This window comes from Brachypodium distachyon, chromosome 1, assembly GCF_000005505.3.
Source record: "Brachypodium distachyon strain Bd21 chromosome 1, Brachypodium_distachyon_v3.0, whole genome shotgun sequence".
In the NCBI taxonomy this organism is placed as follows: domain Eukaryota; kingdom Viridiplantae; phylum Streptophyta; class Magnoliopsida; order Poales; family Poaceae; genus Brachypodium; species Brachypodium distachyon.
Window position 1 is genome coordinate 26,573,185 of NC_016131.3, and position 135,626 is coordinate 26,708,810.

Consider the following 135,626-nt stretch of genomic DNA (forward strand, 5'->3'; position numbering starts at 1 on the left):
AACAAGAGCGCATATCATGATAACCACTAATCAACCAAGATGCTAATCAACACAACATTTAATCCATGAATCATAAAAAGGCAGATACTACATATATGGTAACATTGTCTAAGTAGGCAATCCGAACACAGTCACCAAACCCGCACCCGGCGCCAACACAGAACGTTCATGCTTGGCAGCGACGCATGAGTAATCTCCTTCACTTTCTCGAGGACTGGTCGCGATCGTTGTTTTTGTTGATTTCAGCGTTTGAGTACGGAGGGATGAAGAGGCTAGGCTGATTGCAGTGGAGGCACTTGGGGAATTCTTTTTTTGTCACCATACAAATCCTGACGCACCGCACGCACTCATAGAGGATCAAAACATTACGCAACGGGCTACCGTCCAGTGACACACAAGATGTCGACGATGACCCACCGCTGCCCTCGGCTCCATCTCCCTCCTCCAATTTCCACTGCCGGCGGCAGCGCCATCAGAGGCCATAAGTTCAGGTCCACCGGCGGCTCCACCTTCCTGCCTCCGTTTTGGCCACCTCTGCCGTTACCACTACCACCATTGTCGTTGACTATGTTACCCATAGTTCACACCATACAAGCAAGACCGATCAACATAACTTTAGACATAAAATATATGTAATTGTTTTTTCGCGAAGAGAACATAAGTAACAAAAGAAGATTTTACTCTAAGGTCACCTAAATTAAAAGATATCAGAAAGAGAAAGGGTGGGAGGATTGTTTCTTTGGCCTCCAGGCTGTGGTGGTGGTGGTCCGGGCAGGGTGGGGGGGAGGGGGGCGGGGGGCATATAGTGGACAGAAGGACGTTTCGGTCAAACCTTCTTCATGTCCACCGTTCCAAAACATATTAAGTATTCGAGATAAAACAAAATAGAGCAGTCTTCTGTAGTAATTCTCCTTTGACTATGGTCATCGGTGGCAATCAATGACATCACCCTTGCAATTTTCTCTATTGCTATGACACTTCTTTTGTAGTAAATGTTGTGGAGCCTTTTGTGCGGAAGCCGTTGACGCAGAAGGCTGCGATGACGGGGCATGCATGGCAGGACGGTGGCACTGCCGCCGCAAGAAGCAAGGATCAGTGATATCCTGCGGGACCTCGATGATTCCCATGGTGAGGACCTGACGGTGGTTCCCATGGTGCGGTAGGCGACGGGCTAGGCAACCAGTCCGATGTTGCGACGGCGGTCTGTGCACTTGACTCGAAGGCTCGGCAGACCCGACGCCAGCAAGGGCGACCCCGATCTCCATGATCTGGACCAACTTGTCGCAAGGGGGGACCCCGATCTCCATGAGCTGTTGACAACCATAGAGTCCTTTCCAATAATTGTTGATTGAACGCTATTCATATCTCTTGTGTTAAGCAGCCAAAAAATTTAAGTAGTTTTGTATGAATTAGTTCTTTTGATTCTTGATGACCGTAATCGCATACCTGTCGAGCGCTTCTCCTTGAAGTCTGACCATACGGACACCCTCTGGTGCCTTGGATGCTGCCATGATCTCGTACTCCTCTTCTCCCTGAAGTGGCTCGAGGTCTTGGTGTGGGACTCCATCACCGGCAACCGACACCACCTAGCCATTGCCCCGAGGGTTCTATAAGGGAAGACCTCAATCACTGGGTCTGTGCTTCAAACTACCAGAGACAATCACCACTCCCTGGTGACCTTGGCATTGACACAAGCCATCGGCGGCCAAAATGAAACATGCACGAGTGCTTGCGTGCGTTTACTCATCGGAGACCGGCCTATGGGGTAATCTCATCTTAACTTCGCTTCCATATGAGGTTTCTACCACTACATGCCGCATTCGAATTTTGACCAGTTTATTGAGCACTCCCACCATGTGTTTCATGGGCAAGTCCGTCGTGCTGGTTGGGGATTCTCTTTACTGGCTACTCGAATTTTTCATCGGACTTCATAAAGAATCTTTGAATGGGTAGAGTCGTGTGTTATGAGGGCAGAGGGTGTTGTTATTGGTTTCATCATCCTTTGGGACTTCAGTGCCCAATTATGGAAGAGAATGACCAATTATCATGGTCTTGCTTCATGGGAGTTGGGAAGAACTAGTGCACCAGACAAGCAGCTTTCCCTAAAATTTGAGAAGATTGGTCACCCACATATTCTAGGGTTTGCTAGTCAAAATAGTGATGTATTCCTGTGGACACATTGTGGGTGTCTTCATGCTCTAACTTGAGTCATTGCAGTTTAAGAAGATCTTCGAAATCGGCACCCCGCATTGCTATTATCCATATGAAAGCGTCTATACTGCAGGTTATAGCATAACCTTACACTGCGGCTATGGCACATGCAAGTTATTTTTGATAATTGGTTGATTGTACGTTATTCATATCTCTTGTGTTAAGGAGCCTAAAACTTAAGTGGTGTTGTATGAATTAGTCCTGCTGATGCTTGATGACCGCAATCTCATCCCCGCCGGATGGTTCTCCTTGAAGTCCAACCATTAGGACCCCCTCTGGTGCCTTGGATGTTGCCATGGTCTTTTACCCCTCTTCTCCCCTGAAGCGGCTCGAGGTCTTGGTGTGCGACCCCATCACCGGGACCAACACCAGCTAGCAATTGCCCCAGGGTTATATAAGGGAAGACCTCGATCAGTGGGCATGTGCTTCGAGCATGCACGAGCGCTTGCGTGTGTTTACTCCTCGGACACCGGCCTATGGGGTAATTGTTGGAAATATGCCCTAGAGGCAATAATAAATTTGTTATTATCATATTTCATTGTTCTTGATAAATGTTTATTGCCCATGCTATAATTGTATTGATTGGAAACTCAAATACATGAGTGGATAAATAAACAAATACCGTGTCCCTAATACGCCTCTACTAGATTAGCTCGTTGATTAAAGATGGTTAAGGTTTCCTAACCATAGACATGTGTTGTCATTTAATAACGAGATCATATCATTAGGAGAATGATGTGATGGACAGACCCAAACCTAAACATAGTTTCTGATCGTGTCACTTAAGTTTAAGTTGCTTATGTTTTATTATGTCAAGTATTATTTCTTTAGACCATGAGATCATGCCACTCCCTAGTACCGGAAGAATACTTTGTGGGCATCAACCGTCATCTCGTAACTGGGTGATCATAAAGGTGTTTTTCAGGTATCCCAGAAGGTGCTTGTTGGGTTGTATGGATCAAGACTGGGATTTGTCACTCCTTGTGACGGAGAGATATCTCTGGGCCCTCTCGGTAATATGACATCCTAATGAGCTTGCAAGCATGCGACTAATGTGTTTAGTTGCGGGGGTATTATATTACGGAACGAGTAAAGAGAACTTGCCGGTAACGAGATTAAACTAGGTATGGCGATACCGACGGTCAAATCTCGGGCAAGTAATATATCGCGAGACAAAGAGAACTGGATACTGGATTAATTGAATCCTCGACATAGTGGTTCAACCGATGAGATCTTTGTGGAATATGTGGGAACTATTATGGACATCCAGGTCCCGCTATTGGTTATTGATATTTGATCATGTCCACATGTTCTCGAACCCGTAGGGTCACACACTTAACGTTTCATGTTGCTTGGGTTAGATGAGATAAATGATGATGATATCGAATTATGATTCGGAGTCTTGGATGGGATCCTAGACGCAACGAGGAGCTCCGGAATGTTCCGGAGATAAAGATTTATATATGGAAAGTTGTTTTCAGGGTTCTGGAAAGTTTGGAATATTTCCCGGTTTTGACCGGGAAGCTTCTAGAAGGTTCCGGAGGGATCCGGAGGGTTCCACCTTGAGGCCCACCTATCCCTGGGCTAAATGGGCCTGTGAGGGAGCACCCTGGCCTTAATGGGCCGAGGGGCTAGCCCACAGGGCCCATGCGGCCAGGAGGAGAGTCCTGGCCGCCGGAGAGTCCTGGCCGCATGAGAGTCCTGGCCGCCGGAGAGTCCTGGCCACGGGATAGTCCTGGCCGGCCACGCCTCCTCTACCCCTATATAAATAGAAGGGGGGGGGCAAGGGAGAGAGACACCCCAAGCTTTCAGTTGGATCTCTCTCCCCTGAGCCCTCCTCTCCTCCTCTTCTCACGCGCACGGCGTAGCCCTGCCTGTGAGAATATTCACCATAGTCACCACGCCGTCGTGCTGCCGAGATCTCGTCTACCTCTCCCTCTCGCTTGCTGGATCGAGGAAGGAGGAGACAACGTGAAGCTGAACGTGTGGATACCAAGGAGGTGTTGTCCGTTCGGCACTGAGATTGATCTCATTGAAAGTTCCACTACACCAACAATGATCTCGTGATCGTAACGCTTAGCGGTCTACGAGGGTATGGTGTTCATGATCCCTCTCGTTACATACATCTAGTATATATATTCTTGGGTTTTCTTCCGCACTTCTCGTAGGAAATTTTTTGTTTCCTATGCAACGAACCTAACAGTAATCTCATCTCAATACTGCTTCCATATGTGGTTTCTACGACTGCATGCCACATTCGGATTCTGACCAGTTTATTGAGCAGTCCCACGATGTGTTTCATGGGCAAGTCTTTTATGTTGGTGGGGGATTCTCTCTGCTGGCTGGTTACTAGAATTTTTCGTGGGACTTCATAAGAATCCTTGAGCTTGATTTGAATGGGTAGAGGCTAGATGTGATACCTATGCTAGTGGACATGTCTGTCAGAAAATATTGCCACGTGTGTTATGCGGGCAGAGGGTGGTGGTATTGGTTTCCTCCTCCCGTCGGACTTCAACGCCCAATTATGAAAGAGAAAGACCGATTTTCATGGTATTGCTTCATGGGTGTTTGGAAGAACTAGTGAACTGGACAAGCCGCTTTCCCTTAAATTTGAGAAGATAGGGCACCCACATATTCTAGGGTTTGCTAGTCAAAATAATGTAGTGTTCCCGTGGACACTTGTCGGTGTATTCATGCTCTATCTCGAGTCGTTAAAGTTTAAGAAAATCTTCTTAACGGACACCTCGTGTTGTTATTATCCATATGAAATTGTCTACAATGCAGGTAATAGCATGCCCTTATTATGTGAATATTCATACAATAAAGCAACGAACACCAAGATTTGCTAATTCTTTGTATAAGTATGAACTGAATTTCATTGTCGTCTGCCTATTGACACATGGAAGAACTGTATAATTGTAGTGCTAACGTATAATTTTACTATGCAACTATATATTGTGACTTCCTGCTGATTCTAGATAGCCGTTTCACACTTTAATCGCATCAAATTTGCTACTTGAGGATCTATATGGAATGGAACATTTTTTGAGGAATATCATAGGAATAGAAATTCATTTGGAAACCCTTGATATAATTCCTTTTGCTCGCCCACTATTCCCCGACTTCAGTATCTTACGGAATCCCTCAATAGTCGGCGGACCGTCTTCTTCTCCCGTGTGAGAGAAATGGCCTTCCCGTTCAGGCCACCTTGTCTGAAGTGTTTTTACCTGTTTTTAGATCATCATAAAATATGGTTATGTTCCATTATCTCATAGAAAGAACAATATTCGGTTTACAACCCCATTCTTTAGTTACACATTCACGTTATATTTTGCAAAAAAAATGGTTGAAACATACTATTTTTCTTGATTTGGCGAGAATAGTATTTTGACAACAAAAAACATTGGGACATAAAAAAATGGTTGAGGCACACTATTTTGACAAAAGTGATTGAGACATACAAGAATTTTGAGATGCACAAGAATGGTTGAGACATACAAAAATGGCCGAGGCACAAAAATGGTTGAGACATTTTATTTTGACAAAAAATATCGAGACATACAAAAATGGTTGACCATATTATTTCGACAAAAATGGTTGAGACATACAAAAATGGTTGAGACACTCACATACTATTTTGACATAAAATGTTGAGACATCCAAAATACTATTTCGACAAAAATGGTTGAGACATACAAAGATGGTTGACACGTACGAAAATGGTCCGGGCATTCTATTTTGACAAAAAAGGGAGACATACAAAAATGGTCGAGACGCACATGGTTGAGACGTACAAAAATGGTTGAGATTTTTCAACATATAAAATGGTTGAGGCATACTATTTTCACATACAAAAAATGTTGAGAAATAGAAAAATGGTTGAGACATACTGTTTCGACAAAATGGTTTACACATACATGATGGGACATACAAAAATGGATGAGACATCTGTGTTTCTTCTTCTTTTTGCACGAACATGATACTGAGTACTCCGTAACATAGTTGTGACACTTAGTACCGGACGGAGGGAGTACTAGAGTTGATGCGTATGTTATGGAGTATCACTTAAGTAGCAGTTTAACACAGTTTTTTATCTGATTGTTACTTAGTGCTGCTATGCTATGATTAAAGAAAGAATAATTGTACTCTAGTCTTGTATCGGGAACATTTTCAGGGTTTATGTTTCCTGCTGTTTTTATGTGTAGAGTTTGGCATATAAGGGGTGTAAAAGCGGCATCTCCCGTTTTCTTATAGGTAATTTAATCTGTAAATTTCGCTTTCCTACGAAGATTTTGCGGATGGCTAATGGCAGTTCCATCCTTCATGCCCTTCCCATTACGTCTTGGATGATGAACATGCATCTAGCATTAGCAATACCACTAACTGTGTGCTTGGATGTACGCATTAAGGCTTAGTATTGGATATTGGTATTGGGTAAGACCCGAATACCACGATTTGAGCTATTTGGCTTGCCAAGACATTTGTGCTAGGTATTCAGGCTCGATATCGAGCGATGGGTCTCGCAGCGCAAAGTAATGATGGCCCAATTCCGAGGGGTAAGAGCATCTCCAACCGCACACCCTAAAGGCCCCCTAAACGGGCTTGGGGGGCGCCGGCGGGTAAAATCCAACCCAGCCGGCCTCCCCAATTTGTGTTTTTAGCCGGCGCGGCCCAAAAAGTTAGCCAACGCCCCCAGGCCGAACCCAACTTTGGGGGGGGGGGGCGATCGGGGGCGCCGGCGGAAGCCGAAAGGCAATGCGGGCCACACCTGTCGGCGAGATAATTCTTGTTTCCTTCCAAATTTTCGGCGGCTACCCTTTTCCCTCCAATCCCCCACCCCGGCCTAGGCGCCAAGTCGTCCCGCCATTTCCCCCCATTCTCGCCGCTGTCAAAGCGCCTCGCCGACTCCGGCGCCGCTCCAAGAAAAAACCATGCCGCCGAAGAGGTATACAGCGCCTCGCACGCTGGCTGGCGACCCAGCGCCGACGAAACCCAAGGAAAAGTAGCGGCCGCTTGGGATGAGCAGCGCCGATTGGGCAGCGGATGTTACCCGCTGCAACGTCGAGAACACCTCCCGCCGTAAACGGGAGAGGAGGGCCAAGGAGAGGAACGCCGACCTGGCCCGGCAGATGGAGGCGCAGAGGGCCGCGGCCGCGGCTGGCATTCCTGTGCCGCGGCCACCGTCCGCCCAGCACTGGAGCGGCAGTCAAGAGAGCTCTTCGTCGTCCCTGTCATCGGTGTCGCCCCACATGCCCCATGACCACCAAGGGAATGTCACGTCGTCCCTCTCGCAGTTCTCGCCGGACTACCCCGACACCGATCCCCTCGGCGGCTTCAACCCCAACACCTTCGCCGTGGATCCCCTCGGCGGCTTCAACCCCCACACCTTCGCCTCACCTCCTCTGCGGCGGGGGCCTCTCTCCTATGGCCGTTTCTCACCGTCCGCCTCTTTCCAGCAGTTCCCCGCCGGATGCAGCCAGCCCGCGCCCAACCCGTTCGGCGGAATGTCGCGAGGCGACTCCATCATGGCTAACATGATCAACGACGGCTCCCAGCACGCCCAATACACCTACACCCAAGAAGAGGAGGAGCCTTACACCGCCGAGGACACCGAAGAGCGAGAAGAATGGGCCGACGGACAGAGGAGCCCGTCGTCGCCGCGCCGAAGGGGAAGAAGAAGGGTGCGGCCGAGAAGAAGAAGTCCGGCGGCGGAGGTCGATGCCCCAAATGGACCGCCAAGGAAGACGAGTGCCTCGCCGAAGCTTGGAAGGTCATGAGCATGGATCCCTTCACTGGTGCGAATCAATCCGGCGACACCTATTGGCGGCGTGTGAAGACTGCGTATGATGAGCGCCGGTGACCCACGATCGCAATGAGTCCGGCTTGTCGCACTAGTGGCAAATGATCCAACAAGCGTGCAACAAGTGGCATGGCATTCAAGAAGACGTGCACCGGCGACCCACAAGCGGCAGCAGCGCCCACGATCAGGTAAGCCGGCGCCATCTTTGAGCTTTTTGTCGCCGATTTTACATTTGACGCCCGGTCTTGTAGATGGTCGCCATGTTCACTACCTTCTGAGATGACAACGACGGTGCCGACTTCAAGTTCATCCACGTCTTCGCAAGAATTGAGACGTGCGACAAGTGGACGGAGACGCATGCCGGCCTCGCCAAGAACGGCACCTACGACCCGAAAGCCGCTCCTTTGGCGGTAGCGGAAGGCCGGCCCATCAGCCACAAGAAGGCAAAGGCAATGAGGGATGCCGCGCCGGCCACGAAGTGCCTGTACACATGCATCGAGAAGTGCATGTCCGATGCCGCCGCACAAGCTGCCAAGAGGGACGAGCTCGCTGCCAAGAGCGAGGAGGTCGTGGCGTTACGGGGGGCGACGGTGATCAAGAAGCAAGATGACAAGCTCGAGATCCTCAAGGCGAATGTCTTGGCGAAGAAGAGGTGGGAGGACTTGTTGATCTTGACATGCGACACCACTGGCATGGACGACGAGGTGAAGGCGTGGTAGGACGGCCAGCGCAGGCTCATTTTGGCCGAAGCGAGAGCGCCGGCGTCGGCGCCCCAAACAGCAGCAACGGCCACCTCTACTCCATCGGCGCCCTCACCGCCCGACACAGCAACTCCGGTCACTTCTACATCACCGGCTGGCACGGAAGAGCCATCAGCGCCGGCGGAAGACAAAGTGGTCGAGTGATTTCACTTTTATTTAAGTTTGATGTTATTTTGATCGTCGAATCTTGTGATGAACTTGGGCGATTTCATGATTTGGGCCGGCCTGTGAAATGGCGGCAATACTTTGTTTGAGTTGTGTTTTTGGGGGGCGACGTTTAGGGGTTGCGACCAGGTCGCGGCTCGGCCTCAAACGAAGAGGGTGCGCCGGCGCCCCCTCAAATGGCCTAGCGCCGGAGGCGAAATGGGGGGGGGGGCGGGTGGAGATGCTCTAAGCCTCGACATCGCTTGGCATTCGGAAAATTGGAACCATTCGACTGAGACCCACGTTCAACCCTGACTCCGCGCAATAGAAGCGATATTTTTCCTCTTTCCTCTGATTCCTCTCCTCACCTCTCCACTGAGCACCCCGCACGACGGCAAGAGGTAGCCCAACGGCGGCGCACCATCTGGAGGTCCTCTCCCGCCTCCTCCGACGCCGGCGGTCCTCTCCTGCCTAGCCGCAGCTCCGCTCCCGGCGACCTTGCCCTCCTTTCTCATCTCTCTTCTTTCTGTAGCGGTGGCGCATCTGCCCCGCCGAGCAGCGATGGCCTCACCAGTCCCCGCCGCTGCGCACTCGAGGCAGTGGCGCTGCCTCGCTCCCGGCGACCTCGCCCAACCTCCTCAAACCGCCCCCGGCGGTAGCGCACCGTCTGTAGTAGCTGCGGCACCCTCCCCTCCCCTCTCACCCTCTCCTCTCCACACTGCAGGCGGCCGACGTCACCCGGCAGCCGGCACAGGCAGCGGCGCCCTCCTCTGTCTGGCGCATGTCTCTGTACCGCAGGTACGTGTGTCGCGATCCAGCGGCCGGCACATGTCGTGGTGCCCTCCCACCTCTTCCTCAACCTCCACACGCCCCTGGATGCCTCTCACGCCTTCGTACACATGCTGCTGGATCATCAGGACGCACCACGAGGATGATGCCGTCCTCGCCAACGAGTCCCAACCATGTTACGATGCTGAGTAGGAGTATTATTCAGGCAATCAGGCATGCTCTTCGAAGTGCCACTCAGGATTGTTCAGTCCGGTGTAGGCTCTTGGGTCTTGAGGATAACATTACAGTGGTGAATTCTCTCATCACGATGTATGCAAAGAATGACAACTTGTGCTCTAATTCTGATAAGCAATATAGCTGCACATTCATCAATATTCAGAATGCATGTAATGGGAAAGAAATGAAGGATGGAGTATACCGCTTGCGAGAATTAACCACGTATATACGCAAGCATGTAAGCCAGCCCATGCGCAAGCTCATAATGACCATACATATCATATATATATATACACGCATGCGTCCATATATAGATGTGAAAATTGACACATAAAAACGTTTTGCAATCTTTTGGATCCTGAGCATCTCACATCGACCGTCGGACGATACTCGGAAGGACAGACGGACGGCGATCTGAGAAACCATAAGATCCTCGAAAATATCATGCGGTTAATGCGCCATTAACGCCTACCCCAGCTCCCGCACCTAAAGGAGACCGAAACACGCAAAGCAGCACAGAAGGAAAGGAAGTACTCCTACGTAGCTCGCTCGAGAGGGAATGAAGGAGATCCTTACACATTCATGTTGTTGTTTCGCAAAAAAAATGGTCGAGACATACTTTTTTTTTATTTGGCGGGAATAGTATTTTGGCCCCAAAAAATGTTTCGGCCATAAAAAAAAGATTGAGACATACAAAAATGGTTGAGACATACTATTTTGACAAAAAATGTTGACATACTATGTCGACAAAAATGATTGAGACAAACGTTGAGACGTGCAAAAATGTTTGACACACGTTAAAACCCCATTCTTTAGTTACACATTCATGTCGTATTTTGCAATAAATAGTTGGGACATATTATTTTTCTTGATTTGGCGAGAGTAGTATTTTGACCCCAAAAATGTTAAGACATACAAAATTTGTGTACACATACTATTTTGACAAAAAAAAATGTTGAAACATACAAAAATAGTTGAGACATAGTATTTTATACAAAAATGGTTGAGACACACAAGGTTGAGGCGGAAAAAAATGGTTGAGACATACTAATTTGACAAAACAATGTTGAGACATGCAAAAATGGTTGAAACATACTATTCCGACAAAAATTGTTGAGACATAAAAAAATGGTTGAGACACAAACGGTTGAGACACACGAAAACTGGTTGAGACATACTATTTTGACAAAAAATGTTGAGACATACGAAAATGATCGAGACATACTATTTCAACAAAAACGGCTGAGACATATACTATTTTGACAGAAAAAAATTAAACATACAAAAAATGGTTGAGACATACTATTTCAAAAAAATAGTTGAGACATACAAAAATGGTTGGGACACATGGTTGTCAAGATGTACAAAAATGGTTGGGACACATGGTTGTCAAGACACACAAAAATGGTTGCGACATATTATTTTGACAAAAAATGTTGAGACATAGGAAAATAGTCGAGACATACTATTTCAACAAAAACGGTTGAGACATACAAAATTGGTTGAGACATACTATTTTGACAAAAATTTGAAACATAAAAAAAAATGGTTGGGACACACATGATTGAGACATACAAAAATGGTTGAGACATATTATTTCAAAAAAATGGTTGGGACACACATGGTTGTTGAGATGGTTGCGACATATTATTTTGACAAAAAAAATGTTAAAACATACATAAATAGTTGAGACATACACGGTTGGGACATACAAAAATGTTTGGACTATTTTGACAAAAATAGTCGAGACATACGAAAAATGGTTCAGACACACAAGAATGTTGAAACATACAAAAATGGTTGAGACATACTATTTCGAGAGAAAAAATGATTGTGACATACACGGTTGAGACATAGAAAAATGGTTGTGACATACGATTTTGACAAAAAATGTTGAGACATACAAAAATGGTTTAGACATATTTTGACAAAAAACCATTGAGGCATAAAAAATGGTTTAGACATATTTCCACAAAAAAATATCGAGACATACAAAAATGGTCGAGACATGCTACATCGACAAAAATGGTTGCGTAAGTAAAAAAATTCTATTCAGTAGAAGGCATGGGCATTACAGTAATGGTGTCTAGTAATGGAATCAGAGAGCGAGCCCTCTTGTTTTTCCTCAATCTCTCACCGAAGCATGCAGAATTGCTCAATTGCGAGTGCATCGTCTTCTTGCCCCATGAGAGTGAGCAAAACACCCCACCTTGCTCTCGATGCCTTCTCTTCACTTCCTAGAATTACCATATATGACACGCAAAATCCTCTCTCTTGTCACTCTGTATGTTTATGTTGGAGCAACCTTTCCGAATCCACTTTCTACACATGTCTTGCCATGTTAGTTGATGTATGTTAATTGAACGATCAAAAGTATAGATGACCTTCTAGTTCAAGTCATAATGCCAGCATGGTTGCATTTCAAATTCCGGTTTGGGTGTCGTGTTAGGCATGGTGTCGAGCTTGTTAAGCTTCTATACAAAGTAATAAAACGATCTCAAAAGCAGCAAGTTGTTGCTGTAAAAAACAACTCTCCCATCAAAATCTGATGTTGTTGTTTTCCTGTCATGGCTTTTGACAGCCTAGCTCGGACTAGCTCTCTCACACGGACGGAGGTGGAAGACAAAGGCAACACAGAGTTTTTTCTTTCCAGTGACAAACGCTTTTTAGTGAGCTCCTCCACGCTACGTACGCGCCAAGCTGCAGACCAACTCTAACTTCCTGAACGCGGCCACACCAGCGTTCGTACTGGACCTAACCAATGACACAGACACAAGCACGAGCTCATGCACCTAGACCTAGATACACACACGATGGGCACCATGGGGATGGCGTGGTTTATTTCTAACAGCTTTGTCAGGGCAGAATTTTGGATCCTACTACTTGGCTGCTGAGATAGAACTTCGGTTCTACATCTTATTTTTCGTGTGATCGATCCTTGGAATAAATTTGTCAGATTCTTACTTATTTTCTAGATCAACGGAGATAACATATGCATATGTTCCATACTTTCATTTTTCATAGAAAAGAATACAATATTCAGTTTACGACCTCGTTCATTCCCATACTACACAAAGTTGTGATCGAAACAAGTAAAGGCTTCTACACGCAGGGTTGCGAGCTATATCCTTCGTGTCCACTCGTGACCTACTCAATCGCATCCTTCCCGGGCGCTTCTCCTTGCAGTCCGATGCCTTGGATGCTGTTCTCGTACTCCTCTTCTCCCTAAAAAGTCTCGAGGTTCTGGTGTGGGACGTCGCAAACGACCAGCACCGCCTAGCCATAAAGGCTGAGGATCTACTATAAAGGAAAGACCTCAATCATTGGATCTGTGCTTCGAGCTGCACTGTGGAAGGCCTAAGATCCAGTAAAATAGATGGGCCGTATTGAACTGAGGCTACCGTGAAAATCCCCCGGAGGCCCGGGACAGAGCCCATAGCACCTTGCCTCGGCTCGCCGCCACGCTCCAGATCGCGATGCCGGGAACGAGAGGCCCCGCCGCGCTCGACGACCTGCCGGAGGAGATCACCGACGACATCCTCCTCCGGCTGCCGCCCAAGGCCGTCGGCCGGTGCCGCGCCGTGTGCAGATCCTGGCGCGACGCCACCTCCACGCCGGGATTCGCGCTCGAGCACCGCCGCCGCCAGCCGCCGCTCCCCGTCATCAACGCCCTCTACGCCGGCGCCGGCCTCGTCCTCCTCCCGGCCAGTGCCGGCGCCGCCAGAGCCTCCGATAAGCCTCTCTGGCCCTTCCCCCCGGGCACCAAACCCCGACACCAACCCATCCTCGGAAACACCTGCCACGGCTTCATCATCGTCTCCAAGAAATCCCAATTCTACATCTGCAACCCGGCCACCCATAGGCGCGTTCTCCTGCCGCAGCCTCTCTACGGTGCAGGATTTAAGAACACCATACTCGGCCTGTACCGGCACCGTTCCACTGGGGAATACAGGGTGCTGATCTTGAATTCCATGGACAGGTCTGCAGAACTCAGCTGGTATTTTGACGACAGCTTATACGTCCTCACGGTAGGATCCGATGAGCCGAGACACATCGCAGTCAGAACGCAACCAATGTCGCCGCCTTCCATGGAACAAAACTTGCTCAATTCCCTTGGGACCAGTCCACCAGCTCACCACCGTGGCAACCTGCACTGGAGTCCTTATGGTGCCGGAGAGTCGACAGGCGGGCACGGGGACATCATCGTGTTCGACACCGAAGCCGAGTCGTTCTGGTGGATGCACGGTCCTGCCCCGGCCAAGCTATCCGATCATAAGAAGTTTCTTGACATGGAAGGGAAGCTTGCTTATGTTCTCTGGGAAGGCAGATCTCCAATGTGTTTCGCCGCTATGGATGTCTGGGCGATGCAGGATTACGAAGCCGAAACCTGGTCCTTCCGGTACCCGATCGACGTGTCAACGGTGGAGGCGTCGAGACAACTCTGTACAACTCCTATTCCTTGCGAAAAGAACAAGAAAACGCCGCTTGATTCAAAGGTGAGATGGTTCAATGATATGGCTATGGTCAACGATCGTGAGCTGCTGATCCGGTTCAATAATAAGCATGTGTTGCGCTGCGACACTGATGGCGAGTTCTTGGGATTGGTGGCCATTGGATATAGGCAGTACCGTATGCACCTCACTCCGCATCGCCTCCAAGAGAGCATTATTCCAATTCCGTCTCATTGAGATGCAAGAAGAAGATGAGGAGCGTCCATTCTTCAGAGGGCATGCCTGAATTGCCCTTATAGTAACTACCTGTATATCCTATACGAGAGTCATATGTCTTCTGTTCTTATCTTCTTTCTTGTTAGTACTACCAATAGAACATGTCACTTTGGATGGTCGTGGTAGCATCTAAGCTGTCATCATTTGTTGTTTATTATGATGTCTTGACCATCCTAATGTTCTGAAATATGGAGTATTTACCTGTGCAATTAGAGTTTCGGTTTGCGTTGTTAAAAGGCACAATGATATTCAGTCTTAGTCTCATGCTCTGAGTGAATTTTTTTGTCTGACAAGGAGATATTCAGTCTTAGTCGTGCTCTGGCATTTCCTTAGTTATTGCATCTTCGTACTTCAGTTGTCTTTCCTGGAGGTAAATGTGGTGGTTTTTAGTTCATCTTTGTCTTTGCCTGGATAAAGATTTTTGCATTGACAGTTTGGCTGATTTCAGACTGGCCAATGCTCCCTTTCATGTGTTTGGTAAGTTGGTTCATGTCTTGGATCACATGGAAAATCCAGCGATTTCGATGATGATATGAAACTGGCTGTACAACAGTATCAGTACGATCATGACATCTCCATTAATTGCTTGTCCTCAGAAAAGCTATAAGTGCAAATTAGTATTAACACACATCTGCGCATGAGTTCTTTCTCTCATTTCCAGGACAAATATTGAAAAATACTGAAAGGATCACACCTATGCTAAAAAACAACAATAGCGAACAGATGTTAATTTACGTGCATTTCTTCTCTCTACTAGTGTAATACATGTATGTGTAATAATATGATCTCTGGAAAGTGTAAAATGCAAAACAATTAAGCGGCAGACAGATGGTCACTTGCCATACACAGCACATGACATGAGTTCATCATTTCTACTGCCCGCTGAGCTTGGATGCATCGATGTAGCCCAGCCTCACGGCGCAGCCGATGCTGTCACCTAGTATCGCCTCCATCCCGTACTTGTACCTGAAACCCAGCTCCCCAAGCTTGTTCCTCTCAGATTGAACCTTCACTGCCTCATCATTCCTGACAACAATCAAACAATCAGCCGATTGCAGCAGAAGGAAATTCAACATGAAACTTGTCAAATTCCATGTTATGAAGTTCATTGAAGAATCAATTGATTGAGAGGTTAACCCACTATGCAACGTTTGAATGTATCTATTGATATTTGAATGGCCTTTTCCTTTTTGCGGGAATCACTGATGTTTTGTAGGTGAAGAATTCAAGGCTTACTCTTTGAGGAGGTCAAGGTGAGGGTACTTGCGACCATAGTGATCCACAATGTCATGGACCGTCGGGTAAGCAGCGGCGCACAAGAACCGGCCAGAGAGGGAAGGCTGCTCCATGCAGAAGATGAGCGCGGCACAGACGTCATCAACGTGCACCAACGGCACCGAGCCCAGCAGCCCCTGTAGAATCCTTGGGAGCATGAAGTAGAGCTCTTGCTTTGTCACCGGTGACACCACGCTCTCCACTGTCTCCGGGACGTGGCCGAGGACCGTGTCCCCTCCGACGAGGCCGCAGGGCAGTGTGACCACCTCGAACGCGGGGCTCTCCCTGACGTTGTAGCTCAGGAGCTCCTTCTCCGACAGGATCTTTGACTCTATGTACTTCTGCTCATGATCACCCAACAGACAGCCATTTTGAGGATATATTTATTGCCATGAATTTGTAAACTGTACACAGCAAGATTGCCATTTTTCATCTGAAGTTCAGATCATGCATCCATGTTTGAATCTGTAGAACAAGAGGACTCACATCAAAGTGCACGCTCCGAAGAGGATAGTCGATGTCGAGCCGAGTCCAGCAGGATTCAGTAATGAAACCTTTGTACATGGCAGCGGCGGCACTAGAGGCATCTAGCAGTGGTGAAGCGGCTGACACCGATGCAGTATGGATGACGCGCTTCACCGTCTTGGACTCCGCGCATAGCCGGAGGATGACGCGCACCGCGTCCGCAGCTGCATCTGCCGAATTCTTGAACTGCCAGCAGAAGGTATCTAGTCATCACATGGTCCGATCAACATCGAGCAGTAAAACTCTGAAACTGTGTTAATTCGTGCACAGTCCTATGTATGCTTTCCCCCCAATTGAAGAAATCAAAATAAAATTTCAAGCCCCGCATGGTGAATCGTGATCAGCGTGTGTGCTCCGATGGCGACCGGGTCATGATTCATAAACTTGCAACTGGAGATTCAGAGCAGTCGATTAATTTACCCCGGCTACGAGCGAACCTACGGCTAGAAATCGAGGCGCGGGGGTTTTACTTTCAGTACCACTCACCTTGGAACCGGCGGCCTCGTGCGCGGACGGCGTGGCGACAAGGAAGACGAACTGGCATCCGGCGATGGCCGGCGCGAAGCTGGCGGCGTCGTAGAGGTCGGCCTCGAACAGCACCAGCCGCTCCGGCGGCACCCCCCCTGGAACGAGCCGCCGCAGCAGCCCCGCTTTCCCCTCGTCCCCTGCATCATCCACCAACCAAACCGGATCAGCCCAGACTCAACGGACCAGATGAGCCGCCGCTGCCGCTCAATTTCAGTCACCCGATTAATTGGCGGACACAAAACTGCCGACTTAATCAATTATTATCAATCAACGGACGTACCGATGCTTCGCAGGGTGGCGTGGACGGTGTAGCCGCGCTCGAGGAGCTTCCTGACGAGCCACGAGCCGATGAACCCGGCGCCTCCGGTAACGCACGTCCGGACGCCGCCGCCGCTGCTCCCCGCTTCCGCCATTGCTGCTCCTCTTGCTGCCTTCGTTTCGTGGTGGGGATGGATGGGCTTGTGTTTTGAGACGAGTGTTTTGACTGTTGACACGCGAGGAAGATAGTTCGGCCTGTGCTACTCGTATATATAGGGGTGGGGATGTGGAAGGCCAGCCCATTTGGGCTGATTCGCCACTGGGCCTACACTGAAGTTTTTTCTTTAATCAACGCCAATCTGGTCATGTTCAATGCCGCAGAGGCTGACCTCAGTAAAGAGACCAGATTTAGATTTGGTTCAAGCTTTACCAAGGGTTACTTTCTGCTGAACTTCCAGGAAATTGTTGCTTTTTTTTTCCATGCATACGTCATGAGGCGACAGTGACTCGAGCAGAACATTTTGGTCATCAACTCATGGTGCATCCCACCATCCAGTTTGGTCAGGTTTATGTTAATAATTCACCAGCATTTTCTGGCATTTTTGAAATGATGAGAATTGCAGCGGTGTTTTTCGAATTCGCCAAAATTACAGTGGAATATATTAAATTAACCCTTTTCTTTAACAAAACCAGAAGGCGATATCAACAGCAGTCAAACTGTCCATTACTGAAACCATTCTGCAACCCTTTTTTTTTTGGACCAACCATTCTGCAACCTTAACACTGCTGAAGAAACAGGTGACGTTCTGGATTAGGCAACGAGTGAGTCGCTTCAAATCAGATAGCAGCATGTCTACAAATAGTAAATGTCACACCTTTTGCAGTTCTATGCTCAAAATTATCTCAAAAATTAAATGAAGCACCATGTTAACAGATAGTAAATGTAATGCTGACAAGGCAGGTAAAACTGAAAGAGGTGTTCTTGACATCAAGTCTTTGATGAAAATAATCATTAGGAGTTCTAGATTGCAGCAGAACTGACAGTCATAATAAATTGGGACAAGAATATAGCATCATTTCTAGACAAACTATCCCATACAGGTTGGCAAGAAATTAACCTTACCAATTTGCCTTGTAAGAACTAAGTCAGAAATTTCTCAAATCTCATTGGTCCAATTTCCATCAGGGGTTTTAAAGTCGTTAGAAATTAACTTCTGTTTATATCAAATCTTACAGTCTGAAGCTGTTAAAAATATAAAGGGCATCAAGTATCAACAATCAAGTATGCAAACTTTTCGGAACATACAATCTTTCATAAAAGAAAACAGATCATGCTGAATTGACAGGGGGTTGTGTGAAGACCAATTGGCATCTGATTGATCCTAAACCATAAACTTCCTCTGATCAGCAAAAAATGTTCAACATAAATTATGATTCTTATGGTACACTAATTTGACCCACATATTATTCAACCAACACATAACAACCTCTTCTCTTTGGGTGTGCATTATAACTGGTAATGGTGTGATCCAACAACCAACCACAATAGAAACACTATTGATCATATAATGATACAAACTTTTAAAAGCAATGGAGAACATGATACCACGGCGCTACTTCTTCCCGGCGATGACGTTCTCCACATACCACTTGTATGTCTCGACAAGGCCCTCTTTGAGGGGGACCTTGGGCTTCCACCCAATTCCCTGTATCTTGGAGCTATCCATGAGCTTCCTCGGCGTGCCGTCCGGCTTGCTCGAGTCCCACACCAGCTTCCCCTGGAACCCAACCACCTCCTTGACCAACTCGGCAAGCTCCTTGATGGTCACCTCACTTCCACTTCCCACATTTACATGCTCAAGCCCTGAGTACTGATCCATCAAGAAGATCACCGCATCCGCGAGGTCATCGACGTGCAAGAATTCCCGCAGCGGCGAGCCAGAGCCCCAAACGACGACCTCAGGGGCATTGGTCGCCTTAGCCTCATGGAACCGACGGATCAGCGCGGGCAGGACGTGCGAGTTCTCCGGGTGGAAGTTGTCCTGCGGGCCGTAGAGATTGGTGGGCATGGCAGAAATGGCATCGAGCCCATGCTGGATGCGGTAGGCCTGGCACATCTTGATGCCAGCGATCTTGGCGACGGCGTACCACTCGTTGGTGGGCTCGAGCGGGCCGGAGAGGAGGGAGCCCTCCGTGATGGGCTGCGGCGCGAACTTGGGGTAGATGCAGGAGGACCCGAGGAAGAGGAGCTTGCGGACGGAGCCGCACCTGAGCGCGGCGTCGACGACGTTGGTCTGGATCTGGAGGTTGGCGGCGATGAAGTCGGCGGGGAAGGTGGAGTTTGCGTGGATGCCGCCGACCTTGGCTGCGGCCAGGACGACGTAGCGCGGGAGCTCGGCGGCGAAGAAGGCCTCGACGGCGGACTGGCGGGTGAGGTCGAGCTCGGCGTGGGTGCGGACGACCACGTCGGTGAAGCCCAGGGAGACCAGCCGCCGGAGGATGGCCGAGCCCACCAGGCCCCGGTGGCCCGCGACGTAGACCTTGGCGCCCTTGTCGGCGAGGAAGGACGGGTGCGGATCTGCGGAGAGAGCGGATAAAGGGGGTTTAGATGGGGGGAAGAGGGGGGAGAGTTGCGGGCGGCGCTTAAGGGAGTCGGGGCTTACCGGCGGGAGTGACGGTGCCCATGTCGCCGGAGTTGGGAGGCGAGGCCGCCGGAGATTGTGAGGATTGGGGTTTGCGGCCTGGGGGATTTGGGCTCAAGCTAAAATTGACTTTCTTATGTATATAAGTACGGAGCAGCGGATAAAGCTTTGGGCATACGATTCGATCGGAGGATAGTTTGCCTAAATTTATACTTCCGAACTAAAATAACGACAAAAATTAAGATCGAAAAAAGTACTTTATTGTTTTAGTTAAATTTTTGTCATTACTTTAGTTCAAAGAGTTAAAACAATGACAAGAATTTAATATCGGAGAGAGCGTGTTTCAGTACAAATATTGGATTTGCTGAAGTGATCAAATTCAAGCTGTTTTTCCAGCACCTCGCCATAAAGTTTGGAGCATATTTGAATTAAAAAATGTTTATTGCTCCCTAAACCTGATGGTAAAACACAATGATCGTGATACAGTATCTCGTTCCTTATCAAATATTCACATTTAACGAATTATCATGCTTCAGCATGGACTTTAACGAAATACTTCCTCATATTCACTTGCATGTGCTTGCCAAGCCGCTTACAAATTTTCATTTGATCCAGTCGAGCTGGAGGCTAGCTAGGGGACATGTGCCTTTGGTCTTAGTATCAGTTTTCAAACCATTTTGATGCGCTAGCTGTTTGTTCTCTTGCACATGGCGGCATGTAGTGGTTTGATCACCACCACTCCCCTTAGAAAACCTATGTTTATGTCGTATGGAAAATAAATATTTTATGGTGTTTATCACTAGCTTTCGATCGTGCCTTTGGAAATAAAAAGGAACAGCGTGTAGAACTGCTCACGATAGGGGTCTCAAGGTGACCGATGATGGGGCTGCGTTGACGGTAAGATGGCACGCGAGGCCTCGCAAGATCCAAGGAGTGGGCATACAATGGAAGGCATTGACCTTTGAGTGGCTCGATACTCTGCATTTCGCCATTTCACAGGAAAGTAAACCCGGGCTGTTTGGTTTGACAGAGAAATGAAAAACAAAAAGATTTTATATGTCTGTGCAGTGCCGCAGTTAATTCGGTATTTGATAAGGATTTGTTTGGTAACTCTAACCAATTAAGCAATCCAGATTTTAGCCTAATACTCCCTCTGATCCGCAACAAGTGTCTCAAAGTCTAGTACAACTTTGTACTAAGTGAATACAAATCGGATACATTTATTATGGATCGGAGGGAATAACTAACATACAAAGAGCATATATAGATCACAGGAACGTACACTGGTATTGATCATCTTCTCTCTCTTTTTTTTGATCATCTTGGTTCTAGAATACGTGCACTCTAGTACTTTCTCTGATCATAAATTTTTGATTCAAATTTGCCGAAATATGAATGTATCTATTCTTAAAAAACGTTTAGATACATGTAATATTTCGACAACAACTTAGAATGGGAGGGAGTACGTCCTACTTCGCCAAAAATGCGTTGACATAAAGTATACAGATTCCGCCATCGATGTCTGGAATGGCATGTACGTATTCTTTTGTAAGCGTCTTCTACATGATGGAAGCGTACACTTTTACTTGGCTCGTCTTGATTCTGAGGAAACTCATGCGCACAGCGCACTCCATCCCATAAGACACGCACCTGATAATATTATTGATTTCGATTTTAATCAAGCGCTCGATTTCCATTAGTTTTTGAACCCCGGCGACTCAATACATACGATCGATGGATTAGAGAGGAGACTGTTGTTTGGTGCCAGGAGCCGGGCGGTAGTACGGCTCGTCGAACCACCGGATCCTCCTCCACAGCCACAAGATCCCCGTCGCCGGCGCCGACTCCGACCCACCGGAAGAAGCCAACCGCAGCGCCGAGGGAGCCGGCGACGGAGCCGCCTCCTCCTCCTCCTCCTCCTCCTCGACGCGATCTCCTCTGTCTCGCTTCGGCGTCAATGGCGGCGCCGCCACAGCAGGGGTCGTCTGCTGTTCGGCGCCATGGTAGCCAGCAGCAGCAGGAGCCGACTTTGACGATGGCGCCTCTGCTGGGACGACTGCAGCCTCGTCGTGGAGCCGCGGCGGCCGGATCAGGCGAGCCGCGTGTGCGGTTCGCGGCGGCTGGGTCGATGACGCGACGAGGACGAAGAGGAGGAGGAGGAGGAGGAGGGTTAGCGGCGTGGTGCTGCTGGCGGATGCCGCCATTGTTGGTTGGAATTGGATCGATCGGTCGGTGCTTGAAGAGATTGTGATAAACACTGAGAAGGAACGAGATGGGGATCACTCTGAACATCTGAAGCATCCGAAGGTTTATTTGTAGAGATGCGAAACGAAGAATCAAAGCATGCATTCAACTTCAAGACGAAGTATGTAACTCGTCCGAGTTATAATAATTACTTAAAGCAACGGACGGTTGGCCAAGTAATGAACGAAGAAGAACGTCGGTGCTAGTGTTGTTTGTCGGTCGCTAACTCATGGCAGAGTCAGTAACTCCAAGTTTTTAACCAAACGATCACTGCTATACCGGACGGAGGAGCTCGTAATCGTGCACGAGGCCCGTGCGCACGTAACGGGCTGGATGGGTGGAGGAGTGGGCTCGGCCTGCGATCGCAAATCGCCGCGCGAATCGACGGCCCAGCGGGCCTGAGGAGGAAGGACGGGCCGGGAGCCCGACCGAGCCCTGGATGGTTGTGCAATCCGGTCTGCCCTGTGATCCATCGGTGCTGCCCGTGTTCGTAAAGCCTTTTCGGCCACGCGCGCGCTCATCACCACACAATGACACGATCCATATATATGTCCCTGTCAAAACACTTTTTGCATACAAATCCATCGCTCCATCCGACTGAGACATATACGGATCACCCTACCTGGTTTTATTGCCAACAAAACTAACACGTTCTGTTTTGGTGTACAGTGTGGACACACGGCCGGCTCGGTCGCGGCCTTGCGGACAGTTTTAATTCATCGCTGAGGTACGCGTCTTGATCGCGCCACCTCGTTCGTCCACGGCAGCAAAGTAACTCCCTCCGTCTCGCTGATTTACTACAGTACGGAGTACAATTTTATACGTTGGATATATATGAGACAGAGAAAGTACCCTCCGATCCAATTTTATATAAATCTCGGACATATATAATGAATCGTAGGTAGTATTCCACTATACACAGGTCGATCATAAGTTCATAACCTGCCGCCGAGCCGGCCACCAACATATACCGTGTCATGGCACGTGTGTGGTGTGAACCGTGAAGACGTACGTGCACTGGAAGGATCGAAACCCGTTCTTCGATCTTTCCTCTCCTCTGGCAGACACGACGACACTAACATAGACGACGGGCCAACTGTTGCCCAATCCTACCTACACTACACGCTCTTAATTAGCGGTACAGCTACGGCGAGCTACCCGAATTGGCCGAAAAAAAAAACAGGAAAAAAGAATTGGCTGGCGGCTCCATTCCTGCCGCGCAAATGGATTCCAGGCGAGTTGATTCGATTTGATTGACCCTCCTTGAATCAATTCCGTGGCGTTGGACTTGCACAGCAGTACAGCTGCACGTACGTGTAGACGTGGCTGCCCAGGGCGTCAAAGGTCAACCCCCCATCTAGAACCGAACCACAAGAGAAACTTGAAGCCGCCGGCCCGGGCCCTGGCAAAACGGCTACACGTCCGCTACGTAATAATCCTAGCACCATCCGCGGGCTGCCTGCAACCCGACAGCTCGCCAACCTTCCCAACCGTATCCATCCTCGCCGCCCCTCCATAAATCCTCTCAAGTTTTTTTTTCTGGTTCATGCTGAACGAGTCAATGATCGACCAAGACGACGAGCCTGATTAGTACTCTATTCTTTTTACTTGATCACTCCTTCCTGCGGAACCTACTTAATCGGATTTCTAGCTACTACCATAAATCCTTGTCGAAAAAGACACACTATCAATATAGAAGCCGGTTTAAAAATCAAGTTTTTTTTTTAAAAAAAATTGCCTCTAGTGTCATTAGGACTCGGAGTCTGTCGGCCTGGGCCCACGACGGCGGCTTTCTTCTGCCACTAGGACTCGGACTTGAACCTGCCTGGCGCTTGCCACCCAGCTTTCTTATTAGTACAACTTTACAAGGTCATCTATATAAACAGGCCGTGGCCTCTGACCATCGCCGTGCCCCTTGCTAGCTCGTGCCGCTCGTGGATTCCCCAGAGTCCCGGCTCCTGATCGAGCTCACACACGCAGTAAGCGCGGCGCCACAAGCGGAGCCATGGCGACGACCACGACGGTGACGAGGACGACGACGGCGCGCCACCGCGGGGCGTGCTGCGCGCACGCGGCGGATCAGGAGGACGTGGTGGTGCTGTCGCGGACCAAGGAGGCGCCGGTGACGGGGAAGAAGAGGGGGTACTGGGGGAGCAATAAGCTGCCGCGGCTGTCGCGGTTCGAGGAGCTGCCGGACTACCTGCGGGACAACGAGTTCATCCGGGGACACTACCGCTGCGAGTGGTCCGTCCCCGACGCGCTCCGCAGCGCCTTCGCCTGGCACAACGAGACCCTCAACGTCTGGACGTAAGCAAATTCCCAACTCCATCTCCAATTCTCGATTCTTCTCAATTTCTCAATCTCTGGAGAAGATTTTCGATGTCTGATTCGATTTGTGCACTGTTCGGGGCTAATTGCAGGCATCTGGGGGGTTTCTTCCTGTTCCTGGGGCTCGCGCTGGCCGGCGAGGCGGAGACGCCGGCGGCCGCGGCCGCTTCCGGGATGATGACGATGGTGATGACGTCAGCGAACGCGTCCTCGTCGTCCTCGTGGGGTGCCAGCAACTCGGTAAGCGACGCGATCTCGGAAAGTATCTTTTTTCTATGGTACCCTTATTTATTCCGAGTCTGGCGTGAAAATTTTGTACCAATTCTTCTTCTCGTTGCACATGGTTTCTGTTTGTTTCTGCGATATTCTTACCTAACACGCATTGGAAACCCAGGAAAAAAAGTCCTGATTCCGCCTCCTGAACGAATATTCAAAATAAGCTCAGCAAACAAACTGTAGTGGGCTGTTGCAACTGTCTTTTTGTTTCTTTTTCTTTTGACATTCAACTGTCAAAATTATTGGTATGATCAAGGAGAATTTTCGAAATAAACAAGTCAGAACGCTGTTTCACAGCGTGTGCGATTAGCTTGACCAAACTAGGCCATATCGTTAGCTAGCTGTATGCGTGCTGTGGGTGCAGCTAGCAGAGCAAAGAACAGCAGGCTGCATGCATGATCTCCCATACGGCCATACAGTTGGTCATGTTCTGTATCGACATTCGACAATGAAAATTAAGCCGACGAGACACTCGAGCTGAGTAGCTGGAGAACACAGCTGTATGTGTCGGTTAACCAACTGCACTTCTGGTCCTAGATTAATTAGAGCGTCTCTGCCTGCTCATAGATCGATCGAACTGACCGCCACCAAGGAAAAATAAAGCTCTGCTCTGAGTTATTCTCTGCGCCATTCCTAAATTAAGCTCTTATCTTTTGTTTGAGATAGTAAACAACTACTAGAGCTTTGTCGCACTCTACCTACCTAAAATCGCCATCTGGATCTGTTGGCAACATCATGCAACCTCTTGTCTTTCTCCTGTGATAAAATTATGACACACACTTCAAATTTCTGGATACCTTTCTCTCTTTTCTGTTGCATTTTCTAGTGCTCTCTTGAAATTCCCATTTGGGTTGAGACCATTACTAACCTGTAGAAATGTACTGTATGTCCCTTTTAATTCGAGCAGAGCTTGGCGAGCCAGAGCATGTCAGTCCTGGGCAGCGTTCCGGCGGTGGCGCGATGGCCGCGAACAGTGTTCATCGTGGGCGCCATGACATGTCTCTCGGTGAGCGGCATGGCGCACCTCCTGGCGAGCCACTCGCGGCAATTCAACAGGCTCTTCTGGCAGCTAGACTACGCCGGGATCGCCGCCATGATCGTCGCCTCCTTCTTCCCGCCCATCTACTACACCTTCCTCTTCAACCCGGTCGCGCAGCTCGTCTACCTCTCGGCGATCACGCTCCTCGGGGTCCTCGTGGTCGGCGCGCTCCTGGCTCCGGCACGGTCGTCGCCGAGGCTCCGGCACATCCGGGCGGGGTTGTTCGTGTCCATGGGGCTCTCCGGGATCGTGCCGGCCATGCACGCGCTGTGGATCAACTGGGGACACCCGGAATGCTACCTGGCATTGTCGCTGGAGCTGGCCATGGGGCTCGTGTACGCCGCCGGGGCCGGGTTCTATGTCGCCCGTGTGCCGGAGAGGTGGTGTCCTGGGAAGTTTGACTGTGTTGGACATAGCCATCAGATCTTCCATGTGTTTGTGCTCATTGGGGCGCTCACGCATTATGCGGCGACGGCGATCCTTATCGGCTGGCGCGAATCCATGGCCATGGCCGCCGTGGTTGGAGCAGAGGCTTTGTTGTGACCTTGATTGTGAGAGAGTCTGGAGGTGTAAGTGTGACGATTTGTGTATGGTATAGGAGGAGGGGTAGCCAGCCAGGGTGTAAGTGTCAGTGATTCGTTCATTCGTGTACCTAGCGTAGATGATGATTCTTTGGAGTCCACGCAAGGATTCGTGTATTCGTCGAAAGCAATTGAATGGGCAAAGAACGAAGAAGATTTTGCAATACGGCTACAAAAGGATCATCTCGATCTCACTCTTTGCAGTTCTTTTCAGCCCAGACACAGAAAGCACAGCTGCACAGCACATTCCCTGCAGAATCATTTTGCCCCTTTTTCTTGGAACAACACAACGCAATTTTGTGACCAAATCATAAATCATTATCTACATCTTTATTCTACCAAATTCAACCAGGTGACATAAAAAGGAATAAGGAAATTTGACGAAGATGCATCTTGCATGGAAATATAAGTCAGATTAAATGAACAATCAATGAAATTGCAACCAGAGTGGAATGCATAACACTAAGCTATACACACAGTGACTCAACTTGCATTTTGCCTCGAACATATTCAGGAATCAGGTGATATTTCGCACAGCATAAGCAACTCAGCACAAAGATAGAAACTAGAAATTCGTTCCATTTGACACTGATTCAGCAGGTAGCTAAGCAGAACCGCTGCAAGTTCCTCAAAAGGCAGAAAAAAGAACAAAAGAGACTGAAACTAGTACTGCCATCCAATAAACATGAGATTTCCCAATTCCAAATTGAAGGTACTCACGCGTACCCCTGAGTCGATCAGTCGAACACGACGAGCTTTTCATACTTCGGTCCGGCAATGGCCTTCTCCATGACGGCCCTCGGCGTAACAACGTGCTCGCCGTCGAGGAACAGCTTGATCATGTTCTTCGAGAAGCCACTCACCAGCGCCACCCCTTTCTGCTGCGCCGTCACCGGCACGGAGTCCGAATCACGCAGGTTCCAGAAGACAATCTGTGGCACGGCGTTGCCGTAACCGGCCTCGGAAAACTTCCTGGTGATGGCCTCGTAGTCCGTCTCCCATGGCCTCGACGACGCCTGGTCAAACTCCATGTCGCTGAACACAAACACCTTCTTCACCATGCGCTCCGGGGGCAGGTTCCCGGCGACAGCCACGCGGAGGAGCTGGTCGAACACCGCCTGGAAGTCCGTGTTCATGTTCCACTGCATGCACTGGATGCACCGGGCCTTCTCGGAGAGGGTCTCGCCGCTGATATGGTGCAGCTGCGGCCACTCGCTGAAGGTGATGACCCGGTGGCGCCACGGCTCGTCGCAGAGCTCGGAGAGGAGGAGGCCGAGCGCGACGCAGACGTCCATGGGGCGGCCATTCATGCTCCCCGACACGTCGCAGACGGCGAGGCAGTTGTTGAGCTTGCCGAGCGCCAGCAGATCATCCACCATGCGCTGCCACTGCAGGTTGGCCACGTTATCGTCGTCCCCCGCACGCTCCAGGATCTCGTGCGGCAGCAGGGCGCCCGCGGCGATCTTCTCCTTGCCGGACTCGACGTCGGCGAGGTAGAGGTTGAAGCGCTCGGCGTCGCGCTCGAGGAAGATGTCCTTGTAGTTCTTCATGGCCACGGAAGCCACGCGCCGGTACACTAGTTCCCCCCACGCGCCCGCCGACATGAAGACCTCGGGGAGCTCGAGCGCGTGGCGCAGCGGCACGAGCGCCTCCTTGCGGAGCCGGTCCCAGACGCGGTACGCGTAGTGCGCTTCCGGCAAGTCTTCCGGGAGGTCGGGCGCCGATCCCTTGGGGAAGAGGCGGCGCGCGATGGCCTCGCAGAGGAGCGTGGAGTGGTCGTAGCAGCTCTCGAGCGACGGGCACCATTTCGCCGCCAGAGAGAGGTCCTTGATCTCGCCGCTCGCGAGCTTCTTCATGTCCGCGGCCAGGAATTCCGCGAACCTATCCGCCGTGCAGTCGTGAAGGAGCCGGTAGTTTGGGTCACGGGCGTACCTCTCGAGGACTCTCGCCGCGAGCTCCGCGTGCTTCCTCTTGCGTTCGATGGAGGCCTGGGCGGAGAAGTTCTGGTCTCTCTCGTTGCTGGCAGCGACGCGCGCCTCCCTCGTGCTTGGATCCCTCGCCAAGGGGCCGCCCTTATTCCCGTAGGAGGCGGAGTAAACGTGGTGGACGAATCCTCCGTCTTCTTCGGCGGCGAGGCGGGCCTGCTTGCCTGGAGTCCTGGTGGAGACGCCGCCATGGATGATGCGGTGGAGGATCTCGGGGAGGTCCTTGAGGTACCCGAAATCGGCGACGGGGCCGGCGTTGAGGGCGAGAGTCGTGGGGTGGGTCTCGTGCATCCAGAGTGCCGCGGCGTAGAACCCTTCGCGGTCGGACTTGCCGGTGCCGCGCACGGCGCGTAGGTTGCAGGCGAGGCGGAGCGCCGTGGTCGGCTCGGCGGCCCAGGCGTCGGCGAGGAGCGAGCTGACCGAGGACGGCGGGGTGTCCGGGACGACGTGGAAGAAGAAGTCGAGGCAGGGGTCGCCGGACGAGACGAAGGTCGGGGAGTTGTTCTCCGTGCGCGCCTTGGCCGGGGGCGGCGGCTTGTTGAAGTTGGTGTCGAGGAGGTCCACGAGCGGGTCGCCGGTGGTGGGCGCTGCTGCCGCCGCCGCCGCCGCTGCGCGAGCAGCCGTCGCGCCGAGGGCCGGGGGCGGTGGGCCGATGAGAGTGTAGGAGACGGCCCTACGGCCCGCCGCCGTTGCCGCCATGGGTGGATCGGTTCGGCTGAGGGTTTTGGGTTTTGGGAGATTTTTGTGGTGAATTTGTTGAGGAGAGCGGGTGGAACGGAAGGGAATGGAAGGAGCGGATTGGCGGCGGAGGAGGCGTATATAACGGAGATTGTGGCGTGAGGTTCAAGTCGCGGCAGTGAACCGATCCGGCCTAATCCTAATCCCGGGAATGTCTCAAATAGAGCGCGAACGTTCGGTGGTTAGCATCCTAGCGCGTACAGTACGAAAGATTGGCAAAAGTAATTAATGCGCATGCAAAGAGGATCATACGGCTTGTGCTTACCGTACTAGCAGCCTGTAGCATGCATGCATATGTAAAATATGCAAAAGTTTACAGGATTAAAATGTTTTAACTTTTAAACAGTTGACTCGATTTTAAATCCGATTTCATCGGTAGCTCTGTCTCGATGAGATCTTCAAAACTAGATCCCATGTAGATATGTTTCGATAAGTTTTTTTCGTCTTAAAAGTTGCCATCCAATAATACATCAAGTTGCCATATAGACAGGTAGCAAATTACCACTAGTACTTCATACAAAATATGGTGGTGATTCTTGAATCAAATTTACCACCCGATAGTATTTAAAATAATCACCAAAAATATGGACGACAATAAATATAGCGCCTTGTCCGCCCGTTAGTTAGAGCAGGTGCGTGTAGTATGTATGAGTACGAACAGACAAAAGTCAGTACGTTTAAAATGGTTAACTCCTAAACCGTGCATTTGATTACAATTCAACTTCACGGTTGGTTTGTCTTAAAAGTTGCCATCCAACGTTATATCAAGTTTCCGCCTTGTTAGCAACACACTACCACGTGGTAATTACAAAGTACGTAGAATGGTGATTTTGGAATTAGAGTTGCCATCCTACAATATATATATATGAAGCTACCACCCTATACAAACATAGCGGGACGGTGTTACCATGGTGTTTAGTGGTTACCACCATGGTACGGCCCAACATGACAACTTCTTACAACGTAGGATCGCAATTCCATTCATGTAGTATGACCCGGTAATAAATAGTGAAAATTACACTTTCTCAAGTATTCATCGATAGGAAGTCAACGGTGAAAACGAATTTTAAAGGCGACATACATTTTGACCTATAAAAGATTTTAAATTTCCAAAATCTACTTTGTGCCTTTCATTGGTGTGCACATAGCAATCCTCTGTTTTCTTCATGTGTGCTCTTAGCGAATCCTGAAACTGCATGCACGCTCATGCACATGCTGCAGGCAGCTCACATGCACATGCACCCCGTAATCCGTTGCAAACAAAGAATGCAAATCAATGCTTGAGTTGCGCGGGAAGACACAGGCGCTGACAGCAGCAGCATGCAGCTCCATTTAATTTGATGAGCACGCGGGAGAGGCTGGACGCTGGAGATTGGGTCGCGCGCGAAGACTACAGCGCAGACGTTCACTCGTTACAATTTCCGATGTTTTAATACTCATCGGCCTAATAACCGAGGTTGTTTGAAATTTGTAATTTGATAATTGAAAATTTCAGGTCAGGAGCACCAATTTGCCGAGGCGTTTCAGTTTCCAAACTTCAGAGCATTCATGTACTGGGGACTTCAAACGAAAACATATCATCCAGCCATCCAGGTGTATCCTTGTCCTGTAAACCCACGAAATGGGGAAAAATATCAAGAATGAGTAGTGAGAGTTTTTTTTTTGGCAAATTGTTTACACCGAGGAAATGATCCAGGGCCCATTGAATTTTCGGCATAAATTTGTCCTTGAAGTTGCTGTCAATTGTGCAAGTGAAAAATGTGAAACTACAAACCATGGTGGAGACAATGCTCCCCATGACTGCACCATCTAAAGGTGCTTCTCAATTCTCATTCATTTTTCCAAACTCATCCCATTTGAAATAGAAATCGATAAACCATTAATAGGAATGAGCTACCAAATAGACAAATTTCTTTATATTTGCTACTCCCTCCGTTCCATAATTCTTGTCTCAAATTTGCCCAAAAATGGATGTATCTATTCCTAAAAAGTGTCTAGATACATGTAATATTTTGACAAGAATTATGGAACGGAGTGAGTATCTTATACGCCGATATTTCCATAACTTATTAAATACAACAAGCAGGTGACACCTCTTTTGAAATTTCCGCCAATCACAATTATGCCTTATATATACGTGTAACTTCTAGAGAGAGATTTTTTTTTCCTATGATGCAATAAAAAAGATGTATTTTTTCTTTTTCATGTTTACAGTTCCCATAGGATTAATTTGACGATATATGATATGATTTATGGGTTTATGTTATTGGGTTTTTAAATTCATAAACTAAGAAAGTAAAATTCATTTGATCTAACTTCTAAAGATTCTTAACGTAAGACGAGGCCTCATGATTTCTTTTTAAGAATTGGTGTGTACATGGACGTATTCATTGCCAAAGAGGTCGAGGTGTCTCAACCTATGAGAAAATACAAGTGAAAGGAGAGGGGAGAAAAACAAAAATAACAACAAAAATCATGTGTACATGACATTTCGATCATTTCCTTTTTCTATTACTATTATATCAAAATCATGTGAACCGAATAAACCACCGTTTACCTCCCAATCCACACAACGCCGTGTATTCCGAACAGTCATTCCACATCATTCTCCACCAGAATGGGTAGAAGCGAACAAGCCTTGTGGACTCAATCATCCCCTGATGCCAGATCAGACAATATCATTGCTCGCATTGCTCGGATTTGCCTAGCAACACATAAAGTCGACCCGTTGATCACTTGCCATGCAGGTTCATCTAGCAAATACTTCGTACGTCTCATATTAAATTTCAAAATATTACATATATCTAAATACTTTTTACCCATAGATAAATTCATATTTGGATAAATTTGAGTCACTTAATATAAGAGGAAGGGAGTATGAGTTTTACTTTATCATAAACTAGCAAAAGAACCCGTGCGTTGCTACGGAACAATAGAAAATTGTATCCAAACGTCAAATTAAATGTTGATGTGTTTCACAAGCACATACATATATAACGATTATGATATGTTTAATTTCGTGGGCTATACTCTGTTCTTTCTCTTTTTCACATCTCTTATTTTTATATTTCTCCTTGCCTTGCTCTCCTATTACTTTTACTCCGTACTTTATTTCTCAAATCTCTTCTCCCAATTTCTCGCTCTCCCTCTGACTATCCTATCCATCCACCCTGAGTGCAAACTCCTCCTCTTCCCGTCCCGATTCATCCCGCCACCGAACATCATGCCGCCATGCGCGGTTGCCCGCTTGTGCGCATCGCCTCCGCCCGTAGATTCCTGCTGCCCGTCCACCCCCGAGCGCCGTCTGCTCCCACTTGCCGCCCGGTACGCCTGTGCGCCGTCCACACATCGCGTCCCACCACTGGTCGCCGCGCACCACTGCCCGTCCGGAGGGCCACCGATGGCTCATGCCGACGCGGTCCTGCTACCTTGCGTGAGGCCACCGCCATCCCGGTCTCAGGCTCATCCCATCGCCGTCCAAGTCCCGTGGGGAGCCACCGGCACGCACGAGCCGGTGGAGGCGGCGGTCGGAGCGCGCGACGGAGCCGCGGGTCCGTAGCTGCCTTCCGCACATGGACACGAGCTGGTGGAGGCGACCAAGAGCGGCGGCGGGCGTGGGCGAGATTCGGATCGGGCAGGGGGTGGGGGTGAGATTCGTAGGAGAGGAGGAACGAGAAGGGTTCTGTTTTTTTTTTGGACGGTACATGTTTTTTCTGCGGTTGAGGACTGCGGGAGATGGTTTAAAAGACACGTGGAGACATCGGTGGCAGATTTGTAATTTCGGTGAAGTGACGTACCGCGACGACCATACATCGCCACCGATTCCAATTTACTCCGTAATATATTGGTATAGATATTTTGCCATCCAGTTTTTCTGAACAAATGCAGTAATAATCTGCCGTCGTAAGTTATCAGCACATTATGAATAATTCATATTTGTGCATATTCGTATTTTGTTGACACAGCAGCAAATGCGTGACTTAGCAGCGCTGATCGGTTCATACTCGTGGTGGATCATCGACAGCACTAAGCTGGATCTGTACAAGTGGAGATGAAGCATAGTCAAATTAACCCCAAGAAACGGCAACAAACAAAAACAATTCCAAGAATTTCACCCTCACGGACGCATGGTTACCCTTCAATTCAATCGAACACGACGAGCTTCTGGTACTCCGGCCCGGCGATGGCCTTCTCCATGACGGCCCTCGGCGACATGGCGTCGCCGCCGTCGAGGAACACCTTGAGCATGTTCTTGGAGAAGCCGCTGACGAGCGCCACCCCTTTCTGCTCCGCCAAGACCGGCACGGACCTCGAGTCCCGCAGGTTCCAGAACACCACCTGCGGCACGGCGTCGCCGTACCCTGCCTCGGCGAACTTCCTGGTGATGGCCTCGTAGTCCGTCTCCCACGGCCTCGACGACGCCTGGTCGAACTTCATGTCGCTGAACACGAACACCTTCCTCACCATCCGCTCCGCGGGCAGGTTCCCGGCGACCGCCACGCGGAGGAGCTGGTCGAACACCGCCTGGAAGTCCGTGTTCATGTCCCACTGCATGCGGCTGATGGACCGCGTCTTCTCCCAGAGGTTCTCGCCCCGGACATGGTGCAGCTGCGGCCGCTGGCTGAAGGTGATCACACAGTGGCGCCACGGCTCGTCGCAGAGCTCGGAGAGGAGGAGGCCGAGCGCGACGCAGACGTTCATGGGGAGCCCGCTCATGCTCCCCGACACGTCGCAGACGGCGAGGCAGTTGCTGAGGCTGCCGAGCGCCAGCAGGTCGTCCACCGTGCGCCACCACTGCAGCTCGGCGACCTCGTTGTCGCGGCTGCCGTAGGGGTAGGCGACGGACGCGATGATCTGGTGCGGGAGCAGCGCGCCGGCCGCGATCTTGGCCTTGCGGGCCCTGACGCTGTCGAGGTAGAGGCCGAACCGCTCGCCGTCGTGCTCGAAGAAGAGGTCCCTGTAGTTCCTCATGGCCACGGAGGCCACCCGAGGGTACACAACTTCCCCCCACGCGCGCGCCGCCACGAAGATCTCCGGCAGTTGGAGCGCGCGGCGGAGCGGCACGAGCACCGTCTTCCGCAGATGCGCGCGGTAGGCGTAGTAAGACGCGCCCGGGACGTCTTCGTCGGACCCGGAGGCGAAGAGCTGCGGCACGGACCCTTCGGGGAAGAGGCGGCGGGATATGGCCTCGCAGAGCAGCGTGGAGCAGTCGTACTGGCTGTTGAGCGACGGGCACCATTTCGCGGCGAGCGAGAGCTCCGCGAGCCTGCCGGCCGCGAGCTTCTCCATGCCCTCGGCGAGCATTTCGGCAAACAGGTCGGCTGTGCGGTCGTGGAGGAAGCGGTACCTTTGGTCACGGGCGTGCCGCTCGACGGCCCTGGCGGCCGCCTCCCTGCGGAGCCGCTTGAGCTCCAGGGCCTCCTCGCGCGAGATGGCCCGGCGCGGGCGGCTGGCGCTGAAGCGCGGGAAACGGCCGTCGCCGTTGACGATGCGGTGGAGGATCTCGGGGAAGTCCTTGAGGCAGCCGATGTCGGCGATGGCGCGGGCGTTGAGGGCGAGCGTGGCGGGGTGGGTGTCCTGCATCCAGAGCGCGGCGGCGTAGAACCCGTCGCGGTCGGCCTTGCCGGTGCCGCGCACGCCGCGGAGGTTGCAGGCGAGGCGGAGCGCGGTGAGCGGCTCGGCGGCCCATGCGTCGGCGAGGAGCGAGGTGACCGAGGACGCCGGGGTGTCCGGGACGACGTGGAAGAAGAAGTCGAGGCAGGGGTCGCCCGAGGAGGAGAAGGTCGGGGAGTTGTTCTCCGTGCGCGCCTTGGCCGGCCTGGGCGCTGGCATCGAGCTGGTCCACGAACGGGTCGCCGGTGGGTGCTGCTGCGGCGCGGAGGCTCACCGACGGTGGGCCGAGGAGGGAGTAGGAGACGGCTCTCCGGCACGCCGCCGTCGCCATTGGCGGTCGATCGCCGGACAAGGGTTTATGGGGTTTGGGTGGAATTGGGGCAGATCTCTGCCGTCTACAGTGAGAGATCAGAGGGGAGAAACGGCGGTGTGGTGCGAACTGCGCGGCGTATATTGATCAGGGAAGGAATGGCGGGGTTTCATCTTAATAGATGGGGCCGGGGACTAGGTCCCTGTTTTCAATAAAAAAATAAAAAATGGCGTGGCGTGCGGCACAAGCCTTAGCAGTGAACTGAACCATGGGTCCGATTCTGTTTCAATGGAAGCTTTCTGCCTTTCTGGAGCTATTAGATTACCCAAATTCTGGCCGCCCAAATAGCGTTTGAATTTTCTTAGTGAGAGCACCGTGTTTAATCACGCCGTTGGGGATTTTTATCGTACCGAGTATTATGTTCGAGCTCCAAATGACAGCTTTTGCACTGACACCGCATCCTTGTACGGCTAGACATGAAGTCAAGAAGTAAGCAGATAACGGATTAACCAAGTCAAAACTTTTGCATATACATTTTCCTTTCAACTATAGCTGTCAACAGCCTCTATGAATCTCGTATACATTTTATATCCCCCTTTGGCACCAGAATCCTACAACATTATTATTACAGAGTGATGGTGCAGCGGATGCAGCCATCGGCTACAAATCCTAAGAGAACAAGAAAACAAGTATAGACAGTGAAATTAGGGATCAAACTGTCGTTCTATGATCAAATCGGTCAGCATCACCAGCAGAACATTCAGCAATTGACAACCTATGTCAATTTACCTTGGGCTGCACTCATGGTAGCCAATGCCTGAACTGAACTTCGCATCCCGGTAATCCTTCGTGAACCAAAAAACATCACCAGGAACTACCTGAGGCTCGTTCAGCTCATGCTTCGTGTAGCCCTTTGGCTTTGTCCTGAGTCTCAAGTCCTGCGAGCTGATTTCGTTGAACTGTTCCCAAGGTGTGTAACAACAGAGATGCAATGGCATGCAGCTGTAATTGCTTCTTTTTATGCCAAAGATCTTGTAACGCTCAGCTTTGCATGTACTTGACCCATCGGTTGCAGCATAACGTTGGTGTTGTGAATTGTGATCTAGCAATTCAACTATCCAACCACGCTGAGCTCATTGACAGGTATAACTCCCCCACTGAACTTAGTTGAAGAAATAGGTAGACGTCAGAACTTCTCTCACATCAAAATTCCCTTGTGCTGGACAGGGAGGAAATTCTACTGTCGGGAATGACGTCTGAAATTCTTCCAATAACTGGATTCAAATGAGAAGAAAAAATTAGGGAACACGCGATCATCACTAATAGTGTTGAAAAGCGAGTATATTTCTTAAAGACACTAGACAGAATAGTTCTGGCTGCATACGTTTTCAAGAATTGGCATGCTGTACAGCTCCACAAATTGCTCTCTCAAGATCTGATTCATTTTGTCAACATCACATGCATGCACCCAAAATGAATCATGCACCCCTGCAGCCAAAGCACGTTGACAAAAGACAACATAAATTGCTTATGGATAAGCATTGTATGCACTAGTAATGGAAGTACAGAGCTTTTCAAGTCAGCATCCAAAATACTTAATTGACATTATTTATTGGCTTTGATATACTATACTATCATGATAGAAGAGATTGTGACCAGATTTACTCTTAACGAGCTTTGATTCTGGCCAACTTTTCATATGTGGACCCTAATACCCTTATTCTGATCTCTGAGTAAACAAGTTGTTTGAGGAATTTAGAGCCCTTTTTTAGCAAAAACCTACGACATTCGAATTGCACAGAAACACTGAGACCAAGAATTAGCACTGCTGACTCAATACCTACACCCATAGCACATTACCCAGCAGCAAGAAATATAACCCGCCATGTAGAAGGTGGCAGGTGCTGCTGGGGCGCATACCCAGTAGTAGGCCTTTCAACATTTTTCTGCTGGACTGGTAAAAGGTTATTAGCATGGACTTTTGATGAGGTTTTATGCAGGCAATGTCAAATTTGGTCTACTTGCACTGGAATGACAGGTTAAGATTGGTGAGTACAGGAGGAGGGGTTTACAAATTACAACTAAATATTTACGCTAGCAATGAAGCCAGTCAACCAGCAGAACGTACCTGCAAAATGAAGACCAGCTTCTTTACAAGTAATCGCCGTCATCATCATATGTGAACTATCAAGAGAGTGCACAAAATTTGGCGGAAAAGCTGCCTTTTGCCGTTGGGTTGCGATCTGAAATTTATTGACAGTAAAATTAACCATGATAGTGGAAATGACAAATAAGCAAGGAATCAATGAAAAGTATCACTTACTGTATCGCCCTCCCGTCTTAAAGCCAGACACTGCAAGGAGGTTCGAATCTGCACAATGGTGAACCAAATAACACGGTGTTTTAGAAGATGGCAATGGAGGCAAAATAGTAGCTGTGTCTGGAAGCAATTAAGCATTTTAACATGAACGGATCTCGATCCTTCCTAAATGCCCCTTCCACATGTGGGACACTCACTTTTTTGCAAGGACCATACGGAAATGAAAACAAATATGACCCAGGGCATAGTACAATTAGCTCATCTTTGTATTCTTCAAAATTTACAGTGATGTTTTGCAAAAGTGCATAATCAACACAAAATTTACACATTCAGATGGGCAAGAGTGCTCCCTAAAAAAAGTGAGTTGGAATGCGTAAACACCACAAAATTAACACAATGGAAGATACAGGTATACTGCTTTACCTACTTGATCAGTGCAGATATGCAAAAAGAGAAAATGCACATATATTTGCAATGGATATACTGCTTACTTGCCTAGTGCAGATATACTACACTTATATTTGCAATGGTCGATAAGTAGCTCACCATATAATTTTTGTATTTCTTGTAGGGTTGAACAACTGGAAGACCGACAGGGCTCGTCCATTTGACTGGTTGATTTTTTGAAGCAATCATCTATGAGGAATTGAAACACGATCAGAAACTTTTGATGTCCCAACTACCAAAGAAGCTCACACAAAGGGAACTACATTGCCACCAGCATAAATTGGATTCCGTTCAAAATCATATGAGAAATATGTTCCAACAGAGAATAAGGTATACCTTTGCACAGTCACCAAGCCATGCCATTATAGCACGGGCAGATTGGAACATTTGTCCTAGTGCATCCAAAGTTACCTTCATCAGAGATCCAACAGTCACAGCATGTCCTTGTCTCTCCAACGTAATCAATAGGGCATATATGCAATAGGGAGTCACAAAAAACAACAGCAGCCAAAGCAAGTAATGCACTTACCCTGGTAGCATAGCAGGACACCTCATAGAGCAATTTGTCATCTGTAATATGCCCTTTCTCTTGTAGTCTCTTCATAATCTGCTGGCGAGCACCAATAAATGTGACACCATAAACTGATGTCATCACTGTCTGCTTGACCAGCTTCCTATCCACCTGTAAGCTACCAATGTCCAGGTGTTCAACTGTTTCGTTAAAAAAGTACATGAAGGAGAATATTTCTTACTATTTAGGCAGAGGGGGGAGGGAGAAGGCTAACCTGATCGACCAAAACCTTTGCTAAGGAAACACTTGCGTCAGTAGCAGGATCTTTCATTGAGTCTTCCCGTACAACGTCCAGTACCCTTCAGTCAAGTTTATCCAAAGCATTATTATTTTTTATCCTGAGTGCCACACAGCACTAGGGTATGACCCAGAAGCATTATGAAATCAATAAGCTAAAAACTGAGTTATTCATCAGATGACCCAGAAGCTAAATACTATAATCTATTAAGGCAATTTCATAATTGCAAAAAAGAGTTCCTTTGTATGTGTAATATTCCCTCCGTTCCTTAAAGATTGGCATATTAGCTTTCATTAAGACAATGCTTTGACCATAAATTTCTACGTTAAAGTGTGGTTTATATGACATGAAACCACAAGTATCATGAAGTACTTTTGATAACGAATCTAGCGATACTAATTTGATGTCATGTAAGTCACACCTTGGCATAGTAATTTGTGATCAAAGCCTTGTCTTAATGAAAGCTAATATGCCAATCTTTAAGGAACAGAGGGAGTAATACAAAACTAACTCAGTGTACCACAAGGCATGCAAATCCACCAAACCATGTATGAGCATGAATTGTGGCCAACCACTATATTTAAAGAGGCAAAACATGTAAATTCGTGGATTGTCTTCATACATAATTGTTGGTGCTTGTGCTTAACAAAGGAATCTGATCTTAAGAAGGTAACATGCTAAAGGTGAAAGTTTTCACTAAGATATGTAAATTTCTTTTCTTAATACAGCCCCTACATAAAATTAAGTTATCGGATATCAACTTAAATAAATTCCACTCAGGATTAAAGTAGAAACAGACATTGTACAGAGCTGTTTTGAACGGAGCATTTAAAGCATGTCGATCGATCCTTGTACACATTTGACTTATAAGGGCAAACAAGCCACAAGGGACAACCAGAAATGTAGCGCATACAGGAATTAGATTGGGGGTTGGGGGGCACCTAGCAGCTATTTCTGAGTAGATATCTGCAGGTTTCTCTCCAGGAACCAAGTTGACAGCTGCTGCTCCCATCTGTGAAAGACATGTGTCAAGTGTAAACAATAGTCTGTACAGAGTTAAGATCTGTATAGTTCCACTATAGAATTCCATGAAAAATAGCATGCACATGAAAAGAAAAGTTTCAAACCTGGTAGATTACTGATCAATTGCATAAGACATAACATTAACAATACACTGACCATACTTTCAAAAAAGAACAATGGCCATACGATTACAATTTAGTACATTCTTTACCATCCCATGAGATACATAAAGAAAGGTTCAGGAAGAGTGATACTCAGTATAGTAGGGACGAAAACTTACGTAGTCTCTACCAAGAGCGGCATAGTGTTGTAAACCATTGCATGAACCATCCTGAGATAGATGAAATAATGTGACCAACAATTAGTAATGTAATGACAAATGCTGGCTGCACGGAGATATGTCAAAGAAATTGCTTTCATAACTAAATGCTAGAGCATCATGGCATGACTATGTCGAGAAGTTTCTGTTGCTGAGTGGAGTGGGGTGGGGTTAAAAAATGCTTTGTTTTCATCCAGGCCTGACAAAATTTTAGTTCTTATATGATTCGGTGCTTATGGGATTTATGGGCAGCAATAGGAGTCTATGCATCATTCCAAAACACAAGCATCTCAAGGAGACAAACTTTAGGAACATGGCCGCCCTCTAAAACGTAAGATAATAAGCATTGCCAGGTAGAGAATCTGTATACGTGCATAGATTTTGCATCAAAGTCAGCATAGCCTGATCAGAATTAGCAATTGCTGAGTCATAAAATACATAAAACAAAACAAGAACAGGCGGTTGCGCGCCTCCAAACTAGAAGGTTAACAGTGACAGAAATGCATGTATTAATTATAACAAGCAAGATTGACCTACAATTAAAAAAACTGGCATGCATTTGATTCTGTATTTTTAAAATAAACAAGATGTACATGAATGTGATGTGCCGAGAGAAGCAAGTATTATGAAGCTTATTTTGCAAATACTAGTGTAAAAGTGTGTCTGATACCCTCATTGGCCATATAATAGTAAGTTATTTACCTTGATCAATGAACCTAGGATAGTGACCTTCAATTTGTCTATGACTATGTACCGTTACAGTGATTATCTAAATAGTGAAACCCTAGCAAGTGTGCCTCATTCCCAACGAAGACAATACCTGATGAATAGGTAGGTGAGAGATAGCAGTATGCGGTGATGAACTTTTTAAGGCATTAGAAAGATCCACACATGCAGCTAAACATTGAAAAGGATCCTCGGCATTAATCCACCAACGGTTCCCGTCAACAGGATTTGCTGCTGAATCAAATATATCAGGCAAATGATTCTCCACAAACGCTAGTTTGCTCCCATGAGAAAGCTTTTCAATGCCTCCACCATATTTGTTAGCCAAATGGATCTTCAACCAGCGTAACCCAGATTTTCCGAGTGGCCGCCCTTCAGCATACTCTAGAACACCTCGGCATAGATCTGAACCTAGGTGACTCAGATGTGGATGCATAGGGTATGCACGACCACGAAAATCTAGATTATGAGGATAATAGAAGCCATCCTCCTCTCTCATTTTACGAGCAACCTATTCACAAAGGTGGAAAAGGTAGATCTTCAGGGAATGCCATAACAGTACCAAAGATAGCAAGATAAACGTCTTTTTATACACATACAGAGAGTTTTAATTCTGTATCGCATCGCTCAGCATGCAGTTCGCGGTTAATTTTCTTTGCCTTCTTTAAACTCCACTTCCATTTCTGGATTTCATCTGGGTCCTCTGATTCAGGTCGTTCAGGTAGAGGAATCTATGCATAAAATAGAAGAGCGACAAATTAGTTCAAAAGGTATATTATGGAAGACTGAAGAGAAACAGAGTTTCACAATGTCATAATTAATCATATAAGGTCACTCACATCTCCCTTATCAACCAGCCCTGCTATCCCTCCGCCACGACTCCAAATAGTCTCAACAACATCATGTACTCTTCTATTCACTCTCCATTTGGTACCCCCAAGGATATCTAATGCCTGCCAATATGATAATACTTCAGACTGCTGCCCAATCACTCATAAAGCGATTCATTACTCCTTTCATTAAAAATTAAGCAAGTACAAACGAATGAACTTCAATAAAATAATAATCATAAAACGCATGATGACTATTTAGAACATGCTGTTATCAAACTAGCACTCGTTATAGCAAGAGGAAACTTATAAAGTGTTGATACCGTGCCATTATGCAAAGGGAAACATGCTCGGGAATATAAATGCTCAAAGTGTCAAAGACGGGTGGTCAGCAAGCAAACCTCAAACACTTTTCGCAACTGTTTTCTTGGAACACTCTTAATGGCTTCCTTTTGGTCCTTCACACCATGTGTACGCATAACATATGAAGGCAGAAAAAGGTGTCCACCTTTATCATAGCTGAAACAATTAAGTGGTTGAAAAATGACACCAGACAGAACATCGAATAAGTTGTATCATCTAACAATGAACTAAACAGTAAATATCCTATCCTGCAAAACTAACTGAAAACAACAAATGCATGATACACTAACATACCCCTTCCATTTTGTAGGAGGTACCAGCATAGGAAGATAGGGGATCTCCACGTGTCTAGCCTGCAAGAAATTTGAACTTCTAAATACTTCTGAAGCATTTCGATTGAACAGATAAAAAACATGTCCCAAACAGAAAAACAAGGAATCTGCAATGGGGCGAGAATTGTAATTAAATGTTTGACAAAACTCAATATTTTGATGCTTGAGAAAATCCTGACAGTAAGAAAAAGGAAAAGAGAATGACTGGGCAGTCAGTAATTATTTTTTTTATCTTCGATAGGTCAAACATATATTTCCATCCAGAAAAGAACAGCATACAAGTGCATAACAGACTTACAGTGCTTTCAAACCCCTCATGCACAAGAGGATCACACTCTATCACGAAGTGCTTCTTCTTTAATCTCCTGCGCATTGAACAGGAATGTGAGAACAGATATAATCCCCAGTTCAAAAAAAGAACAGATATAACCCATCAAGCACACGATACTGATACAACAATGCATGCCAGTGGCGAACGCACAGAATGCAACAAAAGAGACCAGTGGACAATAATGTGCAGCCCTACCCATTTTCTACTATAGGCTTCCGCAGTACATGCTTAAATGCAGGTCGAAAATCAGGAGAACTGTCTGGTATTTGGTCGGCTGGTGACTGCACAAACGCTGAATCCAATAACAATTCAATCAGGCGAGTTCCTAACTGCAATCACAAAAGGAGGATTATGTTTTCACAACATACAAGAGAAAATCATGCACTCGTAGGTATACTATCCGTAAAACAAACCTTCACTTGGGCTTCTGTGCCCCATTCCTCTAATTCAATCTCCTGTTGCACGAGCTTCTGTGCTTCAGTCAATTTTCGCCTCTTCACCAAACTTTTAACAAGCTTCCGGCATTTAGCCTGCTCCTTGCCTAATGCTGGATCATTTTCACCATTTTTGCCCTTTTTCCTAGTCTTCTGAAAGAAAGCCTGGACTTTGAACTGCAGAACAAAAATAGCTTTCAATGCACAGACAAATCAATTGCCAACTAGAGGAAACATTGTGTGATGAAAACTGAAATGGCAAAGTGAATAACCTAATTTAGCATTGAGTTCATCCTTACTAGCATGATCAAACCCTAGTCGTTTGCAACATTTACAACTCTAGCGCACAAGAAGATTAGCTGAGGCCTGAACCAAAGGAAGATGAATCCCTAATCCAAGTTTTACAGTTTCAACTCTTCAAGAGCTTTGTCATCCATAAATATAGTGTACTCCCTCCGATCCATATTAATTGTCGAAATATTACATGTATCTAGACGCTTTTTAAGCATAGATACATCCAAATTTGGGCAAATTTGAGACAATTAATATGGATCGGAGGGAGTATCTGAGATTTCCGATCTGGCAGTCTGTCATTATGTTACTGCCAGAAAACCTATTGTCAGGCGGTCTAACATGTGATGCCATCTCCACTTGATGGTCAACTCACATGGCATCTGGATCTTAATAGATAATGTAAGTCAATGACTTCATCCAGCTATCACACCATGAAACCTTCGGAGATAAAAAAAAATCTAATTCATAATGCATCCACTAGGTGAATAATGCCCTCAGTTCATCCAATTGTTGGCTTTGTTAAATTACCTCAATCGACATGTTAATTCCAAGTCAGATTGTTGAGTAATTAGATGGAAAGCACAAGGAAATAAAATCTCGGCACAACAACATCTACTGCCATAAAACATCACAATCTGTCTACCTTAAATGCAGTAAGGTCACATTGTTCTCAATCACTTCTCATACAGCACAAGCATAAGACTCACAATGTTCTCAATTATCTACATTTAAGTCGTTGGAACTGTCTACCTTGATCTTAAGCTTAGAGCTGAGCCACTAACCTCACGCTCGACAGCCTCGCCAATGGAGTGCGCGGCCTGGACAACGCGGACGCTCCCGCAGCCATCCTTGTTGGACATGAGGAGGCCCATCATCTTGTGCATGACGATGACGGACACCTTCTCGGCGGGGAGCAGGAGGAGGTACTTGGCGTAGACGTGCTTGACCCGCTTCCGGCGCTGCACTTCCTGGTCCCTGGCGATGGCGTCCCGCAGCGGCTCGAACCAGCCGAGGAAGAGCGACTTGACGTAGGGCAGCGAGGGCGCGAGGTTCCGGTCGAGCATCTCGCGCTCGAGCTGGCGGTACTCCTCGGCGGCGCGCGCCCAGGCCTCCGTCTCCGCCTTCACCTGCCGCTGCCGCAGCCGCCGGTGCTCCGCCCTCCTGGCCCGCTCCCGCGCCTTCTCCCTCTCGATCCCCCTCTCCAGCTCCTCCTCCACCCCGGCACCCAGCTCCTCGTCGTCACGGGGGATCTGGTAGGAGTCGGCGGGGGAGTTGAGGAACGCGAAGAGGTCGAGCCAGTCGAAGTCGGCGGTGGAAGGCGGAGGGAGCGGGGGGAGGCCAATGGTGGAGACGAGCGTGACGGGGCGAGGCGGGGGCGCGACGGCGACCATGGGCGGCGGTGGGGAGAGGCGGCGGAGGCGGGGCCGCGGCGGGGGCGCGCACGTGGAGATGGGGGAGAGGAGGAGCGGCATGCGCACGCCTAGGGCGAGGGACGGCGAGGCTCCAGGTCGGAATTTTGGGGAGGAAGAGCAGCGGAGAAACCTCGGTAGAACCTTGGAGGGACGGAGGAGATAAGGAAGGAGAAAGAGAAAGGGAAGGGGAAAATATCGCTCGCTTTCCCGGACGGTAGGAGGAGGACTGGAGACCGTTTCGTGTGGCCGTTGGATCGCTTCGTGCTCGTATCCAACGACCACTCTGCGTGTCAGCGCCTCGTACACAACTCGAACCGTAAAACGTGGCCACGGATAAGATTCTCTCTCCTTCCCTGGAAGCTGATTTTAAAGTAAGTTCGATCCTACTAGATAAATAACTAGAGCTAACTTGATTCCTTGTCAGGAGAACACGAAATGGGAGAAAATTGATATACGGAGTATTTGTATTTGTATAGTATAAAGTCTCGCACGATTACAAAGGAAACAGTTCAATTTTCTGCCGGAATCGGGAAGCTATACACCGCCGGCCAAAATGAGAGTTCGTATATGTTTGTCTTGATCTCCTCTTCCGTGACAGAGTCCAGCATCAACAGGGTTTACCCAACTCTGTACAACTAGTACCAAGTACAATTCTCTGAACTCACTACAACTGAATCTTGACATTGTCAGTTAGCCACATCGGACAGGACAGAGACAGAGTGCCTGCAACGTCTGTCTACTCTCAAGGATGCTAAGAATGTGCCCGCAGGATGCAATTTCCGTCTACTGTCAAGGATGTTAAGAATGTGCCCGCAGGCTGCAATTTCTGTCTCATGTCAAGGATGTGATTATGTAAGGATGCGCTCCTCCAACAAATCCACAAGACTCCTTTAGTCATTAACGTGTAGAACACTGCTTACCTCTATCTGTCGTCAAAAACCCTGAAACTTTCACCAGATTAATAATCTATTCAAGCCTGAATAAGAATTTCCTACTGAAGCAAAAAAAAAAAGAACTCTGAACAAGAAACTACGGCGCGGCTCAGGCTCACTTCAGAAATAAACATGTGCTGATTCTCCGGTAGAAAAAAGCAGAAGAAATCACATCAGTAAAACTTCTTTGACATCGTTAACCAAAACCAATTGTACATGTACAGCATGCCACCAATCCACAACCCACACACCAAAGGAAGAACTAGAAGAACGGGGGGGAAATGAACAGTACAACAACTACTGCTGCAGCAAAGAATTTCCTGCTTCCTAGAGCCACACTGCTAGCTGCAAATCATTGCCAACCAATCAAGACATAACTATATAGTAACACAGACAGCATAACAGCAGAGTATATACTCGCTGGCCATCCCAACGAACCAATATTTTACTGGCATCTCTGTTTTAATTACTAGCAGCAGCTGATGATTGTGTGTATGTTTACAAAGCTGGTTGTAGTCTTGGTATTGTCAGGCGAGGATGTAGTAAGGCCGATCGCCGTCGATGCCGGGCGGCTCCGGCGCCGTCTTGAGGATGACCCAGACGGAGTAGGCGATGCCCGGCACGTAGCCCAGCGCCGTCAGCAGCAACGAGATGAAGAACTCCGACTACAGAAATCAAGTTTCAGAAAAATCACAAGCTGATTAATGTGGATGTAAATTATAGAGAATTATATAAGGACGGCGATATGTGCTTACGCTGCAGCAGCCGTAGCGGAAGAAGACGCCGAGCGGCGGGAGCACGGCGGCGAAGATGGTCTCCAGGCACGTCGAGCAGCCGCCGGAGGAGCTCATCTACACACCCCGGCCGCCGCGCGCGGCTCGACTTCTTAACTTAACTGAGTAACTAACTAACTAACAGGCTCCGTACCGCGGGGAGAAGAAGAAGAAGATGCGGATCGAGTAGCGCTGCGCAGGAGAGCCTATTCGTTGGCTTGCTGGCGCTGACTAGCCGCAGCTGCCGTGTCATTGGCGACCACAGGGCACTAGGGCAGGGCAGGCAATGCGAATTTCGGGCTCGGAATATTCCGAGAGCTTATATAGCCGTGTTCGCCTCTTTCGGTATCGAACCACCAGATGCGATCGGCCCATCTGTAATATCCGGTCCTCTTATTAATAATAATAATAATAATAATAATCGATTTTTACACGTTACTTATAATAATCAGCACATGGCTTCGCGCGCGCTAACATTTTTATTCTGCTGTCAACATGCATGTTTTGTTTTGTTTGGCTTGTTTCAGCTGCCTTCCCTGATCTTACAGTATTTTTTTTCTGTGGCCTGACAGAATTGGTAGTTTGGATTATACGGTCTGGGACCTGCACATGGTTAATTAGCTAAGCATCGGAATGATCGTGCATGGCATCAAAGTGTGGTGAAATAAATTAAAAAAAATATGTGAAAAAAAAAGGATTCAGAGATGCAGATCTGGAATTCTGGAGCCGCGTGTCTGCACGCACGCTGCCATCCATGCGAAGTGTACAGTAGGTGCGTTGATGCAGGGGGGATAAAAATCTGGTTTCTGGAGTCGATCCGTTCGATTAGTGCAGAGATTAGTTGAGATCTCAAACCTGTCATATTCTTTTTTTTTAGAGAAGTGACGATTTTTTTTCTGTTTTTTGAGACCATGGTGACGACTTTTTCTTGTTTTTTTAGCAACGATCTGGCTTTATTCGTTCAAGCGACAAGTACAAAAGATCGATACACAAGCGAACACAAATAACAAAAATATTCGTTCATTGTAGTCCTTCGAAGAAAACTTCTCTTGATCCATCCTTCGCATATTGATACTTTTCCACGTATTTGTTGACAAAATTGCAAAATACCATGCTCGCACAAGCTGAACTAACCTCAGAGGTTTTAAAAAGCTACATCTCACCTCAAACGATGAGAACCTAAGATCATTGAACGCACCATGGCCGGGGTAATACCCTTTGCGAGACAAGATGTAAAACTGCTTCTCCGTCAATGAATCCACAAGGAAAAATACCAACAACCCGAAAAGACGTGTCGTGAGAACTACTAACTCCATGACGTAGGTTGCAACGCCTACACCAGGATGATGAAGGAACCAGAACATCAATCTTCTAGACGACGGCGTCTCCATCACAAAAACGCCACCGAAAAACACACAAAAACCTAGCAAAATAAGTTAGCAAAACTAGATGACAGATGTTGATCCGTGATTTCCCTCGTCTCCTAAGGACAAATCGACCGTGAGAGACGAGGAAAATTTCTAGAGATCGAAGTTTCTTGGAAGAAGACAGCGGTGAGTGTTTCTCTAAAGAAGACGAGGAAGAGAAAGGAGACGGTGGACGACAGTTTCTTGTATGCTGCCCCCCTCGTGCTCTTCGTTGAGCAACATTCCTCAGTGCGCTCAAGGCCCATAGAAACATTGTTGGGCCCGTACGAGACACCAGCCCGACAGTAGCAGGTTGGGCCAGGCCATGCCCCGCATCAGGCACCGATTCTGAATTTGCTAAAAAAAAAGGCACCGATTCTGAAAAAGGGAAAAGAGTAGGCAGACAGAGACGCCGACGCGATGTTTCTGACATGGCGTCTTGCTATGGGCCGCTAAAGCCTATAATCTGTTGTCATGCATGCCTATGTTTAAACTTAGCAGTTTTTTTTTGAGAGGGTTTAAATTTAGCAGTTAAGTATGCATGAAAGCGTCCCTAAGAAAAAGGAAAGCGTGCAACCTTAACCCTATCTGAATCCACCCGTCGTTCTCGTGTTCGATTTTCATCGCCTTGTTAATTCAGTGGAACGTTTGGTTCATGACGTACGCCCACAAAACAGGCCCAAGGCACACAATGCTCTGCCTCTGCTCCTATAGGCTATAGTACTAGCAGCCTAGTTCACACGGCTTGCAATGCTGTTTTCAGCGAGTGACCAAACGATTTCCCTTTTTTCTGAGACCAATGCTCTTATCTCCAGCTGGTGAGCTGGGTTGTTCGTCGGATTTCGGAGGAAAAGTCATAACGCGTGTAATAAGAGTCATCCAACTACTACTACTGCTGCTGCTGGTTTATTCTATGTTCGAGATGATCCATGCTTAAGTTACAGTCGCGTGACGGTCGCAAAAGAAAGGAGAGGCACAAGCCAAAGGAGCTGTCAGGAAAAGAAAAGAAAAAAGGAGAGTAGGACCGTACAGGAGAGGCCCGAGCAGCAGAAAGAAAGGAAATTCCGGGAAGAATTCCAGGCCGAAACCGCGGCGCGGAAGGTGGTGACGTCGTCGCATGACCATTCCAGAGGCTGCTTGCTTTGCTGGCGACTGAGGCTCCGCCGGCCGTTGGTCCACCACGCGCAATCCGGAGACCCCAGTGCTGCGTGCTCCTCGCACATCACCACGCTCCAAACCAAATCCCTCCCCCATTTCCCTTCCTCTTCCTCACTCCCTGCTCCTCCTCCAAGCAATCGCAACTCGCAGCTGCCGGGGCGATCCGTCCGTCCCCATCGATTCCTCCTCACAGCTCCCGCGGCGGCGCCCGAGCCTCCTCCCGGATCCCATCGGCTCTTCCTCCCGCCGCCTTCTCAAAGCACAGAGGTACTGGAACTGGAACTGAAACCCCCCCTTGCTGTTATGTTTCCAGTTTCCTGCCGAGACTTAGATCCCACTGGTGATGGGTCGCTGCTTAGTAAATTACCTCTGGTCTGAGTATCTGGAAGGTTCCGAATTCCGATTGGGGGAGTTCTGCTGGCTAGGCTACTCTAACGGAGTAACTGTTGCAGCTTACTTAATACTACTACTGCTCACTAGCTTTTACTGAAGCTCGGAAGCCTTGCTGCTGTTTTCTGGCTAATTTCAGCGGCAAATGGAGCTTCCCACTTTCCCGACTTGGTATAATAGCCCGTTTAGGTCTTTAGGGATCTGCTGCTGCTTGGTGAAGCTTGAGCAGCTTAAGGAGAGGTCAGGATGTTGTGTAGTACTCCACTCCTTAGTTGTTTCGCCTCAATAGTGCATGCTAGAAGAAAACCTGTAGTTGGCTGCAGTAGAGTGGACCTTTTCTCTTCTTCGCATGCAAATTGCATTCGGGACGGTCTTGTATCTCTACGTTTTCCATACTCATGTATGATGATTGTTAGGTTAAGAAGCCCCATGGTTATATGTTTCTTCGGGATTGGACTGGTTTTGTCATTACTGGGATGAGACTTTCACTTTCCTTTTCTGATCGGAAAAGCATCGCATGGTTATGCATATGGAAGGCTTGCAATGCTCTAGTTAACATGTCGAGTTAGGAAAACTATATATGTTGAACTGGCAAGTTCCGATAACAAAATGGAACCATTTTTCACTGATTTTTTCTCTATCTTCTAATGCTTTCCATATATTTGGGTCTATACTGGTGATTTGCAAATATGTTGTCTAGTCGCTTCTCTCCTGCCATTCTCTCACTCTCGGCTCTCCATTTTCATTTTTTTTGCAGGGACTTTGGATTGCAGAGCATATTGACCAAGGAACTGTCATTGACAAGATATTGTATACATTGGAATGTTAAGAATAAATATTGGAGCTACTTGGTGTAGATGTTATTAAATGTGCACTACGCTGCTATCTGTAACGTTATGAGGTACTTTCTCTCGTATTTCACAATGTTATAGTGGTACATCATAATAATCTTAATCGATTACATAATTGACTTTGCATGTCTGATTTGTCTGTAAATGCTTCATTGGTAAATGCTCTCTCATTCATATTTACTCTAGTTGCTGACCGATATTAACTTGGCAGCTAGTGCATCGTAAACAAACACCAAATTTGCAGCACTATGTGTCATTATGATGGTTACAGATGAATGGCTATATATGCATACCGGTGCTAACAAACTGTTTCTCTGTTCTGTGAAGGAGTAACTGAAGTTGTGTGTCTCTAATTTGTTTCCAACCTTATTAATTCTTGACCTGGTATGTTATCACTCCGTTAAAACCCAAAAAGTGTGTTAGTAAGTAGTAAATTTACTTTCCATTGACATGTTTTGCTATCAGGTACATTTGTAAAAATGGGAGTTTACCTTAGTACCCCCAAAACTGAGAAGCTATCTGAAGACGGGGAAAATGATAAACTTAAATTTGGTCTTTCCTCCATGCAAGGGTGGCGTGCGACCATGGAAGATGCTGTGAGTTTATATTCTTCTTTGTTCCATGGATAGATTTTTCTTAATGAAAACCTCCAGAAAGTTTTGAAACTGTAGAGATATAGAATTCCTAAGATTCACATGGTGAGCGTAGTTTCTTATAGACTGTAATGTTGTCACTGGGGTGGGTATATGGGTGCTTATTTGTTGATAGACGCCATGTTAAGCAAAGCTGTGCACGTGAGATAAGTGGTGTCTTATGTCTTTCTAATCCCACATTTTAATTTTCTGAATTTTAAAATGTAGCAAACCATGAGTTGATACCACAAAATAGCCTATGCTGGAACCAGAAAGGATATATTGAATAGGGATATCAGCAAATTAAAAGTTATGATTCGGCAGTACAGTACTAATAAAATCAGGCCAATGGAACTTCATCAATTTTCATTCAGCTATAGTTGCATACTATCACTTCATTATGAAATTTCTAATCCTGTGAGCAATTTTCCAGCATTCAGCTTTGCTAGATCTCGACAAGGACACATCATTCTTCGGTGTTTTTGATGGACATGGCGGTAAGATTGCTTGTGGAGTCCAACGCCTTTTCGTTGCCATGATCTTTTCCACATCATATAAAATGGTCGTCTATATCATCATATCACCTTGTTTCAGGAAAAGTGGTAGCCAAATTCTGTGCAAAATATCTACACAGAGAAGTTCTAAAAAGTGAAGTCTACTCAGTTGGTGACCTGGGAACTTCTGTCCATAGAGCTTTCTTCAGGTATTGCAAACTTTTGGATCGCCGATTTGAATGTTTTTCCATTTATTCTGTATTGACAGTTCTCTTTGCAAGATGATATTAATCTGTCCATAGAGCTTTCTTCAGGTATTGCAAACTTTTAGATCGCCGGTTTGAATGGTTTTTCCATTCATTCTGTATTGACAGTTCTATTTGCAAGATGATATTAAAGTAGTTGTGATTTTGTTGTTTCAGAATGGACGAGATGATGCGGGGTCAAAGAGGCTGGCGGGAACTACAGGCACTTGGAGATAAGATAAACCAGTTTACTGGCATGATAGAAGGATTGATCTGGTCTCCAAAAGGCAGTGATTCAAATGATCAACATGATGATTGGGCTTTTGAGGAGGTACTTGTACAACTGATGTGAAATGCGTGTTCAGTAACTACTTCTAGGACAAGTAATCTGCATTCCAATTGATTTGGTATAGCTTTATAATTGTTTCCTGAATTTCGTGTGACCAATTTATCATTTAAAGACTTCAGTAATTGTTGATGCTGCAAAGAAGAGTTATGTATGAAGAAAGTTGAAACTACTAAAATTCAAACTGGATTTTTTCTTTCTTGAGCATGCATCTAAATGCATGTCATTGTGTATTGGAAGGAGAACGTCAGACAAGGCATACATTATACACCACCAATGACAGAAGTTTTTGTTCCCAATAATAGGTACTGTCGACAAATTAATTTAGTTTCAAAGATTTTAATCCTGCTGTCATACAGTCAGCAATGTTACAATTTTGGCATTCCTCTGCATTCCTCTGCAGTATTATTACAGTTTAACACTTGGGCTACTCAGGCAGTCTTACATGTTTGATTTACCAGGGACCACACTCCGATTTTAGTGGGCCAACCTGTGGGAGTACAGCCTGTGTTGCAATAGTAAGAAATAGTCAACTTGTTGTGGCAAATGCCGGAGATTCCCGCTGTGTTATCTCAAGGAAAGGCCAGGTATGTTGTGCTTGTCTTTGTAGTATGTTTAGACGAGAAGATATATGCATGAGCATTTCTTTGGTTGCATCTACAATATAGGCGTACAATTTATCAAGAGACCACAAACCAGAGCTTGAAGCAGAGAGAGAAAGAATACTGAAAGCAGGGGGGTACATCCAAATGGGACGAGTAAATGGAACTATAAATTTGGCAAGAGCGATTGGTATGCATCTTACTTTTGTTCGTATCTTGCACCTTAGATGATTCCTCACATATGCAAATACTTCTTTAGGAGATATGGAATTTAAACAGAACAAGTTCTTGTCTCCTGATAAGCAAATGTTGACTGCAAACCCTGACATAAACACCGTAAGCAATTCAGCTTCTGCCGTTGGTTTAATGTTCTCCAGTTAACTGATGGTCCTTGTTGCTGGTAGTTCATGTGATGTAATTCTTTTTTTTAGGTGGAGCTTTGTGATGACGATGACTTTCTTGTTTTAGCATGTGATGGCATTTGGTAAGCCCCTCTCTGTTGATAAGTTCTATAATTGCATGTGTTCTGTGCCCAGTTTCATATTTTGTGTAAGTTATTGATTGAGCCTTCCAAGTTCCAACTTGACGATTTCTTCCATTGATCTCATGATAAATAGGGATTGCATGTCTAGCCAACAGCTAGTCGATTTCATCCACGAGCACATAAACACTGTGAGTACCAAGTTAATTTTGCAGTATTAAACTTGTATGGATTTCAAGGCCATCAACAGTACTCAAGGGATGAAACAAATGCAGGAGAGCAGCCTTTCTGCAGTATGTGAAAGAGTGCTGGATAGATGCCTGGCTCCGTCAACCTTAGGTGGAGAAGGATGCGACAACATGACAATGATCCTCGTGCAGTTCAAGAAGCCAATTGACCATGAGAAGAATGCCAGTGCTAGTGAACAACCATCTATCGAGGGCAAGAATGACAGTGCTGGGGAACAATTAGCAGCTGGCAACACAGAACAGCCGTGAGTCAACTCACACTGCTGTTTTTCCATTTCTTTTTCTTCAGTCCAGCGGGTCTTTCTTTTCGGTGCACCTGTGGTACTTGTGTATTCAGCACGGACATGGAGAAGAATGGCTTGTGATGTGGTAGCCCGGTAACCCTGAGAGCTAAAGAATGACTCATGAATCCTGAATCTTGGTCTGATGTGCCGATGCTGTGGTGGTTAAAAGGCATGTTGATGGAAAAAATGCAAGTGTAGATATCAACTGCGTGCTGAATCTGTCAATACACCCAGTTGGTACCCGGTCACCAGCCTTGTGTTGCTTCTGTTTGTAATAATCTTTTGTTAATGATTTGGTGCCGTCGGTCGTTTGATGGAAATGTGGAATGAGTATATTCAGTGTCATTATTATGACTTTAGCTTCTGTGCAGATTTCACTATTGACTTGCAAGTTTATTGAGTGTCACATTATCCTAATGTTCTTTCTTGTGGGTTGTGTTTCAACTTGCAAGTTGCAACGGACACTCCAGCATCCGGCATGGCAGGCTGAGTGGCGATGGCCTGACCGTCTTTATTGTCATATACCAAGAAGAATAAGGCGCCGGTATGAACCACGGAAATTTTATAGGGCTTGTACCAGATTCGCAAGTCGCAACCGCTTCTCAGGGTAGATGTTCGGGTTAACCCTAAGTTTCGGGTCGGGTTATTTGGGTTTTCCGGAATTCAGGTTTATAGGAATGATATCCCAAATTAGCCTAGAAAAATGTGAACTCAAAAGTTTGGGTTTGGGTAACTTGAATTACTGGATGACTATAAAAAAAATGACGAAGACTTGTGAGGTAGGCGATGAGATGTAGACCACAAGGTCTGAGTTGCCTAAGTGAGTCATCACCTCACCGGCTTGAGGTGGGACGGCAGGACTAGGACAGCTCAATCATACTCGTACCTGACCCTTAACTGCAACCCATACCCGTGGTCGGATATGAAATTTTATTACACTCGCCACAGGTACGGAGGACCGGTTGAAACCTCAAAACATCATAATGGGCCTTAGGCAGGGTGGGATGAGGGAAACTTATATACGAATAATATTGGGTTGGGTCTTAGGTAGGGTTTAATGGGCCTCTTGTACTGGACTGACAACTGTATGTGCGGGTAGACGGGGTCAGGTTTTCCAATACCATACATGTACCCGCCAAACCCGTCGGGTACAAAATCTTACCATTTACATATCCGCGGGTATTCTTCATTACCAAACCCGCATCTTAAACCGGTAAAAACCCGTCGGGTATGCGGGTATCGGGTACCCATTGCCATCCATAGTGGGGGTCGGTGCCTAGCGTCGCATGTGTGTGAGGTGGACCGAAATATTGTACCTAGGGGTGCAACATGGTGACCCTCAGGGTATCCTTTGGACTTTTGAGCATCGAGAGTTAAAACCCAAAACAAATTCAGGTCTTTGTGCTTCGGAAAGACGGAAAGTATCTAGTGAAAACTGGTTTTAGGTGAAAACTTGTAAATCCTGATATGATCCGTTGGATCGAAGATGAGTGGCACAAGATTAGCATTTGCAACTTTTCATTTAGAGCCTTAAGTTTGTTTTGAATCAACCCGCACTACATGCTCCTCCATAAGATATCTGGACGGTGTGTTGATTTTATCAAACCTAAGGGTGTGAATGAAACCAGAGCTAAAAGAGGGTGGAGCGCGGGTTGATTCGAAACAAACTTAAGGTCCTAAATGTAAAATTGTGATGCTCATCTTAGGCCGCCCGCTGTCGGTGCGGCCTCTCCTCCCTTCCTCTCCTCTCCCCTCCCCTCCCTCTCCGTTGTTTTATGGAGCCCGACAAACTTACACGACAATCCTTTCCTCCTCCGAGTTGCGTTGCCAGCCGGTACGGACGCGGACATGGGGCTCAAGCCCGCACCGGTGAGTCAGTGAAATCGATTTTGAGCGAAATATAATAGTAAATTTTATTTTCAAAGTTTCTGGTGATTCGACGAGGATAAAGGCTCCGCCTGTCGACGCGGACACGAGCCCTCCCCTTCGGCTCGCAACCGTCGATTCGAGGGGCACGCCCTCTGCACCAGTCTTCGTGCACCGCTCCAACCTAGGAGTTCGCCGGTGATTGAAGCTCCAGCCATGGACGCCATCGTCAGAGGAGGTAGGAAGCAAAGGGGAACCGTTCTTCTGAATTCTTTGGAGACTTGCTTCTCACGCACTGGTTGAACTGGCGATGCGACTGATGCACGACACGCATGACATAAAAATGTGGTTATGCGCCGAAATTCAAATTCGGCTGATGCACGACACGCACGGCACAAAAAGGTGGTTATGCGCCGAAGTTCAAGTTAGCGCCTCTAGCAGGAGGAGGAGGCTTCTGCTGCTCCATCTACTCCGCATCTGACCCGGGCAGCTGCTCTGTCTCGCCTTGATTGTCTGTTAGGAAGTTAATCGAGCCTCTTCATGTGTGTGTTTGTCTTCGCTACACGGGCTGCCCGGTATGCCACATATCGCCTAATCTCGTCACCAAGGCCGCATCTGAGAGAGACAAAACTCGCCAAGTGGGCGTTTTCATGGACTTGTTTGCCAGATGTGGTCGATTTCATAACAAGCTGGGTTTAGATAACTTTGGTGAGGAGATTTTACTCATATGTTGTTGCGATTTATTTGTAACATATAATATTAAATATTTATTTTATAATTGTAAAATTGCATTCTAATGTGTTTGTTTCTATTTTTTTAATAATTCTTATAACGTTTTGTTTTAACATTCAGTATTTCAATAAGTTTCATGCATATACAATGTCGCAAAGCATATAAATATAAACCGTCAAATTTGTAATAATCTTGGTGTTATGTATTTTTCCAATACTCCAATATTTCACACAAAGATAAAAACATGTATGTGGATTATCCAGTTCCGTCTTTATAAGAGTAAATATATAGTTATATTCTTTTTGCTTCCAGAAACATTTCCATACTTAACAAAATAGATATTAAGGTTCGCTATACGTAAGTCGCATGATTTTTAGTTAGGATAAGTTGATTGTTTAGCTGTTAGATCTAAATCGTGCTTTAAGATTCGAAACAAAATAGAAGGGAGTAGCTTTGATACTATCGACTGGAATTAAATCTTTTGCTTAAAAAATTAGACGCCTAAGATATGGACACACTCAAAGATATTTGGCATAATAAATAGATTAAATTTCAAGGGAGCGTTTTTGGGGCAATCGTATTCCCAGTTTTTTGGAGAAGGGAGACCTGGACGGCGCCTTGGTGCCAGGGAGCGGCAGGAGAGCCCCCGTGCTCGGGTTGCGGACATAGGGGCTGTGGAAGGGCCAACGGTGGAGCAGGGCCAGCCCGTGGCACGTCTTCAGGGTTAGCATCCGGAGCACGCACTCCACGTCCAGCTGCGGGAGCACTAGGCCGGGGATCAACTTCTGCAATTGGTGCTACTCATGCCCGCGCCGCCATGCTTGGAGGGAGGTCAACAAAGGAGGAGAACGAGAGCGCGGCGGCCCAGGAGTGTGACAGGCAGCGGCAACGGCCGACGAACTTGGCTGGCAGTCGGGCGAAGATCTCCACCAGCATCTCGTCCGACAACGTCAGGGGTACTAGAAGCGTGCTGGCGGTGGCCATGGTCCTTGCTTTGCTTGGCTGTCGATGACGAGGCTTGCTGCTGCAACATATCACTGTCTTCCCTCGCGTGTTTCACTTTCATCTCGTGTGGATTGAGTTCCGGATCGCGCTTGATCGATGATCTATTGTGATGATTTGATATGGCCGGCCTTGTAAGGCTGGTCATAATGGAAAATAATTTAGAGTGGTAACATTCTTATGTTATTAGTTACTGCCTCTACAGTGGTGAGTAACTTATACATGATATCATTGTCATTTATTATGTTATATACGCATCTTGTCTTGTTTTATGTGATTTTATTGTAACATATCTAGTTATCGCTTTTTTTATTGTCCTGTCATGTCACCAAAATACCTAATTCACGTATTTTTTTATTATGTTCGTGTTAATTTTTTTTAACAGCACCTCGATTTCGATCTTTTTGGCTTTGCTTGTCCGAACTGAAAATCGGTCCACTTCCTGTCCTGGGAAAAGCAACAAAGCCGAAGCGAAACCGAACGTATGTCGTGTCGTGCCGTATGGGTGAGCGAGGGGAAGCGCGGTCGCCGCCGCGGACCCGCGGTGTCCTCTCCACTCCAAACTGAATAGCACCGCGCCGCCGCTGGAAAATCCTCTCCAATTGCTCGTCTGACCCAGCAAGCAACCCTAGCCTACCGCCCCTCCATCCAATACGCGCCGCCGCGGGCCATGGAGTTCCGCTTCCGCGCCGGTGAACGCGGCCCCACCTCGCCGCCGCCCGCCTCCAGCGTCTCCCGCCCCAGCGACGGCTACTTCGTGCCGCGTGGCATGCAAGGTAAACCACTAATCACCGCTGGGGCAGAGCTTCTGAGCTCACTCCTCGGAACCCCCTGACGCTGTTCGCGCATCTCGCGCAGGTGGGCCTTTGCCGCCACCGCCGCCGTTCGAGTGGGACGCGGCGATGCGGGAACGGATCATTCAAGACGAGGTGAAGCGGCGGCTCGTCGAGGAGGAGGTGCGCCGCGAGTTCGAGGTCCACGGCGGGTTCGGGCCTGGGCCCTTCTTCGCTCCAGATTTCGTCATGCCGCCGCCGCTGATGCCGATGCCGATGCTCCCGCCTCCGCACACGCTGCCGCCAATGCCATTTGAAGGGTTTGGAGCCTGGCCGGGGTTCGATCAGTTCGGGCCTCGTGGGCCCGTCGGGTTTGGGCAGATGATGCTGCCCCGTGGTGATGAGAGGAGGTGGTCTCCGCCGAGGCCGAAGCCGAAGCGTACTCTCGAACTGCGGGAGATCGGGCCGAGCGAGAGACCTGAGGTATGTGCGCACAAACCTCCCTGTTTGGATTGCTCAGGAAAGGGGGGCATTGCCATCGTACTTCTGTAGTTCTTTTCCAGATTTGGCATAAAAAACCCGACTACCTGGCTCAGGAATTCTTTCCATATTCCGTTCTGTCACTTCAGAGCTCTGCGCACTATCCAACTATCTGTTGCATTTTAGCTTAATGTTGCCATTATGCTAGCTATACACGGGTTGTTTCACTTGGTGCTTAGAAATGTCGTTATGCTCAACTTAGCAGCAACATGTAATTTTGTAAAATGTTCTAGTGATGCATAAGTGAGCAACCCTTGTTATCCAGAGACAACATTAGTTTGGTTGGTTCAACAGAGCAAAACATATACTATTTGGAATAAATCAGTACTTACCCTTTTGGGGTAAAAAAGAGTGACAGGGAATAACTGAAGATATTGTTCTCAACCACTCTTTGGTGAAAGATATGAAGCATGGCAGTGTTTACTGGGGACATCAGGGATAAGATCAGAGTTTGTAAGGAATTACTTGTAGGTTTCAGTATCTAGGTTTGGCAATATTATAAATCTGCAATTAAGTGCTTCACACCTTATTTGGTCCGTCATGCCCTTCACCGGATGCTGATGTTTAACCATCAATTTTACCTGTGTCTATGTATTCCTTTGAGCGATATTCTTATCTGTAGAGATATACAGTACTTTCCATGAAGAGAAATAGTTTCACTCAAGCAAATGTGCATAACATGTTTTTCTTCTAGAGCAGCAGAATGTTGTTACATGCACTCCCAAGTTTACTACTGCTCTGAAAATTTCAGGCTGTTTCATCGAAAATGAAGGTTCCAAAGATGAAGAGGAAGGCAGATGAAATTGCTGCAACTACTTTACCAAGGAAAGTACAGAAACCAGCCAAGGACTGGAGCTGTGCACTATGCCAGATGACAGCAACTTGTGAAGCTGGTCTGAATGAGCATCTTGAAGGACGAAAACATAAGGCGAAGTTAGCTAAATGTGGAGCCAGCAATGTGATCAATTATGTCAAAAACAACTTGCAGACGACCACTGGGAATAAGGACAGCACAGGCCCTAGTGATGAACCTAAGAAAATATGCATCCTAGTAGATGGAGCAATGCATGAAGTTGTTCAGAAGAACAATTACCTATGGTGCGATCGCTGCAAAGTCAGGTGCGATAGCAACGTGACCATGGCTGGTCATCTGCGGGGCAAGAAGCACAGTCAATTAAACAAGGTTTGGACATCGATACTGGCTGTGAGAATGAATAAGAAAACTGAGGAAGGTTTGGCTTCTCCTTGTGGAAGTAAGTTAAATGCAAATGATTGTACTGAAATTCCAGCCGTAATTATGGGCGACCTAGACATGGCCATCAAGGTAGATGAAAGTGGCCCTATAGAAATTAAGAAAGAAAGCACAAACATGGGTACAGAAGTACATGAAAATAGCCCTGTGGAAACTAAGAAGGAAGACATGGACATGACAAATGATGGGATCCAACTCGTGCCAAAGGAGGAGTAACACCATACCTTGGTCCTCACCCAAACTTCTTGCTTGAATTCTTTCATTAGTCATCATCTTATCGCGAAACATATGCCTAGGTGAGGTTGCCACCCATATGTAGTTTGTATGGTAACAATAATGCATATGGGCAGTGTTTACTTGTTAAGTTTCTTGGGTGCTGGTAATCAAGTTAGAATGTTGCAAGTCCAATGCCGGCTTGTAGGACATGTAACTTGATTGCCATTCTCCAGGTAACTTTGCATGAGAACATTGTTCATTAGATTTATGTATTATTGTTACTCTGCGGGCATGTTTGCTACATAAAGATATTTCTATGTAGAATGCCCAGTGTGAGTTGTACCTGAGTACTTATACTTTGTTTTGATTGTTGCCCTCTGGTTCTTTGTACTGGGCAGAGGTGGGATGGTTTAGCTCGTCATGAGTAGGGTTTCCCGGTTTTGAACTTAGAAAAATAGGAACTAGGAAATATCAGGTGAAAATGCTCCTAAAAGTTGTAGATTCCATGAAAATGGGGTGTAAAGGTTTCGAAGATCCTCAACTGATTTATAGTGCCTGGGAAGGTTATGGCCTATATCCATGTGGAATTTAAGGATCAAATGCAAGATATTTGATAATCAAGATTTGCATGGATGTAGAATATACCCTTTCTGAGCACCACAAATTATTTGAGAGGTGATTTTTGAAACTTCTGCACCTATTATTCACGGGATTTGCAACTTCAGACCATTTTCGCCGGACATCCCCTGGAGGGCTGGACAGGTTCGGCCATTGCAGCTTAGTCTAGGATGTCGCGACAAAACTCAATACTACATCTTGCAGCCAATCAAGAAGCAATCCATGTCTGTGATCATGCCGTTCATTTGTGTTAGACCAGAGTTCCAGCGTCTCTCTGCAGGGTTCAGCTGTTCTACCCGGTCTATGTTGATTCTGGGCACATTGCTGCTTACTCAGATTGTGGTTGCTTCTATCTTTTCTCAAAAAAAAAAAAGCTTTGCTAGCATGTACAGCTAATTAGCTACGTAGCCAAGACATCTTGTTTGTAGCCTATATGCAAACATGACCATGGTGATCTGTGGATATTACACACTGCAGAGATGTCAGCTTGTGTCTTCCTTCAGGATTTCAGACGCCTCTGTTTTAAACACGTCAGATGCAGTTTTCGGTTAAATTTTCTCTGGATCTTACATCTGAAGTCATTGCAGCTAGCACAGCAGAGTGTACTAGCAGAGCAGACATCATGCAGCAGCTTCAGAGGAACGACCGACCTCGAAGCCTATTAAGCTCTCCAAGCGAAGCAAATGAAAGGCTCAAATAACTAGTTTCGCAAAGGTAACGATACACAGTTTTTCAGTTGGTGACGAGAATCACAAAGCCAGCAGCAGCTTGCTGGGTGATTACGTTACAAATCAGTAGTAAGACGTAACGAAGCTGACAAGTGTGGGGAACAGACCCCAGGATCTAACACCATCGGCGGTGAAGTGTGACGTCAGCCGGTGGTGAGTTGCTTCTTCTTGGCCTCGGCCTCGTCGGTGGCCTCCACCTGCGCCTTGGCCGCGCGCATGTCCGCCTGCGCCGCCTCCTCCTCGCTCCGCGCCGTCGCCTTCTGCACCTGATCCCAGAAATAACCCAACGCCACTCGACTCGATCAGAAAAGGAGGCATTAATCGAGGCTAAAAATCCGATGATGGAGTTACCGACCAGGCCCTGCACGGTGGCCTTGGCGTGCTGCAGCCCTTCCTGCACCGACACGCCCAGCGACGCCGCTCCCCTCTGCGCCTTCGCCGCCGGCGCCGGCGTCTCCTCCTCCTTCCTCCTCCCGCCGCTCTCCATGATCTCCCCTTCCTGCTGCGGAGTGCTAGCGATGATCGATCGGTGAGAAGAGAAGAGAGCGAGAGAAGAAGCGTGTGCAGAGGCTGGATCATAAACCCGGCCGGCGTGGTTTATGTAAGCTGGGCAGGCGCAGCGGTAGCTTCTGGACGAACGACGACGCGTGCGCTTTCCTGGCTCTTGCAAAGGGGAGAATTGGATGCTCTCTGCTGGCGCGCTGCGGCGCTCCCACGTGTCGGCTGCCTGCCACGAAGGCCAAAGCCGCCTGCGGTGGCGTGCTGTGCAATAGGGGCACCGCGGCCCGCGGGCCGGGCCCGTCGGATCTAAGAGGAGAGGTAGTTATCGATTCAGTCTTGCTCTGGGCTTTTTCTGCTCTGCTATGGGCTTCTTCGGTACGGAGCCTGCATCGGCATGCGCTCCGCTTCGTTTCGACGGTGAAGAAGGCTTTTCGGAACAGAAGCACCCAGGGTTTGCCGGGCGGCGCGGAGGCGGCCGGACCTAGCTAGCTTCTTCCCCGACGACGCAACGGCAACGCAGGTGAGCATCTTCGCCGCCCAAACTGCCAGGCCGGCCGTTTCTCTCAGGCCACCTTCTCCGCTGCCTTCTCTTCGCTCTTCTCCCCAACTACCACTAGTGCTCAAAATCGACCGCCCTCGGCCCTCCCGGCCTGCGTCCGCGCCAGATTAATTTTTTTTTATATGGGGGGGTGTGAAAAGGAGGGTTTTTGATTGAACCCCAGGCTAAACCCCTCTCCGTGTCTCCTTTTTCTTGCATCTCTGGGAAACAGTTTGTTGTTGCGCCTACTCCTTCAGATCGATCTGGAGCACCAAAGCTCCCTGTTTATCTCGTGCACTACTAACGCCTGATGATGCTTCATAATTTGCAGTTGACCGGACTCAGAAGAGCGCAGCAGCAGCAATGCCGGACAGGAGAGGCAGGACCGTCCTCGATGACCTGCCCGAGGAGATCATCGAGAAGATACTCATCCTGCGGCCGGCCAAGGACGTCGGCCGCTGCCGCGCGTCCGCAAGTCGTGGCGCAGCGCGACCTCCACCCCCTATTCACGCTCGAACACCACCGCCGCCAGCCGTTGCTCCCGCTCATCCGAGCACCGGGGGAAGAGACCATATTCTTCGTCTACCGTGACGACCAACAACAGCTCAGGCCCTTCGTCTGTTACGTCCACGAGAAATTCCACACCTCCGGTGAGGGCTTCTTCATCCTCTCCGGGGAGTCCTCCCGGTTCTACATCTCCAACCCGACCATCCGCATGCATGCTCTCCTGCCCCAGCCTCGGTCCGGGCCAGACATCCGCAACACCGTGATCGGCCTCTATCAGCACCACCCCACCGGAGAATACAGGGTGCTCTGGGTCTCACAGCACTTGACCAAATACAAGTTATATGTCGTCACAGTGGGATCCGATGAGCCGAGGCATATCGGAGTCAGTATGCCAACAATGTCGTCGTCTTCGGTGAAACAAATGTTGTTGCCCGAGCTGTTGTACTTGTACGCTCCAGCAGTTCATCACCGTGGCAACCTGCACTGGAGTGTTTACGACGACAGAGGCCTTATCCACCGCGCAGGAGACGACATTATTGTGTTTTACACGGTAGCCGAGTCGTTCCGGTCGATGTGTGCTCCTGTTCCCACCAAGCGGCGGTATTATTTGATGAGGTTGTTCGACATGAACGGGGTGCTTGCTTTTAGCTGCCCGGTTGCCCGTTACACCGCTATAAATGTCTGGGTGATGCAGGATTATGAGGCCGAAGTCTGGGTCTTGAAGTACAAGATTGACGCGTCAACTTTGGGGGCATCACGCCAACTTCATTTAGAGAAAACTCTCAACAACAAAAGGAAAACATATAAAGTAGTGGTGAGGCATGTCTATGATATGGTTGTGCTCAACAACGAGTGTGAGCTACCGATCTACTTTAATCAAGAATATGTGTTGCGTTGTGACATCGATGGCAAGTTCTTAGGAATGATGGACACTGGAAAGAGACAATATCGTATGTCCCTCACTCGGCATTGCGTCCGCGAGAGCATTATCCCAATTCCGCTCCGTGATGCAGGAAAAGATGAGGAACTCCATTCTCCATGGGAATTCCTGACTGGTTTGCTTTGACCTTTGGATTACCTATCTACGTTATCCTATATGAGCAAGGGCGAAGCCAGCATGTATTCATTGGAGTCAAATGACACCAACGATATTTGCTAATCCTTCGTATATAGAGAGAAATGTTCTTAATAATATGCAATAACACCAATAAATTATAAAGAGTGACCAGCAGTGTATTTTCCTGGCTTCGCCCCTTAATAGGAGTCTTGCCTTTTGTTCCTAGCTCTTCCTACTTATTAGTACTATTAGTAGGACATCTCATTTAGATGGTTGCAGTAGCACTTGTTCTATTATCAGTTGACAGATGGTGCTTATGATTATGTCACGAACATCGTGTCATTATATTATTCTGAACTATGGAGTATCTATGCTGCAGTAACTTAACTTCTTTTCGTCCCCGCTGCCCATATTTACGTTTTCTTACTTTCTATTGTTAAGAAGAAAGAATGACATTGTTACGATGAGAGATTCAGTCTTGGTCATGCTCTTTGAGTAAATACTTTTGCCAGATATATGGATGTTATACCACCCAGCTTCCTGTTCTTTTGCGTTCAGATGTTTTTGTTAAGCATACTTGCATTGACTAGCTGTGTGTATTCGGTACTTAATTATCTCCCTTTTCTGTCTGGTTGTTACTTCAGTATGAGCAAGTAATTTTGTTCCTTGATTCCGATCTGTTTGTAAAATAAACTTGGTACTTTGGTTGTATCTTCTTGATGGATCAGTACGTACTCAGGGCTGGAGCATGTAAATGTGGGAAATTCAAGGAGGCTGCAGTGTTGGTCAAGGAAGTGGGTTGGTTCCAGGGGAAGCTAGTGTGTGACTGGAATAGCATATCGACCAAATTAGTTTACCATCAGAATCTTAGTTGATGCTGAACATTTTTTGTTGCTGTAGAAAAAAAACTCTCCAGAAGAATTAGATGTGAGCTGTGGTTTTTATAGAAACATCGAGAATTCAAGATTCTTCATTGATGAGCTCGATAAAAAAAATCTTTTTGAATTGTATATATGTCTAAAATATCCGGTAGTTTCTTGATTGTACTACTCCCTCAGTGCTGACTTTCTATTACATGTAGTTAGACGCTTTTTAGACACAGATACATCCATATTTGAACAAATTTGACACTTAATATGAAACGGAGGGAGTAGCATTGACGAAAAATCCTGAAAATTCAAACAAAGAGCAGAGCTCCTCCACTCCACAGTATTTTCTCCTTTTACAGTTTACAAACCCACTGCCTGAAAGGCCCCACCCCCCTCAAAGCCCCCAATTCCCCGTCTCCTCTTCACTTCCCCGGCCGAGGCCTCTCTTCCTCAGTTCCTCTACCGCGTGCTCCACCCCCCTTCGAGCAACCCCACCGAATCGGAGCACGAGGGGTTGCCGAGCGGCGGCGGACGGCCTTATTCCCTGACCTAGGTGAGCATCTTGCCCACCCAAACCCTTGTCCGCCGCCCTCCCTTCGTTTTTTCTTCCGACCTGGAGTACCTTCCGCGCTCAAATCCCCCTCACATTCGGGTCCTGAACCGCCGGAACACAGTGGGTCGCAACACCGCCGTCGCTCCACGGTCCCCTCTCCCTCCGCCCGCCCCATTTTTTTGGGGGTGAAAAAACGAGGGTTTTGAGACCCGTGTAAAACCCCTCTCTCGTCTCGCCTCTGCGTCTCCTCCTTTTCTTGCACGTTACTGAAGCAGATGATTTCCCTTCTCGAGGTACTTACTAATGGTTGCTGTTTCCTGCTTTAGGTTTGAGCTTCCTTTCTGTTCCGTCATCCCTGATAATAGAATCCGATCGAAAGATGGTTAGGAGAAAAAAAGGTTCGAGCAGCCGGGTCCGACGGAGCACCATGTCGGACAGGAAGACAGGTGTCACCGTGTTGGACGACCTTCCCGAGGAGGTCATCGTGGACAAGATACTGATCCTGTTGCCGGCAAAGGACGTCGGCCGGTGCCGCGCGGTCTGCAAGTCTTGGCGCAGTGCCACCTCCACGCCGGAATTCATGCTCGAACACCACCAACGCCAGCCGTCGCTCCCCATCATCGACAACGGGCAGGCCGCAGGTTTCGTCGTCCTCCGTGAGACTGGTACCAGAAAATACGGTCAACAGCTCTGGCCCTTCATAGGGCGCATGAAACATGGTAAGAATCGCCTCCGCGCCGCAGGCGATGGCTTGCTCATCGTCTCCCAGGAATCCCGAGTCTACATCTGCAACCCAACCATCCGCAAGCATGCTCTCCTACCGCAGCCCCGTTTGGAGCCTCGTTCTCATCGCGCATCCGAAACCATAAGATTCTGCGGCCTGTACCGGCACCATCCAACTGGAGAATACAGGGTGCTCTGGATCTCAGAGTACTTTTATGAACCCAGGTTTTATGAAGCCAGGTTGTATGTCCTCACAGTGGGATCCAACATGTCGAGGCACATCAGAATCAGAATGCCAGGCATGCTGCCGCTTTCCGAGGAAGAGCAGTTCCTCAAACGGCTGTTCCGTTTCGCCTATTGTCCACCAGTCCACCACTGCGACAACCTGCACTGGACGGGCGCAAGCAGAGAAATCATTGTGTTCGACACAGTAGCCGAGTCATTCAGTTTGATGCCCTGTCCTACCCAGCTGGGCTCTCGGGGGAGGTTGCTCGACATAAATGGGACACTTGGTTTTGGGTGTCGTGTAACCAAGCAAGCTATGGAGGTCTGGGTGGTGCAGGACTACCAGGCTGAAATCTGGGCCTTGAAGTGCCGGATTGATGTGTCAACGGTGGAGGCATCACGAGATCGAACTATTATTGCCAAAAGGAAAAATAAAAAGAAAAAATCACTTGATTTCACGGTGAAATCGTTTAGGGACATGGCTGTGCTCAACGAGCGTGAGCTGCTAATCCGGTTTAATAGAAATTATGTGTTGCGCTGTGACATTGATGGCAAGTTCTTAGGAATTGTAAACACTGAAAGGAGACAATACCACATGCTGCTTACTCGGTATTGCTTCCAAGAGAGCATTATTCCAATTCCGTCAGGTGAGATACAAGAAGACGGGGAACCTCTATTCTCCACTGGGCATGTTTGAATGTTCAGAACCGTCCGATTTGCTTTGCCTTGGATTATCTATCTGTTCTATCCTGTATGAGGCTTGTCCTTTGTTCTTAGCTCTTCTTACTTATTCGTACTATTAGTAGAACATGTCATCTTGGATTGTCACCGTAACACCTGTTCTATCATTAGTTGGTGCTTATCAGCTTGTCATTCTGTCTCGAACATCGTGTTAGTGTTCTGAACTTATAACTTCTCTGCTGTTCGACCCTGCTGCCAAATTTACATTCATTTTCCATTGTTTAGAAGCAAGGATGGCATTTTTAAGATCAGAGATTCAGACTTGGTGATGCTCTTTGAATGAATACTTCTGTCAGAGATATGATAGTTTTCGTTGTTGAGATGGTTACTTTGGGTCTTTCCTTCCATACGCTGACAGCTTGGTTTTTGCAGCTCAATATGTTATGGAATCTCATTCATTTCTTCTGGGATTGCTTTCTTGTTCTTCGTGAAAGGAAATGCGTGTAAGCTAAACTTCAAAAAACTGGATGCATGATGAGCAGCTAGTTTATGATGGTAAAGCCTGAGCATATAGTTGTTTCTCTGGATGAAACAATAAGCGTTGTATGATTCCAAGGTTTTGCAATATGAGTGAACCTTCAGTGTTGATCAGCTGCGTGCCAGCGTATGCTGACATGCTGTATGTTCTCCCAGTTTATGGAGGTAGATTCGTCCAGTTTATGATGCCGTGGGTTCTCGGGCTCGATTTTATCTGAATTTCGAACAGCTGATCATGTGTTGGCATGGGGAAATTCAGACACGATATGGATCAAGGAGAACGGCCGATGCACAGGTTGGTGTTCCGTTTGGCCGTTTGGGATTGCTAATAATCATGTTGTCTGCGTCAAGCGGCGCTGTAATTTTGTTCTTGTGCAGCTGTGGTGGTAATGTTCTGGTGTAAAGTATCTTCATGGGCAAGAATCCGTCGTAGTCTAGGTGGTTAGGATACTCGGCTCTCACCCGAGAGAACCCGGGTTCAAGTCCCAGCAATGGAGTTTTCGAATTTTTGTTCACTTGTCTGCTGATGCTGCTCGAGATGTTATTCTCTCCATTTCCCTTCCAAACCTTGTTAAGGCCCATAAATTAAGCCCAGTCAAGATGACGAGTGTTAAACCCTTGCTTCCTGCCTTCCCAGCGCGTTTGGTTGGGGGGAATTGAAGGTAGGGAATGGGAGTTAAGGGGATAGTGGGCTAGAAATCTGCTGTTGAAAGGGAGTTCAGAATGTAGCTCTCCCAGATTTTGTCCCAAGGGAGACCCTGGTAATTGGTCATATGGCGAGGAAATTGCTTCTAAAAAAACGCGTGAAGCTACACACGACGACAGAGAAAAAGGCGCCAAAAAATCCAGTTCTCGCGCGCGAAGTAGAAAATAAGCATCCGCACGAGTAATCCGTAACTATCCCTAAACCTCTCATATATATACGGTACCTCAATCTCAGCAGATCGACACTGCATCTGGTGGCGAAGTCCTCTGGAGCATCGAGGTGAAGTTCTTCATCCCCTTCTGATTTGTGAAATCTTGAACAATTTCTTGTTAATTCTTCGTCTAGCGCCTTCTAATATGTGAAATCTGGAACGATTTCTTATAATCTTCCCATCCCGTGTCTTCTAATCAGTAGATTCATTATGATTTTTTCTTCTTGTACTTCCAGACCTAGATCGACTTCTTCATACGGTCCATGTTCCTTTTCTTTTGACTGATCTATCTGTTTGATTCTCCTACTGGTGCGGGTTTTCCATTCCTTGCTTTATTTCTCTTGCAGATCTGTTATAAGTGAGCATTAATCAGGCATCATAAGCTGCCGATTGCAGGAAGTAGAAACACTGGACCGCATCCATAGGTATATTCAGGTTAATTAAAGTAGTTCTATCACTACTTTTTGAGCAATGTGTTTACAGATCACCTGCCCCTCTTGTTTCTTACGCTCGTGTGAAAATTCGTAAACAGTAGTATGGCATTAAGCGAATGGATTAGGTGGCTAAATTATCTTCTAGGCATTGACTTGTGTGTAGGTACTGCTGTCAAAAAAGACTTGTGTGTAGGTACTTCATTTTGTTTTCAGTTTTCGCACAGTGCCATACAGGCCTCAGTTTGGTCATTCCAAAACAAGATGTTTATCAATTTGTATTCTGGAGTCATGGTTTATATTATTGCATATCAATGATATAAAATTTACTAGGCATTTCAGTAGCACATAATCGAACAGGACTTGTAATCAAATAGTACTACAGCTAGCATGTATTGATTTTTCTCTCCTTTTTGAGGATGCCAACTGTTGTTGTTCTCGACAACAATTAGAGTAAGGGGTGCAAATGCTCGATGGCACAAGCACGGGAATAAAGGTAGAGCGTGTACGCCGGCCTTATAGCGAAGGTCGTCGTACACTTGGATAAATTGACACGTCGATATTTTTTGAATAGGTTCGGTCGACCCTGCGGGTGTGACTTAATCCTATGTTAAGAAAGGCTTCGAGGGGGTTGTTAGCATAGGGCTTGGGCCGAGCGGATCTTCCCAAGACACCTTTCGACGAGAGGTTCGTCGGGGCCGCCTCGTACTTAGACCGAACGCGTCTTTCCAAGTATTGAGGTTAGGATACCCTCGGAACTCTAACCCAACCCCTTCTCCTTCGAACCCGTGCCAACCAAGGTTAGCTCGGAGCCTCGAAACTAAAGTCCCCTAGAAGGCTTCCTCGAGGCCGATCGACTTTCAGTCAAGAGCGGCGCGCGAGAGCGAACCTTAGAGGGAGCACTTTAGCCCTCTCCCCTTGAGTTTATTCAAGTGAGAGTGAGTAATACATGCCCCCATAGGGAGGGTATTTATATCCTAGGGGTCCATGACAAATGACCATGGCTACCCTTGAGGGAGAGAGAAAAGTGGGGGCAAAATGGTAAAAGTAGCTCCTTTGGTCCATAACTTTTGTGTGCACCATGTGAGAAAAGTAGGGCTTGGTCCATGGTCCACCATGGACTAACGGCCCCCTCCTCTCACCTTTTTTGCCTCCCATTCTAGCTCATTTGACCCTTTGACCATGGCATGAGATGCTTGACTCGTTGACTAGTCTTCCTTTGCCACGTAGAATTGACCGCGCCACGTAGGCGTTTTTGACTTGTGCTTGCGAAATGTTGACTTGGTCGTCGCCACGTATGATTTACGGCCTGGCCCATTTAAGAATTTTATTTTACTACAACACGAACAAACCCATGTCTTGTAGGTATGGTCAATAGAATGTTAAAGCATTTCTTTTATATGTATTCATTGGATTCATAATAAAATTAAAATGCCTCATATACAGAATGGAGGGAGACCTAATCCTTATCAAAATACATCATGGGGGTTCTTTTTCAAAGGAAGGTGTACTTAGTTATGATGGAGGAGAAGTATCTAATTTCCCAGATTATGACAGTGACAGGATCTCCTATTTCCGTTTAGTTCGCTTGGCTAAAACCGTAGGTTGGAAGGATGGTGACGAGTTATATTATAAAAGCCCTGGACGCACCCTTGAAACTGGAATTGATCTAGTACATAATGATGACTCTGTGCTTAACATGTTAAGCTTTGCAAAGAAAAACAACTTGGCAGAGCTGTACATTAAGCATAATGGCCATGAAGGTCTTTCTATTAATCCAAGAAATGGCCTGAGCACTGATGACAAACATTTGGAGGAGGTATACTATATTATTTTCTTTGTGTGTCTTATTTTCTTTCAAGCTCATGTCTGATTCCTGACAAAACAATGTTTATCGGTTTGTTTGTGTGTGATGCTACTGTACTCTGATATTTATTGATGTGTTACATTAGTTGATTGCAGCTAATGCTTGTAGATAATAATGATAAATAAATCCTTATCCTAATCTTGTGCCACTAATTTTGTTGACAGACATGGCACGCCCACCAACCAACCGGCAACTCATAATATTATGGAATGCAATGAGGCAACGTAGAGTGAAAATATTGATAACATTATATTTCATGATGCATAACTTGGTAATGTTAATTAGGAGGAGTCGGCATAGGATGCCTCATGTTAGGACGCCTTCTTGGTATGACCCGATTATTAGAGCACAAAATTTGCACAACAAGATACTTGTAAGCGACAAAGAATGTATTGACCAACTACGGATGGATAGGCGCTGTTTTGGAGTGTTGTGTACTTTGGTGAGAGAAATAGGTGGGTTGAGGGATACTAGGAACATGAAAGTGGAAGAAATGGTTGCTATGTTCCTGCACATACTTGGCCATGATGAGAAAATCGAGCAATCCATCATGACTTCCAACGTTTAACTGGAACAGTAAGCCGAAAATTTCATTTAGTTTTAAGATCGGTATTGAAGCTTTGGAAAGTGTTGCTTAAAAAGCCTAAACCTATTCCTGCCAATTGCATGGATGGAAGATGGAGTTGGTTTAAGGTACCAAATCTGTATTTCAAAATTACAGCAATCTTTTAGAGCTCGTTTTGTCCATGACCTAACACATTATATACAATTATTTTAGAACTGCCTAGGTGCCTTAGATGGGACATACATAAAAGTTCATGTGTCTGCCATTGACAAACCAAGATACCGCTCAAGAAAGAATGATGTTGCAACAAATGTTCTTGGTGTATGTGCACCAGACATGCAATTCATCTATGTTTTACCTGGTTGGGAAGGATCTGCAGCTGATGCTAGGGTGCTTCGTGACGCCTTAACAAGAACAAATGGCCTTAAGATTTCCCGTGGTAAGACATAACTATGTACATAGTGATACATGAAAAATCAGCTATAAATATAGTCTACACGCATGATAAAACCGCTCCATATCTTTTCTTTTCTGTAGGTTGTTATTACCTTGTTGATGACTGGATATAAGAATTGTAAAGGATTTCTCGCTCCATATAGAGGGCAGCGACACCATCTAAATGACTGGAAGAATCCACCAAATAAGAAAGAGGAACTCTTTAATATGAAGCACTCATCGGCAAGAAATGTGATTGAGAGAACCTTTGGGTTGTTGAAGATACGCTGGGCTATAATTAGGAATTCTTCTTATTACCCTATAAACACTCAAGTTGATATAATTCTAGCATGCTGCTATCTTCACAACCTCATACGACAACAAATGCGTGTTGATCCATGTGAGAAGTATCTAGATGCATATATGAGAAAACTTCTGATGCAACAAGTAAATGAGGATGTGATTCACGGCACTGAAACATCACCAGAGTGGACTGAGAAAAGAGAGAAGTTAGCTGATGAAATGTGGAAAGCTTGGACATTGAAACGTCAACATAGGCAATAGCTGCTAGGAAATGTTAGGATTCATGATTAAACTGCTTCCTCAGTTATATACCTTCTGTTAGCTCATTTTTATCTTTCATTTGTTTTCTGTTGGGTCTGAAGTGTTTTATAAAGAACACTATAATTACTTTGCAAGATTTTTTTTTCATTGTTGTTTACATGTACACTCTTCATTTTTATCTGAATAAACTATCAGGTTAGTAAGCCAAAAGACTCCAAATTTACAACCAAAAAGAGAGACAAGAGAACATGGACAGCAGAGGAGGAGAAGCTACTCATTGATATTCTCCATGAAATGAATGATTCTTGTTGGAAAGTAGATACTGGCCACAAGTCTGGGTATCTAACTTATGTTGAGAAGAAAATGGCCATAAAACTACCTTATGCTGATCTGAAAGCTGATCCGCACATCAAATCAAAAGTGAAGATTCTAAAGAAGCAACTTTCATATATTTTGGAGATCATGCAAAATGGCAGTGGGTTTGGATGCGATGACGAGAAGAAGATGGTAACCGGAGATAGAGAGACCTACATGGGTTGGGCAAAGGTACACTATCTTGTGATTTAATCTGGAAGCAAGTAGAACTATTTTGTGGTTTTATTGATTAAAGTTTCTAATGAATGTTCATGTTCTTTTGTAGTCTCGTGAGGGTGCAGGGCCTTTGTATGAAGCCTATGATCAATTTTGATAAGCTATGTGAGATTTATGCTAGTGATCTAGCAAAAGGAGTGAGTGCTAAAGGTCCGGGAGAGGATGTGGCGGAAGATGAACCCACCAAAGATGGAGAACATACCATCGAACTTGGAGAGGAAGATGTTTCTGAAGCTCATGATAACGCTAATAACACATCTGGTGGTCATAAGAATGGTCGTAAGAGAACATACGCAGATCTTGATACTCTTGGGATGGGATTTGTAAATGTATCTAATTCATTTGCAAAGTTCTTGGAAGCAGAGCAGCAAAATACAAACACCATGAATGGTATCCACAAGGCATTGCAGCGTGAATCCGATGTTCATGACAAAGCATCGGAAAACAGAGACAAATTTCTTGAAGTATTGCAGGACCTACCTGGTCTTACTGATAAAGAAGTAGTCATGGCTATTCGTGTCATTGGTCCTGATGCTGGACGAATTGATTTTTTCTTAAAGATGCGTGCTCAGTTCAAAGTGGAGTTTGTTCGGCAGGAGTTGGAGGCGGCCAAGAAAAAACAGGTTTGTAAGTTTATGTTGCCTTTTATGTGTATTTTCGTAAGCAAAATCAGTTCCATTAACTGTAGCGGAAAGCCTTATTCTCATTTTGCATTTTTCTTTGCAGGTCCAAAGCGGAGGAGCAGCATAGGCACCCAAAAAGATAACTTGCTATAGTTAATGGCAGAACTTGAAGATTCATATTGAATAGATTTGTAGTGTCTTTACCATCCCTTTTTATTGTAGTGTCAGAACATGCAATTTTATTATGTTTTTTTCTATTGTTGGTGGTATTTTCCATTTCAGCCATATTAAGCGTCAGAGTTTATATGCTGCTCACTATTGGTGACATTCTTCTGTTTGTCTCTCTTCTATTTGTGGCACAGTGCCTGGTCTTTCTTGTTTCATTGATCGAGTTCCTGCATTTTCAGCTTCTTGTATTGCTTAAGTACACTCTTGATTTCTGATACTAGCTTTGCTCTGTGCGTGCTGACGTGCTTCACTGTGTCAGATGGACATTTGATAATATTCTATTTATATTCAAGCCCATTTGCACCGAACAAACAAGAGAAATTAATTTCCTCTTTAAACTCCCATGTACACGTCAAACGGAGGAATGCTGCTTTCCTTTCCCATGACACCTCCGAACTCCCTGCTAGCAATTCCCATTCCCCTGTCCTCCACCCTCCACTTGTTAGACAGAACCAGCAACGTCTTTTTCTTTTTGCTCAAAAAAAAAAAGCAAGGTCTCACCGGAAACAGTAGGAGAGGCTCTTGCTATGGTACTGAGCCAGCAAGATCGCAACGGCACGAAACCGAAACTGCTCCTCTGAGCAGTTTAGTTCATCTTTCTATGAGCTCTTAATTTGAACCAATAAAAAAAGGACTCTTGATTTTAGCCAAAAAAAATTGTCAGTAAAGATGTCCACCGATGAACAGATATACCGTGCTGATCTTTCTTTGTAATTTCTGAGGCTAGCTGCTATTGCTGCTTGGCATGTTTATGATATGTCCATCTGTTGGTAGCAGTACCCTCTTGAAAAGTCCATTATGTCAAAGCTGTCTCAATTTGTCGCCCCAGCGTATTTTTCTTCTCTGATAATTTAGAGCTTGCTCCAAGCTGTCTCATTCCGCAGTTTGCTGAAGACGAGCAGCAGTGACGAGTGTTTATGTCTGGAGAGATCAAGTCCCCGTTGCATAGAGACAGTTGCGTACAGGCGGGGTCTGAAGCTTTGATCTCTTCTTCACCGATGGAGATAGATAGATTTTTATTGGAGTATCTCATATTCATTATGTATCCTTGTTTTTGTTTGGCACGGCAACTTCTTCATCTTTGTGGTGACCGCCCATGGCATACGCCCATATGATGGACGAATGGGTCTCAATTTCCATCCGGGGTAGACAGACAGACTGTTAAACGATTAATTATTCGGCTCGTAGTGTCCGTCCAGATGGAGTACAAATCAGCATTTTCTCAGACAGAAACTTAAATACAAACAAGCATTCTTTGTAATAGTGTATATACATCTCTAACATGAAATCGCATGAAGAATATTTGTTGGAATTGGCAGCCGAAAGGTATTGCAAACTAAACATTTGGCTATGTGAAGCATGCATGTTGTTCAAATTTATATGGCATGTACATGTTTCTCAAACTAGGTTTGTTTGTTTGCTTTTCGCTTGGTTTTCTGTAGTTAACTGAACGATTATATTCTTCTTAATTAATTTATAGAATAAAATATAAGTGGACACATAAGAGATCTAGAAGTATTGTCACGAAACCTACCGTCTACATTTTGGGTCGAAACATAGACTACGGGGCAAAAAAAAAAGAAAATGATGTCAAAATACGGTTCTACAACACAGTTCAGCTACAAGGATAGAGCAGAAGGAAGGTAACTTTAGGAAAAGACAACGAACAACGACCAAACTATTCCTAGGTGATCATTGGCCTGCCAGATTCACACTTGTCTTTGGCAATTGTACATGCAGTAATAATACCATGTCCCCTTATCGGGTCATGGTCTTTACCATAAGATGTGTCGCTCTAGCTTTCGGGACAATCACATTACCTCCTTTCGCATTCCTACCAAATACATCGGAAACGTGTGGAGGTGTCGTATATGAGATTATACTTGAGAAACAAATGCATTTTAGCATGAAGTGAAACACATATCCTAATAAAGTAGGATACACACCATCCATCAAGAATTCTCCGCTACGCAATATACGGCCTAGATAATCGACAAGAAGTTCCTCAATCGAGAAAAAACCACTCCTACTCCACTACAAAAGGACCAGCACACATCTAACAATATTCACACCAAAGCAACAAAAGCACATTATATGAAGTTAATAAATCGAGAGACTGGTTTTTTAGAGGTCAAAACATTCCTCACTGAAAACTTAATTTATTCAATGATTCTTCTTTACAAACTCTAGTCCCAGAAAACCCGGTTACCAATTTATTCAAGAAACCTCCTTCGGAAAGCTATGCCACGCAAGGACAAATTTGACACTCGCATCGGACGCCAATAATTAGAGCACGGCCCACATCTTCCTTATCTCAAGCCCCTGATTGTCTTCTACCCCCATGCCCCTGCTGCCCCTACCTCCTCCTCTCCATCCCCGACTGCGTCCCCAAATCCTCTCGTGTGTGCCGCCATGCCGCGCCTCCTCGCGTCGCCGTCGTACAGACAAGGGGAGGCCAGATCCGCATCGCCGCCGTCCCAACGGGGAGAAACGCCGCCTTCCAAACGGGGAGAGGGCAGATCCGCGCCGCCGCCTTCCGAACGGGGAGAGGGCAGATCCGTGCCGCCACCGTTCGAACAGGGGCAGGCCGGATCCGCGCCGCCTGGGCCCCCCTCGCCCTGGATTCGCACCGCCATGTCCTTGTACGACAGGATTTGCGCCGCCACGTTCCGCCAGAGCTCGTCGTCGGGAGGCGTCACGGATCGATGCGTCACCAAGGAGCAACGCCGGTGAGTTTTTTTTATTCCTGTGAATTAAAAGCTCAAAACCTAATTTGAAAGTGGATCCGAGTACTCGGTAATTCCAGTATCATTGTGAGTTACGGAGTAGAAAAGAAAATAAGGAATAAAGTTATGGAGAACAATTCCTTTTCACAAAATCTTTTTTCTCCTTCCGTGGAGCCGGTAGTATCCCCTTCGCAAAACCCCAACCTCCAGCGATTTCTCTCCCAGCGTTACGAAACGCCCACCGCCCCTCCCCAGCCAACGCCGCCCCCGGCTCGCCTCTCTCACGGGCCAGAGATTGAGTTCCCATCATCCTCCCCGCCGGCGTCCTCGTCCCCTTCCTGCCTCCCCTCAACCCTCTTGTTTCGGTGCGGAGATCCCGCGTGTGGAGTCAGATCCTCGGTCTCCAGAGCGCGGGGCTCGAAGGCGGCGGCAGCAGCTGCCGGACAGAGAAGGTGAGATGAACTCCCCCTGCAGTAGTTGGCGGATGGGGATCGCTAGCCGCTAGGGCGTCCGTAGATTTGCGCAAGATCGAGGCTCGAGTAGGGAGTTCTTTTTTGGGGGGTTTTGTTCGCCAAATTTCGGGATGTTCGCCAAAATTTCGCATATGGAGGCACGGGTAGTAAAAAAAATATCAGCAGGATTGTTCGGTATTTTGTCTTCTCCAAGAAATTGGATGGTCTTAATCTTCTCTAGTTCCGTGTTGTTTCGCCTGCCCAGCATCTGTAAGTTCTAAAATGTTCTCAGAATTCTGAAAGAGAAACGATTTCTATTTTGTTTTGCAGCGGAACCATGACTGCGCAGAACAAGAAGAGGGGTGTTGTGGAGAATGGAGACGGCGGTATCGGCACGGCTCTGGCTAGCTTCATCGCAAACAATGAGGACCTAGGCCCAATTGTGCGGCGTGCTTTCGCGGCAGGGAACCCTGACGCTCTCTTCAACAGCCTCAGGGGCATCGCGAAGAGGAAAGAGGTTGAGATCGAGGAGCTCTGTAGGCTCCACTATGAGGAATTCATCCTTGCGGTCGACGAGCTGCGTGGGGTGTTGGTTGATGCCGATGGACTCAAGGGCACGATGGCAGACGAGAACCTGCGCTTGCAGGAGGTTGCTACTGCCCTGCTGCAGAAGATTGATGAGCATATTGAGTTGGATGAGGTGAATAAGAATGTTGGGGAAGCACTGGCGACGCTGAAGATCTGTCTGCAAGTCACCAGCCTGTGCCACATGTGCAACAAGGACATCACTGAAGGCAATTTTCAGACCGCGCTGAAGACTTTAGAGCTGATTGAGAAGGACTACATGCAAAAGATTCCCCTGGAGCGTCTTCAAAAGGTTGTTCAGAAAAAAGTACCAATGATAAAACTGTATATTGAGAAGAAAGTTTGCGGTGAGTTTAATGAGTGGTTGGTGTATATCAGAAAGTCTGCAATGGAGATTGGGCAAGCCTCGATACGCCAGGTCTCTCTGGATCGTCAGAAAGATGAGGGTATGCGTGCCCGGCAGAGGGAAGCAGACGATTATGGTTATGTTGGGTTTGATGAACATGCCTATTCTTTGGATTTGGAGGATGTAGGCGATGAAGCAACAGTAGAATTTGATCTTACACCAGTGTACCGAGCATACCACATTCACAAAAGTCTTGGTCTTGGAGAAAAGTTTCAGGAATATTACTACAGTAATAGGCTCATGCAACTCAACTTGGACATGCAAATTTCCACGACACAACCATTCATTGAGTCCCACCAATACTTCCTTGCACAGGTAGCTGGATTCTTTATTGTCGAGGACCGTGTACTTCGAACTGCAGACGGTCTTCTGTCTGACAGCCAGGTTGAGACAATGTGGGAAATAGCTATTTCTAAGGTCACCTCTATTTTAGGGGAACAGTTCTCTCACATGGAAGCTGGTAACCACCACCTCCTTGTAAAAGATTATGTCTCTCTTCTGTGTGCAAGCATGAAGAATTATGGATATCAAACCACATCTTTGCTTGAAGTTCTTGACAATAATAGGGACAGATATCATGAGCTGCTTCTTTCTGATTGCCGGAAGCAGATAGAAGGTGTCTTTGCTAAGGACTCATATGAAAGGATGGTTATAAAGAACGAAAACGAGTACAATATGAATGTCTTAACATTTCAACTTGAAAACATCGGTTTAGTCCCAGATCTTCCATATACCGCACCATTTTCCTCTTGTGTTCCTAGTGCTTGCCGTATCGTGCACTTTTTTATCGAGGCCTCAGTAAGCTACATGTCACACTGTGGTACAATGAACTGCTATGATGTGGTGAAAGGATATCTAGACAAGCTCTTAAAGGTACTGAATGATGATCTTCTGAACTTGATACATGTTGGTTCTGTGGAAATTGCACAGATGGTGCAGATTGCAGGAAATATTGCCATTCTTGAGCGCTCCTGTGATATGTTCCTCCGTCAAGCTGCCCAACTTTGTGGTCTCCCCAGACGGCTTCTTGAGATGCCTCATTCTGGTTTGACTGGTAGAGCTTTGCTCAAAGCTTCCCAAAATGCGGCATACACTGGATTAATAACCTTGGCCAATTCAAAGATAGATGAATTTGTGTTGCTCTTGACCGGCATCAATTGGACATCAGAGGAAACTCCAGAACATGCAAATGACTACATGAATGAAATCCTCATCTACCTTGACATGCTAGTATCAGCCGCGCAACCGATTTTGCCTAAAGAGGCCCTCTTCAAGGTTATTTCTACTGCTCTCAGCCACATCTCAGACTCTATAATAACAGTTCTTCTTAGCGACAGGGTGAAAAGGTTCAATATCAATGCTGTTGTAGGTATTGATATTGACCTGAAAATGCTAGAAGAGTTTGCAGATGACAGATTTCACAGTACTGGATTGTCGGACCTTAGAAAGGAAACAAGTTTCAAAGACTGTTTGGTCGAAATTAGGCAGCTGACTAATCTTCTGCTCAGCAACCAGCCAGAGAGCTTCATGAATGCTGTGATAAGGGAGAATAATTATGGGTCCTTGGACCACAAGAAGGTAACCATCATCTGTGAGAAGTTCAGGGATGCTTCAGACAGTTTGTTTGGGAGCCTTTCAGGCCGAAGCATGGTGCAGAATGCTCGGAAGAAGTCCTTGGATGTGTTAAAGAGAAGGTTGAAGGATTTTAGCTGAGATTAGCTATGTTCCATCCCAATTAAGCTGGCACCCCTTGAGAAGAAGACTGATACCTGTTGATCTTAGCTGTTTTATATCAGTTACATTTCCTTGTTCTTCTTCTCCTCTTAAATCTCCTTTGTTCTAGCCTCATAATGGAACCAGTGTAGTTTTATAACAGTGTCCAGTACATGTCTTTGGATGGTCGTAATAGTACTTCTCTATCATCATTCGGTACTTATGGTTCTATCTTGAGTATCATGTTAATGTTCTGAATTATGGAGCCCCTGCCCCCTGCTGCACAAATCTACAGTTCACTTTGCATTGTGGAGAAACAAGAATGGCACTGTTAAGATGCGATATTCAGTCTTGGCCTGTTGGCCATGCTCTTTGCCTATGTGAGTTAATACTTCGTCAGGGATAAGCCCCCATTTTTGTTATTGACATAGTTTGTTTGGATCTCTCTTTCCATGATCTGATAGTTTGTTGCTGTTCAATATATCGTACTACCCAGCCTCCTGCTCTTTTGCGTTGAGAACTTTTGTCAGTCATACATGTGATGCGTAGCTCTGTGTATCTGATACTTAAATATCACTGTTTTGTGTCTGATTGTTACTATAGTATGGCAGTTTGTCTAGACTATGAGGTGTGCTGCAACTTAACAGTCTTAACAGTGCTCATATAGGAAAGAACAGGTTGCCGTCCTGAACCGGAATTCCATTCCAGTAGTGTTCGCGGCTGCATGATGCTGTTAGTAATGGCCAGTTTATCTACCTGCTAGAAGCGAAATTCCTGTGAGCTTATCTTGAGCAAACTGGATGCATCATGAGTTGATCACTAGTTTGTGATGGTAAGCCTGGACAATTAAGTGTTTCTCTGATTGGAACACGAGAGCTGGATGGCTCCCAGACTTTGGACAGTGGGGATCAGCTTTCAGTACTTGGTCCTATAGGGACCAAATGCTTGTGAGAGCTTAAAACTTGGTTTCTCATGACCCCGTTATGCCTGGACCTGAATCAGTTGATCGATGTGCTGGCATGCCGAAATGCAAATATGCTTTTGACGAAAGAGAGGAAGTATAGCATGCGCTTGGTTCGCCTGTTTGTGGGTGTTGCTAGCCATGTTATGTTTGATTCGGAATGAAGAAAAGCTGCGATTTGGCCAGTGTCCAGCTCTTTCGAAGCTTTGATGCCACAAATCTGGCTTCTGGCTGGGAAATTCTGCCTGGATATGGAAGAGCAGTCTAGTAGATCTAGTTCTTTTCTGTATCACAACTCCGTCGTAGTCTAGGTGGTTAGGATACTCGGCTCTCACCCGAGAGACCCGGGTTCAAGTCCCGGCGACGGAATGTTTTGATTTTTATTTTTATTTTTCTGCTGATGCTAGTCCACATGCATTCTTCTTCTTCTTTTTTTGACATCGAGCATTTTCTTCTTCTTACTGGAGGAATTCCCTTCTCTCCATTAGTCCATTTCCCTTTTCAAACGTGTTGGTTTGAACTTTGAAAAGCACTACGGAAAGCAAGCGCATCAGCACCGTCCATCCAAATCCAACCCAACCCAACCCAACCCAATTACCCCCCATTCGAAAAGCAGAAGATGCCTTGCTTCCTTCCCTCCGTTTCGAGTTTCCCTCCTCCGACGAGAAAGAAAGCGGCCAATCTCCTTCTCCTTCCACACCCGCCACGATCGATGCTGCCGCGGTGAGGCTACAAACCGCAGCCCCGCTAGCAACTTCTCCGGGAGCACAAGCGCTCATTCACAACCAACCACGGGCGCGCGAGGCACCGATCAGAAGATCCGATCGATGGGCAACGTGGCGGCGGCGCTGGGGGAGCGGCAGCGGCCGGCGGTGGAGGAGCGGCTCACGCGACCGCGCCGCCTGCTCCGGGAGCTCCACGACGTCGACTCCGCCCGCCTCCGCCGCCTCATCCGCTCCGGCCACCTCGCGCCGTGCTTCGACGCCGCCGCCGAGGACGACGACGCCGCAACCTCCGTCGAGTGCCCCATCTGCTTCGACGTACGTATGCACCCCGAGATCGATGCGCTCCCTGTCCGCTTCGGAGAAAATTAACAGGGCTTCTCTTCTCTGTTCTGTTGTTCTGACGGTTGTTTGTTGTCCTCGACGATGCAGTTCTACCCGAGTCTGAACCGGTCCAAGTGTTGCGGCAAAGGGATCTGCACCGGTGAGCTCCCCAATCCCTCTTCATTCCTGTCGTAATCTTGCTCCAAATTGTACTGTAATTCTAGGCATATGGTGACCTGAGAACTACAGAATGGCATTGCATTCCATATGGCTTCAGAGTTCGGACTCCAGAGAGCATTTTTCTTTTTTCTTTTTGGCAGAAAAATGGCAAGCGCCTATAGTGACCCAGTTGGGTTTTCGGGTTGGGCACGCCCCACCCAATAATTTTTGAAATCCTTCTTTTATCAATAGAAATTATCAGGAAAAAATAGAACTGTTGTGTTTTTGGCCCACTCAATATTAAAAATGTAGTGTTTGCTCCAACCAATATTCAAAATTTGGGTCCGCCATGCTCTATCGTGCTTTATAGGCTAATATTTTAGTAATCCAATGAATAAATAAACACACGGTTACTTATTAGAAATTCCCGACATGTTAATCTGAACGACGTAAGTACTGTGATTCTTTGGTCCAATGGAATAAGTTCAGCAAAACATTTGCCTGCAAAGTTTCTGTATCTTCAGTTTTCTTCTTGCACTAAAAAGTGGTACTACTACATCTCGGAGATTTTTCTCGTATAATGAATCTGACAAGTTTTCGTTCATCATGTCCTGCAGAGTGCTTCTTGCAGCTGATTCCGTCGACCACTACTAAAGCTGTTCAGTATCCTTTTTCGTTACCTAGCTAGTTAATGCGCAATGTGCATATACATCTTTACTAAACTCAACCTCATAATGCAATGCACTGTGCTTCATACTTGCATTTCACGCTGAAGAGTAAGGAATCTTTACCTTGATATTGTATTGGGCACAAAATAGAACTGTTTGCCAGCTGAATTCCTTGGGGTCCTTAACTAGCAATGCAGCTGTCCTTTCTGCAAAACCGCATCCTACGCTGTTGAATACCGCAGTGACAGAACCATAAGTGAGAAGAAACTTGAGCAAGAAGTTAGTTTCCTTCGCAGAGATTCTGATGCAAAAGCATCTTCTTTAGATGGTGGGCAAGATCAGATCAGCAGCATCAAACCTTTTCGTGTCCAATGAGTCTTTTCTCTGAATTTCTTGCAGGAAGAACAAAACGTTAAGGCTCAGATGAGAATACATCCGAAGACTCAGAACGCCGGTGAACTTATTCAACCTTAGAAGATGCAAGCCAGATTTTTGGCACACCTAAAAGCTTTCTAACCAACTTTTAGCCCTTCTAACATCTCGAGAGATTTCATGATCACCACGGTGAAAAAAAAAATCAGACATTTTTTTTAGCAGAACAGAGTCTGGTTTCAGCTGTGAATGCCACTATACTGAAACAAAAATATTCTGCCGGTTTTGCAGTAAAAGAGTGATGGTTTGAAACAGCAAAAATAAGTGATGGTCCCAATATTGTGTAGCTAGCCAGGTCTGAAGACAAAGATGGAGCTGATTTTTTTCCAAACTGGCAAAGAACTCCACGTCAGCATACAGTCATGCAACCACTTATTTTGATTCCGTGTGGCACCTTGCCTATTGCAGAATCCCTGCCTGTATTTCTTGGAGCTTTTTTTACACTGCCTGTATTTCTTGGAGCTCTCTTGTTTAGACTTTAGACGTTGTACATGTTCCTGATGGCAATACTGGAGATTAGCACGTAATTTTACTCGGATGTTCCATTTTCCTAGGTACTGGACTTGTTGATCTTGTCTTTGTGGCAGTGCCGCACTTGAACTGAAAATTGATGAATCTGAATCTGCTTGCTACTATTGTGTGTACGTTCAATTCTAGTTGTGGTGGATACTTGTCTGCAACCACGGACATGCTACCTGAAGCTTCTCCAAAGGGTATGTAGAATGCAGTTTCAGATTATACTGGAAAATAATGAGCACGACCTACTATACAAATCCACGTCAGTTAATTCGGGATTGAGAAAGTATAATAAGTACTCCCTCTGACCCATATTACTTGTCTAAGTTTGCTCAAATATGAATGTATTTATATTTAAAAAGTGTGTAGATATATGTAATATTTCAACAAGTAATATTGGTCGGAAAAAGTACCACATTTGGTGCTTCAACAAGAGTATCATGTCGAAAAATTGATACAAGTACAAGGTATACTCGATTACAACCTTAATAGTGCATGTCCACCAGACCACCATTGGTTACATTTGTTGTGTGGTCTTGATACACTACCGCATAGAAATCGTACAACTTCTGTCATACGAAACGCCTTTCCCCCTTCACGAGTGTGGCACAGTGCCATGCATGTCCAAGGATTGATACAAGTAAAAGGCACTCAATGCAACCTTCAACTTCATGTGTGGCAATCACTTTACTGAAACATGCATTACGAGTGGGTTGACAAAAATATGAAGCCTAATCAAACCACAACCTTTCACGTCTCTTAATCTACATAGTGGGGGCTAGCATGACCAAAAAGATGTGGGAAGTGCTTCCGTGTGCTCTTCTATTTTCCTTTTGCACAGATCCCAAAGCAAATAGTGGGTATAAACTTAGTTGAGACTTGAGACCAAGTTCAGTCCCCGCCCGCTTCAATAAATTACACACGATATATCTCTTTCGCCGTTCTCTCCCGCCTCCCTTTGCTCGCGCTCGAGGACAATATTTCTGTCAACTCCCCTGTAATGCATGTCTCGGTAAAGTGAATTTCACTCATGAAGATCAAGGTCGTAGCTGAGTACTACTAGCATGTTCTTGTTTTCACTTCTATCAATGAAGCGATTGCCACTCATGAAGTTCAAGGTTGTCAAATCCCCTGTGATGCTCAGTAAAGTGATTGCCACTCATGAAGATCAAGGTTGTAATTGAGTACTAGCATGTTCTTGTTTTCACTTCTATCAATGAAGTGATCGGTTGCCACTCATGAAGTTTAAGGTTGCCAATTCCCCTGTAATGCATGCTCTTGTTTTCACTTTTATCAATTCTTGACATGATATTGTGGTATTGCCATCCATGACCCATGTAGTTCAAAGTTGTAATTGAGTACCTCGCACTTCTGTCAAGTCTTGGGCAGTTGGGCATGATACCGTGATATCTTGTTGAAACAACAAATGTGGTGCTTAACTGCTTGTGTTTTTATTTATTTATGGTTTCGACCGGCTCGTTAGTTTCCAAAATAATCTGAAACTGCATTCTACGTACATAACTTTTAGAGAAGATTCAGGTTGCATGGTCGTAGTTGCAGACAAGAATCTACCACAGCTATGATTGAACGTACACACAATATATAGCAACAAGTACTTAACTTGGCAAATTCATCATTTTTCAGTTCAGTTGTGTCAGTGCCACAAAGACAAAATCAGGGAATCCAAAACTTAGGAAAATGGAACATCCGAGTAAAACTATGTGCTAATCTCTAGTGTTGCCATCTGGAACATGCATGTAGATGTTGTGTACAAGATAGCCGTGTACAATGCAGGAGGCCCGACGGAGCCGGGGGGATAGCGTGGCTAGAAGCGAGGGCGACGAGCACTACGAGCAACAAGCTATAGGTGAGTGGCAATAGCACGAAGGAGGTTGAGAATGTAGAATCTAACACGACATAAGCGGGTGATATGATCGCCAACATGCATGCATTTGTTGCAGGAACCGCTTCTTCCTACCGTCGATGGTGGTGCTCAACACATGTTTTTGCCCGAGGAGGGATAACCTAATCAAGTGACGGTGACATATAGAATTGACCTGGTGGTGGATATATGGTTCATACCAACTAGCTAGGCGACTCAGACGGCGCAAAGGGGAAGATTTGGTATCCGACATAAACCTGAGGCCAACGAAATCACGTCTTCATGCCTTCAATGCTGGTACAAAGCATATTGTTTTGTTGGATGAGGAGGCTTTTGATGTCTCTAGGGTGGTGGACTAGCTAACATCATATGTGTTCCTTTCCTCGATCTCGAGGAAGGTGATGTCATCAATTCTCGACACTCCTATGACCCTCCATTAGAGGGTTGCCATCTCAGTTAACGCCCCATGTTGTAGTGGGAGGATGACCATGAAACAACAGAACAAGGCGATGGAAAAGCGATAATGTTTTGGCTCAAGAGATGCTTGCGTACCTTAGGGCTGCATGCTAACCTGAAGGCGAATTTCAATGATGGATCTCGTGATGCTCCTGCCAAGTTGTTCGTGGGTTCTCTTGCGGCAATCTTGATCATGACTTTTGATGCGTTTGTGAGAAGTGTGACAACGGTGATGAAAAGGAAATGTCGTAACGGAAAGGCAAACCCCATGGTTAGATGATTGTCTAGTCTCTTGTTGCTCAAGGGTCGTCGTCATTGCTCGTATGTATAGCATTGTTTGTTACTTGTCATGGGCCATAGTTAGTTGAGAGAGAGAGATGCATGACTAATACAGTATGTATCATGACACTAAGATATCTATATAAAGGTGAAACTATGGTTAAGATCATTATCTACCAAAATTGCTAATGTCCAACGGGATAGGATAACCTGGTTCTCTAAATAGGAGTAGTGTTTATTATGGATTGTACAACCATCTCAGCGACTGCTAGTGTTAATTATGGATTCTATCCCACCTAATAAACTGTACAAGCTTATCATCGATGCACTGCAAGTTCATAACTCCTGTAACCCTAAACGGAAGTGCGTAATAATTATAGGAAAGCGTCCAGGTATGAGCTGGCCCCGGCAGCCGAGAGACGGGATTGGCACGTATTTACCACAAGTGCCACTTCTAGAACCCTTTGAGTTCCGACACGCAAAGTTGTTCAGAATTTCAGATGCCCGTGCTACGGCCGCGCGTGGCCTCTCGCCTCGCGAACCCTTTCCGGATATAAATACCCGGTTCGGTCCACTTGGATCCCTTATAGTCGGCGGCGCGGCGCTCCCTGTTCCTTCCTCTGCTCCCAAACGGCCAAAACCCCAAAACGAATTTCCTCTCGAAACCCCACACGAATTTCACCACCCCAAAACCCACCCACCCACCCACCCCTCATCGTCGTCGCTCCTCCTCCGCCGCCGCCGCCGATCGATCCCTCGCCGGTGGTTGCGTAGCGCGCGCGCGTCCATGGCGTTCGTTGCGAGCGGCGGCGCCGTGGAGCAGGTGGCGGTGAATGTGGATCGGGAGACGGAGGAGGCGGACCTGCTCTGGGCCGCCCTGGAGCGGCTGCCCTCCGCGAAGCGGCGCTCCCACGCCGTCATCCTCCCCGACCCCGACGGCGACGGAGGCGAAGGCGGGGGCGAGGTGGTCGACGTGCGGCGGCTCGACCGGCCCGGGCTCCAGCGCGTGCTGCGGCGCGCGCTCGCCACCGCCGAGCTCGACAACGCCAACCTCCTCCATGGCATCAAGGCCCGCTTCGACGCGTACGTGCTTACAATGCGGGCTTCAGGTTTTCGAAATTAGATCGGGTTTATCAGGATGCTGAGTTGTTTTGGTTTGTTGGCAGGGTGGGATTGGAGGTGCCGCGGGTGGAGATGAGGTTCCGCGACCTGAGCGTCTCCACGGAGGTGAACGTCGGCAGCAGGGCGCTGCCGACGCTCGTCAACTACGTCCACGACATTGCTGAGGTACATACGAGTTTGCAGATACGTCGACGTGAGTGGGATTAGAGGGAAATCATATCGATGGTAAAGCAGTACTACAGAGCAGTTTCCATGTCGGTATCGATATGTTAGTAATTAGGTTGTTCTCACGCGAACTTTGCCTGCTCACTTCCCGTCCGTGTTTTTTTGGGATTCCGATATCTTAGTCACGTGTAGTTGCGGCTGCAAGATGGAACTTCAAGTGCTCTGGCTTGCTTGACGATTAATTTTCTTTCATTAATTTGTTACTATTCCTGTCAACCTTATCTGTAAGCTCATTAATTTGTTTATTTTTGTCATGTCTATACTTGGAATCAGAGAATTCTTATTTCCTGCCGTATCTCACGTCCTCGTAAGCACAAGCTCACTATTCTGGATAAAGTCAGTGGCATTGTGAAACCTGGGAGGTGAGCAACAACTCTTCTCTTATCACATCATTATTTGCATTAGGGTGACACACACTCATGGAGTCATGGTATATACGCTGGATTCTCTGAAATGAAGTTTGAGTAATGCATCTAAATCAGTTTACATAAAAACAACAAGCCTCTTTGCATGCCACTCTGCTTGCCCATGTTTCCCTTCTGATGTAACGTATCGCTCATTCAGATATGTATGCATGCATGTACCCTGTTGCCTCTATAGACTACTTGTACCTTTTTTTTTGACACTGCTCCTTTAATTCGTTTCCACTCAAGAATGACACTACTGCTGGGACCTCCTGCATCTGGGAAGTCAACACTCTTGTTGACCCTTGCTGGCAAACTGGATCCTCAGCTAAAGGTGAGCTTGCCTCTTTCTGTGTGCATGCGCGCTTGTTTGCATGGAAACAGCGTTAACTGCTCTTTTTAGTTGACAACAGGCCGGTTAATTGTCGTTATTTATTTCTCATGCTTTTTTTGACAGAAAAGTGGAGTAGTTACGTACAATGGGACTGCTCTTGATGAATTTTTTGTACGACGAACTTCTGCATACATCGGTCAGACAGATAACCATCTCGGGGAGTTGACAGTAAGGGAAACTTTAGATTTTGCTGCAAAATGCCAAGGTGCAAGCGAAAACTGGCAAGGTTGGGCTTCGCCTTTTATTCTTTTTCATGCTTGATCTAGTTTATCCCTCCGTCCCAAAATAAGTGACATGAATCTGTATCCAAAATAAGTGACGTGGATTTGTATAAGAGTTTATATAGATTCACGTCACTTATTTTGGGACGGAGGGAGTATATGTTAATTAATACACTACATGGCATGAATGACCTTTCTTCAGATAGTGTTTTACCTCACACCTAGTATATTATGTTGTTTACAGTTTATTACTTGCAGAATGCTTAAAAGAATTGGTCAACCTTGAAAAGGAAAGAGGCATACGTCCAAGTCCTGAGATAGACGCTTTTATGAAGGTCCTTACTTAACTACTAAACTAATTATATGGCATATTTTATTCTGCAATGTGATTAATTTTGTGTGGTCAGACTGCATCAGTCGGAGGAGAAAAACACAATCTTGTTACAGACTATGTGCTGAGAGTTCTTGGGCTGGATATATGTGCTGATACCCCTGTAGGCAGCGACATGGAAAGGGGTGTCTCTGGTGGCCAAAAGAAGAGAGTGACGACCGGTACAACTTTGCTTCTTTTTTTTGAAACTGACAACTTTGCTTTTTTTCAGGCCTCCCGTTATTTTGGATGTGCGCTTTCTGTGGTCAAGGCAATTCTCATGACATTGATATGTTCCTGCAGGTGAAATGATTGTTGGACCCAGAAAAACACTTCTCATGGATGAAATATCAACGGGTCTTGATAGCTCAACAACTTTTCAAATAGTGAAGTGCATTAGGAACTTCGTTCATGAGATGGAGGCTACTGTGCTGATGTCACTTCTTCAGCCTGCACCAGAGACGTTTGAACTATTTGATGATCTAATTCTGCTGTCAGAAGGGCAGATCATTTATCAGGGCCCCATTGACCATGTTGTGGACTACTTCAAATCATTAGGATTTTCATTGCCACCACGCAAGGGAATTGCTGATTTTCTCCAAGAGGTATGTATTAATTTAAAGTGGGTAATTGTACGTTATGTTTGGAGCATGATAAGATTTAACTCAAAGTAAACATCGGCTTCAGGTGACTTCAAAGAAAGATCAAGCTCAGTACTGGTCTGACCAGTCAAAGCAGTATTCGTTTATTTCTGTGTCAACAATGGCTGCAGCATTTAAAGAATCCCAATATGGAAGATATCTGGAGTTAAATCTAAGTAACTCCTGCAGTAATACAAATTCTCCCCAGGCTCTTGCCAGGTCGAAGTTTGCAATACCAGAACTTAGGCTTGTTAGGGCATGCTTTGCCCGGGAGCTTATTCTAATAAGCCGTCACCGTTTTCTGTACACTTTTAGGACATGCCAAGTAAGTTTATGAATCTCATTATTTTTTACTTGTACAGTTTCTCATGAACAGACTCGTAATAGATGTCTACAACTTCCGAATCATCAAGACAATATATGGGCTTCGTCCAACTTTGTAATGTTTACTCAATGATGAACAGTTGACCTCAACATATTAATGTTGCAATGTTAGCCAAAAAAATATTCTTATGCAATGTGCAACATAGATCACAATTATCCATTAACTAGGTTACACTAGAGTCGTGCACATTCACAACAGTTTAAAGGAAAGACTTCAAAACCAACGGCTATGTTTTGTGATGTAACTTTTCATTCAAACATGGTATATATAAGCATAGAGTTCCTCGTGTGGATGTTCTAGGATTTTACTCTATATGTACTGGAACTTGAGCTTCTCTACTTTGTTTGATTCCATTTTGTAAGAAAATACGTACACGTTTGTTTTGATGATCTGTATGAATGGTCATCGAGGGAAAGAATTACACAAACATTAAAATCTATCCATAAGGTACACTGATTTTTCTTGCGCAGAACTTCAAAAGACGCACTACATTCCCACTCCTGATTAGATTTTGTGCCAAAGCAAAAACTCTGAAATGGGCTCAAACCCTTCCGGATTTCTATTGATCCATCCTTTTCTATCTTCAATGCTGTTTATTAGAAATTATTAGAAAATTCAAGGCTTTAAAAGTTTGTTTCATTCATAGTTCGTTTATCAAATTTGAATAACGATCACATAATTTCCTGCAGGTTGCTTTTGTTGGGCTCATTACATGTACAATCTTTCTCCGGTCAACATTACATCCTGTTGATGAGCAAAATGGAGATCTTTATCTCTCTTGTCTTTTTTTTGGGCTTATACATATGATGTTTAATGGTTTTACAGAGTTGCCCATTACTATTTCTCGGCTTCCAGTGTTCTATAAGCAGAGAGACAATTTCTTTCATCCTGCATGGGCTTTCTCACTTCCTAATTGGATACTAAGAGTTCCATATTCTCTTATTGAAGCTGTAGTATGGTCATGTGTTGTCTATTACACAGTAGGCTTTGCACCAAGTGTTGATAGGTACCAAAATGTTCCATCAGCTCATATTGGTACTACATTTTTCATTTTGGTCATCGGAATGTTCCAATCATGTGCAGGTTCTTCCGCTTTATGTTGCTCTTGTTCTCTGTACATCAAATGGCTTTGGGTCTTTTCCGGATGATGGGAGCTGTTGCACGAGACATGACCATTGCTAACACTTTTGGATCAGCTGCCTTATTGGCAATCATTCTTTTGGGAGGATTTATTGTTCCTGAAGGTTAGTGCCCGAGAGTATTTCCTGTGATCTGTTAAACGTCCTGAGTAACACGCTTTTCTTCCTATGATATGTATTTTGTGATTTGTTTGGTTAGCAGTTTTATTTCCTTACTCATCCAATTTTTATAATGATTTTCCCCTTTAGCTGCTATAAAACAATGGTGGGAGTGGGCTTACTGGGTTTCCCCATTAATGTATGCACAGTGTGCTATTTCAGTTAATGAGTTCTCAGCTTCCAGATGGTCAAAGGTCTGTTTACTAGCACATATCTTTAGTTTGTCCTCATCCTTCCTTTTATTTTTGTAGTTGGCCTTTTTAGTTTATTCCAACTTACTATTATCATAAATGTTTCATTTCAGGTGTCAGATTCAAGGAATAATACAGTTGGAACCAATGTTCTTCTTTCACACAATCTGCCAACACAGGATTCCTGGTACTGGATTGGCGTTGGTGTTTTACTCGCTTATTCCATCTTGTTCAATGTTTTGTTTACCCTTTCCTTGGCGTTCCTTAAGCGTAAGTATTTAAATTAAATATAAGCTATACAAATCTCATTTATGGCAGCTATTTTAATTTTTTAACTTTAAAATCTGAAGCCCTTCGAAAGGAACAGGCAGTGGTCTCACTCAATTCCGAGGAAACAAAGGATGGTAAAATTGGTAATATCTCCATGCAAATTCAATTACAGTTGATTTATTGATTTATTAATGTGATTTTATTCTCTAGTTCAAAGTAAGACTTTTATTCCCAGTGATTGTTTTGGTGTCTCTTGTTGGTATTGTTTCTTCAAGGCATGTGTTTTTGTTCATTTTATCTCACCGAACATTGTAACATATGAAAATTATGTTGAATTTGATTTAGTTTTTTTAGGGAAAACTGTACACAAATACTCTATAGTCAACAAATTATCAAATTATATGGTACTGTAGCATTGTCCTACTTCGTGAGAGTTAATATGGTAGACCTGTATGTAGTTTAGGAATGTTGTACTCACTTATTCACTATCCTGCAAGTAAGAGTTATTGAGAGGGGAAAATGTCAGGGGTGGAAAGCTCGACAACTACTGTATTTGTTATTAAAGGTTGATGTTTCGTGGCTAGTTCATAATAATAATTGTTACTAATATTGTTACAAATTCAGAACTTTGACAGTAGAGATTAACATCTGGCGAACGAAATTGCAGAAAAAATTGATGGAAACTGTGTGCTTCAAGAGAGGACTGAAGGCACCGGCAGAAAGGGAATGATACTACCATTCCAACCCCTAACCATAACGTTTCACAATGTTAACTATTTTGTCGACATGCCAAAGGTCACTTGCAAAATTTGTAGCTTGTGAATATATTTATATGTGCTTCAGCTAAAACCATGTTTCATACATAGGAAATGCAAGCAAGAGGGTTACCTGGCAAAAGACTACAGCTTCTGCATGAAGTGAGCGGAGTATTTAGGCCACGTGTCCTGACCGCACTTGTTGGCTCAAGTGGTGCTGGGAAGACAACACTTATGGATGTTTTAGCTGGCAGAAAAACTGGTGGGTGTATAGAAGGTGATATCAGGATTTGTGGCCACCCAAAAGAACAAAGAACCTTTGCCAGGATAGCAGGATATGTTGAACAAAATGATATACATTCACCACAAGTTACAGTTGAAGAGTCCCTGTGGTTTTCGTCAACCTTACGACTTCCAAGGGCCATAAGCAGAGAAGCAAGACATGTTGGTTTTCAAGTTTTACACAAAATTAATGCTTTAGAACGTCAGTTCTTTGTGTTGATGCATACTTTTCAATTGCACTGCAGGCATTTGTTGAAGAAGTTATGGCACTGGTAGAGCTTGATCAACTGCGACATGCGTTGGTAGGAAAACAAGGTTCTTCAGGACTTTCAACAGAGCAAAGGAAGCGCCTTACAATAGCTGTTGAACTGGTTGCGAATCCTTCCATTATTTTCATGGATGAACCTACATCTGGTTTGGATGCGCGAGCTGCTGCCATTGTGATGCGCACTGTTCGAAATACTGTTGATACCGGGCGAACTGTTGTCTGTACGATACACCAGCCAAGTATCGATATTTTCGAAGCGTTTGATGAGGTTTGGAGCACTTTTTTGTTTTGTAGGAATAGTTGTTATTGCCCATCACTTTCTGTTACGCTGACTATTCATTTGCATATTTTTTTGTTTAGCTACTTCTTTTGAAACGTGGAGGACGGGTAATATATGGAGGTTCACTTGGTGTTAACTCAATAGATATGATTCATTACTTTCAGGTACTGAAGATGCAAACAACTGTATTGTCTCTTATTTATTCTTAAAATTCAGTTCATTATTTTCCACAATGTCTCGACATAACTTCCTTGAAAGAAAGAAAAATCGACATCAAGTGTTCTACATATCGACCACTTTTAAGTGTATTGCACTATCAGAACTGGGGTGCAGTGGTTTTAAAGAACAACTCATGTATCTCCTCTGTACTCGTAATGATTCATAATGTATATTCGTTTTGGCAACACAGGGAATTCCTGGCGTCCCTCCCATCCTTGAAGGCTACAACCCAGCTACATGGATGCTTGAAGTGAGCACACAAGCGTGTGAAGAAAGGCTTGGTTTAGATTTCGCAACAGTGTACAAGAACTCGGATCAGTTCAGGTGATTCCTGCTGTATTTAAATGGTTTCACCAGTTGTAGTTCTTGACTTTCACATGATGTTCTGCAAATGGTCAGAACTGGAATAACAAACTTATTTGCTACACTGTAGGAAAGGAGAAGATTTAATTGAACAACTGAGCATTCCAGATTCTGGCACAGAGCCTTTAAAGTTTTCAACGGAGTTTTCGCAAAACTGCCTTACTCAATTTAGAGTATGCCTATGTAAGCAAGGGCTTCTTTACTGGAGGAGTCCAGAGTATAATGTTGTGAGGTTGTTTTTCACAGCACTAGCTGCTCTCATATTTGGCTCAGTATTTTGGAATGTTGGGATGAAGAGGTAAATCTTTAAGAAGTTTTTGACAGCTATGTTTCCTTATCTGTATTTCCTTCAGATAAATTTGAGCCAGATGGATATTTATGGATTGCATGCCATTGGTTTGTAACAAAGCATACATTTAATTCTATATATTGTTTTGGTGGCATCTTGTTTCTGCATGTCAACAATTGTCAACAATTTCACAGATGCAGATTTGGTGACGTAAGTCACCTGACTTCGGGTGGCTGCATGTGGAACCTACATGTCAGACACCCAAAAGTTAGGTCACTAAATTCACTGATTCTGCATTCCAATTTCACCACAAACAGTTTTTCCAATCAGGCCCTGGGATGCTCCGCTGGCCTCCAGGATATAATCTAGTGCAGTCTGGGCCTTAAATCATTTATTGTATTCCTCCATTTTGTTTAATCAACTTCCTTTGTTACTGAAGTTATGTCATGGAACCCTTCTAATTAAACCTATGGCATGGAAACTAATTTGATCCAATTCAATGGTGATTTTTCATGGAACTCTTTTTTCAGAAGCAGAACATGTTTTAATAAGCGTGAGTTAAACCTTCTTACTTAAAATTAATAATAGAAATAGAAATAATTTGTCAGGTGAACATGTTATCATTAGATTAATGTATTTGTTTTTATGATTTCTTACCTATATAATAATGGTAAAAGTTGCACGTTTGACCAGTGCGCAACTCAAAAACATGATCTATTATTGAACATAGGGAGAAGCTCCTTTTTCCTGTTGAGACATTTCAGCTTACTGCATGAAAGTTGAGCTAGGTAGTTCCCCAAAATAAAGTATAATATGTCTCGAAATTTTGAAAAAGAAGAAGAAAATGCACTGTATCTACAATCTTACCGTACTACCTTTTTCTGTATATTTTCACCAATGTAATCGGTTGTATATGGTCATGGCTGTCCAATCATTTATTTGTTACAAACCCATGATGGTATAAGTAAAATATGATTTGGTGTGCAGGTTGTCTCTCGACAGAAACACGAAAGGATTTTTTCTGTTTACATGATTGCACGACTAAAACATAATGAGGAATCCTAGCACCAAATCAGAACTATGTAACATAGTAACATGGGATCATCCGAGTCAATCAGCATTCTGCAGAATTCACAAGTGCCTTGTTAGTTTCATCTTATTTGGTTGATAGAATTCCCTATTAGAGGTGTGATTTCAACTCACAAGCTCTCTGTATATTAAGAGCAAACCTAAATAGTTTTGTTATCTGCCACATATAGTAATGAAGTTTCTTTTTGACCTGGATATAGTAATGAAGTTTCAGAGTGCAATAGTTCGTTTCACTAACAACAGTGTTAATTATGCAGAGAAACAACAGGAGACTTGTATCTTGTCATGGGATCTTTGTATTCGGCATGCCTATTCCTTGGAGTAAATAATGCCTCATCAGTACAGCCTATAGTTTCCGTCGAGAGGACAGTCTACTACAGGGAACGGGCTGCTAAAATGTACTCATCTTTCCCATATGCAGCAGCTCAGGTTTGCTACCTTTTTACTGGCATTCAGTTCAGTCACTTTACCCGATGAAAATCCTGTGTCTAACTCAAAACAACACAACAATGCTTGAAATCTACAGGGCCTCGTAGAGTTGCCTTATATTGCGGCTCAGACACTAATATTCGGCCTCATCACTTACTTCATGACCAACTATGAGAGGAATCTATGTAAGTTATTTGTCACCTTGGGAGAGCCTGCTAGTTCTCCATTGAAATGCAGAGGCTACATGCTGTGCTTTATCTTTTTCCGATTTGATATCATGATAATAATAAATACAGTGTCTTATAATCGCAGGGAAATTGATCATGTACCATGTTTACCTGTTCCTTACTTTTACCTACTTCACATTCTATGGGATGGTGGCGGTAGGATTGACCTCGACACAACAAACGGCAGCAGTGGTATCCAGCGGGTTTTACTCCTTGTGGAATCTTCTTTCCGGTTTCCTAATTCCCCAATCTGTAAGTTACTAAATCCATTACTAAACCCTGCTTTTACTCTTCTTTTGAGACATTCTCTGACATCTAGAGTAGTTCGATTTCTGCCCTTATTTTTCACAAAATAATGAAATGGCTGTTGTAGTAAACCCCATCATTATTGATTTATTACTTCAATATATCTTCCTCCGGTCTGACAACTTTTACTTCAGTTAATGAATTACGGATGCAGAAGATACACATAACTTTTGAAGGTCTTAATATATCACTATTTCCCTTGTGACGATTTTTTTTTTCTCCACCAGAGAATCCCAGGCTGGTGGATCTGGTTCTATTACATATGCCCAGTGGCATGGACCCTCAGAGGCATCATTACATCGCAACTGGGCGATGTCAACACGAGGATCGTCGGACCTGGTTTCGATGGCACGGTCCAAGAGTTCCTCCAGCAAAGCCTTGGATTTGAACATGGGATGACGGGTGCCACAGTTGCAGTGCTCATTGCCTTCTCCGGCTTGTTCTTTTCGATCTACGCTCTCTCCATCAAGCTGCTTAATTTTCAGAGAAGATGACCACACGCTACTATGTTCTTCCTTCCTGGCTAGTTGTTATCCTACCTCCTGCGCAGGCTGAGTACTACGAACCCAACTATTTCTACTACTGCATGGGACTTGGCTGATCATTGGTACCATCATCTTTGCCAAAATCAAGAGGGGCGATTGCGGGTCCCCAATATTCTCTACACAATTGTTACACGAGAGTAGACCCTTCCAATCCTTCGGTCGCTCTGGCCTTGTACAGTTGTTCTAAAACTCTTTGGGCTGACACTTAGCAAAGTTTTTTTTAACTCCTTTCTTCCTTTGTGATAATGCATGGGACTTGGCTGATCATTGGTATGACATGGTGACTATTAACCATCCCTTTCCCTCCGTAAATACCCACTTTGGGTCTCAGGTATAGACTATAGAGGCTCTCTCACAATTCCTCTGCTCCGGAAACCAATACCATCGAATTCATCTTAAAAAAACATACTTCCTCCGCTCCGAGTTAACTGACATGGGTTTGTATAGTATTTTATACAAAATCACGTCAGAGAGGGTACTGTGAATTAACTAACCCAAAACCAAAAGGCATCATCATCTTCGCTCCTCGATCCGCCGCCGCTAAGTCTGGATCCCTTCCCCTGTCACGTCGATTGCGCGGGGCCGCGCGCATGGCGATAGCTGCGGCGGAGGGAGGAGGCGGGCCTGCTCTGGGCCGCAGCCCTGGAGCGGCGCGCCAATGCGATTCCGTCGTCCTCCCCGTTCCTGACGGAGGCGTATGGGAATGGGAGGCTTGGTGGTCGATTTTTAGAGGAGAGGTTCGACCGGCCTGTGCTCGCCACTTTGTCCTTGTGGAGTTGTGGTAGGCCTGGGCTTTGGCCTGGGTCTCCCAACTCTAAAGTTCCAATGTTTGTCCCTGAAGGTGGGTGGATCCGGTTCTACAACTTAACCTTCACGTCGGGCCCAAACAGGCTACAGTACTAACTAATTAGCCTAGCCTAAATTTGTTTAAAAAAAAGGCCTGGCCCAAACGAACTAACGTCCCTGTACGGCATTGGTAGCTCCCTTCCGATTCCTAACCGGCACTGGGATCCTCCGTGTACGTACATGTGTGCAGCAGTTCCTGTCTGATGTGCCAAATCGGCATTTGCTTAAACCCGTATATATATCCTACGGCCATCGGTCCCATTCGCCCTCCCATTCTCTATTACGCGCGGTTTAAATCAAATCCGTCCCGGCCGTCCGATGATCCGCTGGCCGGTTGGTAGTTTACATGGCGCATGCTCAGCTCCGTCGACGGCAACCTACGTAACGTTGCTTTTCCCCTTTCTAACAAACATGAGCATCTCGAACGCACACGTACTCCCAACCCTGTACACATATCTGTAGGCTACTTCCGTGCCGATATCCATGGCCACATAATTCTTATTTGCCATCCTAAAGAAAAAGGGGGGTTGGGCGTTGAGACTTTAGATCTTAAGAATGTTTGTTTGCTCAGCAAATGGCTGTTTAAACTTCTTAATAAAGATGGTATGTGGCAGGAGTTATTACACAATAAATACCTCCACTCTAAAACCCTTTCCCAAGTTCAGGCTAAAGCCGTCGATTCTCCGTTTTTGGAAAGGTCTTATGCGAGTTAAGGAATAGTTTTTTAACCGTGGATCCTTCGTAGCTGGAAATGGATTGAGCACTCGGTTTTCGAAAGATACTTAGCTTAGTGATAGGCCTCTTGCCCAGCAATATCCGTCCCTATATAGTATTTTGCAACGGAAAAATGTCTTGGTTGTTACTATTCTGTCATCTGTACCGCTGAATATTGGTGTCAGACGTACATTGATGGGGGATAAATGGACAACATGGCTACATTTGGTCTATCGTCTGATGATGGTCCGACTTTCTGCTGATCCAGATTCTTTTACCTGGAAACTGACTACCACAGGGGTATTCTCAGTTAAATCCATGTATAGAGAGATCTTTTAGATGGCCAGGTTATCTTTCGCCACAAATATTTGTGGAAGATTAAAATTCCTTTGAAAATCAAGATATTTATGTGGTTTCTCTCTAGAAAAGTTTTGCTCACCAAAGATAACCTTGCTAAGCGTAATTGGATTGGGTGTAAACAATGTTGCTTTTGTGGATCAAAAGAGACCATTCAACACTTGTTTATATCATGTTCCTATGCTCGTCTTGTTTGGAGAATTATTCATGTTACTTTTAATCTGCCACCTCCAACCAACGTCACAAATATGTTTGGAAATTGGTTAAATGGTGTTGATAAAAAACTAAAAGCTCAAATTCAGGTGAGAGTTTCTACTTTTTGTTGGGCTATATGGAACTGTCAAAATGACATTGTTCCTAACAAGACTAGAGTTGCTGATTTTTTGCAGGTTATCTACAAGGCCACACATTGGATCCATTTGTGGTCTTGTCTTCTCCCTGTGGACCAACGGAATCCTATGGATACTGGATGCAACCGTCTGGAGACGGTTATTCGGGATATCTTCAACCAGGGTGGATGTCAGTCCACTAATAGAATTCTTGCTTCACAATGCATAGCCATTTTTTATATCATTTGTTCCGCTAGCTGATTTTTGTATCCACTTTGTGTGATTCATGAACTGTAATACTTTGATACCAAACTTCATAATAAAAATGGTTGTATGCATCAATGGATGCAGAGGCCAGAGCTCTTTCCCTTTTATGAAAAAAAAAACTTCTTCAATATACGGATGCAGCGGTGTATTCTGGAAAAAAAACATTCCGCCTAGCTCGTCGTTGGATCTCGAGTCATCGGGGGGTCGATCTAGAGCGGCGGCGACACCACGCTTTAGCGGAGAAGAGGATACGAGACAAGGGCTTCGCGTATCGGAGCGACCGGCCACCGGAGTCAAAGCCCGGAGCGGTCGTTCACGCAATCACGCGTGCCAATAGACACTGCCTCGTCTGCTGGGCCTTCAGGCCATCTCCGCATCTTTCTTTCTAGGATACACTAAAGCTGGTGTACCATCAATTTAAAGAACATATCCGCATCTTGGCTAGGAATAGAAGGCTTTCTGCCCCGTCCGGCCTTGTTGACGAGACGATGACGATTACCCTTTGTACGTGCATCAACGATGATTATACACCCTCGGCAATCTATTCCATGTTCAATAACATGCATAATTTTCTTTTTTCTTTTTCACTTTTTAACCGTCTGTAATTCCGCATCGGAACCTACCCGGCTGCAGGCTGATCACCGCCGATGATTAGATTCGAAAACTCGGTACTCGCTCGGTTTCAAAATATAACGTGCCAACACATTTTCAAGGTCTAACTTTGACCATCACTTACACCAACAAAATGTGAATGATAAGTTATAAAACTTATACCACTAGATAGAAGTTTCCAACGGCAATAACTTTTATAATAGATAATCCCCATTTTGTTGATCAGTTAACTGATGAAACAAAATCTTAAAATATGTGTGTATGAATGAACGAGTCAACGACGCATGCGGAGATATTTATTCATGCGAAAAGCAAGTGGGATTAGTACTGGTACTACTGCACATACATGCTGGTGTCCAGATCGATCGATCATCCAGTCGGCCATTGATGAGGCCTTGCTTTCGGGTTGACTTGGAGGGACGCCGCCCGGCTGGAATTAGCATGTACCATAAACTATAGCCTAGAGGCCGGGTCGTCTATCTCTAGCTAGCCGCTGCATAACTTTATTTGTTTCAATTCAGTTGGGAGAATGGCAGTTGAGGCGATGATCGATATCGTTCGATCTCGACCACTGGCTGCATGCCGTCAACACGATCCCAGCCGACCACGCCGATCGAATTAAATCCCCACGCTGACGCGTTTCGTTTCCAGTTTCTACAATTCCTCCCCTGCATCGATTGATCTTCTGCCCGCAGCATGGTCCAACAACCCATCATCGACGACCAGGGGTTGACTCAGCTGATCAGTGATCGAGTCACGTTCCTGCATGCAGGCCGTAGCCCTGAGAAATGCATTATTGAACCCAACAGACAGAGATCGAAACAAAAGATCTCAGAGACACGGGCACGGGAAAGTATCAAAGGAGAAGGCGAGTGGGGAAGGAAATGAAAGTGAAATTAAAAGATAATCTAGCTAGCTCCCAACTGCACACTGGGTTGGGTTCAGATGGCACGAGCAGGTCCGTGCATTCATTGGGCGGCTGGTGCGCGCGCATGCATGCAAAGGCAGGCGGCACGAAATCGGCAAATGGGTAGCACTAGCCGGCTGCCGGCCTGCATCCATCCTGACCGCTGGCAATAGCATATGTATTTTTTTTCCTCTAGGTATATAATGAATTTGGATATGGAATTTTGGACACGGTAGACACATATCTCGTGAATCTACTCAATTTATTCCGATGCTACCATGTTGAGAGCACAGTATATCTTCTCCAGCAGCAGCAGCAGTGGGTGCGATCGATCGATGCGCCGGGCACGCCCGTGCTAGATAGAGCAGGAGGCAGTACTGCGTAGCACAGTCTTCAGTCGTGGAATGGCGCCAGTCCACAGGCCAGCATGCCCGAGCCTGCCTTTCTTCGACCGATCCAGCACGCACTGAGTCACTGGTGCCCGGCCGGCCCGGTCCCAAGATATTTGGAGTATCTCTCTCTCTTTCTCGTGATAGACTGATAGGAGTCCTTCGTGACGACGTGACGTAGCGGTAGATGCCAAGCATAAAGGTAGAGCTCTGAGACTTTGTACTGTACACGAGTGCGTACAGAGCCGGCTGTCTAGTGTCGACGACTGACACGCAAACACACTGTCCTGTCTTTTTCGTCCATCTGAGATGAGATTTCTGACGACAATTGTTACTCATTCACTGCGGATAGAAGATGCCACTTTAATTGCTGGCTTGCTGCTTCGTTTAACCGTGCATCACTGCAAAAATATGGGCCGGCAACGTTGTGCCTTGCTTCGTTTCTGGCCGGCCGGCCGGGTGCTGAGCGGCGTAGGAACGACGATAGAAAAGTTCAGATCGAGCAAGTGTGAGAAGAGGTTATATATGGGGCCTCCAGGAAAGGCAACAAGGCGTGATATACGGCGCGTGCCGGCCTTTTCCGACTGTGGTGAAGTAGCACGTTAATGCACTTGGCACGCGCGAGCATTTTTATAGCCAGTACGATACCGATCGACATGATGTGGCGTTTGCATGGAAATAATGGGCTCGTTCCGGTGCTCTGCAGGCTCTGCCCGTCCAAATTGATCGACAAACACGTACGGGCCAGCCTCCGTCTAGCAAGCATATATGTATGTGTCCACAACCATTATATATACGGTTTACTATAGGATCTTTAGTTATGGCTGACATTTTGTTTTATTCGTTTATTAATTAGTACGTGCCCGTTTAGTGTAAGGGCCGGCCTGGCGCACGCGTGCTTCCCGTGAACACATCTTTAATTCCCCATTTCCGGAAGCAACGACACGTATGTCGAATGCCTCTCGCGGCTAGTACTAATACGTATTGGCTACGTAATTTTTCGAAGAATGCATGCATACTCCCATCTGGCCCATGCATGCACACACTCTTCGCCTTTTTCCCATGCACAATCCGATCCATTTACTAAGTACACCATCAAATTAAGCGCCAGGATTGTTCTCCTCGTGGCCTCGTGGGTGGTTAATTATTTATAGTTATTTATTTACAAGAACACAATAGCATACTACTACTCCACTACGTAGTGCACAATTTAAAGAAGAAATTCGCGCGGGCAGAAATCAAGACCGACCGAAGCAACTCACGCACGTAGCACCACTAACTAACATTCAGGGCCGGCCGGCAGGCAGTGTCAGCCGGCACGGGTGCTCGATCGCCCGTGCGTGTGGAATCTAAACAGACGGGCCACGATGCAAACAAAAAAAGGACGCGCTTGCTTCTGTACTGTATCAGTACGCGAGCTGGTTCAGTAGCCCACGGGAGATAATTTGTCCATCAAGAGCGACCAAATTTTGCAGTACTTCTTCCGACCCATGCTATTTGTCTCAAATTTGTTTAAATATGGATGAATCTATGTTAACAAAGCATCTGCATACATGTAATATTTTGACAAGTAATATGAATCGGAGGAAGTAGTACTAGTACATGTACCTCTTTCGAATTAAACGTACCACATGCACCGTTGCTCGGTTCACAATGTAATGTAAGTTAGGTCGGTCGGCCAGGCACTTTTTTCTTTGATGGAAAGTCGATCAGGAGGCACTTTTTTTTGTACATAGACACTTGCAGAGTTGCATGGATGAAAAAAAAAAGGTAGAGATCGATGGGAGTCACAGGTCACAGGATATGGACCCGGTACTGCATGCACATAGCTCTACCTGACCGTGGGGCATGGGCACGGCCTCTGTTTACTTTTTCCTGTGCCATTTTTGGATTTTCAATTAAAGCGCGAAATGCAGCACCCCAGTTGGGCTTGGCCGGCTAACTAGTAACCACCACCTACGTTTGGAGAACGGGAAGGAAGGTTGTCGTTGAATTCTCCTCCTCCTCCGGCCTCTGCTCATTTTAGCTCCTTCCTAACCCTCCCCGGCCAGCCGTGTTTTGTTATAAGTAGGGAGACTAACAGGCTGCAGGAGCCGGCCAAAGCAGAGAACAGAAGGGAGAGATATCGCTCCCAAGCACAAAAAAGAAAGTTCTCCCCTCTATCTCCTGCTGCGCGCGGCCATGGTCTCTCCCCTGTCTTCCTGGCCATGGGCTGCCCTAGGCTCCTACAAGGCAAGCTTCTCGTTAATTAGCGTGTTTGAGTCGACATGTATGATGTTCTTGGCCTCGATAGATCAAGAATACTCATTCATTCTTGCTGTTTGCCTTTGTGTGCGTGTTGCAGTATTTGCTGTACGGGCCGGTGGTGGCGAAGGCGGTGCAGGCATGGAGGGATGAAGAAAGCTCGTGGTCGTCGTTGATGGAATCTTGGTGCGTTCACTTGGTGCTGCTGCTGGCGCTCCGGTCTCTGACGTACCAGCTCTGGTTCTCCTACGGCAACATGCTCTTCCTCACCCGCCGCCGCCGCGTCGTCCCCGACGGCGTCGACTTCCAACAGATCGACGCCGAGTGGCACTGGTACGTAGTAGTAACATTCAATCCAGCCATCAGTTACTTCACTCAGGAAACTTAAGCAACAACTAGCCTCTCGTAGGAGAGTAGCTAGCAGCAATCGCCGTCCGTCTCCTCTGTTCATAACTTCATATCCACGCAAACCTCTATAAAACGCAACTGCGGGACACCACGGCTAGAGAGCACTAGTTCCGATCGACATGGTTATGATGTTCGTTTTGAGGCAAATTTCTTTCTTTTCCTTTCTATCCGGCGTGCTTTAGCTAGCTAGATTCATTTTATCGATCACTGCTTGAACACGAAGAGAAACCGAAGATTAGTTTCGTGTGCAATTAATGGAGAGGAAGAGGGAAGGTCGGAGCGGAGGGATATTTTTCTTTCGGTCAGGCTGTAGTGCACCTGCGCTCCACCACGTAGTAGCAGTGCCGCAGTGTCAGCTCAGCGGTGTATTGTTCCTTCAGGCCAAGTTCTGCTCAGTCTTGTGTAGTGACCACTGACCGGTGACCATCTCATTGCGTTCTTCGAGGCGAGCTGCAGCCTCGATCGGCCCCGCGACGCACTTGGTTACTTCAATTGCTAGCAGTAGTAAATGTGCAGTAAATCACCATCCGGATTCGGGTGTTCGTTGGCCGATCGCCCAAAGCACGCGGGCACGCGGCTAGCACACTCTTACGTGAGTCAGCAAGCAAAGCTTAAATGCATGATGCATGGCCAGAGACATTGCTGCATCCTCTCTCACGGTTCCCATGCTCAGGTCGGCAGACAGACAAGCACGGGCTGCTGCTTTCCTTTCCCATGATATTGGAGCTGCTGGACTATACACCACGCTTCACATGCACCCTTCTTTATGCTTCTCTTTTTCTCTCAACTTTTTTTTTGTTATTATGCGTGGATGCAAAAGGGACCTCTCTTTTCCATGCCATTTTTTCCCCATTTTGTGTTGTTCAGCTTAACACGAGAAAGAACCACACTTAATTAGTTAATTTCCATTGGTTTGTGACTTTGCGGTGGTGCAGGGATAACATGGTGATGATGCAGACCCTGATCGGGGCCATGGTGATGAACAGCAGCCCGTTCTCCTCCGCCGGCGGGCTGATCCGGGCTTGGGACCCGCGGGGCTGGGCCGTGGCCCTGCTGCTTCACGTGGCCCTCTCAGAGCCCTTCTTCCGTTGGGCCCATATGGCCCTCCACCGGGACCCGCTCTTCAGCCGCTACCACTCCAAGCACCACTCCTCCCCAGTCACCCAGCCCCTCACAGGTATATTACATTTCACGCTCCGCACCATTCCAGGGGTCTTGTTGCAATAATAACATTTTACGAGGGTCTTCTTGACTTGGCTTCGTCTGTCTGTACGGTATCTGCGACGTAATGCAGCTGCGTACGGGACGCCATTGGAGAGCCTGCTCCTGACGCTGGCGATGGGGGTCCCGCTGGCAGGCGCGTTCCTGGCAGGGTCCGGGTCCCTGAGCCTGGTCTACGGCTACGTCTTCCTCTTCGACTACCTCCGGTGCATGGGGTACAGCAACGTGGAGGTCATCTCGCACAGGGCGTTCCAGGCGTTCCCACCCCTCAGATACCTCATCTACACCCCAACGTGCGTCAGTCCTTCCTTTTTTATTCATGGACCAAATAAATGTTCTGTTTTTTTCCACCACTCGGATCCTAAATTTTTGTCGTTGTTTTAGTTTAAATTTGTACTGAACAACAAAAATTATTTAGGTTCCAATGGGTGGATATTACCATACCTTTATATTCCCTCCATCTAACAAAGAATGTCTCAACTTTGATTAAATTTGAATGCATCTATACACTGAGTTTTGTCTAGATATATTTAAATTTTGACAAATTCGAGACATTTTTTGTTGGACGGAGGATTATATGATTGTACTCCTTTCCACCTCCTATCAAAGGGAGAAAAAAAATCTTATCTTTTGGGTAACTCCATATGCCGCAACCGGTTGGCTGTTGTATTAGTCGAATTAAACCCGGCAGCTAATTGGAGCCAGAGGCAATTGCTTTCCAATGTGGACTATTGATGACCCACTTGAAGCATTGTACTACTACTGTTCACAAGTCGGTCAAAAATGTCCGGCCATATGTATATACGCATGTCATGTCCCAAAGTACTTTGTACGTACCGTTGGAGACGGTGACTGGCCATGTGTAGTGGCTGCGACATAATGTCTGATCATGTCTCGTGAAAACAGTAGGAGTTGTATTATGGATGTGTATGGGCGTAAATGGAAGCCCCCGCCCAACAACCCCCCGAAAGGTGCCGCAGTTTGCCCGTGTGTCACACGGCCGGCCGGAACGAAGCAGGCAAGGCAACCACTAACGCGTAAATGCGCTAGTGGTGTACTAGTATGTTTTCTGTTCATAACAGTAGCTAGCTTGTACTGGATGTAGATGGAGTGGTACTAGACTTGACTTAATTTTAGGATGGGATTAATTGGTTGATTCCTACTAGTAGTAGGTTTTAATTCGCTGTCTCCCGGCCTCCATTAGTGGACTGTGGTACTTTGCTGCCCCAGTCTTGTCAGGTTAATTAGCAGACAGAGCTGGTTAATGTGCATCACATCTCTTCTGTTCTGAGTTTGTGACCTGTAGAGACTTAAGCCTAACCTATGCTATTACCATCTCCTATCAATGCCTCCCCCCGGCGACCACTGATCCAGATGGCCAAAATTCAACAAACAAATACTCAGAACAGAAGAGATGTGATGATTGATGAACATAGACAGACAAACAAACAAATGACAAAACTCATGCTGCATTATCATCAAACAAACAAACAAACAAACAAATAAAGCAAACAACCTGATTGTGCACGCAGGTACCTGAGCCTGCACCACAAGGAGAAGGACTGCAACTACTGCCTGTTCATGCCGCTCTACGACCTGCTCGGCGGCACCCTGCACCGAAGCTCCTTCACGCTCCAAAAAGAGATCGACAGCGGCAAGAACGACCGGGTCCCGGACTTCGTCTTCCTGGCGCACGTGGTGGACGTGGTGTCCTCCATGCACGTGCCGTTCGCGTTCCGGTCCTGCAGCTCGCTGCCGTGGTCGCCGCACCTCGTGCTGCTGCCGCTCTGGCCCATCGCGCTCGGCATCATGCTGCTCCAGGTGCTCTGCTCCAAGACGTTCACCGTCAGCTTCTACTTCCTCCGGGGACGCCTTCACCAGACATGGACGATCCCGAGGTACAGCTTCCAGTATTTCATCCCGCCCATGAAGAAGGGCATCAACCGGCAGATCGAGCTCGCCATACTCCGGGCTGATAAGATGGGTGTCAAAGTGCTCAGCCTCGCCGCCCTCAACAAGGTGATCCGTCGAGCAATGCCGTGGAATTCAATGGGAATTTTCCCCCTGGTGTTTGCAAATTTCAAACAAATTCAGCATTTTCCTGTGCTATCTAAAATTCTATATCTTTTTTGTGCAGAATGAGGCGCTGAATGGGGGTGGGACGTTGTTCGTGGCGAAGCACCCGGACTTAAAGGTGAGGGTGGTGCACGGCAACACGCTGACGGCGGCCGTGATCCTGAACGAGATCCCGAGCAATGTCAAGGAGGTGTTCCTGACCGGCGCCACCTCCAAGCTCGGCCGGGCCATCGCGCTCTACCTCTGCAGGAAGAAGATCCGAGTCCTGGTACCTAGTCCCAACAAATTCAGAATTCTCTAGCCAACAGTGATCGATCAGCACAAGTAGATTCATTATGTGTTATTGTTGTTTGTGTTCCCCAGATGCTGACGCTGTCGTCGGAGCGGTTCCTGAAGATCCAGCGGGAGGCCCCGGCGGAGTTCCAGCCGTTCCTCGTGCAGGTCACCAAGTACCAGGCCGCCAAGAACTGCAAGGTAAACAAACACAACAACTGAAACTCCACTCCACATCACATCTGCTTCAAAACACAGTCCATCAATCAAAGTCGATTCCTTTCAATTTTGGTCTTGCTAGACGTGGCTGGTGGGGAAGTGGCTGTCGCCGCGGGAGCAGAGGTGGGCGGCGGCGGGGACGCACTTCCACCAGTTCGTGGTGCCGCCGGTGATGGAGTTCAGGCGGGACTGCAGCTACGGGAAGCTGGCGGCGATGCGGCTGCCCAAGGACGTCCAAGGGCTGGGCTCCTGCGAGTACACCATGGAGCGCGGCGTCGTGCACGCGTGCCACGCCGGCGGCGTCGTGCACTGCCTGGAAGGATGGGAGCACCACGAGGTCGGCGCCATTGACGTCGACCGGATCGACCAGGTCTGGCACGCCGCGCTCAAGCACGGCCTCTCGCCGCCCTGACTGGCTCATTGGCACCGGCGGCTCGTTTGTTCGGTCGACTGTTAAGCTGGATTGATCAAGTGTGCGTCTTGATTGATGGCAATGGACCAATGGTAACGTGTCATGTACTAATAGTAACGTAGTAGTGCTAATAGTAGTTGTACGGATTAATAGCGGGCAAAAAATGATATAAAGAGAGTGTCCGCGTACAAACTAGGGGTCAGTTGTTTCCGGGAAGGTCTCGGACGAAGCGAGCGAGAGCTGAGCAAGTAGGAGCCCCCGCCCAGCGCCTCTGGCCACTCCGGCCGAGGCGGCCACCTCTCCTTGCCGGGGTCCACTCCGGTCCCGGCGCCCCCTCCCCCATGGCCTCCTGCTCCGGCTCTTCCTCGGGCTCCTCCCGACCCTCCGGTTCTTCGCCCGCTCCGCCGTGCTCTGCCCTGTCCCTGAAGAACTACGTCAGATCTACCGGTCCGATGTTCTCCCCGGACTCGACTGCTGCTCGGTCCTCTGGTCGCTCGCCGTCTCCACGGTCCTCTCCGCGCCCCCGCGCGATCAGCGCTGACCCGGCACTCCCCTGCTCGGACCGCACGCTCTCGCCTGAAATCCGTGGTGGTCGGCTCCCTGCCCTCCCCCAACTCCGAGACGATTTCCCCTTGAAATCCTTGGATTTTGGTGTCTCCGAGGCGCGAACGTTTGCGGGGCTCCTCCCCCCTCTCGGACCGGCAGCGGCCCATGCCCCGGCAGCTCTCGCCGCCCCTCTCCGGGCCGCGCTCCCCTCGCCCAAGCCCTGAACGCGAGGCCTTTTTAAGGCGCTTTCGGGGACGCTGCTTCCGTTGCCTCAGCAAGGACCGCCGCCGCTCTGCTTGCCGTGACCCGCCTCGCTGCATCAACTGCTGGGCTTGGGGCCACGAGTCCTCCCGCTGTCCGACGTCTCGGCCCGCACCCGCAACTTCGCCGCGTCGCCCACCGATCCACCAACGCCTGCGCTTCCCCGCTCCACCACCCTCCGCCGCCATGATCAGCCGCGCCATTCCTCTGCCGGCACCACGCCGCCCGGGCTTCAAACACTCGGTTGTGATGGCCTCGCGCGCCATCGAGCGCCAGATCTTCACGCTCAGGACCCGCGCCACGCGGCCTCACCCATCTCCATCGGCAAGGCCCTTGAAGCTAAGCTGCGCATCTCCGCGTCACCCGCCACTTCCCGGAGGCCTTCTACGTCCACTTCGACGCCCCGGCGAACCGCGACCGCGCCATCACCTCGGCCGCATCACCGTCGACGGTGCCTCCTTCCTGCTGCTGCCTTGAGCGAGGCCACCCACGGCATCATCCAGAAGTACAACCTGCACGTCCGGCTGTGCATCGAGAAGATGCCTCTTCACCTCTGGTCGATCGAGGGTGCTGAGGAGGTGCTCGGTAAGGATGTCATCGTTGATCGGCTTGATAGCCGTACTTTTGCACAGGAGGCTACCGACGTCTTCAGCTGCTGGGTGTGGTGCTGGAGCCTCGACCGCATCCCCAGCGACTACAGCTTCACGGTGTTCCCCAAGGGCGCGGGGCGCGTGGAAGAGATGAACGGCTACTCCCCTCCGTGCCGCGAAGTCGCTCCGCCACCTGAGCGCGTTCAGTTCAGCGCCCTGATCCACATCGACCTCGTGGAGGACTGGGACGGTGCGCGAGGCGCGCTCTGTTAGAAGTTAATCATGTCAATGCGTAAATTTTTATTTGTCACCATGCCATCATATGTTGAGGTATGGGCAGAGACTTGTAGTCTTGGTCAAGTCATTGCACTGCTGTGTACTTGTGCAACTGGTGAAGTTGCAGAATAGTTGCAACCATCGTGTTGCTGTCTAGGTGATGGCAACAGTGGCCTGATGACTGTAGAGTCGTGTGTGGAGCAGAGTATGTCCCTGCCCATGTAATAAGCTAGCTGCTGCATTTGTTGCAGGAAGCTACACCCAGCATTTGTTGCATAAACACAAAAAAAATGAAGGACGTTCGTTGTCTGGAACAAACCTGAGTCTTTCTCTGTTTTCTTGCTCTGCTTCTCTTGGGTATTTCATCGAACACCTCGTGTGCGTGTTTGTCACCGCTGAGCGACGTGAGTTTGAGGGACCTGTGAACAACATTTGGTATCAGAGCTAGGCTCGGCGGTCGGCGACGATGTCCACGACGCCGGAGGAGCTGAAGAAAGCGCTGGAGGATGCGCTGGCCGAGTTAAAGGTAACGCGGCTGGAGGCGGAGGCGACCAAGGCGGAGTTGGCGGCGGTGAAAGGGAAGAAGGTTGATGTGGAAGAGAAGCCAGGGATGGTTGTTCCGGTGCCAGCGGCGCTGCCGATGAGGTCCCGGGCGTCCATCAACTACCCGCAGCTCACACGCAGCAACTATACACTCTGGGCGATGCAGATGCGTGTAGGTATGCAGTCGGCCGGAGTTTGGGCGGCGACGAGCTCCGAGGACGTCGACCATGTGATGGACCGCGACGCCCTCCTCGCCATCTATCAGGGGGTGCCGGAAGACGTCCTGCCATCCCTCGCCGGCAAGGACACGGCGAAGCAGGCGTGGGAGGCAATCAAGGTCATGAACGTCGGCCACGACCGCGTCCGCGAGACGAACCTGCAGACCTTGCGGAAGGCGTTTGAAACTTTGGAGATGGAGGACACAGAGGCGGTGGACGCGTTCGCGACGAGGCTGAACAGGATGGTGTCGTCCATCCGTGCGCTCGGTGACGATGTCAAGGAGCTGACGGTGGTCCAGAAAATTCTCCAAGCTGCGCCTGCGAGGTTTATGCACTTGGTAACCTCGCTGGAGCAGTGGTCGACTTGAAGACGCTCACTGTTGAGGACCTGTTCGGCCGGTTCAAGGCGCATGAGGAGCGTGTGCGTATGCGCTTCGGCAATCCCGTCGACGGGCAGCATCTGATGCTGTCCAAGAAGCAGTGGGAGTCGTGGTCGTCGAGGAAGTCGAGTGGCAGTGCTGAAACCTCGAGCAACAGCGGAAGAAGTGATGGAGGTAGCAGTCGCGGTGCCAACCGCGGCAAGGCTGCAGAGAAGCCTCCACAAGCTGCAAAAGGTGAGAAAAAGAAAAGAAAATTTAAGTGTTATAATTGTGGTGAAAAAGGCCATTTCTCAAAAGAATGTCCTAATCCAAAGAAAGAAAAGGCATTAGGAGCTGAGGTGCATGATGAGGATCCTGCTTTGTTACTTGCTAGTACATTCGTTGTAGTGCAAGGTAATGAAGAAGAGGAGAGAGTGTTTCTGAATGAGGAGAAAGTGAAGCCAAAATTAGGAGATAATGCAGGAGAAGAATCAGATAAGTGGTACCTTGATACAGGTGCAAGCAATCATATGACAGGGTCGATTGAGAAGTTCACTGAACTTGACAAAACCATTGTTGGGGCTGTCAGGTTTGGAGATGGGTCAGTTGTGGAAATTGCCGGAAGAGGTACAGTGCTCATCCTTGCACGTAATGGTGGTCACCGAGGCCTGACTGATGTATACTACATCCCCAAGCTGCGTAGCAACATCATTAGCCTTGGACAGATGGAGGAGCATGGCTGTAAAGTGGTTCTGGAAGAAGGTTTCCTTAGGATCTTTGATAGAGATCGACTTCTGTTAATGAAAGTACCAAGAGGGAGGAATAGATTGTACACCATAAATCTGAAGATGAGCACTCCTGTGTGTCTGCTTGCATCAGTTGCAGAAAGGGCCTGGTTATGGCATGCCCGGTTTGGGCATTTGAACTTTGAAGCACTCAAGTCTCTAGCTCAACATGACATGGTGAAAGGATTGGCACTTGTTAATCACGTTGGACAAGTGTGTGATGGCTGCTTAATCGGCAAGCAGCGACGTGCATCCTTCCCCAAACAAGCATCCTATAGAGTAACTGAAAAATTGTCTCTTGTCCATGCAGACCTATGTGGTCCAATAACACCTTGTATACCTGCTGGAAACAGGTATTTTCTGCTGATGGTTGATGACTTTAGCCGGTATATGTGGCTGGTCTTGATAAAGTCAAAAGATCAAGCTTTTAGTGCATTCAAGAAGATCAAAGCTTCAGCAGAATTGCAAGTAGGCAGCAAACTGAAAATGTTGCGTACTGATCGAGGGGGTGAGTTCACCTCGAATGAATTCAATGTCTTTTGCGAAGAAAGAGGCATCGCAAGGCAACTCACTGCACCATACACATCTCAACAAAACGGAGTGGTTGAGCGAAGAAATCAAACAATTGTGGCAATGGCTCGAAGTCTGCTAAAGAGTCAGGGAATGCCAGGGGTGTTTTGGGGAGAAGCAGTGATGACGGCTGTTTATTTGTTGAACAGGTCGCCCACCAAAAGTGTCATTGGAAAGACACCGTATGAAGCTTGGCGTGATCGGAAACCAAGTGTTGAGCACTTGCATACATTTGGATGTACGGCTCATGTGAAGGTAACTGGACCGTCAGGTGGGAAGCTTGCTGATAGGAGTATACCCACAGTGTTTATTGGCTATGAGCAGGGCACAAAAGCATACAGATTGTATGATCCGGCATCAAAGAGAATTTGTGTCTCACGTGATGTAGTGTTTGAAGAAGGAAGAAGATGGGACTGGAACGCTGCTGGCTTGCCCAGGCATGGTGATATTGAAGAATACTTTGCGGTTCACACTGAACCAGAAGTAGACAATTCCACCTCTGCTGATCCAGTACAAATTCAAATTGAAGAACATGCAGCTCAGACACCAGATTCGGGGGGTATGGGAACTCCAGAAAATTCAGCTGTGGTGGCTAGTGCTGGAAGTATAGCCACAAATCAAAGTAGTGTGGCAAAAATGTCTGAAGCTGCTGAATTTGAAACTCCACAAAGTGCATTGAGAATGCGTTCTCTTGATGAATTGTATGATGAGACATCTCCAAGCTGGACTCCTATTGACATGGATCATGTCCGACAGCTAGAATTGTGTATGCTCGGAGAAGATGAACCAACACATCATGCCGAAGCCTTAAAGCATGAAGCATGGAAGGTTGCAATGGAAGATGAATTAAAATCAAATGAAGAAAATGAAACTTGGGAATTGACCACACTTCCGGCTGGTGTTCGTCCTATTGGCCTGAAGTGGGTTTTTAAACTCAAGAAAGATGCCGCAGGAAATACCATTCGCCACAAGGCACGTCTGGTGGCTAAAGGGTATGTGCAACGACAGGGAATTGATTTTGATGAGGTGTTCGCACCGGTAGCAAGGCTGGAAATAGTAAGGCTACTCATTGCAGTTGCAGCTCAAGAAGGATGGGAGATACATCATTTAGATGTGAAATCTGCTTTCCTAAATGGGGAGTTAGAGGAGGAAGTCTATGTGGTGCAGACTCTAGGCTTTGAGCAGAAAGGAAGTGAAGAGAAAGTATTCAAGCTAAGAAAAGCCTTGTATGGGCTGAGGCAAGCACCTAGAGCATGGAACATTAAGCTAGACAGAAGCCTGATTTCATTAGGATTTATCCGAAGTCCAGCTGAACATGCTGTCTATGTGAGAAGCTCCGGAGGTGCTCGGCTACTAGTTGGAGTATATGTTGATGATCTGGTGGTCACCGGCTCAAATATTGATGAAGTGAAAAAATTCAAGAAACAAATGCTTGATTTGTTTAGCATGAGTGACCTAGGATTGTTGTCTTACTATTTGGGAATAGAAGTGAAGCAATCAAAAGAAGGCATCAAATTGAGCCAGACATCATATGCATCAAAAATACTAGAGAAAACTGGTATGCTGCGGAGCAATGCTTGTCAAGTTCCCATGGAGCAAAGGCTAAAGCTAAGCAAGAGTGGAGAAGGTGAGAAGGTCGATGCAACATACTACAGAAGTGTTGTGGGCAGCCTTCGATACTTGGTAAATACCAGACCGGACCTCACATATTCAGTGGGCATTGTCAGCCGCTATATGGAGTGTCCAACAACCCAGCACTTAGCAGCAGTGAAGCAGATTTTAAGGTACATTCGTGGTACTCTTAACATTGGTTGTAGCTATGTGCGCAAGAGCTGCGAGGAACTGAGCTTGCTGGGCTATAGTGACAGTGATCATGCCGGTGACACTGATGATCGCAAGAGCACTACAGGTGTGATGTACTTCCTTGGTGGATGTCCAATTTCCTGGTTATCACAGAAGCAAAAAAGTTGTTGCTCTTTCATCTTGTGAAGCAGAATATATTGCAGCGGCAACCGCTGCTTGCCAAGGTGTTTGGCTGAGCCGTCTACTTGCAGAGATGACAGGAAAGGAGCCTGTGAAGGTGCAATTGTTGGTTGATAATAAATCAGCTATATCACTGAGTAAGAACCCAGTTCACCATGACCGAAGTAAACATATAGACACACGTTTTCACTTCATTAGAGAATGTGTGGAAGATGGAAGAATTGAGGTGGAATACATTGCGACTAGAGATCAACTTGCTGACATTCTAACCAAGTCCCTTGGTCGTTTGAAGTTCCATGAGCTGAGAAACAGAATTGGCATGGTGAGTGTGCCTGAAGCTTGCCAAGATTAAGGGGGTGAATGTTAGAAGTTAATCATGTCAATGTGTAAATTGTTTATTTGTCACCATGCCATCATATGTTGAGGTATGGGCAGAAACTTGTAGTCTTGGTCAAGTCATTGCACTGCTGTGTACTTGTGCAACTGGTGAAGTTGCAGAGTAGTTGCAACCATCGTGTTGCTGTCTAGATGATGGCAACAGTGGCCTGATGACTGTAGAGTCGTGTGTGGAGCAGAGTATGTCCCTGCCCATGTAATAAGCTAGCTGCTGCATTTGTTGCAGGAAGCTACACCCAGCATTCGTTGCATAAACACAAAAAAAATGAAGGGCGTTCGTTGCCCGGAACAAACCTGAGTTTTTCTCTGTTTTCTTGCTCTGCTTCTGTTGGGTATTTCATCGAACACCTCGTGTGCGTGTGTGTCACCGCTGAGCGACGTGAGTTTGAGGGACCTGTGAACAACACGCTCGCCTTCCAGCAGGCAGAGCGGCCTTCCCTCGTCCAGCTCGGAGGAAGCGGCTCCGCTCCCCTCGATTCAGCCCTACACGTGGTACTTCAACGTGCGGGATGGGGAGGCGACCCGCTCCAGCTCCCACCGTCGCCCCGTCGACACCTGCGCTCCTCCGCCGGCTCCCCACCGCGATAACGACGACGACGGCCGCGATCGCCATCCGCGCTCCTAACGCGACTCGGTGCTGCGTCGCGACGCGCCCGTCCGTGCGCCGGCCAACCCACGTGTGGGCCTGGCGGGCTCGCGTCACCGCAGTCGTACGCCGGCCAGCAGGCACCGCGGGGCCTCTGCCTCCCCCGTCGCCACCGCCTCGGCGCCTGGCCGCGAAGCGCTACCGCCCCCACCGCCTCTACCTCTTCACGGCCCTATGCCGCAGCGCCTCGCCTCGGCCCTCATCGCTCCCCCGACGGCGCCGGCCCAGTCTTCTTTGCCGACCAGCCCCACTTCGTCTTCAGGTGACGACCCGCTTGCCGAGCTCATGGCCACGGAGCGCCTCGAGCACACGGGCTGGCCCTCCAACTTCGACCCGGTGGCTGTGGAGATGGAGGCCTTCTGCGCGGCGGCACTGTCCTCGCCACTGTCCTTCCCGCCGGCATCAACGTGCTCGCTTCCGTCACTGCCCGGCGGCAGGGTCACTGGAGCCCCCTCCCCGCTCGGCTTCTCCACGCCGCCCCGCGACGACGCTTCCGCGCTCGAGCCGGCCAGTGACGCCGGACCAGAGGACGACAGCAGCAAGCTCGACGCCCTCTTCGCCGCCCCTCCTTCATCCGTCCTTGGCGCCACTCCGCCGCCACCGCCACCTCGCGCCCATCCCAGCAAGGACAAGCCGACGCTCACCCCACGATGCAATGCTTGCCAGGCCGCGATGCAGTCTTCTACGCCGGTCGCCCAGCGCGCCACCATCCGTCTCGCCAAGGAGCTGGCGATCATCGATGCGGATGAGAAACGCGTGGACGTGGCTGCCTCCGCCCTAGTGCGGCTTCCAGGAGCTGCTCTCAGAGACAGACATCGACGGGCTCTCGATCCTGACGAAGATTGATCGCGACGCCATCCACCGTGCTGCGGCTCAGGCCGCCGCCCCCAGCGCTGCCGCCTCGGCGCACTAGTTACCCAATGTGTAGTCTTCTTAGTATGCTGCGTCGACAACCGGCCCCCTGCCGGTGTATGCTAGGTCTTAGTTTAGGATGGCGGCTGTGTCATGTGATGATCATCTTGGGGCTTCTAGGCAGGGATCATCTCATCCTCTTGTACGCTTGGTTGGTGTTTTGTTATTTCTGTTCTGCTCTTCGTCGTCGTCTTCTTTGAGTTTGCGTTTGTTTCCCGACGAGTGACACTATTTGTCCAATATTGTGCTGGAACGTTCGCGGCCTCAACAACCCTGCTCGCCGCCATGCCGTCTGCGAGCTTGCTGTTGCGGCAAAGGCTTCCATCCTTTACCTCCAAGAGACCAAGGTTGCGACCATCGACCAGGCGATCGTCCGTGACACTGCTGGTAGTGCTTGCTCGTCGTGGCTCCATCTGCCGGCTGACGGCTCACGCAACGGCGTGGCCATCTTCTGGAACCCCGACATCGTCTCCCTCTCTGCCCCGGTCCTCCGCCGGTTCTCGATTACGGCCACCGTCACCCTGCTGCTGTCAGGGCTGGCCTTCGTCCTCTCCACGGTCTACGGTCCCGCTGATGACACCCTCAAACCGGCCTTCCTCCAGGAGACGAAGGACCTCGCGCCGCCTCACGACAAACCCTGGATCATAGTTGGAGATTTCAACCTCATCTACGAAGCTTGCGACAAAAACAACCTCAATCTCTGCCGCCTCTTGATGGGTCAATTCAGGGCGGCCATCGACCACGCGGAGCTCTTTGAGATGCGCTGCTCCAATCGCCGCTTCTCCTGGAGTGACGAAAGGGAAAACCCTACGCTCGTGAAGCTCGACCGCATCTTCTGCAACGCCGCCTGGGATGGCCTCTTCGCACCCTACTCGGTCCAGGCCCTCTCGACGTCTCACTCCGACCCCTGCCACCTTCTCGTCGCAAGTTTCAGCAGCCCGCCGCGCAAAGGCCGCTTTCGGTTTGAAAACTTCTGGCCCAGGTACCCCGGTTTCTACGAAACCGTCGCCGCGGCCTGGGGAGATCAGATCGCCTCTCCGAATCCGCTGACCCGCCTGCGCCTTCTTCTCCGACGAACGGCCCGCGCGCTGTGTGGTTGGAACAAGGGGCTCTTCAGCGATGTCCGATCTCAGTTCCATCTCGCGTCGGAGATCATCCTTCGCCTCAACGAAGCTCAAGACTGTCGCCCTCTCACCCGCCTGGAGCTCCAACTCCATCGGGCTCTCAAAGCTAGGGTTTTGGGCCTCGCGGCTGTGGAGCGCGCCCGCCGTCGCCAGGCCTCCCGGCAAGTTTGGCTTAAAGACGGCGACGCCAACACTCGCTTCTTCCACGTCAAGATCAACGCCCGGCGATGGAAGAATTTTCTCCACCAAGTCACCACCGACTCCGGCATCCACGTTGCCCATGAAGACAAAGAGGCCGCGCTCCTCCGGCACTTCATGGGCTTGCTAGGCACGACGGCCGCAGGCTCACGCACCCTCGCTTGGGGTGAGCTGCAGCTCCCTCGCTTCCCGGCGGTTGGCATCGACAACCCCTTCTCTCTCGATGAGATCTGGGAGGCGATCAAGGATTCCTCGACCGAAAAAGCTCCGGGTCCGCACGGCTTCACTGGCATGTTCTACCGACGATGCTGGGATTTGATCAAGCTGGACGTCCTGGCCGCCTTCGACCATCTTTATGGGCTTGCCGAGGGCAACCTGGCCGCCCTCAACGCCACGCACCTCTGTCTGATCCCCCAAAAGGATCAAGTCATGTCCGTCAACGACCTTCGGCCGATCAGCCTAATCCACTCCTTCGCCAAGCTTTTCGCCAAAGTCCTTGCCCATCGCCTCTCTCCTTTCATGGAAGACCTGATTTCTCATGCCCAGAGTGCCTTCCTCACCAAGGGGTGCATCCACGACAAAATTGACTTCGCGAAGGCTTTTGATTCTGTGTCCTGGGAATACATTCTCTAACTGCTGCAGCGCATGGCCTTTCTGGCGCGGTGGCGGGACTGAATCGCCATGTTGCTTTTCTCGGCTTCCTCCTCGGTCATCCTCAACGGTACAGTTGGCAACCGCATCGCGCATCGTCGCGGTCTCTGGCAAGGGGACCCGCTGTCCCCCCTCCTCTTCATCCTCGCCATCAACCCTTTGCAGAGAATCCTTATGCGGGCCACCGACACTGGCGTCCTCTCGCCGCTGCCGGTTCGAGTGGACGGCGCCTGACAGGCCCTGGCACGGCATGGAAAACCCCTGCGACGCCCATGACCGCACGCTCTTTGCCGCTGCTACGCGGATATCCATCGGCGACGGGCAGACCGCCATCTTCTGGGACTCTACCTGGATCGGTGCCGCTCCTCTCCGTGACGTTTTCCTGCTCTCTCGCGCCGCAAGCAACGCACGGTGGCACAGGCACTCCAAGGCCACCAGTGGATCATTGACTTGCAGCCGGTCACGGCACCGATGGCCCTGCTGGAGTTCATCCGGGCCTGGTCGCTGATCGCCCGCGCCCCCCCCCCCCTCCAGCCTCACACCTCGGACTCTATTCACTGGATCCTCACCGCCAACGGTCTTTACTCTGTGAAATCCGCCTACCAGCTCCACTTCATCGGCAGGATCAGCGCGCCAATCCAGCTTGTGCTCTCGCGCTCTTGGGCACCACCGAAGACCAAATTCTTTGCCTGGCTCCTCTCGCTCAACCGGCTATGGTGCGCCGATAGATTGCAACGCCGGGGCTGGCCGAACTGCTACTTCTGTCCCCTTTGCCGCCGCAACCTGGAGATGACGACCCATCTCTTCTTTGAATGCTCCTTCTCCCGTCACGTCTGGACCGACCTGGCTACTCGGCGACCACGCTCCGGCCTTGCCGCCGTCCTCCGCACGGAGCATCTCTCCACGGCCTCCTTCTACACTAGCTTGATCGCGAGCGCCTCGACCAACCCCAAAGGCAGCAGTTCGCTCTTCATTTTGGCATGTGCGTCCTTATGGCGTGAACGGAACAACCGTGTCTTCCACGACAAGGCCACGCCAGCAAGCCAGATCGCCTCCTCCATCAAAGACGAGGCTCAGGAATGGGCTTTTGCCGGCACCCGGGCTCTCCGGAAGTTGCTCGGGGAGCCACCCTGATTTCCCTTCCTAGTTTTTTCTCTTCCCTTTTTTACCTTTGTTTCTCTTTTCTTCCTTTCGCCTAAGGGTGAATTTGTACATATTTCCTCCTGCTAATATAACCGAAAGCCAGCAATTGCTGGATCTTTAAAAAAAATGATATAAAGACGGTCTCGTGTTCCCTCTGTGCTGTGATGACACTGTCAGTCTCTCGCCGTTGTTCGGTTCTTGAACTCGTTCTAGGCCTGCGTAAAATTTTACAGTGACGATTGAAATCCCCAGTTCACGACTTTTCTTTTCTCCTTCTCTACTCTTTCTTTTATAGGGAGGACGCCGTTCACGGCTCGTTTCGTAGCTAACAACTTGGGCTGTTATGGGGCAGCTCATCTGCTCACGGCCCAGTGTCTGAATTCACGCATCGGGCGAGGAGGGCCAAGGATGGCCCATTGCGTTTCTCCATCCTAAAACCTCTTCGTCCTCTAAAACATAAAAATGACCTCTCTTCGAAGAGATCATCGGCGGTCGGTCTCGATCGGCTTTCTTCTCAGCCCGCGTCACAAAAAGGCTCAAGACAAAAGTCATGTCTTGAGCCGAATGACGAAAGAACTCGGTTGCTTCTCGCGCTCAGTGTCGAGATGGGACTCTTCTTTCTTATCTTCTCCCCTCCTTTTTTGTTTAAACTTTAGCTTGGCATCAGCAGGGATACAAAGAGACGAAATCGTTTCGTCGTCAACTGGAAACGGAAAGGGCATTGCCTTTCTTTCTGGCATGTATCATCTGCCGCCGCTCCCTCGCACACCACGTCACTTCAGCATACTATCTCTTGTCATTCGGTTGGTATTGTTCCAAAACGCAAACGTTAGGTAGAGTTGGAATACAGATACGGATTACTTAACCTAAGACCATGTCTGGATCGTTCCATTCTTTTTCTAGAGAGATTAGCAAATACCAGACTGTTTCATACGAAAATACTCCTCCCGTTACATAAAGATTCGCATGGCTTCGTATTAGAGCTAGTTCAAAACCGCGCCAATTTTTATGGGACGGAGGGAGTAGAACAACCCAGCAGAGACCAAGAAAACTTAAGGAATTAAGTTCCCGTTCAAAACAAAGTGGTTAGAGATGCAGCCTCTCTTTTTTCCGTAATGGCTTAAACAATGAGAAGTGTTAAAAATATAGGACAAGATGATTGTCAATGTAGAAACTGATACCACAATCTAAAATTTCATAAAACAATGTGCTTTCAAACGTAAAGCTGCATATAATGGTTTCTAAAATGTGTTACTGTTTCTAACTAGACTTCCAAATAAGAATTTCCCAATAGACTTAGGAGTGGACAGTACATGGGCTTGCTATTTCTAAGTCGTATGCATGGTCTACCAAGTCACACATTTCCGAATCTAGTGTGAGTTGTACAATTCCTAAAACATGCAACCATTTATTTTAAAAAGACATTTAATTTGACTTGCAAAAAGATGTTCCGTGTCATCATGCTATGTACCCCTCAATTTGGAAGCAATTTTGTGCAGCTCACGACCTTTCTAAGAGTGTGTCCACAACCCATGAAGATGTAAAAAGCACTTGTGTAATCATACTATACCTTCACAATAAAGTACTACATCCGTTTCATAATTCTTGTCTTAAATTTTTTAAAAATAGATTTATCTATTCCTAAAAGCCGTCCAGATATATGTAATATTTCGACAAGAATTATGAAACGGAAGGAGTAGGTTGCACGTTGAGTGTATCACTCGAAAAAGAAAAAGGAAGAATACTCCCCTTGTTTTTGAAAACAAAAGGAACGATTGCTCCAAAAGAGGACCACCTTTCCACGGACCCAAACGGCTCCTTTCCAAATTCCAAATCCGAAGCCCACCGGAGAGCCGAAACCACGTTACAAAAACCCCAAACGCCGCCGCAAAAGCCAAACAAACCCCAATAGCCTCGTACTCGTGACCGCCCTTCCTCCAGTCCTTCCCAGCACACAGCCAGCCAAGCCAGCACACGAGGAAGAGGAAGGAAGAGAGACCGACCGAGAGACCGAGCAGAGCAGCCATGGCGCGGTGCAGCAACGGGCTCCTGGGCCTGCTGAACGCGGGGGTGCTGGTCCTCTCCCTCGTGGTCCTCGGCGGCGGCATCTGGCTGAGCCACCGCGCGACCACCACGGACTGCGAGCGGTTCCTGGAGCGGCCCGTCATCGCGCTCGGGGTGCTCCTCCTGGCGCTCTCCCTCGCGGGCCTGGCTGGGTCCCTCTGCCGCGGCGCATCCTGCCTCCTCTGGCTCTACCTCCTCGCGCTCTTCCTCCTCATCGCGCTTCTCTTCGTCTTCACCGTCTTCGCCTTCGCCGTCACCAACCCCGGCGCCGGGTCCGCCGTCTCCGGGAGAGGGTTCAAGGAGTACCGCCTCGGGGCCTACTCCACCTGGCTGCAGAAGCGGGTCGAGGACTCCGGGAACTGGGCTAAGATCCGGAGCTGCCTCCACGACGGCGGCGTCTGCCAGAAGCTTGGGGACAGGAAGGAGACGCTGCAGCAGTTCGCCCTCAGCAACCTCTCCCCGATTCAGGTCCAATACTTGCAATTTGTTCTTCCCCTTTGTGATGTGTTGTTAAATTGCTCTTAGAGGATGCAATTTGGGGGATTATTTGCGGAGTTGTTATGGTCCAATCCCCCCCACGCAAATCACGACAAAATCCAGTAAGATTATAGTGAGACAAATCGATTCGTATCCCCATAATTGCAGGATGATAGACAGGTCCACCTACTAGTGGCATGCATGCGGAGTTGGTACAGATTGTGAGTAGATTGCATCTGCACAGGCTGCACTTGTCACATTTTCAGTTGGCATGAATAATTGCCTTCAATTTCTATGGTACATTGTCGAATTATTACATAGTTTCCATAGCAATTTCTTTGATTATGCTGCTGTTATTGTTCCCTCTCTTGCTATTTGCTTAGAATAGGTAATACATGTAGTTAGCCAGCCTTTTCTGGCTGCACGTCATGGTATCACAAGAGGGGGCTGGTATAGACTGATGGAAGGTTTGGGCATGTTGTGTTGTAGACTTATAGTAACTAATGCCAGCAATTTAACTTGATTCATTACCTGCTTTGGTACAAATCGATGCCCGCTATACTTCACTGCATTTTGAGGCATTTGATACCATTGTTTTACTGTGCAGTATTCTGATGAATGAATGGATGATTGAGCTTTGAGATAGAATTCGCATAAGTTTACTCAGCTGTGTTGTAACGTCGCGTGTGCGGATAACTTTTTCTTTTCATTTATTGCATTGAAGTGCTAGTATCTGCGATTTTCCTTTGGTGGGGTTTTTTCTTTCGATTGTCATTTTAGCTTTTGCATAGTCTAGAACTCTAGATACTGGGTGTGGCTTAGCTAAATATAGTATAACTTTCTTAATATGCAATCCATTGGTATTACACTTTTTGTGGCTTCATAAGCACGACTATCTGCACTTTCATGGTATTCGTGATCACGTCACCCTTGTGGAGCTTCTGCCATTCAGAGGAACTAATATACTATTGCAGTGCAATATGCTGATATTTTATCTTTTGCCTGACCTTGCATAACACTTCTGTATTTATGTCAATGATAATCTTACATGAAGACCTTTATATATATCTTATTATTGTCTTATGATTTCCTGACATGACTTCACGCTTTCAATTGTGTATTCATCAATGTAATGCTGCACTATTCAATTGTATTTTCTGCAACTAACATGCCTATGATATGTCCAGTCTGGATGCTGCAAGCCCCCAACAGGGTGCAACTTCGCCTACCAGAGTGAGACTGTCTGGACGAAACCCCCTGGCTTCAACTCTACCGATAACCCAGATTGCATCACATGGTCAAATAATCAGAACGTCCTCTGCTACGACTGCCAGTCATGCAAGGCTGGCGTGCTCGCTAACCTGAAGAACGACTGGAAAAAGATTGCCACCGTCAACATCATATTCCTTGTCTTCCTCATCGTCGTCTACTCTGTTGGTTGCTGTGCTTTCAGGAACAACAGGCAGGACAACTCGTACCCAGCTTGGAAGTGAGATTCATGCTGATGGTTAGGTAATTAGGCAAGTCAGTCCGAATGTTTGGCTCATTGTGGTGTGTCAAGCACCTTATCATCTAACTATATCCCTGATGATGTGTGAACCATTGTTAGTTTGTGCATGCTTGCTGTATTGGGCTCGAATACATCATTTATTGATGATCCTATTATCATGATATGTTTACAAGCCCCCCTTTCTTTTCTTTGTCTGAATTGCCAGCCTAGCTATTACCTGTTGTTGAACTCTACTGCAAATGCATTGTGGAGACTTGCAACTCGAAACTCCCATGGACCATTGCCAATTCTGCAGGATATACTCCAGAGTGTGCAAATACAGCAGCTGCCAGGTGTAGCCATTTTTTGGGGGGCAATTTTCCATCCCTGATGGCTTTTGTCCATCTGTAGACTGTATATGGTACTTTTGTGTCACGTACTCACGTCATCACTGATGGCTTCAGGCTTGTGAGTTGGTGACGATTTGCCTTGTTTCCAATGGAATTCACCTATCAACCATGTGCCTCATGGAGCTGAAAATTTTGAACGGCTCAAGTTTCTAATACGTCTCGTTGTACTACAAAATGCCATTGTCAACTCAAAGTAAACTCATCGATGTCTGTACCATCTATAGTTTTTATACAAAATCAGGTGGACAGTGGACTGTTAAAATTTGCATGGTCATGGACTCATGGTCCTTCTGGACGAGCTTTTGGGGAAATGGAAGTATGGAGTACATTTTGTATGGTTCCAACGACGAAATGTGCCTCTTGATTTTTACTGTTCTTTTGAAGTTTATGTCAATTGTGTTTTTTTTCTTTTGAAGTTTATGTATTTGGTTGGCTACCATGTGGGTGCATTGCCAATTTTTTAACAGAAGAGACAAAAGGCTTTCGGACTGAACTGTACTAGGTGTGTGTGCATGTGAATAGGTGTACAGGTGTGCAATATTCGCTTTCGTCTCCTGTATATACACCTTTTTGTTTGAGAACTCCTGTATCTACACCCTGGCCCTTGAAATTGACTGGAGTTATTTTGCCGCACAGCTGTTACCAGCTACTGCATTACAAGGCAAAATTTATTTATGTTGGATTCATCACGTTGTCATTCTTTCCATGAAAAACAACTTTTTCTTTGTGAGGAGCAAAAAAAGTTGGTAACTAACACTTGTTGTCATACATTTCATTGCCACTGATGTATAAATAAAAAAACGTGAACATTTCCTTGCAAGCAGTGGGATCGAATTTCTACCGAATTTTCTGCTGAATGCAGCAACAGATCTCAAAATCAAACAACACAAGCACGGATGATTTCAAGAACGTTTCACACTTATCTATATTTTTACTTGCAACGAGTCACCACAAGTGAACTAAAGTTTTGCAACTCAAGTCACCAGTTCCTTTGCTGGTCTACAAGAACTTCTGGTTAGACCCTCAGAAGAACAAGACAATGGCAACACCGCCGTCTTCTGAAAGCAACCATGCAACATTCTCTCACACTTAATTATAAGTAGCTCCTTAGTTTTCTTGATGCGCACATTGACATAGACACAGAGAGCTGGCTAGCCGGATCTTTGCACGGCGGCTACTTCCGAGACGCGGCGGAGCACGTCGACCTGGGCGCGGAGGTGGACGGCGTAGTCCATGGCCTCCTTAAGCAAGGAAGCTTCGTCTTCCATGTCGGCGGCGTCCCGGCCGCCGGGTATCACCTCCCTCAGCGCCATGGCTTTCTTCCTCAGCATCCTCCTCGCAACAACATCATCATCGACAGCAACGCCATTGGCGCCACTCGCCGATGATCTCTTCCAGCGGCGGCAGCGGCGGCACGACCTCCGCGCCTTGCACGCGCCGGAGGCCGAGAAGAGGATGGCTTTGGGCCACCGGGCGGCGCCGACATCGCCGGCGCCGGAGGAGGAGCGGGCGGCGGCCATGGCGACGTCGGCGGCGGACTTGACGGCGAGCTTCCGGTCGTGGACGCTCATGGCGGTCGTGCTCGTGTGTGCGTGGAGGCAGGCGAGGCTGTGGAGCAAGTTCTTGAGGAAAACTTGCTTGAAGGACTTGGTGCTGCTAGTGCTAGTGTTAGGGCCTTGCATAGCTCAATCTTTGCTTCTGTTAATTTTTGGTTTGAGCAAGGACGACAAAGATCAATGGATCGCTGATTGGTTGCACAAACAGGCCGGGGCGCTTCCTGCAGCTTAAATAGGCCTGTGATCTACAGTACATATGCTGCATCGTACATTATTTAGCACGTGGCCGGTTCACAAAATCTCTCATGCACACAGCACACACATGCATGGTTGTTACCATTTGATCGTAACGTCTAGTAATTGCGATCCGATGGCCAATTGCTGGCATATGCTCCTTAATTTCCTTTCTTTCTTAATTTATGATGATTGTGATGTGGTGTCGATCGGCCGACGCCCTTGATCGATGGAGTACTTAGCAAAAAAGTTACGCATGTGTGATCATTGCGAGTTGTCATGCCATCTTAATTAGGCATGCTATAAAGTACACAAGCTCTCGTTTTCCTCCATCAATCGGCACTAAGATGGTTAATACTGACTATTGTCGTATTGCTACTTACGGACGGAAAATCGACAAGTATGCCGCGCACGGTGTCCACGGAAACATACGCAGGATCCATGGCATGGGTATCGTTGTCATTCCTCTGTTAATCATCATGACAATTAATATTAGCATCATCATACATTGTGTTTGTCGTATATATGCTGGGTACGTACGTTCAGTATACGTATGTATGTAAGATGGACAAGCAGCAGCTAGAAGAAGTCATGTTGCAAGACGGCCGGGCAGGGCCACAGGCTTAAGGTCTCCCAAGCGCATGATGACCAAGTTATAATAGTCCTAGTCAGCTAGCCTCCGCGTGTCACAGAAGAAAGAAACGGCTTAGCTACACGGACGTCTGGAATAAAGGATATGCAAATACGGGCCACATTCACGTCTCAGAATTTCGGCTTTCTAGCTCCATTTTACTCACTCCGTTTGGGTTATAATGTCCTAGTAAAGTTCGTGTCCACTTTGACCAACAATTATTTAAATTATATTTAGTATATGTATATAAAAGTTATTACTCACTCCGTCCAACAAAAGATGTCTCAAGCTTGTCAAATTTGAATGTATCTAGACATAACTTAGTGTATAGATGCATTCGAATTTAGTTAAAGTTGAGACATCCTTTGATGGAAGGAGGGAGTACCTCGTTTCATAATTCTTGTCGAAATATTAAATGTATCTACACGCTTTTTAGGAATAGATATATTTATTTTTTGACAAATTTGCAACAAAAATTATGAAACGGAAGGAGTATATCATTAGAAAAAGTTTTTCAACACGAATCCAACAATATATCTTTTGTGTCGTAATAATCTGATATTAGCAATGTAAGTTTTGGTCAAAGTTTGGCATAAAATTTCGTGTGGACCTTATAAACCCGAACGGATGAAGTATATCTTAGATGCACAGGAGTAACATGCATGATGCATTGCACACTGGCAGCTGATGCCTTCTCACCCCGTGTCCCTGTCGCCAAATTGAGGCCATGCACGTTGCACATGCAGAGGGGCACATTTCTGCTGGCGTCATTCAGAGTTGAGATAAATTCATGTACAGGTAGATACATGTTTTGATTTTTTGCGTGTAAGCATTTTACGGCACGGATAATGTCAGAGCGTTCTCTTGTAAAAGAAGAATATTCATTTTCTAGAACACGCTCGTCAGATTCACAGAAGGCAGCCAACACCTGGCCTTCTGTATGCTCTGTCTACATAGCACCACTGGATCCGTATGCTGTGAGAAAGGAAGCGCCGATACATTTCGTTCACAAACTTCTTTATAACTCGTCTAACAATCAAATAAGCAAACGTAAAACTCGCAGCTCAAGGAAATCATCATGGAGGATGCAAGTTAATCATGCTCCCAAGAGAGTACAAGCAAGCAATTAGTGGCTAACATGAAACGGCAGAATGGTCACAAGTTTAACGAGTACAACCGGAAGGTACAGAATGAGCAGTTTCGAAATGGTAGGCCAGCTCTGGCCGTAACATAATCTACAAAGGAGAAATTTCGATAGTCAATCGAGGATTCAAATTGTCGGGAGAGCGAGATGGTGCCGTCGGTTTTCTGTTTGATCCCGAATCCAGATGCTACACAAACTTCTACCGGGGAAGATTGATGAAGAACTACAGCTCCCCAAGATAAATCTGCTTGTCGCTGCCACAGGATCCGATGATTGGCTCGGTGGGGTGGAAAGCGGTCTCGTTGACAGAACCGTTGTGCCCAGGAAGCTTGTACAGGATCCGCCTTGACGTCGTGTCCCAGATGTAGACCATGCGATCGGCGCTCCCAGCAGTTACCTTGCGGTTGTCGGGCGACCAGCTGCACTTCAACAGGTTCTTCTCAAAGTTGTGCTGATGCCCTGTGAGGGTCTTGATGTTCCGGTTCTCTGGCGCGTAAGGGCGCAAATCCCAGATTTTGAGCTCATTGTCCATCGCGTTTGTGAGGAGGTAAGACCCATCAGGGCTAAGCTGCATTCCAGTTATCATGTCCTGATGTCCTTTGAGATGTTCTGTAACTTCATTCTTGCGAAGATCCCACCACTTGACGTCGTTGTCCAGCCCACCAGTGAAAACCTTGTCTGCCGCCTCTGAGAAGCTCACAGCAGTAATCTGGTAATCGTCTGGAAGTGTTTGAATAGCCCCTCTTTGACGCAAGTCCCAGAGCTTTGCTGTACCGTCATCTGATCCACTCACAACAAGAGGTGGCCACTTCCGTGCCGGGCAACATGAATTGACAAATGATGAGTGTTCAGCCATCTTCTTAACCTGTTTACCAGTTTCGACATCCCACACCCTCAGGGTCTTGTCAGGGCTTGCAGAGATTATCTGGGTTCCATCAGTGGTCCACTGAAGGTCAAGAATGGCATTCCTGTGCCCTCTCAGTACCATGTAGTTCTTACAGTCACCATGGACATACCACAAGAAGATATCCTTGTCATGGGAGCCTGATGCTACCACAGTTCCAGCAGGGTTGAACTTCATGCAGTAGACAGCGCTCTGGTGGCCTGTGAGTAGCATTATCGGCGCCTCCAGACTGGATGTTCGTTGCTTCCCACCAGGTCCAAGAGCTTGGTTAGGGTGTTGATGAAAGTTGCCCAGCTCCATTCCTGGCCTTGGGGCTGCCAGCGCCAGAGAATTGTTGCCCGGAGCAGAGAACATCTTGAAGTCTGTAGTGAACTTCCAAGTTCCTGCGCCAAAGAAAGATATAAGATGACTGCAAAGAAATTGAACCTCTAAGCAATTGTACAAGCACATCCATGCAGAAACAAAACAAACACAAAGGATGACAAATTCACAAGGTCTTCATTTTACAAACACATACAAAGTATCGTGCAGGGCCATGGCTAAATAACTAAAAATGGTTGTAATTATGAGATTTACTTATAGTAGTGAAGTAACGTGTCTCAACACAGAGAAAAAAAAAGATTCATGGTGCCACTCAACAGCAATGGCAGAATAAGTAGACCAAATGTTGGGTGTCACTAGGTGAATTACTAAAAGAACAGCAGGAGCAGAATGGCTTCAGAGAAGCATCAAAAGATCTATCTCAAATTAGCCCTACGGGGGGCTGATTCTAACACTAGACTCAAATCATGTGCAGCAACCTACAGACTAAGCTGCAAACAGTACTGCCGATACGGTGTAATGGAAGGCTGCAGCATCTGGATCACCCTAGTGATCTTGTCCTTGACGTTTCACATATACTACGGAGTAGTATTAACAAAAGCATCTACCAATAATTGCTCATACACGCAGATGGGGTCAAAAAGTCTATGCACAATTACAATTCAGCAACACAAGATTGAGGAGTTTTAGCATCAACGGTTCCGAGATATGCGTTCTAGCGGGTTTACACGAACAGGAGCAGCTGATTCTACTGTTCCATCTAAGAGAACTGATCTACGGTCTTACAAATTTTGCACTCTCCTAGATAGGTTCCCCTATCTCGCCATCCATAAAACGAAGTAGCTAGAGAAGGTCGGACGGCCATACCCGGATGGAAGCCCTAGGCGCGCTGGTGCTAGCTGGCGAGGCACGAGGAACCAGTGCTGCTGCTCGGCGAAGACAGCGAAGTCGAGGCCGTGGATGCGCCGCGGGCGGCCGGGGAGGTCTCGCCGATCCGACCGGAGAGGGGGGAGGAGGAAGACGAGGGGCGGCGGCGCGGTTAGGTTGGTGCGCGTGGAGGATTCGGGCGGCGTCTAGTCGCCTTCGCCCCGGGCCGAGGGTGGACTTGGGCTGTTTTGTTGGGCTCCGCTTCGTAGATGGGTCAGAGTCAGCGGGCTTAAGTGGCCTTAGTCATTTTAGAATCTTGTCAGTCAAATATTTCTCCTGTACTGGAGTAATATCTACATCTACTCATAATAATAAAGGAAGGAACGCTTCCTTGATCTTCGTCCGTCTAGCCCATCGCCCCCGGCCGAGTCTCCAAACGCGCAACGAGGCAAAAAAAACCGAACCCTCTCGAAAAAACCCACCCTGGCCATGTAAAACCAACCACCAGCCTCTCTCTCCCCCCCCCTCTGCGCGTCGTCTCCCTACCCCGCCTCCATCCTGCGACCTCCTCCATGCCAGGCCGCCGGCGCCACCTCTCTCCTCCTCGCAAGCCGCCGCCGTCTCACTGATCTATGGGATCTGCCTCCTACAACCGCCACTGTCTCCCTCCTCCGCTCGCCGCCCGGATCCGGCGAAGTCTGGCTAGGAGGAGGCGACGACCGGGTCGTCCCCGGATCCACCAATCCTGTCTTCCGGATCTTGCCTCGGCCAGCTGGGAGGCCGGGAACACACCGCAGGGCACGTCGCCACAAGGGCTCCTCCGCTGCCGCGGTGGAGGCGGTGAGACATGGTGGCGAGGAGGAGGCTTCGGCGTCGGAGGCGGTGACGTGAGGGCGTGCACGTACGAGGACGTGCAGGTCTTGTGGTCCATGCTCGACAACAAGACCAGAGAAGTCCTCCACGCCCCCGCCTCTTCCTCACAATGGCCGCCCGCCATCACAGATCGGTACATACTGCTGCCATAGGTCACATGACAACGTTGCAGCTAGAGCTTTCGATGGACTCTGCTGCACCTCCTGCAGATGCCGTACGTGAAGCCTTTTCGGTCAATTGATTTGCGAGTCTGAATCCCCGGCATAGACATTCCCTTGATTAGTTAAGCTAATTGATCGAGGGCTTGCGAGCTTGGAGAGATTAGATTGCCTCCACAGCATGAGGACATCTGACTCTTAAATCTTAATCGTTTTTGAGGTCCGTCTTTTTCTCTAGGTTTGCTTTTGCTGGTGTCATCTGTCATGTCACTCGATTAGAGTATGCATCGATCATCCGATCCGTCAATCAGTATATGGTTTCTCTCAAGACGTGAGACCATAATCCGTGCACCCGCTTTCTCTCTGTCCTAGCTACTCATCAGAGTAAATAAACCATTTAGCGATTATATAGAAACATTCTCTCGTGTAAGAAAATCAACCAATGTTTCACAGTGAAATGTTTACAGTTGTTTCAGAATATGGGTGCGGTTTTCAGAAACATTCTCTCGTGTAAGAAAATCAACCAATGTTTCACTCATAAATTTGCCCAAATTTTAAGGTCGTCAGTCATCATTATTTTCTGAAAATGTTTACAGATGTTTCATAGCAAATAGTGATTAATTTCTGAGGACACTGATATTCTAAATTTGTTTTGCTTCTTTGCCACTGTCAGCGTATGTATGGTGTTCTTTGATGTCTTTACATTACATGCTTATGTGAGGAGACTAAGGAAGCACACCAGCCCCACTCTCTACTACATTTATATTCTTTCCTTTTTTCAGTTTGAGTGGTGCAAGGTATACTCTGCATTGGACAGACGCCATGAGATGGCATTCTAAAAAATTATAATAGGATGCATTGAGATTTGAATATTCTTGTTTGTAGACAAAAGATTTAGAATTTCCTCAAGCCTATTAAATTTTGTTTTCAACTGAATATTTTGAAAAAAAAATTGTATCAGGAATTCTTTTCACTTTTTAAGAGACAGGAGTTACCCATATACACTCACCATATGCATCTAGGGTGAAATTTTGACTTGTCAAACTCCATCTCAATTAAGTCAAATTATGTTGTTGTCTTTTTACAGACATAAATTGTCATGTGCATTATTTTTACACGTGAAAACAAAAGAAATTAAGAGGCCGTGGCAACGCACCGGCATTGTACTATTTTCCCTAAAAGTCAGTCAAATATTTAGTTTGATTGTCGATGGAGGAAAAAATTTACCAATTAAAAATACATATGCCTTTTGTTTTGGATATATAATTATTTTTACACGAGGCAACATGTTTGCAAAGTTTTGTTCTTGAAATGGATGTCTGCAAAGATTTATGTTCAAAGTAGTCCTAACACATGCATTTTGGATCAATTCCCAGGTGCGGTTTTACGAAACTTTTGATAATGTGGCTGTTCAAATTGTACTTGCCAAGGATGGCATTTCAAGGTTTTTTTGCCACTGCCGAGATGGCATTTCAACATTAAAAGAGTGGGTGTTAAGATCAGATGTGAGTTCCGTCTTGTATAAAGAATTTTTGAAACAAAAGTTATGAATAATCGACACGTCATGGGTCTTGGTCTTATTTTTCGCACATGGAAAATCATCTACAAACCAATCCAGGAGGCTAACCCATAACGATTTTCACGGTTTCGGAGGTTAATCGTCCACTTTTTTGGATTATGAAATTTAATTAATCGGGTAAGCTAATTTCAGGACCAACAATAATCTTGTTTTCATCTCGTTACTCTTGTGCTAAGCTAATTTCAGGACCAATAATAATCTTGTTTTCATCTCGTTACTCTTGTGCTATTTGGTCATATGAGAACTCAGGTGCGCTGAGCGGGGTAACGCATTGGAAAGCCACTTTTTTTTCGAGAGGATGGCAAGCCACTATTTGGCAATACCAAAACTGAGAAGCTCTCAATTCATCCGTTAGCATGTCTGAAATTTGGTATAAAAAATTTGAGAACGAAATTTTGGAGTAAATTAAATTTGACTGTAAACTAGTTGGCCCCAATTGATTGGCAAAGGTAGACGACCTGAGAAGTGATGCCGAATTGGCATCAATCCAATCATCGTTCAAACCTACTGGCCCGGTGGTAACGATGAGACCTCCATCGGAGGCGACAAACTTTCAGAGCGCCACCAACAGATCAACAGCAATCCCATGCCGCTATTCTGCATCCAAGACTGGAGTTGCCATGTTGAGCCACAAAGATGCCAGTTCTGTACTAGTTTTTCACCAGGAGAATATGACAAAACAAGTTTATATAACTCGCTAATTCAAGGTCTACTCAGTACGACGATTTCACAGCAATTAGGCTGCCGACAATTTCTCGCAAACAGAACAAAGTTAACTGTTTTCACAAATAACTTTTCGAATAGGTCAATAAACATTGGGTGTCTACTGTAAGACAGCGCACTAGCGACTAGTCCCTTGCTCGATTGCTCTCAAAATGTTTGCGCCGTCTCCATGCTGGCCAGCCTCCAATCTGCGCAGCAACAGAACAAGCTATTAGTTACAAGATTTAAGCTCAGATGAGAACAAATTTTACACCAAGCCGCTATTTGGAAGAAAATTATTGATAAGTTTTCACGGCCAAGCCAAATTGGAAGTATAAATACTGAAACTTTACTATTGCACAAACAGGTCCTTGGGAGCATTTGCACTCTTCAAGGATGACACATCCATTGCATTTGCTTTTCTATTGCACAACAGATTGTCACATACTTAACATACTTAACATACCTATGCATTACTAGTCCATGATTTACATTCACAAGGCTTCAACTTATAGTTACAATACATCTAGGGATGCAAGCAGGCAACACACAAAGCCTGCATACAGGAACATTTAGAGTCTATCTAATGCAATTTCTCACTTCATCACCATTGCCTACTTGCATCCTTAAATACATGCAAGACTAATTCTGTTGATGGCAGACATTCTTGGAAGATGTAGCAAAAAGAGTTCAGCCCATGATTGCCATGTATGGTGAATTTTTAACTACGACACACTCATGATTCACCAATCATATAAATGACCATGCAATGTGCTAGCAGAGAGAAAACACTAAGAAAGAGGGCGCCTACAAGGATGTGCAGATCAGCTAATTACTGTCAGCATGACCTAGTAAGATCATGTTGTTACAAACTGACATCAGGTTTCATCAACTGAAAGTCCAGTATTATAGGAAGAAATTGCCAGCACACATCACATCAACTACTCAAAGCAGCTGCTATTTCTAGCTGTTGAATCCAATATTCAATTCTACTTAATCTGTAGTAGGTACTCATATCAAACAGCAGAAAGATTTTAAATTTCTGACAAACAATTCACTACCAATTTCAATTTGTACTTGCACCTATCTGATGAATAAACAACTGCTCCATACTAAGTAAACAACTTGACAAGGCTCTTGTTACTCTTGATTGGTCACAAAGAATTCTCCTAACCAATTGGTGGGTTCATTTGCGAGGAAAATAAATAAATAAAAATATCCTAAAACCTCACCAACTACTCATTCTCAGATCGCATGGATCTACTAAAACCAACAAGTCCCAACTTCCAGATCACCCAATTTCGCACATAATCGAAAGAGTAAGGCACGCGCATACGCAGATCCGGCAGATCACGGCGCGCAACAACCGGATCCAACCAAAGCCTGACTTTCAGAGGACCGCGCACGCAAGAGGGGGGATGAGATGAGCAGCGCATACCTAGCCGGATCCGACGATGATGTTGTTGATGGGGATGAAGATGAGCTTGACGAAGAAGCCGACGAAGCCCATGACGACGAACCCGATGGCCGTCCGCGCCGCCACCTTGGTGAACTCTGCGCGGAACGAGATCGCACCGAAACATCGTCAGATCTGGGCCGAATTGTAAAAAAAAAACGAAACCGGATCCGATCGAACGAGTAGGAGGCAGGCGTGTGCGAGTCTCTTACCCTTGCGGTCGGGCTTGTGGCAGCGTTTGACGAGGCGGACGCTGTCCTTGGCGAACTCGCGGAGGGGGTCCACGACGGAGTCGACGGCGTCCATGGCGAGATCCGGAGACGCGAGGGAAGAGGAGGAAGTCGACGGGAAGGGAGAATATGACGTCTTTGTGGGCCGAGTTTGTTTCGCGGATGGCTTGTTTTATAGTAGCCTGCCTTCGCCGTTTGCTTCTGTCTCATGTCTTGCTTTCTCAAACGATCCAAGTCTACGAGCGCTTGTTTTTTTTCTTGGACCTAACTATGCAGCGGCGTGCCCCACGTTGGCGTGGCCAGCGGCGCCTTGGCCCGCATGCCCGCGCGCTCGATCTGGTCTGTACCCCGCGCGGCCGCGCGCTCTCGCTCTCGCCCGCTCCACTTCGTTGGCTCACGTAGCTCACGCGCCCGCGCGGCCCAATATAGTCCAGTTGCTTCTGATTGCCTCACTGCCATCAACGAGATCAATGGGGAGAAACAGCTGGGTATGCATGCCATGAGACCATATTAAGCGAACGGGGGATCACGTAGATTACGTCGACTAGCTACTTCTCACCCGACAATATTCGTATTCCTATAAAAGTTTTAAGTTAATAAAGCTTCGGTCGTTTCTCTAACAAAATCAGACCCAACATCATGACAATTATGATCCAACATTATGGTAATTATGATCAGATATTATGACAACTATGACCCAACATCATTGCAATATGACCAGACAACACGGCAACTATGACCTAATATTATGGCAACTATGAACAGACATCATGACAACTATGACTCAACATCATAGCGAATATGATCTCACAACATGGCAGTTAGGATCAAATAACTTGGTCGTTAGGAGCAAAAAAACATGGCAATTGAACGATGGTAAACAACATGACAACTAGGTCCAAATAATTTGGCTGCTAGAGACAAAAAACATGGCAAATTGAATCAAATAATCTAGTCGAACAAAAAACATGGCGATTCAAGGGTGGTAAACTACGTGCAACTAGGATCGAATTATCTAGTCGTTGTGGACAAAAAAAATTGGACTACCCAGCGGCGCGCCTCAGGTAGGCGCAGCCAGCGGCGTTTCACCGGCGTACGCTAACTCCCAACATTATTGCAATATGACCAGATATTATGATAACTATGATCCAACATCATTGCAATATGACCAGACAACACGGCAACTATGACCTAATATCATGACAACTATGAACAGACATCACGGCAACTATGACTCAACATCATGACGAATATGATCTCACAACATGGCAGTTAGGATCAAATAACTTGGTCACTAGAGAAAAAAACATGACAATTGTGTCGTGATAACAACGTAGCAGTTAGGATCAAATAACCTGTTCGTTAGGAGAAAAAAACATGACAATTGAACGATGGTAAACAACATGACAACTAGGTGCTGCTAGAGACAAAAAACATGACAAATTGAATCAAATAATCTGGTCGTTGGGGACAAAAAACATGACGATTCAACGGTGGTAAACAACATGCAACTAGGATGAAGTTATCTAGTCGCTATGGACAAAAAAAAATTGGACTACCCAGCGGCGCGCCTGAGCGAGGCGTAGCCAGC

At 47.1% G+C, this 135,626-nt stretch overlaps 21 protein-coding genes and 2 non-coding genes across 29 annotated transcripts; 13 read left to right on the plus strand and 10 right to left on the minus strand.

The window, feature by feature from the left end:
• Positions 1–13,204: 13,204 nt before the first annotated feature.
• On the plus strand, positions 13,205–14,900 carry LOC100842809 (F-box protein At3g07870). The gene has a single exon (XM_010241708.3). It carries the CDS (start codon positions 13,398–13,400, stop codon positions 14,607–14,609), a length of 1,212 nt encoding a protein of 403 aa, XP_010240010.1. The 5' UTR covers positions 13,205–13,397; the 3' UTR covers positions 14,610–14,900.
• Positions 14,901–15,247: 347 nt separating this feature from the next.
• Positions 15,248–18,386, minus strand: LOC100843112 (putative anthocyanidin reductase). The gene is made up of 5 exons (XM_003560320.4): positions 17,257–18,386; positions 16,935–17,113; positions 16,410–16,634; positions 15,885–16,264; positions 15,248–15,674 (listed from the first exon to the last, which is right to left on the minus strand). Exons 1-5 carry the CDS (start codon positions 17,387–17,389, stop codon positions 15,521–15,523), a joined length of 1,071 nt encoding a protein of 356 aa, XP_003560368.1. The 5' UTR covers positions 17,390–18,386; the 3' UTR covers positions 15,248–15,520.
• A 213-nt stretch (positions 18,387–18,599) lies between these two features.
• LOC100839279 (probable GDP-L-fucose synthase 1) lies at positions 18,600–20,058 on the minus strand. Its single transcript, XM_003563279.4, has 2 exons — positions 19,898–20,058; positions 18,600–19,812 (listed from the first exon to the last, which is right to left on the minus strand). The coding sequence occupies exons 1-2, from the start codon at positions 19,917–19,919 to the stop codon at positions 18,848–18,850; spliced, it is 987 nt and encodes a 328-aa protein (XP_003563327.1). The 5' UTR covers positions 19,920–20,058; the 3' UTR covers positions 18,600–18,847.
• A 3,944-nt stretch (positions 20,059–24,002) lies between these two features.
• LOC100839583 (heptahelical transmembrane protein ADIPOR2) lies at positions 24,003–26,508 on the plus strand. The gene is made up of 3 exons (XM_010241717.3): positions 24,003–24,427; positions 24,541–24,688; positions 25,632–26,508. The coding sequence occupies exons 1-3, from the start codon at positions 24,126–24,128 to the stop codon at positions 26,304–26,306; spliced, it is 1,125 nt and encodes a 374-aa protein (XP_010240019.1). The 5' UTR covers positions 24,003–24,125; the 3' UTR covers positions 26,307–26,508.
• Positions 26,427–29,028, minus strand: LOC100843414. Its single transcript, XM_003560321.4, has one exon. It carries the CDS (start codon positions 29,026–29,028, stop codon positions 27,082–27,084), a length of 1,947 nt encoding a protein of 648 aa, XP_003560369.1. The 3' UTR covers positions 26,427–27,081.
• Positions 29,029–33,210: 4,182 nt separating this feature from the next.
• Positions 33,211–34,899, minus strand: LOC100843725. The gene has a single exon (XM_024457436.1). It carries the CDS (start codon positions 34,897–34,899, stop codon positions 33,211–33,213), a length of 1,689 nt encoding a protein of 562 aa, XP_024313204.1.
• Positions 34,900–35,495: 596 nt separating this feature from the next.
• Positions 35,496–44,801, minus strand: LOC100839892 (DNA-directed RNA polymerase 3, chloroplastic). Its single transcript, XM_003563281.4, has 19 exons — positions 44,001–44,801; positions 42,904–43,101; positions 42,686–42,819; positions 42,458–42,524; positions 42,122–42,180; positions 41,866–41,983; positions 41,474–41,587; positions 41,234–41,365; positions 40,729–41,145; positions 39,870–39,920; positions 39,508–39,578; positions 38,543–38,627; positions 38,287–38,439; positions 38,094–38,168; positions 37,857–37,946; positions 37,314–37,361; positions 37,119–37,233; positions 36,375–36,478; positions 35,496–36,264 (listed from the first exon to the last, which is right to left on the minus strand). The coding sequence occupies exons 1-19, from the start codon at positions 44,688–44,690 to the stop codon at positions 36,154–36,156; spliced, it is 2,832 nt and encodes a 943-aa protein (XP_003563329.1). The 5' UTR covers positions 44,691–44,801; the 3' UTR covers positions 35,496–36,153.
• A 934-nt stretch (positions 44,802–45,735) lies between these two features.
• Positions 45,736–46,610, minus strand: LOC100840191 (hydrophobic protein LTI6A). Its single transcript, XM_003563282.4, has 2 exons — positions 46,318–46,610; positions 45,736–46,227 (listed from the first exon to the last, which is right to left on the minus strand). The coding sequence occupies exons 1-2, from the start codon at positions 46,411–46,413 to the stop codon at positions 46,090–46,092; spliced, it is 234 nt and encodes a 77-aa protein (XP_003563330.1). The 5' UTR covers positions 46,414–46,610; the 3' UTR covers positions 45,736–46,089.
• A 2,218-nt stretch (positions 46,611–48,828) lies between these two features.
• Positions 48,829–53,863, plus strand: LOC100840499 (probable protein phosphatase 2C 58). The gene is made up of 13 exons (XM_003563283.4): positions 48,829–49,166; positions 50,047–50,190; positions 50,468–50,524; positions 50,606–50,736; positions 51,206–51,269; positions 51,367–51,475; positions 51,689–51,842; positions 52,319–52,444; positions 52,526–52,649; positions 52,719–52,795; positions 52,891–52,943; positions 53,077–53,131; positions 53,216–53,863. Exons 4-13 carry the CDS (start codon positions 50,620–50,622, stop codon positions 53,435–53,437), a joined length of 1,101 nt encoding a protein of 366 aa, XP_003563331.1. The 5' UTR covers positions 48,829–49,166; positions 50,047–50,190; positions 50,468–50,524; positions 50,606–50,619; the 3' UTR covers positions 53,438–53,863.
• Positions 53,864–57,546: 3,683 nt separating this feature from the next.
• LOC100840799 lies at positions 57,547–60,294 on the plus strand. Its single transcript, XM_010241728.3, has 3 exons — positions 57,547–57,848; positions 57,931–58,328; positions 59,137–60,294. Exons 1-3 carry the CDS (start codon positions 57,743–57,745, stop codon positions 59,851–59,853), a joined length of 1,221 nt encoding a protein of 406 aa, XP_010240030.1. The 5' UTR covers positions 57,547–57,742; the 3' UTR covers positions 59,854–60,294.
• A 697-nt stretch (positions 60,295–60,991) lies between these two features.
• LOC100844030 lies at positions 60,992–61,823 on the minus strand. The gene is made up of 2 exons (XM_003560322.4): positions 61,555–61,823; positions 60,992–61,465 (listed from the first exon to the last, which is right to left on the minus strand). The coding sequence occupies exons 1-2, from the start codon at positions 61,684–61,686 to the stop codon at positions 61,343–61,345; spliced, it is 255 nt and encodes an 84-aa protein (XP_003560370.1). The 5' UTR covers positions 61,687–61,823; the 3' UTR covers positions 60,992–61,342.
• A 3,264-nt stretch (positions 61,824–65,087) lies between these two features.
• LOC112269948 (F-box protein At4g19940-like) lies at positions 65,088–67,177 on the plus strand. Of its 2 annotated transcripts, none has more exons than XM_024457497.1 (2): positions 65,088–65,224; positions 65,551–67,177. In XM_024457497.1, the coding sequence occupies exon 2, from the start codon at positions 65,604–65,606 to the stop codon at positions 66,867–66,869; it is 1,266 nt and encodes a 421-aa protein (XP_024313265.1). In that variant the 5' UTR covers positions 65,088–65,224; positions 65,551–65,603; the 3' UTR covers positions 66,870–67,177. The 2 variants fall into 2 exon arrangements, with proteins under 2 accessions (XP_024313265.1, XP_024313266.1); XM_024457498.1 differs by lacking the exon at positions 65,088–65,224 and adding an exon at positions 65,239–65,437.
• A 636-nt stretch (positions 67,178–67,813) lies between these two features.
• On the plus strand, positions 67,814–67,887 carry TRNAE-CUC. The gene has a single exon. It is a non-coding gene; the product is annotated as a tRNA-Glu (tRNA).
• An 8,623-nt stretch (positions 67,888–76,510) lies between these two features.
• Positions 76,511–79,835, plus strand: LOC100841105 (exocyst complex component SEC15A). The gene is made up of 2 exons (XM_003563285.4): positions 76,511–76,789; positions 77,120–79,835. Exon 2 carries the CDS (start codon positions 77,127–77,129, stop codon positions 79,491–79,493), a length of 2,367 nt encoding a protein of 788 aa, XP_003563333.1. The 5' UTR covers positions 76,511–76,789; positions 77,120–77,126; the 3' UTR covers positions 79,494–79,835.
• Positions 79,836–80,750: 915 nt separating this feature from the next.
• On the plus strand, positions 80,751–80,823 carry TRNAE-CUC. Its single transcript has one exon. It is a non-coding gene; the product is annotated as a tRNA-Glu (tRNA).
• A 152-nt stretch (positions 80,824–80,975) lies between these two features.
• On the plus strand, positions 80,976–83,391 carry LOC100845548 (protein SIP5). Of its 4 annotated transcripts, XR_001406347.2 has the most exons (6): positions 81,035–81,494; positions 81,609–81,660; positions 82,277–82,322; positions 82,525–82,606; positions 82,727–82,891; positions 82,991–83,391. XR_001406347.2 is itself a non-coding variant. In XM_014899597.2 (5 exons), exons 1-5 carry the CDS (start codon positions 81,282–81,284, stop codon positions 82,741–82,743), a joined length of 459 nt encoding a protein of 152 aa, XP_014755083.1. In that variant the 5' UTR covers positions 80,976–81,281; the 3' UTR covers positions 82,744–83,391. The 4 variants fall into 4 exon arrangements, 3 of the variants coding, with proteins under 3 accessions (XP_014755083.1, XP_014755036.1, XP_003560373.1); XM_014899597.2 differs by having other exon boundaries at positions 80,976–81,494; positions 82,525–82,655; positions 82,727–83,391; XM_003560325.4 differs by having other exon boundaries at positions 81,041–81,494; positions 82,727–83,391.
• A 3,193-nt stretch (positions 83,392–86,584) lies between these two features.
• On the plus strand, positions 86,585–96,759 carry LOC100845856 (ABC transporter G family member 51). Of its 3 annotated transcripts, XM_024458141.1 has the most exons (24): positions 86,603–86,975; positions 87,059–87,179; positions 87,513–87,601; positions 87,893–87,977; positions 88,101–88,263; positions 88,517–88,593; positions 88,666–88,810; positions 88,932–89,233; positions 89,316–89,594; positions 90,344–90,660; positions 90,738–90,898; positions 91,043–91,146; positions 91,257–91,413; positions 91,494–91,556; positions 92,081–92,208; positions 92,280–92,612; positions 92,696–92,986; positions 93,079–93,162; positions 93,408–93,541; positions 93,651–93,878; positions 95,216–95,387; positions 95,485–95,572; positions 95,700–95,866; positions 96,148–96,759. In XM_024458141.1, exons 1-24 carry the CDS (start codon positions 86,680–86,682, stop codon positions 96,412–96,414), a joined length of 4,251 nt encoding a protein of 1,416 aa, XP_024313909.1. In that variant the 5' UTR covers positions 86,603–86,679; the 3' UTR covers positions 96,415–96,759. The 3 variants fall into 3 exon arrangements, 2 of the variants coding, with proteins under 2 accessions (XP_024313909.1, XP_024313910.1); XR_002962620.1 differs by lacking the exons at positions 95,485–95,572; positions 95,700–95,866; positions 96,148–96,759 and adding an exon at positions 94,857–95,055 and having other exon boundaries at positions 86,585–86,975; positions 95,216–95,350; XM_024458142.1 differs by lacking the exons at positions 86,603–86,975; positions 87,059–87,179; positions 87,513–87,601; positions 87,893–87,977 and having other exon boundaries at positions 88,105–88,263; positions 88,503–88,593.
• Positions 96,760–102,837: 6,078 nt separating this feature from the next.
• On the plus strand, positions 102,838–107,934 carry LOC100841405 (protein ECERIFERUM 3). Its single transcript, XM_003563286.4, has 8 exons — positions 102,838–103,118; positions 103,231–103,463; positions 104,474–104,715; positions 104,833–105,052; positions 106,292–106,778; positions 106,897–107,103; positions 107,199–107,309; positions 107,410–107,934. Exons 1-8 carry the CDS (start codon positions 103,068–103,070, stop codon positions 107,737–107,739), a joined length of 1,881 nt encoding a protein of 626 aa, XP_003563334.1. The 5' UTR covers positions 102,838–103,067; the 3' UTR covers positions 107,740–107,934.
• Positions 107,935–115,086: 7,152 nt separating this feature from the next.
• Positions 115,087–117,779, plus strand: LOC104582089. The gene is made up of 2 exons (XM_010231418.1): positions 115,087–115,692; positions 116,166–117,779. Exons 1-2 carry the CDS (start codon positions 115,087–115,089, stop codon positions 117,777–117,779), a joined length of 2,220 nt encoding a protein of 739 aa, XP_010229720.1.
• Positions 117,780–120,818: 3,039 nt separating this feature from the next.
• On the plus strand, positions 120,819–123,181 carry LOC100822829 (tetraspanin-8). The gene is made up of 2 exons (XM_003563311.4): positions 120,819–121,472; positions 122,669–123,181. The coding sequence occupies exons 1-2, from the start codon at positions 120,966–120,968 to the stop codon at positions 122,972–122,974; spliced, it is 813 nt and encodes a 270-aa protein (XP_003563359.1). The 5' UTR covers positions 120,819–120,965; the 3' UTR covers positions 122,975–123,181.
• A 942-nt stretch (positions 123,182–124,123) lies between these two features.
• Positions 124,124–125,130, minus strand: LOC100846159 (transcription factor IBH1-like 1). Its single transcript, XM_003560327.4, has one exon. It carries the CDS (start codon positions 125,060–125,062, stop codon positions 124,532–124,534), a length of 531 nt encoding a protein of 176 aa, XP_003560375.1. The 5' UTR covers positions 125,063–125,130; the 3' UTR covers positions 124,124–124,531.
• A 1,735-nt stretch (positions 125,131–126,865) lies between these two features.
• On the minus strand, positions 126,866–129,264 carry LOC100826831 (U5 small nuclear ribonucleoprotein 40 kDa protein). Its single transcript, XM_003563324.4, has 2 exons — positions 129,038–129,264; positions 126,866–128,232 (listed from the first exon to the last, which is right to left on the minus strand). The coding sequence occupies exon 2, from the start codon at positions 128,201–128,203 to the stop codon at positions 127,169–127,171; it is 1,035 nt and encodes a 344-aa protein (XP_003563372.1). The 5' UTR covers positions 128,204–128,232; positions 129,038–129,264; the 3' UTR covers positions 126,866–127,168.
• Positions 129,265–132,282: 3,018 nt separating this feature from the next.
• LOC100827752 (protein transport protein Sec61 subunit gamma) lies at positions 132,283–134,213 on the minus strand. Its single transcript, XM_003563327.4, has 3 exons — positions 134,018–134,213; positions 133,788–133,903; positions 132,283–132,558 (listed from the first exon to the last, which is right to left on the minus strand). Exons 1-2 carry the CDS (start codon positions 134,109–134,111, stop codon positions 133,788–133,790), a joined length of 210 nt encoding a protein of 69 aa, XP_003563375.1. The 5' UTR covers positions 134,112–134,213; the 3' UTR covers positions 132,283–132,558.
• Positions 134,214–135,626: the final 1,413 nt, after the last annotated feature.

What these genes read in the sequence shown, in the direction of transcription:
- LOC100842809 (XM_010241708.3), top strand. Translation starts at nt 13,398, where the DNA reads ATGCCGGGAACGAGAGGCCCCGCCGCGCTCGACGACCTGCCGGAGGAG.
- LOC100843112 (XM_003560320.4), bottom strand. Translation starts at nt 17,389, where the DNA reads ATGGCGGAAGCGGGGAGCAGCGGCGGCGGCGTCCGGACGTGCGTTACC. An exon ending in CGCCACCCTGCGAAGCATCG is followed by an intron (nt 17,114 to 17,256) that starts GTACGTCCGTTG and finishes TGGATGATGCAG; the next exon opens with GGGACGAGGGGAAAGCGGGG. An exon ending in ACGAGGCCGCCGGTTCCAAG is followed by an intron (nt 16,635 to 16,934) that starts GTGAGTGGTACT and finishes TTCTGCTGGCAG; the next exon opens with TTCAAGAATTCGGCAGATGC.
- LOC100839279 (XM_003563279.4), bottom strand. Translation starts at nt 19,919, where the DNA reads ATGGGCACCGTCACTCCCGCCG. An exon ending in GGGCACCGTCACTCCCGCCG is followed by an intron (nt 19,813 to 19,897) that starts GTAAGCCCCGAC and finishes CTCTCTCCGCAG; the next exon opens with ATCCGCACCCGTCCTTCCTC.
- LOC100839583 (XM_010241717.3), top strand. Translation starts at nt 24,126, where the DNA reads ATGGCGACGACCACGACGGTGACGAGGACGACGACGGCGCGCCACCGC. An exon ending in GAGACCCTCAACGTCTGGAC is followed by an intron (nt 24,428 to 24,540) that starts GTAAGCAAATTC and finishes GGCTAATTGCAG; the next exon opens with GCATCTGGGGGGTTTCTTCC. An exon ending in CGTGGGGTGCCAGCAACTCG is followed by an intron (nt 24,689 to 25,631) that starts GTAAGCGACGCG and finishes TAATTCGAGCAG; the next exon opens with AGCTTGGCGAGCCAGAGCAT.
- LOC100843414 (XM_003560321.4), bottom strand. Translation starts at nt 29,028, where the DNA reads ATGGCGGCAACGGCGGCGGGCCGTAGGGCCGTCTCCTACACTCTCATC.
- LOC100843725 (XM_024457436.1), bottom strand. Translation starts at nt 34,899, where the DNA reads ATGCCAGCGCCCAGGCCGGCCAAGGCGCGCACGGAGAACAACTCCCCG.
- LOC100839892 (XM_003563281.4), bottom strand. Translation starts at nt 44,690, where the DNA reads ATGCCGCTCCTCCTCTCCCCCATCTCCACGTGCGCGCCCCCGCCGCGG. An exon ending in GCGAGGCTGTCGAGCGTGAG is followed by an intron (nt 43,102 to 44,000) that starts GTTAGTGGCTCA and finishes TTTGTTCTGCAG; the next exon opens with TTCAAAGTCCAGGCTTTCTT. An exon ending in AGCTGGTCTTCATTTTGCAG is followed by an intron (nt 36,479 to 37,118) that starts GTACGTTCTGCT and finishes CTTTGGCTGCAG; the next exon opens with GGGTGCATGATTCATTTTGG.
- LOC100840191 (XM_003563282.4), bottom strand. Translation starts at nt 46,413, where the DNA reads ATGAGCTCCTCCGGCGGCTGCTCGACGTGCCTGGAGACCATCTTCGCC. An exon ending in TCCGCTACGGCTGCTGCAGC is followed by an intron (nt 46,228 to 46,317) that starts GTAAGCACATAT and finishes TGATTTCTGTAG; the next exon opens with TCGGAGTTCTTCATCTCGTT.
- LOC100840499 (XM_003563283.4), top strand. Translation starts at nt 50,620, where the DNA reads ATGGGAGTTTACCTTAGTACCCCCAAAACTGAGAAGCTATCTGAAGAC. An exon ending in TTAGCATGTGATGGCATTTG is followed by an intron (nt 52,944 to 53,076) that starts GTAAGCCCCTCT and finishes CATGATAAATAG; the next exon opens with GGATTGCATGTCTAGCCAAC. An exon ending in TCCACGAGCACATAAACACT is followed by an intron (nt 53,132 to 53,215) that starts GTGAGTACCAAG and finishes AAACAAATGCAG; the next exon opens with GAGAGCAGCCTTTCTGCAGT.
- LOC100840799 (XM_010241728.3), top strand. Translation starts at nt 57,743, where the DNA reads ATGGAGTTCCGCTTCCGCGCCGGTGAACGCGGCCCCACCTCGCCGCCG. An exon ending in CGTGCCGCGTGGCATGCAAG is followed by an intron (nt 57,849 to 57,930) that starts GTAAACCACTAA and finishes CATCTCGCGCAG; the next exon opens with GTGGGCCTTTGCCGCCACCG. An exon ending in GGCCGAGCGAGAGACCTGAG is followed by an intron (nt 58,329 to 59,136) that starts GTATGTGCGCAC and finishes TGAAAATTTCAG; the next exon opens with GCTGTTTCATCGAAAATGAA.
- LOC100844030 (XM_003560322.4), bottom strand. Translation starts at nt 61,686, where the DNA reads ATGGAGAGCGGCGGGAGGAGGAAGGAGGAGGAGACGCCGGCGCCGGCG. An exon ending in AGGCCACCGTGCAGGGCCTG is followed by an intron (nt 61,466 to 61,554) that starts GTCGGTAACTCC and finishes TTCTGGGATCAG; the next exon opens with GTGCAGAAGGCGACGGCGCG.
- LOC112269948 (XM_024457497.1), top strand. Translation starts at nt 65,604, where the DNA reads ATGGTTAGGAGAAAAAAAGGTTCGAGCAGCCGGGTCCGACGGAGCACC.
- LOC100841105 (XM_003563285.4), top strand. Translation starts at nt 77,127, where the DNA reads ATGACTGCGCAGAACAAGAAGAGGGGTGTTGTGGAGAATGGAGACGGC.
- LOC100845548 (XM_014899550.2), top strand. Translation starts at nt 81,282, where the DNA reads ATGGGCAACGTGGCGGCGGCGCTGGGGGAGCGGCAGCGGCCGGCGGTG. An exon ending in CGGCAAAGGGATCTGCACCG is followed by an intron (nt 81,661 to 82,276) that starts GTGAGCTCCCCA and finishes CATGTCCTGCAG; the next exon opens with AGTGCTTCTTGCAGCTGATT. An exon ending in ACCACTACTAAAGCTGTTCA is followed by an intron (nt 82,323 to 82,524) that starts GTATCCTTTTTC and finishes CTAGCAATGCAG; the next exon opens with CTGTCCTTTCTGCAAAACCG.
- LOC100845856 (XM_024458141.1), top strand. Translation starts at nt 86,680, where the DNA reads ATGGCGTTCGTTGCGAGCGGCGGCGCCGTGGAGCAGGTGGCGGTGAAT. An exon ending in AGGATTTATTGTTCCTGAAG is followed by an intron (nt 90,899 to 91,042) that starts GTTAGTGCCCGA and finishes TTTCCCCTTTAG; the next exon opens with CTGCTATAAAACAATGGTGG. An exon ending in TCCCATATGCAGCAGCTCAG is followed by an intron (nt 95,388 to 95,484) that starts GTTTGCTACCTT and finishes TGAAATCTACAG; the next exon opens with GGCCTCGTAGAGTTGCCTTA.
- LOC100841405 (XM_003563286.4), top strand. Translation starts at nt 103,068, where the DNA reads ATGGTCTCTCCCCTGTCTTCCTGGCCATGGGCTGCCCTAGGCTCCTAC. An exon ending in TACCTCATCTACACCCCAAC is followed by an intron (nt 105,053 to 106,291) that starts GTGCGTCAGTCC and finishes TTGTGCACGCAG; the next exon opens with GTACCTGAGCCTGCACCACA. An exon ending in GCCTCGCCGCCCTCAACAAG is followed by an intron (nt 106,779 to 106,896) that starts GTGATCCGTCGA and finishes TTTTTTGTGCAG; the next exon opens with AATGAGGCGCTGAATGGGGG.
- LOC104582089 (XM_010231418.1), top strand. Translation starts at nt 115,087, where the DNA reads ATGCCGCAGCGCCTCGCCTCGGCCCTCATCGCTCCCCCGACGGCGCCG. An exon ending in ACGTGGCTGCCTCCGCCCTA is followed by an intron (nt 115,693 to 116,165) that starts GTGCGGCTTCCA and finishes TACCTCCAAGAG; the next exon opens with ACCAAGGTTGCGACCATCGA.
- LOC100822829 (XM_003563311.4), top strand. Translation starts at nt 120,966, where the DNA reads ATGGCGCGGTGCAGCAACGGGCTCCTGGGCCTGCTGAACGCGGGGGTG. An exon ending in GCAACCTCTCCCCGATTCAG is followed by an intron (nt 121,473 to 122,668) that starts GTCCAATACTTG and finishes TGATATGTCCAG; the next exon opens with TCTGGATGCTGCAAGCCCCC.
- LOC100846159 (XM_003560327.4), bottom strand. Translation starts at nt 125,062, where the DNA reads ATGCAAGGCCCTAACACTAGCACTAGCAGCACCAAGTCCTTCAAGCAA.
- LOC100826831 (XM_003563324.4), bottom strand. Translation starts at nt 128,203, where the DNA reads ATGTTCTCTGCTCCGGGCAACAATTCTCTGGCGCTGGCAGCCCCAAGG.
- LOC100827752 (XM_003563327.4), bottom strand. Translation starts at nt 134,111, where the DNA reads ATGGACGCCGTCGACTCCGTCGTGGACCCCCTCCGCGAGTTCGCCAAG. An exon ending in CCACAAGCCCGACCGCAAGG is followed by an intron (nt 133,904 to 134,017) that starts GTAAGAGACTCG and finishes CGTTCCGCGCAG; the next exon opens with AGTTCACCAAGGTGGCGGCG.